Source organism: Theropithecus gelada, chromosome 6 (genome assembly GCF_003255815.1).
Source record: "Theropithecus gelada isolate Dixy chromosome 6, Tgel_1.0, whole genome shotgun sequence".
Taxonomy (NCBI): Eukaryota; Metazoa; Chordata; class Mammalia; order Primates; family Cercopithecidae; genus Theropithecus; species Theropithecus gelada.
Window position 1 is genome coordinate 33782337 of NC_037673.1, and position 121896 is coordinate 33904232.

Here is a 121896-nt window from a genome sequence, read left to right on the forward strand (position 1 = left end):
ATTTCATATCCAGCCAAACCAAGCTTCATAAGTGAAGAAGAAATAAAATCCTTTACAGATAAGCAAATGCTGAGAGATTTTGTCACCACAAGTCCTGGCTTACAAGAGCTCCTGAAGGAAACACTAAATATGGAAAGGAAAAACCAGTACCAGCCACTGCAAAAACATACCAAATTGTAAAGACCATTGATGCTATGAAGAAACTGCATCAACTAATGGGCAAAATAACCAGCTAGCATCATAATGACAGGATCAAATTCACACATAACAATATTAATGTTAAATGTAAATAAGCTAAATGCCACAATTAATAGACACAGATTGGCAAATTGGATAGAGTCAAGACCCAAGGGTGTGCCGTATTCAGAAGCTCACTTTCACTTGCAAGGACACAGAGGCTCAAATTATAGGGATGGAGGAATATTTAACCAAGCAAATTGAAAGGAAAAAAAAAAAAGCAGGGGTTATAATCCTAGTCTCTGATCAAACAGAATCTAAGCCAAGAAAGATCAAAAAAGACAAAGAAATGCATTACATAATGGTAAAGGGTTCAATGCAACAAGAACAGCTAACTATCTTAAATATATACCTGTAGGGAGACCCCTGAAACTATTGCTACGGAATAAAAGATGAAATGCTCCTGATGATTGTAAATACAAAATTGCATGCAGGATTGTGTAAAGACAATGCCAGGTTGGGCTGTCAGAATGAGCCAATAGTGCGTGATGTGACTCCCCCTGCAGAGAACCTATGAATGGATGTGCAGTCAGGGAGGTTTCAAATCATCAAGATACCTATCCCAGAAAAGAAGATGTTCACAACTCTGGGAATGGAATGCAACCCTTGTGGAGATCCTACAAATGGACGCATGGGGGGGCGCCTGTTCATATGGATAAGATAGGGCTATAAACGCCCTCATCTTGCCATGGCTCTTCTAGGTTCTTCTACGTCTATTTAGGGTTAAGACATACTCCCTTCTGAGAATTTCTGGTCTAACTGGTTGTCTAGCTTCACATCCTGTTTCTATGAATTGTTTGTAACCAGATTTTGCTGCACCTGCTTCTGCTGATTAGTATCTTGCTAATCAAAGGTTACATAAGATTGTGTTTCTGTTTTAAGGCTCTGTTAGAAATTACTGATACACACACTGCATTGTAAATTCTTATTTCTATATACTGTACTTCTGCATACAGATGTTATGTTAAAGAATTACTTCATCCCCATGTGACCATCTCACCTCATAATCAAACAACCCTAAATCCCTCACTAACCTACCCCCGCCCTCAATAAATTTAATAATAAATGCTGGTATATCCAGTACATTGGCAGCATCACAGGATCAGAAGGCAGTGACCACCCTGGACCCAGCTTTCACTATCTTGTGTGTGTCTATTATTTCTCAACCTGCCGATCCACCTGGGAATGGAGAAAGAGCCCCGTTGTATTGCGGGCTGCTGGCCAGATCCCGCAATATATACCCACCCAATACAGGAGCACCCAGATTCATAAAGCAAGTTCTTAGAGACCCGCAAAGAGACTTAGACCCCCATACAATAATAGTGGGAGACTTTAACACCCACTGTCAATATGAGACAGATCAACAAGACAGAGAATAAACAAGGATATTCAGGACCTGAACTCAGCTCTGGACCAAGCGGACCTAACAGACATCTACAGAACTCTCTACCCCAAATCAACAGAATATACATTCTTCTCAGCACCACATCACACTTATTTTAAAATTGACCACATAATTGTATATAAAACACTCCTCAGCAAATGTAAAAGAATAGAAATCATAACTGACAGTCTCTCAGACCACATTGCAATCAAATTAGAAGTCAGGATTAAGACACTCACTCAAAACCTCACAACTACATGGAAACTGAACAACTTGCTCATGAATGATTACTGGGTAAATAACAGAATTAAGGCAAAATAAAGAACTCTTTGAAACCAATGAGAACAAAGATACAACATACCAGAATCTCTGGGACACAGCTAAAGCAGTGTTTAGAGGGAAATATATAGCACTAAATGTTCACAGAAGAAAGCAGGAAAGATCTAAAATCGACACCTGAACATCACAATTAAAAGAACGAGAGAAGCAAGAACAAACAAATTCAAAAGCTAGCAAAAGATAAGAAATAACTAAGATCAGAGCAGAATTGAAGGAAATAGAGACACAAAAAACCCTTCAAAAAGTCAATGAATCCAGGAGCTGGTTTTTTTTTTTAAAGATTAACAAAATAGATAGACTGCCAGCCAGACTAATAAAGAAGAAAAGAGAGAAGAATCAAATAGACACAATAAAAAATAATAAAAGGATTATCACCACTGATCCCACAGAAATACAAACTACCATCAGAAAATACTATAAACACCTCTATGCAAATAAACTAGAAAATCTAAAGAAATGAATAAATTCCTGGACACATACACCCTCCCAAGACTAAATCAGGAAGAAGTCAAATCCCTGAAAAGACCAATCACAAGTTCTGAAATTGAGGCAGTAGTTAATACCCTACCAACAAAAAAAAGCCCAGGACCAGATGTACTCACAGCTGAATTCTACCAGAGGTACAAAGAGGAGTTGCTACCACATTTTCTGAAACTATTACAAACAACAGAAAAAGAGGGAATCCTCCCTAACTCCTTTTATGAGGCTATCATCATCCCGATCCCCAAACCTGGCAGAGACACAACAAAGAAAATTTCAGGCCAATATCCTCGAGGCAAAAATCCTCAATAAAATACTGGCAAACCAAATCCAGAAGCACATCAAAATGCTCATCCACCACAGATTATCTCAATAGATACAGAAAAGGCCTTCAATAAAATTCAACACCCTTTCATGCTAAAAACACTCAATAAACTAGATATTGATGGAACGTATCTCAAAATAATCAGAGCTATTTATGACAAACCCACAGCCGTATAATACTGAATGGGCAAAAGCTGGAAGCATTCCCTTTGAAAACCGGCACAAGACAAGGATGCCCTCTCTCACCACTCCTATTCAACATAGTATTGGAAGTTCTGGCCAGGGCAATCAGGCAAGAGAAAGAAATAAAGGGTATTCAAATAGGAAGAGAAAAAGTCAAATTGTCTCCATTTGCAGATGACATGATTATATATTGAGAAAACCCCATTGTCTCAGCTCAAAATCTCCTTAAGCTGATAAGCAACTTCAGCAAAGTCTGAGGATACACAATCAATGTGCAAAAATCACAAGCATTCCTATATACGAATGAGAGACAAACAGAGAGCCACATCATGAGTAAACTCCCATTCACAATTGCCACAAAGAGAATAAAATACATAGGAATACAACTTACAAGGGATGTAAAGGACCTCTTCAAGGAGAACTACAAACCACCTCTTAAAGAAATAACAGAGGACACAAACAAATGGAAAAACATTCCATGCTCATAAACAGGAAGAATCAATGTCATGAAAATGGCCATACTGCCCAAGGTGATTTATAGATTCAAAGCTATCCCCAGCAAGTTACCATTGACTTTCTTCACAGAATTAGAAAAAACTACTTTAAATTTCATATAGAATCAAAAAAGAGGCCATAGAGCCAAGACAATCCTAAGCAAAAAGAACAAAGCTGGAGTTATCATACTATCTGCTTCAAACTATACTACAAGGTTACAGTAACTAAAACAGCATGGTACTGGTACCAAAACAGATATATAGACCAATAGCACAGAACAGAGGCCTCAGAAATAATGCCACATATCTACAACCATCTGATCTTTGATGAATCTGACAAAAACAAGCAATGGGAAAATCATCCCCTATTTAACAAATGGTGTTGGGAAAACTGGCTAGCCATATGCAGAAAACTGAAACTGGACCCCTTCCTTACACCTTATACAAAAATTAACTTAAGATAGATTAAAGACTTAAACATAAAACATAAAACCATAAAAACCCTAGAAGAAAACCTAGGCAATACCATTCAGGATGGTCTTTGCATGGGCAAAGACTTCATGACTAAATCACCAAAAGCAATGGCAACAAAAGCCAAAACTGACAAATGGGATCTAATTAAACTAAAGAGCTTCTGCACAGCAAAAGAAACTATCATCAGAGCGAACAGGCAACCTGCAGAAGAGGAGAACATTTTTGCAATCTATCCATCTGACAACGGGCTAATATTCAGAATCTACAAAGAACTTAAACAAATTCACAAGAAAAAAACAAACAACCCCATCAAAAACTGGATGAAGGACATGAGCAGACACTTCTCAAAAGAAGACATTTACGCAGCCAACAAACATCTGAAAGAAAAGCTCATCATCACTGGTCATCAGAGAAATGCAAATGAAAACAACAAGGAGATACCATCTCATGCCAGTTAGAATGGCAATCATTAAAAAGTCAGGAAACAACAGATGCTAGAAAGAATGTAGAGAAATAGGAATGCTTTTACACCATTGGTTAGAGTGTAAATTAGTTCAACCATTGTGGAAGACAGTGTGATGATTCCTCAAGGACCTACAACCAGAAATACCATTTGACCCAACGATCTCATTACTGGGTATATACCCAAAGGATTATAAATAATTCTACTATAAAAACACTTGCACATGTATGTTTATTGCAGCACTATTCACAATAGCAAAGACTTGGAACCAACCCAAATGCCCATTAATGACAGACTGGATGGAGAAAACGTGGCACATATACACCATGGAATACTCTGCAGTCATAAAAAGAGATTAGTTCATGTTCTTTGCAGGGACATGGATGAAGGTGGAAACCATCATTCTCAGCAAACTAACACAGGAACAGAAAACCAAACACCACATGTTCTCACTCATAAGCAGGAGTTGAACAACGAGAACACATGGACACAGGGAGAGGGACATCACATACTGGGGCCTGTCGGGAGTTGGGGGGCTAAGGGAGGGATAGCATTAGGAGAAATACCTAATGTAGATGATGGGTTGATGGTTACAGCAAACAACCATGGCATGTGTATACCTATGTAAAAAACCTGCATGTTCTGCACATGTATCCCAGAACTTAAAGTATTACAAAAGAAAAAAAAAAGTTCAGGGCCAGATGAATTCACAACTTAATTCTATAAGACATTCAAAGAAAAATCAATACTAATCCAACTGAAACTATTCCAAAGATTAAGATAAAGGAAATTTTCTTTAAATCCTTCTATGAAACCAGTATCACCCTGATACCAAAACCAGGAAAGTTCATAACAACAACAAAAACTACAAACCAATATCCCTGATGAACACAGATGCAAAAATCCTCAATAAAATACTAGCAAACCAAACCCAACAGCACATCAGAAAGATAATACAGCATGAACAAGTGGGTTTCATCCCAGGGATGCAGGGATGGCTTAAAGTATGCAAGTCAATATACATGATATATCACATAAACAGAAATAAGAACAAAAGCCATATGATCACGTTGATAGATACAGAGGAAGCATTTGATAAAGTCCAGCATTCCTTTATGATAAAAACCCTCAATAAACTAGGCATATAATGGACATACCTCAAAATAATAAAAGCCATATATTACAAACCCACAGTCAATATCATACTGAATGGGGGAAAGTTGAAAGCACTCCCTCTGAGAAATGGAACAAGACAAGGATGCTCACTTTCACCACTTCCATTCAACACAGTACTGGAAGTCCTAGACAGAGCAATGAGGCAGGAGAAAGAAATTAAGGACATCCAAATTGGAAAACAGAAAGTCAAACTATTGCTGTTCATTGATGATATGATTTTATAACTAGAAAACCCTAAAGACTCCTTCAAAAGACTCCTAGATTTGATAAACAAATTCAATAAAGTATCAGGTTATAAAATCAATGTACAAATATCAGTAGCATTGCTATACACCAATAACAACCATGCTAAGAATCAAATCAAGAACTCAATCCCTTCAACAACCACTACAAAAACAAAATACCTAGAAATATACATAACCAAGGAGATAAAAGATCTCTACAAGGAGAACTATAAAACACTGCTGAAAGAAATGACACTACCAGAAACACATCCCATGCTCATGGATTAGAAAAAATCAATAGCATGAAAGTGACCATACTGCAAAAGTAATCTATAGATTCAATGCAATTTCTATCAAAATACCAACATTATTTTTCACAGAATTAGAAAACAATCTGAAAATTCATATGGAACCAAAGAAAGACTCTGAATATCCAAAGCAATCCTACGTAAAAAGAACAAATCCAGAGGCATCACATTACCTCACTTCAAGTTACACTACAAGGCTATACATACCAAAAGAGCATGGTATTGGTATAAAAGTAGATACACAGACCAAGGGAACAGAATAGAAAACCCAGAAATAAAGCCAAATACTTGTAGCCAACTGATCTTTGACAAAGCATACAAAAATATAAATTGGGGAAAGGATATCCTATTTAATAAATGGTGCTGGGAAAACTACATCCACATGTAGAAGAATTAAACTGGATCCTTATCTCTCACCTTATACAAGAATGAACTCATGATGAATCAAAGACTTAAATTTAAGACCTGAAACCATAAAAGTTGTAGAAGAAAATCTAGGAAAAACTCTTCTGGACATCGGCCTATGCAAAATAATTGCGACTAGGACTCCAAAAGCAAATGCAACAAAATAAAAAACAAATCAATAGGATCTAATTAAACTTAATGGCTTCTGCACAGCAAAATAAATAATCACTGGAGTGAATAGACAATCCACAGAATGAGAGACAATATTTGCTAACTATGCATCCAAAGAAGAACCAATGTCCAGAATCTACAAGGAACTCAAACAAATCAGCAAGAAAAAAAGGATAGTCCCATCCAAAAGTGGGCAAATGAAATGAATAGACATTTCTCAAAAGAAGATAAACAAATGGCCAAAAACCATATGAAAAAATGCTCAACATCACTAATTATCAAAGAAATGAAAATTCAAACTACAATGAGATACTACTTTACCCCTGCAAAAGTGGCCATTATTAAAAGTCAAAAAAATAAATAAATGTTGGCATAGGTGTGGTAAAAGTTGTGGTGAAAAGCAATGCTTATACACTGCTGGCGGAAATGTAAATTTGCAAAACCTCTATGGAAAACAGTATGGAGATTTCCTAAAGAATTAAAAGTAGATCTACCATTTGATCCAGAAATCCCACTACTGGGTATCTGCTCAAAGGAAAAGAAGTCATTATATAAAAGAGACAACTGAATACATGTGTTTATTGCAACAAAATCCACAATTGCAAAGACACAGAACCAATCTAAGTGTCCATTGACCAACAAATGGATAAAGAAAATGTGGTATATATACACCATGAAATATTACACAGCCATAAAAAAATAAGAAAATAATGTCTTTTGCAAGAACTTGGATGGAGCTAAAGGCCATTATTCTAAGTGAAGTAACTCAGGAATGGAAAACCAAATACTGTATGTTCCCACTTATAAGTTGAAGCTAAGCAATGGATAATCAAAAGTATATAGGGTGGTATAATGGACTTTGGAGACTCAGAAGTGGGGGGTTGGGAGGGAGATGAGTGATTAAAAAAACCCACACATTGGATGGTGTACACTAGTTGGCTGATGTGTGCACTAAAATCTCAGACTTCAACACTATACAATTCATCCATGTAACTAAAAACTACTTATACCCCAAAAGCTATTGAAATAAATACATATATATGTATATGTATTGAAATGAATACATATATATGTGTATATATACACACAAATAGTTTTTAAACAAAAATTATGCAATGTTGGATGTACTGTTATATATATGTCCAAAAGTTAAAAAGAATCTTCTAGATTCTTACAGAATTTTTTATCTGCTTGTTTTATCAATTATACTAATTCAAATGTAATATGAAGTTTGATATGGTTTGGATTTGTGTCCCCGCCCAAATCTCAGGTAGAATTGTAATCCCCAGTGTTGGAGGAGGGGCCTGATGGGAGGCGATTGGATCACCGGGAAAAATTTGCTCCTTGCTGGTCTCATGATAGGGAGTGAGTTCTCATGAGATTTGGTTATTTAAAAGTGTGTAGCATCTCCCCCTCCATTCTCTTTTCCTCCTTCTCTGACTGTGTAATATGTTCTTCCTTCCTCTTTACCTTCCACCATGACTGTAAATTTCTTGAGGCCTCCCCAGCCACGCTTTCTGTACAGCCTATGAAACTATGAGTCAATTAAACCTCTTTTCTTTATTAATTACTCAGTCACAGGTAGTTCTCTTTTTTGTTTGTTTGTTTTTTGTTTGTTTGTTTTGACAGAGTCTCACTCTGTCACAAGGCTGGAGTACAGTGGCACAATATTGGCTCACTGCAGTCTCCATCTCCCGGATTCAAGCAATTCTCCTGCCTCAGACTTCTGAGTAGCTGGGACTACAGTCATGTGCTGCCACGCCTGGCTAATTTTTTGTGTGTTTTTAGTAGAGACAGGGTTTCACCATGTTGGCCAGGATGGTCTTGATCTCCTGACCTCGTGATCTGCCCGAGAAGTGTGGCATTGCTATAAAGATACCTGAAAATGTGGAAGTGACATTGGGACTGGATAATAGGCAGAAGTTGGAATAGTTTGGAGGGCTCCAAAGAAGACAGGAAGATGAGGAAAAGTTTAGAACTTAAAGGAGACTTGTTAAATTGCTGTGACCAAAATGCTGATAGTGATATGGACAATCCAGGCTGATAGTGATATGGAAGTCCAGGCTGAGGTGGTTGCAGATGGAGATGAGGAACTTGTTGGGAACTGGAGCAAAGGTCATTTTTGTTATATGTTAGCAAACAGGATGGAGGCATTGTGCTCCTGCCCTAGAGATCTGTGGGACTTTGAACTTGAGAGTAATGATTTACAGTATCTGGTGGAAGAAATTTCTGAGGAGCAAAATGTTTAAGATGTGGCCTGGTTGCTTCTAGAAACCTATGCTTATATTTGTGAGCAAAGAAATGACCTGGAACTGGAACTTATATTTAAAAGCAAGCTTGTCCAACCCATTGGCCACATGCAGCCCAGGATGGTTATGAATGTGGCCCAACACAAACTTGTAAACTTTCTTAAACATGTTGACATTTGTTTGCAAATTTTTTTAGCTCATCAGCTATTATTAGTGTCAGTGTATTTTATGTGTAGCCCAAGACAATTATTCTTCTTCCAATGTGGCCCAGAGAAGCCAAAATATAGGACACCCCTTTCTAAAAGGAAAGCAGACTGTAAAAGTTTGGAAAATTTGCAACCTGGCCATGTGGCAGAAAATAAAAACCCACTTTCTGAGGAGGAATTCAAGCTAGCTGTAGAAATTTATATAAGCAAAGAGGAGCTGAATGTTAATAGTCAAGACAATGAAGAAAATGCCTCAAAAGCATTCTAGAGACCTTTGCAGCAGCTGCTCCCATCACAGACCCAGAGGTCTAGGAGAAAATAATGGGCCAGGCCCAGGGCTCTACTGCCCTGTGCAACCTTGGGACACTGCTCCCTGTGTTCCAGCCACTCCAGCTCCAGCCATGGCTAAAAGGGTCCCAGACATATATCAGGCCACTGCTCCAGAGGGTGCAAGCTGTAAGCCTCAGTGGATTCCACATAGTGTTATGCCTGCAGGTGCACACAGGTCAAGAGTTGAGGACTGGGGCCTCCACCTAGACTTCAGAGGATGTATGAAAACGCCTAGATGTCTAGGAAGAAGTCTGCTGCCGGGGTGGAGCCCTCATGGAGACCCTCTCCTAGGGCACTGCAGAGGAGAAATGCCCACCAGGGCACTGACTAGAGGAGCTCTGAGAAAAGGAATACCATCTTCCAAATCCCAGAATGTTAGAGCCACTGCCAGCTTGAATCATGCACCAAAAGCGCTATGGGCACTCAAATGAGCTTGTGAAAGTGCCCTAGGGGGCTGTACCCTGCAGTGCCACAAAGGCAGAGATTCCCAAGGCCTTGGGAGCCCACCCCTTGCATCAGTGTGGCCTGGATGTAAGACATAAAGTCAAAGAAGATTATTTCAGAGCTTTAAGATTTAATGACTACCCTAAGGGATTTTGAACTTGCATGGGGCCTATAGCCCATTTGTTCTGGCTGATTTCGTACTTCTGGAACATATGTATTTACCCAATTTCTGTACCTCTGTATCTTGGAAGTAACTGACTTGTTTTTTATTTCACAGGCTCATAGGCAGAAGGGACATGCTTTGTCTCAGATGAGACTTTGGACTGTGGACTTTGAGTTAATGCTGAAATGAGTTAAGACTTGCGAAATTGTTGAGAAAGGGTGACAGTATTTTGCAATGTGGGAATAATGTGATATTTAGGAGAGGCCAGGGTGAAATTAAATGGTTTGGATTTGTATCCCTGTCCAAATCCCATGGCAAATTGTAATCCCCAGTTTTGGTGGAGGAGACTGATGGGAGGTGATTGGCTCATGGGGACAGATTTTCCCCTTGCTGTTCTTGTGATAGTGAGTGAGTTCTCATGACACCTGATTGTTTAAAAGTGTGTAGTGCCTACCCCTTCATTCTCTCTTCCTCCTTCTCTGGCTATGTAAGATGTGCCTCCTTCCCCTTTGCCTTCTTCCATGACTCTAAGTTTTCTGAGGTCTCCAAGTCATGTTTCTTGTACAGCCTATGGAACTATAAGCCAGTTAAATCTATTTTCTTTATAAATCACCCAGTCTGAGGTAGTACTTTATAGCCATGTGACAATGAACTAACAAGAAGGTTAAAGTAAAATTTATCCCCCACAAAGGATATGAGAACAATGAAGAAATCAATACCTAAATTTAACAACTTAGATAAAGTAAACTAATTCCTCAGTAAACACAAGCTACCACAACTCACCCAAAATGAAATAGAAAATTTGAATAGCCCTATTAAGAATTATATTAAGAATATAAAATTCATAACTTTTAAAAACTCCCAAAAAGGAAATTTCTAGGCCCAGATAGTTTCAATACAAATTCTACCAAACATTTAAAGATAACTAACATAAATTCTAGGCAATCTCTTCCAGAAAACCAAAGATAAGCAAACACTACCCAAATCATTTTATAAAGCTAATATTACCCTGATACTAAAATCAGATACAAATAATACTGAAAAGAAAGGAAAACCACAAAAGAATATCCTTCATAAACACAGATGCAAAAAATCGTTTTAAAAATACTAGCAAATAGAATTTAGTGATATACAAAAAGAATTGTACATCACATCCAAGTTGGATTACTTCCAAAGATGCAAGGCTATTTCAGTATTTGAAAAATGAGCCAATGTGACCTCAGGTAACTAGAGAAAAAAAAGAGCAAATTAGATTCAATGAGAAAAAAATAAATAGTAAAAATTAGAGCAGAAATCAATGAAATTAAAGGTAGAAAAAACAATAACACCAAAAGCTAATTATCTTGAAAGATCAATAAAATAAGTAAGCCGTGAGTTAGGCTAAGAAAAAAAGAGAAAGAAAACAAATTACCAATATCAGAAATGAAAGATGGGGTATCACTACAGATTCCATGGACATTAAATATTGCCCACTCTCAGGTAGTTCTCTATAGTAATGTGAGAACGAACATTTCTCACATGTTCATTATGTGAGAAATATTATAGAATATTATATTATAGAATAAAGAATAAAGGAATATTATGAACAACTATATGCTCCAATATTTGGCAATCTAGATGAAATGAAACAATTCCTTGAATGACACAATCTTTCAAAACACAGACAAGAAAAAATAGGCAATCTAAATAGGTCTGTATCTATTTTAAAAATTGAATCAATAATTAACAACCCTCCAAAAGTAAAATCATCAGGCCCAGATAGGTTCACTGGTGAACTCTACCAAACATTTAAAGAACAAATTACGTCAATTTTCTGAAATATCTCTCAGAAGACAGAAGCAGAGCGAATTCTTCCTAACTTATTCCATGAGGCCATCAACACCAAAACCAAAGTCATTACAAGAAAAGAAAACTACAGACCAATTTCTCTGATAAACATAGCCGCAAAACCCCTCAAGCAAATTGAATGCAACAATGTATAAGAAGACATTTGTTCTGCTCCCTGTGTCCCCACCACTCCAGCTCCGGCCATGGCTAAAAGGGACCCAGACATATTTCAGGCAGAACACACTATGCAACACAATCAAGCAGGATTTATCCCAGGTATTCAAGGCTAGTCCAACATTCAAAAATTGATTAATGTAATCCATGACACTGACAGGCTAAAGAAAAAACATTACATGATCATACTAATAGATGGAGAAAAAATAGTTAACAAAATCCAACACCCATTTATGATAAAATATCTCAGTAAAATAGGAAAAGAGACAAACTTCTTCAGTTTAAAAAAGAATATCTCTTCATACTTATGAGAAACTAGAAGCTTTCCCACTAAGATAAAGAGTAAGGCAAAGATATCCTCTCTCACCACTCCTTTTTTATATCATATCGAAAGTCCTAGGTAATACAATAAAGCAAGAAAAGGAAATATGAGATACACTAATTGAAAAGGAGTAAATAATACTTTGTTCACAGATGACATGAATGCTGTGTAGATTTAAAAAAAAAAAACAACTCCCAAAACTAACGGGCCATTATAGCACATGATTGTATCCAGCCTTCAAGGACACAAGATTGATAAAGTGAGTTGTTTTACTATATACCAGCAATGAACAAGAAGTATTTAAAATTAAAAACAAAATACCATTTACATTACCATTCTCCAAAAATTAAATACTTAGGTATACATCTAACAAAATATGTACAAGGTCTATATGAGGGAAAATACAAAATTCTGATGAAGGAAATAAAAGAAGAAATAACTAAATGAAGAGATATTCCATACTCATGAATAGGAAGACTCAATATTATCAACATGTTAGTTCCTTCCACCTTAATCTATAGACTCAATGCAATCCCAACCAAAATCTCAGCAATTTACTTTGTGGATATTCACAAAATGATTCTAAAATTTATATGGAGAGGCAAAACACACAGAATAGCCAATACAATATGGAAGGAGAAGTGGAGAACTGACACTATCGGACTTCAAGATTTACATTAAAGGTATAATAATCAAGACCACACGGTATTAGTGAAAGAATAGACAAATAGATAATGAAACAGAATAAAGAGCCCATAAATAGACCAACATAAATATAATCAACTTATCTTTGACAAAGGGGCAAAGGCAATGTAATGAAGAAAAGACAGGCTTTTCAACAAATGGTGCTGAACAAATGAACATTCACATGCAAAAATAATCTAGACACCCTTTGGGAAAACTAACTCAATAAATCTTATATTCTTCAAGAAAATTAATGCAAAATGGATGACAGAGTTAAATGTAGAACACAAAACTATAAAACTCTTAGCGATAATATAGGAGAAAAATCTAGATAACCTTGTTTCCATCAATGACTCTTTAGATACACCACCAAAGGAATTTCCCATAAAAGAAATAATTGATAAGCTGAACTTTATTAAATTTGAAAATGTCTGCTCTGTGAAACACACTATCTAGGGAATGAAAAGACAAGTCATATACTGGGAGAAAATATTTGCAAAATACATCTGATAAATCAACTGCTGTCAAAATATATAAAGAACTCTTAATACTCAACAATAAGGAAATTAACAAACTGATTAAAAACTAGAACAAAGACCTTAACAGGAACCTCACTGAAGAAGATATGCAGATGACAGGCATATAAAATGATATTCCACATCATATGCATTTCCATGGTGAAGAAAATGCAAATAAAAAATGAGATACTACATCTATTGGAATGGTCAAAATCCAGAACACTGACAATATCAAATGCTAGCAAAGATACGGCACAATAGGAACTCTCCTTCATTGCTGGTGAGAATGCAAAATAGTTCAGCCACTTTGGAAGACAATTTGGCTGCTTCTTACGTGACTAAACATACTCTTACCACACAATCCAGCAGTAACACTTCTTGGTATTTACCTAAATGAGTTGAAAACTCTTGTCCACACAGAAATCTGCACAAGGATGTTAATAGCAGCATTATCAATAACTGCCAAAACTTAAAAGCAATGAAGATGTCTTTCAGTAGGTGAATGAATACATAAACTGTACATCCAGATAATAAAGTATTATTCAGCACTAAAAAGAAATGAGCTTTCAAGCCATAAAAAAAACATGAGGGAGCCAGGCGTGGTGGCTCACGCCTGTAATCCCAGCACTTTGGGAGGCCGAAGTGGGCGAATCATGCGGTCAGGAGATTGAGACCATCCTGGCAAACATGGTGAAACCTTGTCTCTACTAAAAATACAAAAATTAGCTGGGCGTTGTGGCGCATGCCTGTAATCCTGGCTACTCGGGAGGCTGAGGCAGGAGAATTGCTTGAACCAGGGAGTCAGAGGTTGCAGTGAGCCGAGATCACGCCACTGCACTCCAGTCTAGTGACAGAGTGAGATATATTACTAAGTGAAAAAGGCCAATCCCAAAAGGCTACATACTGTATGCTTACAACTATATGACATTCTAGAAAATGCAAAAATAAAAAGATCAGTGGTTTCCAGGGGTAGGAGAATGGAGAAATGAACAGGTGGAGCACAGAAAATTTTCAGGGCAGTGAAAATATTCTATATGAGAATATAATGGTGGATATATGTCATTTTAAATTGGTCCAAACCTATAGAATGTACAACACCAAGAGTGAACTCTAATGTAAACAATAAAGTTTTTTAATGTAAACAATAATGATGTGTCGACATATATTCATCAATTGTAACAAATGTACTACTCTGGTGGGGGATGCGATAATGGGAGAAAGCTATGTATATGTGGGAGCAGGGAGATTATGAGATATCTCTTTACCCTCCTCTCAATTTTGGTATAAACCTAATACTGCTATTAAAAAATAAAGACTTTTAAAAAAAATGAATCAATGCAGTCCATCATATTAATAGGCTAAAGAAGAAAAGTCACATGAGCGTATCAACCAATGCAGAAAAAGCATTTGACAAAAAAAGGTCTCAGAAAACTTCCTTGACTTAATAGAAAGCATCTATAAAAACAAAACAAAACAGATACTTAACATAAACAAAATACTTAACAAAAGTCTGAATGCCTTCTCCCTAAGACTGGAGAAAAGGCAAGAGATGTTGCTCTCCCCATTCTTATTTAATATAGTGCTCAAAATTCTGGCCAATGTAATAAAGCAAGAAAAGAAAATTGAAAGCGATATGAAGAGAAAAGAAGAAATAAAACTGCCCCATTGGCAAATGACATTACTGCACACATAGAAAATCCCAAAGAATCTTCTTAAAAAAAACCATCTTAGAGCTAATAAGAGAGTTTAACAAATTCACAGTATACAAAGTAAACTTACAAAAATTAATTATGTGTTTACATACTAGTAATAAGCACATGAATACTAAAATTAAAAATATAAGGACTTAGAAAATGAGACATTTAGGTGTAAATCTAACAAAACACATAAAGAGCTAGGATACTGAAAGCTACACAACACTGATGGAAAAAAATCAAAGAAGATCTAAATAAATCAAGACACATACCATGTTCATGGATCGCAAGACTTGACATAGCAAAGACGTCGATTCTTCCCAACCTAATATATAGATTTAATACAATTCCTATTAAAATCCTAGCAAGATTTTGTAGACAAGATTATTACAAAATTTATATGGAAGGAGAGAGAAACTAGAATTACTAATATAATTTTGAAAAAGTGGACTAAAATGGGAGGAATCAGTCTACCTGATTTCAAGACTAATTATATAGCTACAGTTATGAAGACTGTGTGCTATTGATGGAACAGAACCTAAAACTCAGAAATAGACTCACAAAAATACATCCAGCTAATTTTTTACAAAAGTGCAAAAGCAACTTAATGAAAGAAAAACAGACTTTCAACAAATGGTGCTGGAACAATCAGACATCCATAGGCAAACAACAAAGCAAGAAAGGAAGGAAGAGAGAAAAGAAGGGAGGAGGGGAGGGAGGAGAACCTCTAAGTCTCACACCTCATATAAAAATTAACTCAAAATATATTACAGACTTAAATGTAAAATATAAATATGAGGTGATAGCAGCAGGAGAGGAATGGGTATAGCTATAAAATGATAACATGAGGGATTCTTGTGATGGAAAAGTGTGTCATCTTGACATCAACGTTAAAATCCTGGCTGTGATACTGTACAGTAATGTTGCAAGATGTTGCCATTAGAGGAAACTGGGTAGAGGATATATACCAATACCTCTTTGAATTAGTTCTTACAACTGTTAGGAATCTACATCTATTTCAAAACAAAAAGTTTAGCATAAAAATACTAAGAAATACCTCTCAAAAGTTTAACCCATATATGAGTTTAAAACAAGAAAGGAAATCTCAATGTACCCAAAGAGAAAGGCAAACTTAAGGACAGAGAGTACATGGAAGTTAAAGCTGGATGGCCCTTGAGAGATCCATGACCAGCTATTCAGAGTAAGAATTAGAATTTAATTTCCCAGCAGGGGCTGGAATGAGAGTTTTTGATAGAGCCAAGAACTGTATTTGCTTTAATAAAGCCTGAGCTAAGAAATGTTATGAACAGGAATTAAATAACGTGCTGTAAACAGAAATTAAAATTATTAGTTTAACGATCCAGGTACACAGTCCAGAGGGTAAGTGCTTGGCAGAATTAGAATGCCCCATGAAAAATCAGAACCCCAATCCTGCCTTATGCACAAGGGTAGATATTTTGCACTATCCTTCCAGTGCAGACATCTGAACTGAAACACTAACAACAAATTCACTTGGAACCAATCCTGTAGTGCCCCTGGCAACAGCAAAACCAAAATGACCCCCACTGTGATACTCACTCCTGAGGATAAATTCAGAGTCTAGCTGATTAAAGAACACAGTTCCTCCATCAAAAAGCTAAGAATGGAACAAATCAACTAAACTGTCAAAACAAACAAATTCCACAATGTCAACGTTGTGAAAGTGTTGATGGGGGAAGGGTAGTGAAAATGGTGGAGATGACAGAGGAGAGCTGCTGAGCTGAGACATGGGCTGACTCAGTCTGGGTGCAGCCTCAAAGAGGACAAGGGCTGGAGACATGCTAGAGTACATTAAATGGAGGACGGAGGTTGTCCCACAACTTCCCATAGGTAGCTTTTCTAGGGTCCTCAGAATGAAATCATCTTGAGTCTGCTCCAGAGGAGACTAAATGAGCCTCAAATCGTAGACAACTCCAAGAGAACACAGCCTCCAACATCTCATTCAGATGACCACATCTGAAACAAAGAAAGCCAGGTTTGCACCTCAGGAATGACAAGCAGATGCCCTGGTCCACATGAAAGTGTTTCCTTCCTAAGAAGGACTTCCCAAATGCTACTTCTGCCCCTAGAAGTGGAGAAGGGCTTATAGCCAGCAGATCCTAGGCCTGCCATCCTGTGAATTTGAATGTAGGGCCATACTTGGGTGAGAGAACAACTACACTGGATGTCACACCCTAGACACATGATCAGAAGTCAGATACAAGTCCAACCACTATTCTTTTGACTAGGACCACTCTAGGTGGATACTGGCAAATTTGGCACACAAGCAAATGAACTTGAATCCAGTGAAGTAGTGCACACACCGAAAGGAAAGAAACTCATTTGGCTTTGGGTTTTGTAACCATCCATTTTTTTTTTTTTTTGTAACCATCCATTAAACATCTAATTATGTGTAAAAGGTTCCAAAATAATCCTCCGAGTAGAATGTTTCTTCTGGGAAAATCGTTCACTGATCTGGATGTGAAAGTTTCCCATCATCTTAACTAACACTTTGTGCTTTTGAACTTCATATGAATCTGAAATCTGAATCTGAAAATGCCTACATGGTAGTACTCCTGCTCCTTGGGGACATGTGAAATTGAAAGGGTCCTAGTATTCCATTCCCAAGTCTGGGATAATGCTAAACAATATGCAATTTCCTTTAGAAAGCACAAGATGAAAGTGGGGAGCAATTTACAGCAGTGGTTTCACCCCTGGCTGCTCATTAGAATCACCTGGCGAGATCTGGTACTTCAGAGTAATATTGGCCAATACCACCCATTAACACCCGCTTATGCTAATCCAGTGGTTGGCAACACTGACTGCACTTTAGAATCTACTGAGGAGCTTTAAAAAATGCTGATGCCTGGACTCTTCCCTCAGACCAATTAAATCAAAACATCTAGGCTGTGGGGTTGGGGCATGGGTCCATTTTTAAAGCTAGACAGCTAGTCTTAATGTTGAGCCAGGGTTAAGAATGACTACTCTAGTCCAGGGCTTCTCAAACTTCAGTGGGCATCAGAATCTCCTGGAGAGCTAATTAAAACAAAGGTTTCAGACAGGCAAATCTATAGATTAGCCGTTCCCTAGGACTGGAGGAATGTGGGAATGGGGAAGTGACTGCTGAGGGATATAGGTTTCTTTGTGGGCTAACAAAAATATGCTAAAATTTATGGTGATGGTTGCACAACTCTAAATACATTTAAAGCCACTGAGCTGTAAACTTTAAGTGGGTTAACTGTATGTATGTGAATTATATCTCAATCAAGCAGCTAAACACACACACAGAGATTTTTGTCCATTCCCCAGCGATTCTAACACACTAGGTCTGAAGTGAAGCCCATGGGTTCGTCTTTGTAATGAGCTCCCATTCAATGTGATGTTGATTCTGCAGGTCCACAGACCATACTGCTCCATCCCACGGAAACATGCTCATGTTTAAGGAGCATGATAATGTTTCATCATCAGGGGCTCTTTCTTCAGTTCTGGCCATAGAGGATTGAGTGCCATGATGCTTCCAGGGTTGTCTCACGGGAATGAGAGCCAGGATTGCAAAGGGGAGATGTGATGTGAGTCCAGAGCAAGCCTAGAGGATGACAGCCATGGAACTGGGAAATGTGCTGCAGCTCAACGAAGCCCCTGATGAGGCCCAGAGAGAAGAGGAAAAGAAAAATAGAAAACCATTAACCATTTTTGATTTTGTGCTATGATCTAATTAGGGGGAAATGATAAATACCTAATATGAAAATCCAAATTTACAGAAAGAGGCAAAGCAAGACTTTCCATCTATTGTACAAAGCAATTCATCCCCAGAGGTCCTCTGGAAAACTTAAACCACTGGATAATGTTTTACTGAATTTTCTCACAGTATTCTGGCAAAGTCAAACACTAGAAACACAAGATAAATGCAGCCCTAAATTACAAAGTACAGAAATTCTTAGCAAAACGGTAGTAACAATGGGAGGATTTGGAACAAGTGCCTTTTGCAGGAATGCCAATGCCACTAGAAGTTTTGCTTAGCAAACCAACCCTGGCACAGGGGCCAAAGCCGAAAACATGGACTCCTCCAAAACCACCTTCAGGACTCTGGGATTCCTTCCCCTGCAATCACTCACTCCCTAAACACATACCTCAAAAAATCTCAACAGAATTCCTGAGCGTTGTTTGCCCTGCAGTTGCTGGTGGGGCTGTCACTATTGGTTGCATTTTGAGATACAGTATGTAACGGTAGAAAGACTGAACCCAAGGTAACTTGCACAGTGAATTTATTCAATATCTCCAAGCTGCCTCATCTGCTAAAACGAGGCAAAGAGGACAATGAACATAAATCACATAGTAAACCACACACTCCAGTGCTTGGCATATTCAAATAATATAACAGCAGCAGCCAATATTCATTGAGTGTTTATTATTTATTAAACACTCCACAATACTCTATTAAAAGTGTTGGCAAACTTTTTCTGAAAGACCAGACAGCAAATATTGTGCAGTTCCTCAGCCATACAGTAACTACCCCAACTACTCAGCTCTGTTGTTGCAGTTCAAAAACAGCCCTAGACAATCTGTAAACACACAGCATATCTGCCTTTCAATAAAACTTTATTTATAGAAACAAGAGGCAGGCCAGATTTGGCCTATGGTCCATAGCTTGCCAAACCTTGCTCCATGATGCAGATACTACTATTATCTCCATTTTACAGATGAGAAAACAGAGGCACAAAGGGATCAATTGACTGCCTGAGGTTCCCTCATGAAGTCTGATTATGAAGCACACAGAGTCAACTATTACATCACAGCAGCTGCTATCACCATCATTATTTATAACATTCTCACTCAGTCCAAATTTAAGTTCTGTTCATTCAAAATATGCTGTCCAGCCAGTCAGTCAACAATACCTTCAGAGCTGCCTCAGAGGCTGAAGACCAAACTCAAATCCTCCCTCTTCTTCCCTCTCCAACCCCGCCCTGATGTTCCTGGTTGGAGTTCTGTCTGCCTCCTCTGAACCCTCAGTGCCCTTACTCTTTGTACCTCTCAATTCAATCTCTTTTATTTATTAAACACTTTCTCGCCAACCCCTTTGGAGGCCAGGATCATCACATGACAGGGGCTCAACTCCCATACGTCAGTGCATCTGTGAACCTGTTGGTAGTAGGTCTACTGGTTGAGACTCTAGGGGCCGGGGCAGAGGAAGGAGATGCCAGAGCTCGCACTCACCAGTCCGTGGCAGGCACTGAGGGCTGCCGTCCCAACTCTGGTGCCCTGCTGCAGAACCGTGCCACTGAGATGGCAGAGCGGGGCAGAGGTAGCCATCATCTTAACTCGGGAGAGGTTCCCATATCTCTTCTCCATGATGTAGCTATTGGAAAGAAATCCTCGATTGACCGTCAAGTTAAAAAACAGGTCCTTCTCCTCGTGAGAAATTCTGTAGTACACCCAGTCCTCTGAGCCATCCAAATCTCTCCTCCTCCTGCTGCTCGTGATGGGATAGTGCAAGCCATATGACAAAAAATGCCCACTGGCATCTACTCGGACTGGACCCACCACGTGGTATTCTGGCAGACCCTTGACAAAATGCTCTGAAAGAAAAAGAGAAATGGAAGAACAGTGAGAGACACTGGTAGTAAGGCAAAGCCACTTTTGTTTGGAACTTGGATGCTAGCTTTCTTCTTTTTTTCTTTTTTTTCTTTTTCTTTTTGAAATGAAGTTTCACTCTTGTTGCCTAGGCTGGAGTGCAATGGCATGATCTGGGCTCATCACAACCTCCTCCTCATGGGTTCAAGCGATTCTCCTGCCTCAGCCTCCCGAGTAGCTGGGATTACAGGCATGCGCCACAATGCCTGGCTAATTTTGTATCTTTTTTAGTAGAGACGGGGTTTCTCCATGTTGGTCAGGCTGGTCTCGAACTCCCAACCTCGGGTGATCCACCTGCCTCGCCCTTCCCAAGTGCTGGGATTACAGGTGTGAGCCACCATGCCCGGCCGCTAGCTTTTTAATTATACAATCCCATTGTTGAATTGAAGTTTAGAGATCCTTTCCATCATACAAATACTGTTAACATTAAATTCCCGGAACAACTTAAATTTACCTGGTGCCTCCTCCTCAGTGACATGATATCAGGTGTTTTACCAGAGACAAATTAAGATGGGAATTAATCTGCGATGGGCACTGTTAGAAAAGGGGCAAGGTCTGCATGAGGAACAGGAATCTTTCAAGTCTAGAGTTCAGTAAGACAAATCACAGAGCTTCACTGTGGATTATAAGTTGCTTCAATACATCAAGAACTTCCTGTTAAAGTCAGATTAGAGGGAAAAAAACAAAATCATGGCGAACTTATCATATGCATGCTGATCAACCTCACATCAATTACAGCATAAGAGTATTCCATAATGTAGCAAAGAGTGCATAAAAGAAGCTGGGTTTAAAAAAAATGTTTACCAAATGCATATGATAAGGGGATATATCAGGATCCGAGGCATTGGCTCAAAACATAAAAACTGCCACTTTAAAAATGCAAGACTGGAACACTTGATCCTTCCCCACATGAGAACACATACACATTTTGACCTACTCAAATTTGCCTCCCTACCACTACCTCCTTATGTTGATGTTTGAGAATAACAAAGGATCTACCTAGCAGAGAATTTATCATCACTCTGGATTACAGACTTTTTTTTTGTTTGTTTGGTTTTGTTTTGCTTTGTATTGTTTTCTGAGATGGAGTTTTGTACTTGTTGCCCAGGCTGGAGTGCAATGGCATGATCTCGGCTCACCGCAACCTCCGCCTCCCAGGTTCAGGCAATTCTCCTACCTCAGCCTCCTAAGTAGCCGGGATTACAGGCATGCGCCACCACACCCGGCTAATTTTGTATTTTTCATAGAGATGGGGCCATGTTGACCAGGCTGGTCTTGAACTCCTGACCTCAGGTGATCCACCCACCTCGGCCTTCCAAAACCATTAACCATTTAGTAAGATAAACTAATACGTTGCTTAAAAAAAAACCAAACAAACAAACAAAAAAAAACTTCTACTTGTCACTTCTCAGTTGTAGTTTTGCACTTTGTAACTTGCTTTACTTTGCTCATGTAACTTCTCCAACTAGAATGTCTTTTGCATTCTATCAAAATCCTGTTTAAGCATTCAAGTCTCAACTTAAATCCTTCCTCTTTTTTCTCCTAATGTCCCTGGCAAAACTTCTCTCGCCTTTCCCTGAACCCTCATGCCCTTACTCTCTGTACCTCCCAGAATGACTTTATTTTATATTGCCTTTTATTATACAATTTATCCCCAAATCTGCCAGAATCTTACACATCACAGGTGCTCAGTTCTTATGTGTTGATGTATCAGTAAACACTATCGTAGCTAGTTAATTAAAATAACTGGACTTGATGGGTTACAATTATAAAAGAGCTGTTTTTTTTGTTTGTTTGTTTTTTGTTTTTTTTCCCAGGCAACTACCTCTAAACCCTTTGTGGAATCATTCTTCTCTGCCTTGGATTAAATATGGGGCAGAACACAGAGTTTTCACTCTCAGGCACTAACAAATGGTCTCCATTTTTAGGCATAAAAAGCCCGGACCCATTATTTCCGACTGCAGCAGCTAGGCACAACAGACCACACGGCAACATGGGCAGATCTTCACAGCAATGCTCCATGAAAAACAAGAAATAGAACAAGCTAATGCAGAGCTATTTACATTCATGGAAAATACACACACACGAAAACAATAATACAAAGTTTTCCAGAACACATTGGAACAAGAAATACATATGGAACCCATTAAAATGGTTTTCCATGGGGAAGAATTGGAGTAGGGAGTGGGAACAGAAATGCATAAATATACATAACAAAAAAAGCTTTTTTGCAAAATTCATGATACTAGTGTGCCATGAACTGAAGTGTGTAAGTGACTCAGTCCTCTCTCTTGCCCATTCACTCCCTAAGAAACGTCTGCTCCAATCTAGTACTGGAGGACCTTCCAAAGAGAAACTGTGGGTGGGTGAGGCGGATGCAGTCAGCTCCTGTAGTATTTCCCTCCGGCTGCTCTTCTCCTCTGCTACTCACAGTGATGCTTCTGGCTCCTTCAGGGCTCGAACAGGGAAGGGAGTTAGGGGCAGAAAATATCTTATTCAGTTGGGTATATAGCAATGGTATCATCTAGCAATGGTGCCCTGTATGTAGCCAGTGTCCACATGCTGACTGGCGCCTTCTATTAAGAGACGCTCTGTGACCACTGGGAAACCTCTGCTCCCTTCAGGTCCCTCAGTGTGGATAATTCCTCCTCCAACTGGCCACCCACTGCCTCCCTATCTTCTACCCCTTTACTGAAACCACATCACCCCTACAGGGCATCCTCTTTGGCATCTTTTCAAGATGATCCACATCTTGTTGCCTTTCATGAGGTCCAAATCTGGCTCCCAAGAAGCAACCACGATCCCTGACATCCCCTTCACCCCCACCCCACGCCATGAAAATCAGGCCATTCCTGACCGTGTTCTTGGTCAGCTGTGTCACCAAATGTCATTCCAGGCAGTCTTTTGCCTATCCATATTTTAAGGCTAAAATGCTAGTGGCCATGCTCCCCAAGCCCATAGCAAACCCTCAGGATCTCTAGCTGTCCCTTCTCTTGCCTTGAGTTGGGGCACAGTAGGGGGAATGAATGCCCTAGCATTCTCATCTCTCCTGAAGGAATTCTCTCTCTGAAATCTCTCCACTGGCCTTTAAGCCTCTCCTCACGCTCATACTAGGAGAGTGAAGAAATTAGAATCACACCATCCCCCTGCAAGGCCCACACACATGGTCTGAAATTTCTCTTTAAGTATGTGTAGAAAATTAATCTTTTTTTTTCTTCTCAGACTTAAGGTCTTGGCAGAAACTGAGACAAAAGAAAGAGTCCCATTTGAATACCCTGTTACACACGCAAGTCTCTGCATCTCTATCAAAACAGAAAATAAGCATCTTTTCTAGCAGATCATTTTTTCAAAAAGCCAGATTGACTGATTTAAGGGGAGCACGAATGAAAAGCAACCACATTTTAAAAAATGAATTCTGATTAAAATGTTATACTCTTCCAAGTCAAATGAGCTATAACCTATTGAAAAACTCTGAAAAGAATTGAAAATATCTTATTTGCTATACTTAGAAAACAACTATAATAAAATTTAGGTTGTCATGAAACAAACCAACAAGTGTGATTCTAAATCAATCTTACATTATTAAAAATTACTCTAAATTTTTATGTAAGTTGATATATCAAAATAATTGTGGCAATTTTACAGAAATATGGAAACAATAGGATATAATAAAGGGGCAATGAATGTATAACTGCATCTCTACTATAATTGCAACTGTGAGACATATTAATATATATGCCTATGAATAAAGCGTTTGAAATAATGGGTAAGAGTGAACATTTTTATGATGATGAGATTTGGGGTGTGGTTTTTCCTTTTAAAATTTGTAGTTCCTGTGTTGCTTTTCCCAGTTAAAAATAAATAGGTGAGAAGGATTGAATGGGGCAATGCTATGCTGGCTTATGAGAGAACCATATAGAATATCCAGTAGACAAGATAAGTGAGGCATGCCTGTGCCCCATGACACAAGGCTGTCTGACACTGGTCACTCCCGATGCCTTGCTGATGGTACCCACTGCAGCTGGCTGCATCCTGAGGGAAGAATTCACCTTGGAAGAGGCATCCCTTGACTGAGACTGCCGGAGATGGGGACGGGGCAGCTAGAGTAGAGCTCGAGGTCTTCTCAGGCAATAGGAAAGCAAAATGAGTTTGGAGCGACAGATCCACAGGAGTGTTAGCAGGAGACAAGGGTGTGAGAAAAAGCAGGCCAGCGTAGAGGCAGGCTTAAATGGCAGGCTTGGTATTCTGCCATCAAGGCCATCCAGCAGAGAGAAGCAATAATCCCAGATCTGAGTTAGAAGAATTGCAATGGGAAGAGTGTGGAGGAAGCAAACTTAATCTAGGAGTTATCTCAATTTATCCAGAAAACAACATTTTTTCTCATAAATTTTCTGACTTAAAATATTCTTTATAGAAACTGCCTCTGAAGACACATCTCACAGATTTAAATATGATTTTTGAAAGTGTAAAATGAAAGACGAAAGTTTGCCTATGCCCTAGCACCTATTGCCCAATAAATAAAAGAGCAAACACATTTATAAATTTTGACCCAGTTGCTTTTGATCGAACAAGTTTTTAAGAGAGCAAATCTAAGTTGGCTATAGAATAATATGATAATAATTACAGTGTTTCATAAGCGCTTGCTGTGAGCCAGGTACCATAAGTCTTTCCTCATTCAATACTCACAACAACCCTGTGATAGAGATTCAGTTGTTATCCCCATTTCATAAATAAGGAAACTGAGTGTAGGAAGTCACTGTGCCACATTATATAACATTCCTTGGATTGAAACGCTGTGCCTTCTATTTCAAAACCATGCTCTAGCCACCACACTTCATTAGTAAGTAAAGAAAAGCAGCTGCTCTTGGCAGAGAGCATAGCAGGGTTAGAGGTAATAACACTGCTCCTAGGGACAGTGATCTGACCAGACAAGAAGCGCTTCACTTCTTTACACCTCAATTTTCTTAGCCATCAATGGACATAGTAATTGCCTCTTTGTCGGGCAAAGCGATGGGGGATAACATCGGTTTTCCCTCCTGATCTGATTGCATAGGAGGCAGCTAAACCATGGCAGCCCATAGGTGTGGATGGAAATCGGGGGTCACTTACAAAGTGTGGTTTGTGTTGGTGATCCAAGCTCAGCTACCTCAACTATATAATGGGCATAATAATAATAGCATCTACCTCCTAGGCTGGGAGTGAGGCTCCAATGCATTAATATATTTAAAACATTTAAAATTGTGCTTGACAAATAACATTCATTAGACACTAGCACTGTTGGTTTCAAAGGTAGAAACTTGGCTACCAGGGATCACTGTGGACATAGACATGTGTAACCTCCAAGCAGAGATTGGAGAGAAGCCCACACTCACCTTAGCCTCCTTCTCCATAGGCTAAGATTAGTTTTGCAGATTTGTTAGCTATAATCTTGGCCAATGAAAGCAGAACTCAGAGGAGATATGATAGCGATGGAGAAATAGGTGTCAAGAAATAATAATAGCTCCTAATTTTTATCATTTCTGTGGTCAAGTACTACATTAAGAGTATGCCAGCTTGGTCTTATCTAATCCTCACAATTCTGTGGGTAAGCATTAATTGTATCCCTCATCTGGGGCTCTACTTCCATCTCTGTAAAGTGACAACAATGAGGGATGAGGATTTGTTCCTGGGCAATCTGATCCCAGAGCACACACTCCTAAGCTCTGCCCTTACTGCGTGCATCACCAGGGTCTGTTACCCAGCACAGATGTCAAGGCGGGTGATCAATAAGGTGTGGGGTTGGGAGGGCCAGAGGCTGAGATACACGAAAATTACATCACAATCTATACAAGGGTGTGTAGAAATACATTATAAGCTCCTAAAACTTTGATTTGCCTTGTTTAAAATTATATTGGAAGCCTCAGTCCACAAGTTTCAATGGTACTTCATGAGAAGCTCTTGAGTAAAGGCTGTTGGCACAAGCGCTTTTTAAAATACAAAACAAGGCATCTTTTACCCTCAGCTTAGAAAGGACAGAGGTAAGAGTATTTACTAGCTTTGTACAGTTTAGGCTAAATCTATATTATTATTATTATTTTTTTCAGACAGAGTCCTGATCTGTTGCCCAGGCTGGCATGATCTCGGCAGCCCACTATATCCTCTGCCTCCAGGGTTAAACAGATTTTTCTGCCTCAGCCTCCCAAGTAGTTGGGACTACAGGCGTACACCGCCACACCTGGCTGATTTTTGTATTTTTAGTAGAGACAGGGTTTCGTTGTGTTGACCAGGCTGGTCTCGAACTTCCGACCTCAGGTGATGCACCCGCCTTGGCCTCCCAAAGTGCTGGGATTAGAGGCATGAGCCACCGTGTCCGGCCTATTCTTTTTTGTTTTTAATGGAACGCTTCACAGATTTGCATGTCATCCTTGAGCGGCGGCCACACTAATCTCTGTATCGGTCCAATGTTAGTATATGTGCTTCCAAAGCAAGCATTACCTGTACTTATTCTTTATATTTATTTCTGTCTTAGAAAGAATTGAATATCTAAGACCCCTTTCTAAAAAAAGATTATGAAATTCCTATAGTAAAGGTTTTTTTCATAATTATCTTCCATGTAAGATAACTGTAACCTTGCAACGCGATTTTTATTATAGAAATTTACACATGTTGGAATGTTGTGAAGAACTGTGTTGGTCTCCTCAAAATTGTAAAGTATGCCACAGAAGGTTGGATTTGCTCATCAACTCTATGATAACTAATGTGCTAACTATATAGATTATTATAATCAACACAATATATCAAATCTGTGAACTCTCTTCTTACATTAAGAAAACAGCTGAAATCCTTTCCTCCTTGCAGAATTTTTAAAAAATAGAATACATAAATAATTAAAACTCCTATCTGAAAACACTGCAACATTCCCTCTGTTTCTTGCACAAGCCTAAAGCTCATCTCTAATATAGAATAAAGTGCCTGTCCTATTGATTTCACAGAGATGTCAGGAGCAAAAGAGGTCATGGAACAGACTGGCATTTTGTAAACAGCATAGGGATAAACAACCCAAAGGGGATATGATTGGCTGTAGAAGAGAGGCAGTATGTTGTGTGCGAGATTAATATTTCCTGTTGTTCTGATACTTGGTTGTGAACCAAGAAATCCTGTGTAAGTCACAGCACATTCCTATATCATAACTGAGCAATGTGGAAAGAATACTGGGCAGTTAGTCAAATAGCCTGTTTCTATGTTTCTAGTCCCAGAAAGGACTGGATTTATCTCCATACTCCTTCCAACGACTAAAATCTTGATTTAGCCCAACTCTGAGAACTAGAAGGAACCTAAAAGGTTATGTAGTGTCTGAATCTGGAGACTCAGTCTCCAACCATGGAACCCTGTGCAATTCCCTTTACCCTCCTCGTGAAGGGGCATTCATTAGGTGCTCAATCATATAGGCTGACTAACTGATGCCCTAGACCTCCCATTCCTTATCCGTAAAAGTAAAAAGGGGGCCAGGCATGGTGGCTCATTCCTGTAATTGCAGCATTTGGGGACGCTAAAGTGGGAGGATTGCTTAAGGCCAGGAGTTCAAGATCAGTCTGGACAACATAGCTAGACCTCATCTCCATAACAAAATAAATTAAATAGTTCAAAAATAAGAATGGGTGAGATGATCTCTGAAGTAATTTGTAAGTTTAAATGTTCAGGATTTGAGTGCATTCAAAAATGCTATCAAAGTAGAAATGGAAGTCTAAGGAAATTGGTTATTTGTGAGACTGTAGGTAGGTCATTTGGAGGGAAAACCCAGGCCATCCTAATCCCAGATAGCCTTAGAATTTCATTCTCTACTGCTTTGCCCTCATCCATCCCTTCCTCCCTCTTTCTGATTCTCCTTCTTAATTCTAAGTATAAGTCTGCTTAGAAATTTCTCCTCTGAGATATGAACAGAAAATTCTCAAAAGAAGACATTTATGCAGCCAACAGACACATGAAAAAATACTCATCATCACTAGCCATCAGAGAAATGCAAATCAAAACCACAATGAGATACCATCTCACACCAGTTAGAATGGTGATCATTAAAAAGTCAGGAAACAACAGGTGCTGGAGAGGATGTGGAGAAATAGGAACACTTTTACACTGTTGGTGGGACTGTAAACTAGTTCAACCATTGTGGAAGAAAGTGTGGCGATTCCTCAAGGATCTAGAACTAGAAATACCATTTGACCCAGCCATCCCATTACTGGGTATATACCCAAAGGATTATTAATCATGCTGCTATAAAGAAACATGCACACATATGTTTACTGCAGCACTATTCACAATAGCAAAGACTTGGAACCAACCCAAATGTCCATCAATGACAGACTGGATTAAGAAAATGTGGCACATATACACCATGGAATACTGTGCAGCCATAAAAAGGATGAGTTCATGTCCTTTGTAGGGACATGGATGCAGCTGGAAACCACCATTCTCAGCAAACTATTGAAAGAACAGAAAACCAAACACCACATGTTCTCACTCATAGGTGGGAATTGAACAATGAGAATACTTGGACACAGGAAGGGGAACATCACACACCGGGGCCTGTTGTGGGGTGGGGGGAGTGGGGAGGGATAGCATTAGGAGATATATCTAATGTAAATGACGAGTTAATGGGTGCAGCACACCAACATGGCACATGCATACATATGTTACAAACCTGCACATTGTGCACATGTACCCTAGAACTTAAAGTATAATAAAAAAGAAAAAAAAAAAAAATTCTCCTTTGCATCAAATGTGGATTATTTGTAAATCCACTAGGGAATTGATAGTGGTTGGTGAAATGCTTTTAAAAACTGAAATTATTGGCTGGGTGCAGTAGCTCACACCTGTAACCCCAGCACTTTAAGCGGCCAAGGTGGGCAGATCACCTGAGGTCAGGAGTTGGAGACAGCCTGGCCAACATGGTGAAACCTCGTCTGTACTAAAAATACAAAAATTAGCCGGGCATGGTGACACACATCCATAATCCCAGCTACTCAGGAGGCTGAGACAGAAGAATCACTTGAACCTGGGAGGCAGATGCTGCAGTGAGCTGAGATCGCACCACCACACTCCAGCCTGAGAGACAAAGTGAGACTCGGTCTCAAAAAAAAAAAAAAAAAAAAAAAAAACTGAAATTATTTTTAAACCTAAATAAATATATATCACCAATAAGCTTGGAGCACGTTATAGGTTTTTTTGAACAGTGGATACTCTCAGCACATAGCTCTAGATAGAGGTGACTAGGGAAAATAATCATATCTCACTTTTCAGAGAGGAAAAACCATGGCCCATGGCCCAGTGGTGTCTGCTTCACACCAAGCTGAATTCCCTTACAATGAACATGTGGAGCAAGCAGAGCTGAAAACCAACCCAGGAGAATGTGTGTCTTTGAACGAAATCATCTCCAAATGCCCTGGGAAGTGCTTGCAGGCTTTGTTTGTGCTGCCCCAGAAGGGAGACCTTTCACAAAGGAACTGTTTTTCAAAGAACAACAAGGCCTGCTATTTTAAACTTGGGGGTGGGAGATTGTATCTGGACCGTTTACACAAGTGAGTGCTGGCTGACTGACATCTAACCCCAGTGTTTGCTGGCTCCAGCTTTCCAAGTAAAGCAAAGAGAGGGACTTGCTTCTCATACGTCTTGAAGCCACAGCAGATGAGTTGTCCAGCAATATTTGAATTTTACCACATGGGCAGAAAACCCTGCTTAGAAATCCTAAACAAGGACAGGCTGGTGATATTTATCAACCAAGTGACCTTGGGAATTAAAGGGATGCCAGAAAACTATGCAGGACACTTCCCGAAGCTTCAGCATAGTCAGCAAACACAGGACTTAGTGCATGCTAACCCAGTGCTCTGTGTGCACGTGCATGCGTGTGTGTGCATATGCGTGTGTGTGTGTGTATCCCTATTATTGCTACAGGACAGTGTTGCATGATTCTAAGAGTCAGACTACCTGGGCTCAAAACCCTGCTCTACATTAGCTGGCCTCATAAGCTCTCCAAGCTGCAGGATCCTCATCTGTACAGCAGGGACAGCAACACTGGTACCTGCACACTGGTACCATCCCTGGTGGGATGGGCTGACACAGAGTGCCATGTGGGCCATTGCTGCTGCTAGGACTGTCTACCCCCAGAGGTACAATGATCCCCCCACCAAACACGAAGGTGCCTCTGACCCTTCCAAGTCCAATAAACTGCTGAGTGTTAGGCTTAAAAGACTAAAAACAACAACAAATTGTCCATCAGAACGCTTCCAGTGCTTTCTACAATAACATGAGTTCAGAAATTCAGAAAGAGAAGCTGCCAGCTGTGGTCAGTGAGACAGGACAGGAAAAAGTGAGCCCTTACGGAGGTATAGTTCCCCCAAAAGGACTATTCTTTTAAAAACACAACCCTAAATCTTTCCAGGAAACCAAAACACAGCCAAGCCTGCTCAGTAGGGGGGAAGAATCACATTTCCCCTTTCCTGACCAGAAGTTTAAAACTAACTAGAAACACTGCAATGACTGCCAGTAGCCAGTTGGCACTTAAAAAAAATGATAATTTTCCATGTTTAGAGTCTGAAAAATAGGGGATCGAAACAGTACAGCATTTAAAGAGGAGACAAAAGAGAAAAAGTTACCAGTTCCCTCTTGGGTCTTTCAAAGACTGCAGTGTCATCCCTGTAAAAGAGAGAGCAAGGTACTCACCTTTCTATAAGAATGAACGACTCATCACCTTAAGCACTGAATTCTGAGAAAGCCTAGGTTCCTGAGCTCCCAGCCCAGGTTTCCTTACAATGCAGCCAAATGGCTTCGCAGAGTTCAGTTCTGCTGGGTGGGGGAAGGGAAAAAGGAGCAACAAAGTTCCTGCATGTCTTACCACCACTGTTTTAAAAAGAAATAAAGAAGAGTCACTAACCTTGCCTCCTGTCCGGGAAGCGAACCGGGCCTGGCTGAGGCTGTCTCCCATAGCAAAGCGCCCCAAAGTTAAGGAGCTGGGCCACCACGGAAAGGTTTGCAAGCCAGCTCCTCTGGGCACATGGCATGATTCAGTTGTTGGGGAGAAGAAAAGTCAGAAAAGTTTTAGCCCTCAGCTCCAGAAATCAAGTGCTCGCCTGTGGCCCAGCAGGAAGATGCAGGGGTGCATGGTCCGGGCGCGAGAAGGCAGCGACTGCAAAGCTGCCCGCGATCTCCCTGTGCTTTTTTAAGCAGAAAGGGGCTAGACACCTTTTTCCCCTCCCTCCTGAAAGGGGAGTGATTCAGCTGACAGTGTCCGCTTTCGGTGGAGTGTGGAATGGTCCGGAGCGGGAGGGCGCAGTCCACCCGGGTCCCCACCCCTCCGCCTCCTGCATGCCCCTCGGCCTCGCAGCCCGCTTGGTGCATCTTCCTCCGGGACTCCCACCCCCGCGCTCCTCCGGCCCCGCCCCGAGCGCCGGGCCCAGCTGGCCGAGCCGGCCAAATAGGGGAGACCCGGGAGAGCCGCCCTGGGCTGTAGTCTAGGAAGCTGCAAGCGAGAGGCCCCCAAGCCACCCCCACCAGCGTGCTTAAAAATACGCTCAAAATGATGAGAACAGAGTTGGGGCAGAGCGGGACCCCACTCCCTCCATCCTTCCGCGCTCAGCGCTGCCCCCTCCCATACTGTTCTCCTCCAAGTTCCTGAACTTTTCCCAACATCTCTCTATCAAGACTCCTCACCCACTCGGACCGCTCTGGGATTCTCTTCCACTGGAAAACCAATAGGCGATTTTTCTCTTTGCCAAGTCACACAAAGGGAAATGGGCTGCGCTAATCTGCTAATGTGACCTCAGGCAAGACCCTCATCTGTTCCACCAGGTGGCTGCAGCAAATGCCTGTGGGCCCCTCTGAGTCTGCCGGTCTCTATGTGGCTTTTCGGCTTTCAGAACCCCATCTTTCCTAGCCCACCTCCATTCACCAAAAGGAAACCAGGAGAGTGGAGGAAGTAAGTCAGCCCAGAAAGGTGTTAAGGTATCTCCCCAGTTTCCCTGAACTGGCTACCCTGGAGGGGGGCGTCCATTCATTCAGAGGCTCAAGCTTTTACATCGGTGAGAGAATGCCACAATCCAGGACGCTTGCCAGGCATCTTGAGAATTTACTGGGCTAATCCAGCCAAGATTTTTCACCTCTGAGCTGAAGCAGCCCTCCTTACTCCATTCAGGAAGAATTCGGCCCCAATATTGAGTTTTCCCTGACTGCCAGCCAACCACATGTGTTAATGAAGAGGTCTGGGATACCAACCTACTCAACCTTACACAGGGACAGAGCCGCCAAAGCAAACTCAGTGGCCCGAAAGGAAAGTGGTCCTCTCAGATCTGGAACACATGGGCACCAAGACTTTTAGAGGTATATCCTAGTTTCCTATTGATGCTGTTACAAGTTACCATACATTCAGTGGCTTGAAACAACTCAAATTTCTTATGTGACAGTTCTGGAAATCAGATATCTGAAACTGGTCTCACTGGGCTAAAAAAAAAAAAAAAAAAAAAAAAAAAAAAAAAAAAAAAAATCAAGGAGTTAGCACAGCTGCATTCATTTCTGAAGACTCTAGGGGAGAATCTGTTGTCTTGCCTTTTCCAACTTCTAGAGGCTGCCTGAATTCCTCAGCTCATGGCCCTCTTCCCCCATCAAAGCTAGCAATGGCCCTTTGAGTCTTTCTCACATCACATCACTCTTCTTCCTCCCTTTTCCACTTATAAGGACCCTTGCTATTACATTAGACGTATCCTGGTTATCCAGGATACTCTCCTAATCAGCTGATTAGCAACCTTAATTCCATCTGCAACCTTAAATCCCCTTTGCATGTAACAGAACATGTTTTGTCGTCACAAGCAAGTCAAAGAACTACTCTGAGCCTTTTTTCTGTTACATAAGCATTAGGCAGCAGGATCACAACTGGAATTAAAAGATATTCAGATAACACAGGCATGATGATCTGCATTTGCAAGGGCATTGAAGAACCACTTTGGGCTAGAATTCTTTTTGTTTCTTTTCCTTTCTTCCTCTTCCCCTTCTTTGCTTCCCTTCACCCTTTCCTTGTTTCTCTCTCCTCCTTGTACTCCTCCTGTTTCTCTTCTTCTTCCACCGTTTTTTCTCCTGCTGTTCCTTTTAATAGCAAGCAAGATCCTGTCCAAAGGGCAAGATCACTCCTAGCTCCCAGGTCCTAGAGAAGAGATTTGTCTCTCAGGCAGAAACCTGAAGAACTCTGGAGAACTGCTGAGTTCCACCAATATCAGGGATGATACATTGAACACTCTAGCTTCACAGGTTAGCCTCTTCAACTCTAATGGCATTTCCCTTATTCTTTCTCCCATCTAGTCTCAAGACCATAACCAGGAATATCCATTATCCATAAGTCAACCAAGAATGAAATATTAAAATTATAAAATCCCACTAACGCTATGTATTCTGCCAGTCCTTCCAAACCTTTGTACCCAGTACTTTGGATCTTCAGCCTAGTAGGAACTTCTAGTCCCTTGATCTCCCATCTTTGGTTTTCTAATAATCAGCATCTCTCTGGGCTGACCACCTTTTCTGTCCAGTCATACCCTTTGATCCACCTCCTTAAACCAGTACATTCAACATCTCATATCTTCTTCATCAAAATCTAATTTTCTTTTACCCCACCTGCTGATTTCCTCTACTCTTTGTTTCCAAGTGCTATTGAAAAAACTAACATAATTGCATCTAATTGTGCAACTCACATAATTGCATCTAATTGTGCATTAAGTCTCTCATAGAGAGACTTAATCCTCCTCAACTTTGCTTCTACTTAATGAGAAAAGGTAACAAATTCCTTGATGACCAAAGTTGGTAGCAATAAAAAAAGCCAACTACCTTTCCTGCCCACTGTAGATAGCAGAACTGTGAATCACTGCATAGTATCCAAACTACCCCTGAGCTTATACAAACATACTGCCCTTGAGGAAACACTGCAAAACCATGCAAGATTGCAGAGTTGAATGATAGCTAAGAATAGCAAGCATTTATTACATGCTGACTATATGCTTGACTCTGTGCTAAAGACTATATGGGCATTGCTTTACTTAAACTTCATAAAAAACTTATTATGTGGGTACCATTAGTATCTTCATTTTATAGATGAGGAAGCAGACACTGAAAGGTTAAGTAACTTGCCTAGGATTAAGTGGCTATGTAAGTAAAATCAGGATGAAGCAGTAAAGTTCAGAGAAGTTAAGAGATGTAGCAAAACCACTAAGTCAATTCAAATACAGGTCTGTTTTACTTCAGGCCCCTAGTAATGTCCTCATCCTCAAAGAGTGAAGAGGATTAGAATACTGACATATGGACATCATCAGAATGCCTTGGGTGGTAGTTTAGCTCATTGTAGTATTTTCCAAGTAAAAATGCAATTGTGACCCCAGATCTAAAATACCTCACAAAGAGCTCCCTCTGTTTCATTAGCAAATAAGGCAGAAAAAATGTTCATACTTTCCTAAGAAACCCTTAGGGTCACAAGGGATGGCTGAAGTTCAAGGAAAATTAGCTCAATGCATCTTTCAGAGCTTTCACTAGCATTGGAAGGACAAAAAATAAATTGACAGTGGCCCAGAAAACCCTGACTTGGCCCTAAGAATCACAAATGAATATGCCACAAAAAGAGACTTTACATCTGTTAATTCTGCCTAAATACCACAACCATCATCTCATAATAATAATCATTGTGTTGAACATTACAGTTTTTAAGGTGTTTCTCCTAAGCAGGTCAAAGGGTAGAAGGGAGAAAAATCTTCATCTGATGTTATCAAGAGTAGTTAGACCTTAACTCCACCTGAAACTAAAAAAGTAGTGACTTCGAACATCATATTTAAATATTGTTGCCACATGTATTATTTTCTTTTAAATCTTTCTGCAACCAGATCTCACAAGAATTCACTCAAGTTACTGAGACCACAAAAGTGTCTTTTTTTTAACTCCACTTCCAACTTTGCTTTAAGTTTGAGATTATTTCCAAATTTTGTTAAACTATCAAATGTCATAGTCTGTTCTCATTCTTTATAATAATTGAAAGCTTGGTAGAGATGCTGTAGAAATTTTTGGAAATTAGGGAGGCCTATAATGACACGTTTATCTATTATATTCTAGAACTTAGCCAACTAAATGCCTATGTATGGTAGTTTTTGGTGCAACTGGGTGAAAGTGTCCATGCTGACAGCTGTGGATCTTACCATTATCATACTGGTCTCATGCTGGTCCTGAACCACATGGGCACTATCCCCTTTCTTTCATTCAACCTTAAAGATTAAATCTGAGTTAAAGAACAGTGTGCCCATTTTTTCCCATGGAAATGAAGAAATGAAGGATGAAATGTATCAGGGACACTTTCAGCACTACCCATTTAGCAAAAAGAAAATACTCCATTTATTTATTCAACAAATATTATTGACTGTCTACTATGTCTAGGTACTGAGAATGGAGCAATGAATAAAATAAGAGTCTCTTTTCTCATACATGCATGCGTACACTCTAGTGTGGGCTTGTGGGAGGTAGATAGAAAATAAACAAGTAAATATAGAATATGTGCTATAGTGATAAATGCAATGGATAACAATAAGCAGGCTAAGGAGAACAGGGAGTGATTGAGAGGGATAGGTTACAATTTTATATGAGGGGGTCAAGAATGGTCTCTCTAATAAGATGCTATTAGTAGCAACCTGAAGCAAGTAAGAACCTGAGCAAAATAGATATCTAGGAGAAGAATATTCTAGGCTGGGAAAACAGTAATAGCAAAGACCTTCAATTGGGAATAAGTAGAAACATGCTTGGAGAGCCCAAGAAAAGCAAGGAGTTTGGTGTGGCTGGAGTGTGTGGGCAAGGGTAGAATGATGGTAGAAGTGGGAAGGTTGTGTATGTTCTTAGAGACCATAGTGAAAACTCTGAATTTTACCCTGAGCAAGTTAAGAAGCACTGAGGATTTTGCATAGAGGAGTGACAAGAACTGACTTAGGAGTTAAAAGGATCTCTTTGGGTGCTGGGTTGAGAATGACTGCAGAGAGGTAAAGGCAGATGCACAGAGAGCAGTTAGGAGGTTGTTGGATTAACCTGGGCAAGAGATAATGGTGGATTAGATCAGGTGGTAGCAAAAGACAGGGAGAATTAATCAGATTCTGGATTTATTCTGAAGGTAGAACCAACAGGACTTCCTGATTATTTGGATGTGTGGCACAAGAGAAAGCAAGAAGTCACAGATGACTAAAAGGTTTAGCATTGCCAGTAATTAAGATGGGGAAGATGGTAAGTAGAAAATATTTGGTGGGAAAAATCAGAAATTCAGTTTGAGACATGTTTAGATGTCTCTTAGATATCCAAATGGAAATGTCAAGTAGATTGTTGGATATACAAGACTGAGCTTCAGATAGAAGTCCAGGTTGGAGGTATCCTTTTGGAAGTCAGTAGTTACATGGATGAGAGTACCTATGAGTGAATTCAGCAGACAAGAAAGTAGACATGGGGACTAAACTCTGAGGTACTACAATATTTAGAGTTATAGGAAATAAAGAGAAATCAGTAAAGACCAAGGAGTGAACAATGACATAAGAAGAGACCCAAGACAGCATGTTATCTTTGAAATCAAGTGAGAAAGGAGCCGTTATTCAATAGCTGAAACTGGAGTAAGAGCTGGAAAGGAGTCCTGGCTCTTCCTACTAAGCTGCATGGAAGACAAAAATGGAAGAGTGACACCAAAGACTGAGTCTGATCAGTTAAGAAACAGTAACTCCACATACCAATAAATGCAGTGCGATCAATGTCCCTGAAATCTGTCCAGATTAGAAATTCCCTCATGGCGAGTGTTGTCAGGAAGAGATGAGAGTACTAAGGAATGTCCACAGTCCCAGTTTACCCCATTCTTTATGTTCTCTTAACTCACTGAGTTCAACCAGAAGCCTAAGAGAGCCTGGAGTGTGCCTCTCCTCCTCAGAACAGGAGACCAGCTGAGGGTCAGGGAGTTCTGCTGTGATCTGAGAGAGCCACTGCCTCTATTTTTCACTGTTCTTTGGTATCCTCCTGGGATCACTGAGAGGAAGACATCAGCTGCGCCCTCAAGAAAGTTAGAAGTGAGTAAATTGGATTAGTTCAGGTAGCAGTAACAAGATACAGTCAGGCGTCACTTGATGGAGATGCATCATGTAAAATGTGTCTGTAAGTTATTTTCATCATTGACAATGATCAAGTCACCTAACAACTTACAGAAACCTAGATGGCATAGTCTACTGTACACCTGCGATACATTATATGACCTATGACTCAGTCTACAAGCCTATTTAGCACATTACTGTACTGAATACTGTAAGCAATTATAACACAATGGGAAGTATTTGTGTATCCAAACATATCTAAATATAGAAAAAGTACAGTTAAAATACAGTATAAAAGATAGAATGTGGCACATCTTTGTAGAGCAGCTCCATTATAATCTAATGAGACCACTGTCATATATGCAGTCCATTGTTGACCAAGTTGTTGTTATGCAGTGAATGACTGTATCATACTAGTACCCACTCTTTTTTTTCAGCTTCATTGAGGTATAATTTAACACAGAATAAGCTGAACATATTTAAAGTGCACACTTTTATAAATACGGAGATGAATACACCTGTTAAATAATCATCACCATACATTTTGACATATATATATACCAGAAATTTTCTCCTGCCCCTTTGTAATCCCATTCTCCCATCTCTACTTGCGTCACCACCAACCACAGTCAGCCACTGTTCTGTTGTCTGTTACTGTAGATGGGTTTGCGTTTTCTACAATTTTATGTAAATAGAGTCTACAGTATGCACTTACTTTTGTCTGCCTGCTTTAACTTGGCATACTCACTTGAGATCTGTGGATATTGTGTGCCAATACATTGGTCCTTTTTATTTCTGAGTTGTATTCTATTTTATAGATATACCACAATGGGTCTATTCATTCACCTCCTCATTAAATATCTATTGACCATTAGAAAAATTATGGAGGGAAAACATGGTCAAGGATGCCTAGCCTAGAAGCGAGCAGATGCATGCATACCACTATTCATGTTAAAGATCTTTCCCTGGAGTCGAGGAGGCAAGGACCCCAAGTGCTCCAACAACTGCATGTCAATGAACAGTACATGTTTATCCTCAGGATAAAATCATGTTGGGCCAGATGCAGTGACTCACATCTGTCATTCCAGCACTTTGGGAGGCTGAAGCAGAAGGATCACTTGAGCCCAGAAGTTCAAGACCAGGCTGGGCAACATACGGAGATCCCTTCTCTACCAAATAAATAAATAAATAAATAGCTGGGCATGGTGGTGCATGCCTGTAGTCCCAACTACTTAGGAGGCTGAGGTGGGAGAATTTCTTGAGCCTGGGAGCTAGAGGCTGAAATGAGCCATGATCGCACCACCATACTCTAGCCTGAGCAATAGAGCGAGAACTTGTCTCAAAAAAAAAAAAAAAGTGACTTTAAAAGATACACATTAACAAAAAATCAGCTTTGAAGTTAACCCTAGATTAAGATTAAAGACTTCCTATGGCTTTGTTGAGTCTCAACACAGCTTGACCACACTGCTAGAGAGAAGTGTAGGTTATCTCCACAACCACAAGATGAGCATTTGCAGCAGTTTGATTCTTTGGAGCACAGAAATGCAGACTCTGTGGTCTCAGGCATTCCTGCCTCTGCTAACGCCTTTATCCATCTCTGCCATGCTCTACAAACGGTGCCCACCTTGCCGGGGGCGGGGCAGGGAGGCCTCCTTTGTTACTTTATAGCCCCTCTGTGTGTTACAGATAACACTTGACATACTGAGTTACTTGTTTTGCTCTCACCTGAAATCTGCACCAAGTCTCTTGGGAGGCCTCCAAGATCAAAGGGTTGTACTGATTTAGCCACTGCTTCCTAGAGTAAAGCAGTAGCCAGAATCAGATTAAAGTGTTGTGATTCAGCTTTTGAAGGCAAGAGTGGCGATATATCTCTGAATAGCCTGATGGAGTCTTTGAAAGCCAGTGTGAGAAAATCAGGTACACTGGTTATGTTGATTGAAAACACAGGTTATTATGTAAGGCAGAGGGAAGTCTGTGAAGAACTCACAAAAAGGAGTGATGCCACGAAGTAGGGAATTAGAAAGCAGGCAACTGAGCTGCCTTTCGTACAGTGAGATTCAAGTTCATTAGATGCTGATGATTGATTTTCTACTGATTATAAACTGTAGGTACAGAGAATATGTTTTATTCATTTCTGCATTTCCCTCAAGATGAGCCTGGTGAATAAATACTTGATTAGAGGATGGGTGTGTGGGAGGATGACCTAGTGGGGAACATTCTGGGGAAGGATCTGGGCTTTGAGGCCCCCTATTAAAAAGAGTTGGTTTCCTCGCCAAACTCCCACCTGACTTTGGGAAACAGATTCTGGAGTTAGTGTTAGACTATTTTCTCCTCTCTCTGCCTTCAGGAATAAACTACTTTGCAGACTTTCTCAAAGCAAAAGTACCTATTTAAATCATCAGTCACTTAAGCAAGAAGAGGTTTGTGAATATTGACCTAAGGGCCACTTGTTATAACAGACACCTCCACAGAAGGTGAGGCATGGCTGCTGCTCAGGAGCTTTTGCACTGTTCTGGACACACCCTCTGTCATTTCTACATGTGGGTCTGGCTCCAGTATCTAAGACTATAGATGAGAAAAAGTAGCCAGTGGTCGGGGCTCTGCTGGTAAGGATGTGGCCACTGAGACCCAATATCTCATGTACTAAGAGTTGTTTTGGGGGAAAGGGTACAATATCTATAATTTACCTCAAAATATTTTATTGTCAGTTATTCTTGCGTGTTACTTTTACACCCTAGAAAAAAAGAGCCCAGGTGTAATGGGTCGCACCTGTAATCCCAGCACTTTGAGAGGTCGAAGTGGGCAGATCACTGGAGCCCAGGAGTTTGAAACCAGCCTGGGAAACATAGCAAAACCCCATCTCTACAAAAAATACAAAAATTAGCCGGGTGTGGTGGGTCACTCCTGTAGTCCCAGCTACTCAGGAGGCTGAGATGGGAGGATCACTTGAGCCTGGAGAGGTTGAAGCTACAGTGAGCCATGATCACACCGCTACACTTCAGCCTGGGTAACAGAGTGAGATCCTGTCTCAAAAAATATATAACTATACAAGTACATATTTTTTAAAAGAATATGGGCTAGGTGTTGTGACTCATCCCTGTAATCCCAACACTTTGGGAGGCCAAGGCAGGGGGATCACTTGCACTCAGGACTTTGAGACCAGCCTGGGCAACATAGTAAGACCTTGTCTCTACTAAAAAAAAAAAATAAAAATTAAAAAAAAGAATATGAACCCAGAGAATGGTGAAGTAATATGTAATCAAAAGTTTATGCTACAAGTCAGCAACTGAAAAATCCTTCAACTATCTTTATCTCTGATAAGTACCAGATGTTTCTTAACTAGAATGTTTAAGACATCTGGCTTGACTGAGATATTATAGAGACAATCCCCAAACTTATAAACAGGATATAAAAAAAGGGATTTCTGCTTTTAATCTTAATGGAGTAATAGGGATGCAATTTGCCCTCTCAACTGAAACAAGTAAAAACCAATGGGCAAAATACATAAAACAACGTGTTTCAGACATTGGGCAACTAGCAGCATGGGGCAATAATTCCTGAGAAAAGGCAAACAAGTGATATGAGACCAACAATTAACCAGCTTACTTTCTAGAGAGACTTTCCAGGTTGTAGTGCTGGCAGGGAAGGGTAGAATCCCAAACAGCTCAATGGTATCTCTGAGTTGGAGTCAGCTAAGAACCGGAGGAGCCCAAAGTGGCTAGGAGTTTGCACAGGAGACTGCAGAAAAGGAAGGACTTGCCCAGAGAGGAGAGAGCTACATATACAAAGAGTTCCAGAAATGTCTAGAGGTTTCCCTTCAAACCTTTAACTGAGCATTGCTCACCCTCTGCATGTGTGGAAACTACCTGAGACAGGAGGGAAAAAGGAAACGCTAGAAAGCTTCAGGTGGAATAATGCCAGTGATTATATAGGGCCAGAAACAATTTGTTGCCCCCCCCCCCAGCCAAACTGGAAAAAACCTTCTAATATACAGGCATCAGAATATTGCTTCAGTAATGAGGCAAAATTAGACCTGGAATAAAAGTTGCTCTGGTCTCACAGTTTACAAAAGCAAATCTTCAAAGGACCAAACTTCATAAGTAATCGAAATGTGACCCAAAGTTCAAGAACCAAGCGCAAGAATATTTAAAGAAATGTTTTAAATATCCAGCATCCAACAAGGTAAAATTTACTGTGTGTCATTCAATAAAAATAATTGCCTGGCATAAAAAGCAGAAAATACAGTTCAAAATAAGGAAAAAAGCCAATCAACAGAAACGGACCCAGAAATGACACTGATAAGCATTAGTAGCTAAAGATATTTTTAGAGTTGTAACAATTTTATTCTATAAGTTTAAGAAAGTAGAAGAGCATGTTGAGGAAAGACATGAGAGATATGAAAAAGACCCAATTCCAAACTTCTAGGGATGAGGAAAACAAAATCTGAGATGAAAACTGCTCTGCTTAATATTACACTGGTATTAACAGTTGATTAGACACTGCAGAAGAAAATATTAGTAAATTTGAAGACATAGAAACTATCCAAAGTGAAATACACAAGGAAAAAGACTGACCAAAAAAACTGCATCAAGGAGCTATGGAACAACTCCAAGAAGCCTAATTTGTATGTAATTGAAGTCCACAAAAGGGTTAAGGGGGAACAAAGACTATTCGGAGAAATAATGGTCAAAATTTTTCACAAATTGAAGGCTATAAACCCACATATCCAAGAAGTTTAATGAATCTCATGCACAAGAAACAAAGAAAACTACCCCAAAGAGCATCACAATCCAATTGCTCAAAACCAGTGATAAATGGAAAATCTTAAAAGCAGCCAGAAAAATAAGACATATTACATGTAGAGCAAAAAGGAAAAATGAAAGAAATTTTCACTTAAAACATTACAAGCCAGAAAACAGTGGAGCAACAGCTCTGAGGTATTAAAAGCAAAAAAAAAAAAAAAAAAAAAGTTAAAATTCTATAATCAGTAAAAAAAAAATACTTTCAGACTCTAAGATGAAATACGTTTTCTCGGACACACAAAAGTCAAAGTAATTCAAACAAAAACAGACTCACACATACATTGTTGTCTGCACAGAGTACTGCGTCGTGAACCATCTGTGGGTCTCTCAGCCGTGAATACCAGCACCTGTTCCGGTGGAGGTGGCAGGGGAGTGAAATGGACTCTGTGAGAGTCCTTAGTTTTGGTTGTTTAATCCACTATTTTTGTGCTGCTTGCCTCCTGCCAGGAGGTGGTGCTTTCCGGAAAGCATCGCTGTAGTAGTGTGGAGAGGGACCGGTGGTGGGCAGGACCCTAGAACTCCCAAGAGTATATGCCCTTTGTTTTCAGTTACCAGGGTGGGTAGGGAAGGGCCATTGGGTGGGGGCAGGGCTAGGCGTGTCTGAGCTCAGACTCTCCTTAGGCTGGTCTTGCTGCAGCTGCTGTAGGGGATGGGGTGAGGTTTCCAGGTCAATGGAGTTATGTTCCTGGGAGGATTATGGCTGCCTCTACTATGTCATGCAGGTTTCCAAAGAAGTAGAGGAAAGCCGGCAGTCACAGGTATCACCCAGCTCCCATGCAAACCGAAGGGCCTGTCTCACTCCCACCATGCCCCACCTTCCTGCGGCAGCACCGTGTCTGTTTCCAGGCAGTGGGTGAGCAGGGCTGAGAACTTGCCCCAGGCTACCCACCTCTCAGCTGCAAAAGCAAGCATGGCTCTCCTTCTTCCTCAGCCTGTGGAGTCTGCACACTTGATTCATGCCCTCCCCTGAGTTCTGGCCAGAGGCTTCTCAATCAGTTCAAATTGTTACAAAGTTCAGCTGGAGATTTCCTTTTCCCTGTGGACTTTTTCCAGTGTCTCTGGCCACCCTCCCAAAGGACCCCTGTGAGGCCAGGCAGAAATGGCTTGCTAGAGGACCCACTGAATTCACAGGGCTTTCCCTGCTGCTTCCTCTACCCCTGTATTTCACTCTGCTTTCTCAATTGACTCAGCTCCAGGTGAGGTCAGAATCTTCTCCAGTTATCTAGACCTTCAGTTTCAGGTGTGTGTTTAGGGGCAGATGAGCTCCCTTTCCCACTTCCAGTTTGGGTACTCACAGTATGTGGGGTGTCTCCCAGGTCCTGCAGAAGCAATCTGCTTCCTTCAGAGGGTCTGGGGATCCTCTCAGGTTTTCTGATTTATTCCTGCAGTTGTTCTGGAGGAAAAAATCACATTGGGAGCCTCCACATGCTACTCTGTCTGTCCGAGTCCAGGCTGCAATATAGTCCTGCCTCTCATCTGCCATGATCCAGATTTACACATACATTGTTAATTGACTTTAATAAATAGTACCAAGTCAATTCAATGGATGAAATAATCACTTCAATAAATGATGCTGGAACAACTGGGTAATTATATACAAAAATTTACCTTGATCTTCAATTCACGCCTAATTCAAATATGAATTTAAAAGGGATTATAAGGCTGGCCACAGTGGCTCATACCTGTAATCCCAGCACTTTGGGAGGCCGAGGTGGGCAGATCACCTGAGGTCAGGAGTTCAAGACCAGCATGGTCAACAAGGTGAAACCTCATCTCTACTAAAAATACAAAAATTATCTGGGCATGGTGGAAGGTGCCTATAATACCAGCTACTTGGGAGGCTGAGGCAGGAGAATCACTTGAACCCAGGAAGCAGAGGTTGCAGTGAGCCAAGATTAAGCCATTGTACTCCAGCCTGGGCAAAAGAGTAAAATTCCATCTCAAATAAATAAATAAATAAATAAATAAAAATAAAAATGGAAGAGGGGGGGATTATATTTATTTTTCAAGAGAAATTTAAGAGTTAAATATATGCAACATTAGAATAAACTTTAGCAGAAATTCTGAGTGAACCTGGGTTTGGAAAATATTTTAAAAATATAACCCAAAAACTTTCATAGTTTCTAAAGATAAGAAAGAAAAATATATATATGCTAAAAGCACAAACTCTAAAAAAAAATAAATAAATTACTTGGACTTCATCAAAATTAAAAACTTTTGCTCTTGAAAAGACACTGCTATGAAAATGAAAAGTTGATGCCCGGGCATGGTGGTTCACAACTGTAATTCCAGCACTTTGGGAGGCCGAGGTGGGTGAATCATGAGGTCGAGTTTGAGACCGGCCTGACCAACATGGTGAAACCCTGTCTCTACTAAAACTACAAAAATTAGCCAGGCATGGTGGTGCATGCCTGTAATCTCAGCTACTCAGGAGACTGAGGCAAGAGAATCACCTGACTCCAGAAGACGGAGGTTGCAGTGAGTCAAGATGTCGAGATTGTGCCACTGCACTCCTGCCTGGGCAATGGAGCAAGACTCCATCTCAAGAAAAAAAAAAAAAAAAAAAAAGAAAAGGTGGGGAGGGGAGGAGAGGAGGGGATGGAAAAGGTGAATCAAGGACTAGAAAAAACTATTTGCAAAACATGTATCTTAAAAAATTATATAAATTGTTAACATGTAAAGATCTCTCACTACTAAATGAATAAAACACAACCAATAAAAATGGACAAAATATTTAAATGGACACTTCAGCACAAAAGATTTATAGATGCCAAATAAACACATGAAAAGACTGTTAACATCATTAGTCATTAGGGAAATGCAAATTAAAACCACAATGAGATATTGTTATGCAGTGGAAAGGCTAAAATTTAAAAGGCTGACCATACCAAGTATGGATATCTTGATATGTAGGAACTGAACTCTCATACACTGCTTGTAGGAATGTAAATGGTATAACTACTTTTGAAAATAGTTTGGCAGTTTCTTGAAAAGTTGCATATACACCTACCATGTGACCTAACCATTCTACTCTTTGGTATTTACTGAAGAGAAATGACTGCGTATATCCACACAAAGATTTATATACAAATGTTTATAACAGTTTCATTTGTAGTAGCCCAAAGCCGGCAATAATTCAAACCTATCAACAGTTGAAAGAATAAACAAACTGTGATATATCCTTATTGTGGAATAACACTCAACAATAAAAAGGAGTAAACTATGTTGCAGGAAGTCAGGGACCCCAAACGGAGGGACAAGCTGGAGCCATGGCAGAGGAACATAAATTGTGAAGATTTCATGGACATTTATCACTTCCCTAATAATACTCTTATAATTTCTTATGCCTGTCTTACTTTAATCTCTTAATCCTGTTATCTTCATAAACTGAGGATGTATGTCACCTCAGAACCCTGTGATGATTGCATTAACTGTACTAATTGATTGTAAAACATGTGTGTTTGAACAATATGAAATCAATGCACCTTGAAAATGAACAGAATAACAGTGATTTTAGGGAACAAGGGAAGACAACCATAAGGTCTGACTGCCTGCAAGGTCGGGCAAAAAAGCCGTATTTTCTTCTTGCAGAGAGCCTATAAACAGATGTGCAAGTAGGAGAGATATCACTAAATTCTTTTCCTAGCAAGGAATATTGATATTTAATACTCTGGGAAAAGAATTGCTTTCCTTGGGGGAGGTCTATAGACAGCTGCTCTGGGAGTGTCTGTCTTATGCAGTTGAGATGAGGACTGAAATATGCCCTGGTCTTCTGCAGTACCCTCAGGCTTATTAGGGTGGGGAAAAAACACTCCCTGGTAAATTTGATATCAGACCAGTTCTCTGCTCTTGAACCCTGTTTTCTGTTGTTTAAGATGTTTATCAAGACAATACGTGCACAGCTGAACACAGACCCTCATCAGTAACTCTAATTTTGCCTTTTGCCCTTTTATCTTTGCTTTTGTCCTTGCCCTATTTCCTCAGAAGCATGTGATCTTTGTGACCTACTCCCTGTTTGTACACCCCCTCCCCTTTTGAAATCCCTAAGAAAAACTTGCTGGTTTTGTGGCTAAGGTGGGCATCATGGACCTACCAATATGTGATGTCACCTCTGGCAGCCCAGCTGTAAAATTCCTCTCTTTGTACTCTTTCTCTTTATTTCTCAGATCAGTCAACACTTAGGGAAAATAGAAAGAACCTATGTTGAAATATTGGGGGCAGGTCCCCCCAGTAAAACTACACTCAGTAGCATGGATAAATTGCAAAATAATTATGCTCAGTGAAAAAAAAAAGCTAAATTTTTTCTAAAGCACAAAACAAGGATATATATGATTCCATTTATATGAAATTCTAGGTTAAGCAAACTATAGTGACAGGCAAATCAGAATGAGTGAGTCTGAAAGAGAGACAGATTACAAAGGGGCAAGAAAAAACTTCAGGCATGTTAAAATCAAGTGTTTAAAAGCATATGCACTTTATTATGTGTGAATTATATTGCAGTTTTAAACATGTTTTTAGAATCTAGAAAGTAGTTCATCTTTGTAACTGGCACCATTGACCTGATTGATAAATAGATTTATATCAAGTCTGTGGTTTTAGAATGTTTTTACTATTTGACTGAAGCTATATCACTAGCCGTATCTTGCTGATAACACATTGTCGCATTTTCCTGAGGTAAATCCTTGATGCTAGATGCTAGCTAGATTCATCAAGCCTGCAGAAGAATGGTTTTGGTTTGCATTTCCCTAATGATTCATGATATTGAGCATTTTTTTCACACACCTGTTGGCCATTTGTATGTCTTCTTTTGAGAAATGTTTATTCAGGTCTCAATTACCATATGATCCAGCAATCATATTACTGGGTATGTATCCAAAGGAAATGGAATCAGTATGTCGAAGAGATATCCGCACTCCTATGTTTGTTGGAGCACTATTCACAATAGCCAAAATATGGAATCAACCTAAGTGTCTAACAGCAGATAAATGGATAAAGAAAATGTGGTAGATAAACACAATGGAATACTATTTGGCCATAAAAAAAAAAAAATTAAATTCTGCCACTTGGTACAACATGGGTGAACCTGGAGGATATTGTGTTAAATGAAATAAGCCAGGCCAAAAAGACAAATATCATTTGATCTCATTCATATGTGGAATCTAAAAAAGTTGATCTCATAATAGTAGAGAGTACAATGATGGTTACTAGAGACTAGGGTGGTTAGGGGGAAGAGGGGATGGGAAATGTTAGTCAAAGGATGCATAACTACAGTTAGATAGAAGGAATAAATTTCAAGAGATCTACTGTATGGCAAGGTTTTTATACTTGATGATATACTATATTCTTAAAAGAGAGTAGATGTTATATGCTTTTTCCACAAAAATGATAAAATGAGGTAATACATTTGTTAATTATCTAGATTTAACCATTCCACAATGGATAAATACTTCAAAACATCATATTGTATACAATAAAAGCATAAAATGGTGCCAATTTTTTAAACTTCTTAAAAAATACATAATAAAAAGAACTTAGAAGCTATACATAAAAAGTCAGTCTAAGTTAGTTTGCAATGATGGAGGTGGGAAGAGTGTAGGGGCTGATATCCAAAAGCACTCCTCAATGACTTTGTAGTGGTTAGACCTATGTGCAAATGCTACAGTCGTTCCTCTGATCATTGTAAACAAACAAGAAAAAGAATGGGAATGTGAGCTCTTGGACTGAATATGAGGCCACTGGAAGCATCTAGGATTGGAGTTCCCAGTCCGTCTCTGATTGAGTCACACATGGGCCTAGGAGGTAACAGGGAGTTAAAATTCCTTGTGTCATTCTTAAAAGACAGCAGAGGATCTGGGGCAATGCTTTTTAACCTCAGCTGCATATTAGAATAACCTGCAAAACTTTGCAAAAATAACATCTGGATCTTAATCCAGACCTACAAAATCCAAATTCCTAGGGGGAGGAACCCAGAGTTTGGAATGTTTTTAAGCTCCTCAAGAGATTCTAAGACAGCTAAGAAAACAACGCATCAACAGTTTATTCTGTGGCAGAATAACCAATTGGAAAAATTTTATTGCATTTTAGTTTGTTCTTTCATGGATATTCATAACCTTAGGAAAAGCAGCCAAGGTCCACACCTGCTCCCCTCCCCCTAATCCCTCACATCCTTACATCCTTATTGTCTTTTGCCTGAACTTTATTTAAGGGGAATAGTAATAACTAACTCCTTCCTTCCTTCCTTCCTATATTCCTTCCTTCTTTCTCGATGTGTTTCAGAGTGGGAGTTGGGGAAAGGCTACTTCTTTGTTTTAGAACAGTGATTCTCAAACTTCAATGTATCAAAATCACCTGGTAGTCTTGTGAAAACCTAGATTGTTGGGTCCCAGGCCCAGAGTTTCTGATACAGTAGATATCAGGTATGGGCAGAGTGTGCATGTCTACAAACTCCCAGGTGATTTGGAGCACATTTTGACAACCACTATATTAGATGGTTTGCCATGATTAGGTTGAATTATTTCTCAACGGTCAAATGGACGAGTTCAATAATTTAAAAAAGAAGTGCTAAAATCCAAGAGGTCATGAACTGTAGGGACTGGGATAGGAGAGTGGTTGGAGACTTAGAAGAGTTCAAAGCTTGCCTCTGTGCTTTCCTGAGTGAGGAGGCCTACACGGGTGTCAATAGCAAGTGGGCATATGGGATCATCCCACTGAGACACTCAACAGAGGTGACCAGGGCTGACCTCAGCATAAAAAGAAGCTGCCGGTGGAGCTGCACAATTTGTTAGGCCATTCAGACATGACATGCAACAACATCGGCAGGGTGCCTGCGTGGCTCCAGAACCAGGGTCCCCTCTCTCTTTCCGACTGCATGAGCCCTGGGGTACAGCTGAAGAGGAACAGGCTACCAGAGATGATTGGTCTTGATGTCTCTCCAACTTAGTTAGAGGAGCCTTAACCCAGCCGGAATTTAATTTAGAAAAATAATGAAATGTGATCAATGTTGTCCTCTGAACACTATGGAGTAGTCAAGACCTGTTTTAATATCTTCTGCTGAAACAAGGCCCCATTAACTCTTTGACTAGGAAGCATGGTTGTTACCCTGATTCCAGAGGCCCCCTCAGCTGGGGCAAAGTTCAGGTGGGATACTGCTTCTCACACACGGAGAATGAAAATTGCCAGGTTGTGAGCGTGCGGAATGTGGAGAGGACCAGAGAAGCATTTGAAACGGAGCTCACAGGTTACTGCAGGGTATTCTAACTGTAAATGCATTCTCTGTATTAAGTGGGTGTTAGTGGTTAGGAAAGAAATGGAATTAATGTCTCATTCATAGGTTCAAGCTGCATATGATTTTCTAGGCATATGTCAGGAGCTGGGGATACAAAGGTGGATGAGATATGACTACAGTACTCAAGAGGTATTCGGTTTAGAGAAGGGGTGATCATTTATTATTGTGTATGTCTAAGGCAGTAATAGGTACTATAATAAATATTCATGCAAAGTTCAATGGCAGCGCAGAAAGAGTAATTCATTCTGTCTAGGGAATATTGGGAATAAGAGAATCCTTCAAAGAAAAAACAATATGTGAGTTGAATCTTGGAGAATAATTAGTAGTTTACCAGACAACAGGGACAGAAGAAAAATGTCTATCTGAGCAAAAAGAGTGATGGAGCAGGCAAAGAAGAGAGGGAGATTGCTTCAAAATGTAGGGAATGACCAGTGGGCTAGTGTTAGCACAATTCAGTGTTTTGGTATTGCAGCTGGTGGGGAAAGGTTGACAAGAGGATATAATAGAGGGTGGGACCATATTGAGAAGACTCCATATTCATATTCCACTGGTATGAGGGAATTTAACAGTATTAGTTTTAAAAAATGTTTATATGTCTTCATACTTACAGGTTAACCACTGTCCCAAGAGCACTAAGTAACCCCTGCCCCAGGCTGCTCTCATCCTCTCCTGAGATCCCCTTCAAGCATCTATCATCTGGCAACTAGAAGGTTAATACTTGACATTGCAGAAACTCTCCATGTATTACTCTGCTCCTATTTTCAAAATTTTCATACTTCTTTTTTTTTCCTATGTAAGTAGTTTATTTGTCTTCCTCCAGTATTTTTTGATTTGGAAGATTAGATGTTTAACCTCTCATCTTTTTAAAAATATGCACATACAACTCTACACTTCCCTCTAAGCACTGCTTTAGTTGCAACCTACCAATATTGACGTTTCACATTTCTATTATGATTTAGTTTAAAATATTTTTTAATTTCTCTTGTTAATTTTTCTTTCACTTATAGGTTGCTTAAATGTATGGATTAATTTCAAAACATTTGAGGGATGTCTAGTTATCCTTCTTTCATTGATTACTAGTTTAATTCTACTGGCACAAAATACATACTCTGTCTGATTTCAATCCTTTGAAATTTTTTGAAACTTGATTTTGGCCCAGCATGTGGTCTCTTTTGATGAATGTGCTATGTATACCTGAAAAAAGTATATATTTTCTGTTTGTTGAGAGTAGGGTGTAGAAATTACCCTTAGGATGTATTCCTTCTGGAGTTTCAACCAAAAGCTTAGACAAATTACTTGTGCCCTTCCACTTTACCAGGTTGGAACTTTGATCTCTGTTGCCCCAGCACTGCGTAGTTGTTGAAATATCTGCTTAGATATTTCCCTCCAACTCCTGTTTTCCCAGGTTATCCTGATATCCTGCCATGCTGTGCTACGCAGCATTTAAGATGTCGCCCATGACCCATGCACTTTTGTGTGGCCCTCTTCTCTTTGAGTGTGGACTGGACTTATTTGAGTGTGGCCCCCTCCTCTTTGAGTGTGGACTCTCCTTTAAAGAAGAAAATATGGCAGAAGTATTGGGAGTGTCTGTGCTGATAGGAGGTTATAAGAAGGAGGTTATAAGAAGACTATAGCTTCTTTGCTAAGCACTGTCTCCCTATCACATCACACACTCTGGTGGAAGCCAGTTGTCACGCTGTGAGGCAGCCCGAGGAGAATCCCACGGGGTGAAAGATGGAGACCTGCCATGTGAGTGAGCTTAGAATTAGTTTCCTCTGCCTATCAGTCAAGGCTTCACATAAAACCATAACCCTAACTGATAGCTCGACTGCAACCTCATGAGAGAGAGACATTGAGCTAATGGCATTATGCTGCACCTGGATTCTTGACTCATAGAAATTGTGCAATAATAAATGTTCATTGTTTTAAGCCATAAAGTTTTCATGTAATTTGTTATTATGCAAACAGTAACTAATACAAAGTATTACCAGTGGAAATGGAGAGAAGTAAATAGATTCAACAAAAAAGAATTTTTTGAGACCATGCTAGCAGAACCTACTAGGTCGGGTTAGATTTGGTATAAAGGAAAATGAGAAATAAAGAATTATTCTTGGGATTTTAGTTTACACAGATAAGGGAATAGTAATGCCACTAAGCAAGATTGAGAAATCTGAAGGAAAATCAGCAACCATGTGGGAATATCAAGTAGCAATTGAATAGACAACTCTGGAGTTCTGGAGGTAAAGGACTGCAAGCATAGATTTGGGATAATAATGGTATCAGCCTCACTGGTTGTGATCATTAGGTGAGCTGATGAAGACGAAATCCTTTGCACAGTGTACACAGTTGTTACCTGTGGTAGGTAGAATTGTGCTCCCCAAAAAGATATGTTCAAGTCCTAACCCCTGATATCTATAAATGTGACCTTATTTGAAAATAAGGTCTTTGTAGATGTAATTAGTTGAAATAAGGTCATATTGGATTATCGTGCACCTTAGTTCAGCTGATGGCCTCATATAAAGAGAAAACAGAGACACAGATACACACAGAAATGACTATGTCATCTGAAGTCAGAGACATAGATTGGAGTGATGGGACGGTATGATAGTCTGTTTTGTGTTTCCATAAACGAATACCTGAAGCTGGGTAATATATAAAGAAAGGAGATTTATTTGGATCACAGTTCTGCAGGTTGTACAAGCATGGCACTAGGATCTGCTTGGCTTCTGCAGTGAGGCCTCAGGAAGCTTGTACCTATGGCAAAAGAAATGGGGAACAGGCGTGTCACATGGCAAGAGAGGGAGCAAGAGAGATAGGAGGAGGTGCCAGGCTCCTTTAAACAACCAGCTCCCTCATGCATTAACTGATCAAGAGCTCACCTATTATCATGGCATGGGCACCAAGCCATTCGTGAGGGATCCATCCCTATGACCCAAACACCTCTCACCAGGCCCCACTTTAACATTGGAAGTCACATTTCAGCATGAGATTTGGAGGGGACAAACATCCAAACCATATCAGATGGGTTCTCCCTGAGGGCCTCCAGAAGAAATCAACCCTGCCAATGCCTTGCTTTCTGACGGTAGTTTCCAGAACTGTGAGAATAAAATTTCCGTTGTTTTAAGCCACTCAGTGTGTAGTAACTTGTTACAACAAGGCTATAAAACTAATAAAGTGTCCCAATAAATGTGAATGGTCGTCATGGTTTCTATTATTATCCATATTGTATCATTGTTGTCATTGTTATATGTCCAAACACCTAAGGCATTACTTTGTATATGTAAGAATTCAATTCACAATTGTAGTAGGATAAAAGATTTGTCATATGTGTAGATTAAAAAGAAGTAATGCAGTGTGAGGGGCAGCCACACATACTCCAAAGGGGGCTTGAAAGAATAGATTCTTTTCCCTCCTATCTGAAAACCCACTTTGCCTGTAAAATTTCAGGATCTAGAAGTTCTGATTATATATCTCCTCTTTAACTTGACTGCAGGAGTGATTTTCTGTCCTCTAATCCAGATCCACATAAATTATTCCTCCATACTACAGTCTTCCAAAACAAACTATCCATGTGACTACAGGCTCCTCCAAACCTACATCCTAGCCTTTACTTTTACATTACTTACATGTTACATTTTTTGGATTGTAACCTTATATATTTACTCAACTTTTCATGTCACTTTATTTTCTCTCTAATTATAAGTACCTAAAGGTCAGAAGAACAGTCTTTACCTTTAAAAATGCCACAGAGTGCTTTTCTTAGACATAATGGTTATTCCTACATTTTTAACAGACATATCTCCTGATCACATCTTGAAACTATAAGATGAGGACTTTTTGGTATTTTTTTAAATTTCAGTTGGTTTTGGGGGAACAGGTGGTATTTGGTTACATGTATAAGTTCTTTAGTGGTGATTTCTCAGATTTCAGTGCACCCATCACCTTAGCAGTGTGCACTGCACCCAATGTGTAATCTTTTATCCCTCACTCACCTCCCATCCTTTCCCTTGAGTCCCCAAAGTCCACTGCATCATTCTTATGCCTTTATGTCCTTATAGCTTAGCTCCCTCTTATGAGTGAGAACATACACTGTTTGGTTTCCCATTCCTGAGTTACTTCACTTAGAACAATGGTCTCCAACTTCATCCAGTTTGCTGCAAATGCTATTATTTCATTCCTTTGTATGGCTGCATAGTATTCCATGGTATAAATGTACCACATTTTCTTTATTCACTAGTTAATTGATGGGCATTTGGGCTGGTTCCATATTTTTGCAATTATGAATTGTGCTGCTACAAACATGCATGTGCAAGTATCTTTTTTGATAATGACTTCTTTTCCTCTGGGTAGAAACCCAGAAATGGGATTGCTTGATTAAATGGTAGATCTACTTTTAGTTCTTTAAGGAATCTCCACACTGTTTTCCATAGCAGTTGTACTAGTTTATATTCTCACCAGCAAAAATTACCAACAAAAAAAGTCCCTGACCAGATAGAATTCAGCTGTGACTCTATCTGGTCGTGGACTTTTTTTGTCGACAATTTGTTTTACTACCATTTCCATCTCACTGCTTGTTATTGGTCTGTTCAGTTTCTATTTCTTTCTGGTTTAATCTAGGAGGGTTGTATATTTCCAGGAATTTATCCATCTCCTCTAGGTTTTCTTTTTTTTTTTTAAGTTTTTTGAGATTGGTGGTGGTGGTGTTGTTTTTATTATACTTTTAAGTTCTAGGGTACATGTGCAAAACGTGCAAGTTTGTTACATAGGTATACATGTGCCACATCGACTAGTCATTTACATTAGGTGTTTCTCCTAACGCTATCCCTCCCCCAGGCCCCCACCCCCGCAACAGGCCCCAGTGTATGATGTTCCCCTCCCTGTGTCCATGTGTTCTCATTGTTCAACTCTCACTTATGAGTGAGAACATGTAGTGTTTGCTTTCTGTCCTTGTGATAGTTTGCTGAGAATTATGATTTCCAGCTTCATCTATGTCCCTTCAAAGGACATGAACTCATCCTTTTTATGGCTGCATAGTATTCCATGGTGTATACGTGCCACATTTTCTTTATCCAGTCTATTATTGACAGACATTTGGGTTGGTTCCAAGTCTTTGCTATTGTGAATAGTGCCACAATATACATACATGGGCACGTGTCTTTATAGTAGCATGATTTATAATCCTTTGGGTATATACCCAGTAATGGGATTGCTGGGTCAAGTGGTATTTCTAGTTCTAGATCCTTGAGGAATCATCACACTGTCTTCCATAATAGCTGAACCAATTTACACTCCCACGAACACTGTAAAAGCGTTCGTATTTCTCCATATCTTCTCCAGCATCTGTTGTTTCCTGACTTTTTAATGATTGCCATTCTAATGAGCGTGCATCTCCTCTAGGTTTTCTAGTTTGTGCACATAAATCTGTTCATAGTAGCCTTGAATGATCTTTTATATTTCTGTGGTATTGGTTGTAATATCTCTGGTTTCATTTCTAATTTAGCTTATTTGGATCTTTTCTCTTCTTTTTATGGTTAGTCTTGCTAATGGTCTATTGATTTTGTTTATCTTTGCAAAGAATCAGCTTTTTACTTTATTTATCTTTTGTATTTCATTTGTTTTACTTTTATTTAGTTCTTCTCTGATCTTTGTTATTTTTTTTTCTTCTGCTGGGTTTGGGTTTGGTTTGTTCTTGTTTCTCTAGTTCCTTGAGGTGTGACCTTAGATTGTCTACTTGTGCTCTTTCAGACTTTTTGATGTAGACATCTAAGGCTATGAACTTTTCTCTTAGCACCACCTGATATGGTTTGGCTGTGTCCCCACTCAAATCTCGTCTTGAATTATTGGCTCCCATAATTCCCACATATCATAGGAGAGACCTGGTGGGAAGTAATTGAATAATCGGGGTGGGTTTTCCCATGCTGTTCTTGTGATAGTGAATAAGTCTCACAAGATCTGATGGTTTTACAAAGGACAGTTTCCATGCACAAACTCTCTTGCCTGCCACCATGTAACATGTGACTGCTTCTCCTTCACCTTCCACCATGATTGTGAGGCCTCCTCAGTCATGTGGAACTGTGAGTCCATTAAATCTCTTTCTTTTCATAACTTATGTAATCTTGGATATTTTTTCATAGCAGTATGAAAATAGACAAATACAGTAAATTGGTACTGCAGAGAGTGGGGTGCTGCTGTAAAGATACCTAAAAATGTAGACGCAACTTTGGAACTGGGTAACAGGCAGAGGTTGAAACAGTTTGGAGGGCTCAGAAGAAGATAGGAAAATGTGGGAAAGTTTGGAATTTCCTAGAGATTTGTTGAATGGCTTTGACCAAAATTCTGATACTGATATAGATGATAAAGTCCAGGCTGAGGTGGTCTCAGATGGAGGTGAGGAACTTGTTGAGAACTGGAGGAAGGGTGATTCTTGCTATGCTTTAGCAAAGAGACTGGTGGCATTTTGTGCTTGCCCTAGAGATCTATGGAACTTTGAATTTGAGAAAGATGATGTAGGGCATCTGGCAGAATAATTCCAAGCAGCAAAGTGTTCAAGGGGTGACTTGGGTGCTTCTAAAAATATTGAGTTTTATTCATTCACAAAGATATGGTTTGAAATAGGAACTTGTGTTTAAAAGGAAAGCAGAGCATAAAAGTTCAGAAAATTTGCAGCCTAACAATGTGATTGAAAAGAAAAACTCATTTTCTGAGGAGAAATTCAAGGTGGCTGCAGGAATTTGCATGAGTAAGGAGGAGCCAAATGTTAATAGCCAAGATAATGGGGGAAATGTCTCCAGGGCATGCTAGAGGTCGTCATGGCAGCTCTTCTAATCACAAGCCTGGAGGCCTAGAAGGAAAAAATGGTTTCTTGGGCTGGATCCAGGATCCCACTGCTGTGTGCAGCCAAAGGAACTTGGTGCCCTGTGTCCCAGTTGCTCCAGTTCCAGCTGTGGCTAAAGGGGTCAAGGTACAGCTCAGGCCATAGGTTCAGAAGATACAAGCCCCAAGCCTTGACAACTCCCACATGGTGTCGAGCCTGCAGGTACACAGAAGTCAAGAATTGAGGTTTGGGAAACTCCACCTGGATTTCAGAAGATGTATGGAAATACCTGTATGTCCAGGCAGAAGTTTGCTGCAGGGGCGGGACCCTCATGGAGAACCTTTGCTAGGGCAATGCAGAAGAGAAATGTGGGGTAGGAGTCCCCACTGGGACACTGCCTAGTGAAGCTGTGAGAAGGGGGCCATTGTTCTCCAGAATGGCACCTGGAAAAGCCACGACACTCAATGCCAGCCTGTGAAAGCAGCCAGAAGGGGGACTATACCCTGCAAAGCCACAGGGTCAGAGCTGCCCAAGGCCATGGGAGCCTGCCTTTTGTATCAGCATGACCTGGATGTGAGACATGGAATCAAAGGAGATAATTTTGGGACTTTAAGGCTTAATAACTGCTGTATTGGATTTCAGACTTGTATGGTGCCTGTAGTTCCTAGGTTTTGGCCAATTTCTCCCATTTGGAATGAGTGTATTTATCTAATGCCTGCAACCTCATTGTATCTAGGAAGTAACTAACTTGCTTTTGATTTTACAGGCTCATAGGCAGAAGGGACTTGCCTTGTCTCAGATAAGCCTTTGGACTGCAGACTTTTGAGTTAATGCTGGAATGAGTTAAGGCTTTGGGGGACTGTTGGGAAGAGATCACTTTGAAATGTGAGGATATGAGATTTGGGAGGTGTCGGGGTGGAATGATATGGTTTGGCTGTGTCCCCACCCAAATCTCAACTTGAATTGTAGTTCCCATAATTCCCATGTGTTGTGGGAGGCACCCAGTGGGAGGTAATTGAATTATGGTGGCAGGTTTTTCCCATGCTGTTTCCATGATAGTGAATAAGTCTCATAAGATCTGATGGTTTTATAAAGGGCAGTTCCCCTGCATATGTTCTCTTGACTGCCTCCATGCAAAACGTGCCTTTGCTCCTCCTTTGCCTCCACCATGATTATGAGGCCTCCCCAGCTACGTGGAACTATGAGTCCATTAAATCTCTTTTTCTTTATAAATTACCCAGTCTTGGGTATTTCTTCATATTTGTATAAAAATGAACTAATACACTGCCTTTGCTGTATCCCACAGGTTTTGACAGTGTATGTCACTATTATTGTTCAGTTCAAAGAACTTTTTAATATTCATCTTGATTTCATTGTTGACCCAATGATCATTCAAGAGCAAGTTATTTAATTTCCATCTATTTGCACCATCATGAGGGTTCTGTTTGGAGTCTATTTTCAATTTTATTCCACTGTCATCTGAGAGAGTATTTGATGTAATTTCAATTTTCTTAAATTTATTGAGACTTGTTTTGTGACCTTTTATATGTTCTATCTTGGAGAATGTTCTATGTGTGGATGAATAGACTGTCTATTCTGCAGTTATTGGGTAGAATGTTCTGTAAATACCTGTTAAGTCCATTTGTTCTAGGGTATAGTTTAAGTCCATTGTTTCTTCATTGACTTTATCTCCATGACTTCTTTAGTGCTGTCAGTGGAGTATTGAGGTCCCCTACTATTATTGTGTTGCTGTCTATCTCATTTCTTAGGTCTAGTAGTAATGTTTTATAAATTTGGGAGCTCCAGTGTTAGGTGTGTATGTCTTTAGGGTTGTGATATTTTCCTGTTGGACAAGTCCTTTTATCATTATATAATGTCTCTCTTTGTCTTTTTTAACTGCTGTTGCTTTAAAGTTTGTTTTGTCTGATATAAGAATAGCTACTCCTGCTCACTTTTCATGTCCATTTGCATGAAATATCTTTTTGCACACGTTTATCTTAAATTTATGTGGATCCTTATATGTTCGGTGAGTCTCTTGAAGACAGCAGATACTTGGTTGATGAATTCTTATCTATTCTGCCATTCTGTATCTTTTAAGTGGAGCATTTAGGCCATTTACATTCAATGGTAGTATTGAGATGTGAGGTACTATTTGATTCACTGTGCTAGCTGTTGACTGAATACCTCTTTGTGTGTGTGTGTGTGTGTGTGTGTGTGCGCGCGTGTGTTATTGTTTCATGGGTCCTATGAGATTTATGCTTTAAGGGGGTTCTATTTTGGAGTACTTCAAGGGTTTAAGATTTAAAGCTCCTTTTAGCATTTTTTGTAGTGCTGGCTTGGTAGTGGCACATTCTCTCAGCATTTGTTTATCTGAAAAAGACTGTATATTTCCTTCATTCATGAAGTTTAATTTTTCCTAGATACAAAATTCTTGCCTGATAAAGATAGGACCCCAATTCCTTCTAACTTGTAGGGCTTCTGCTAATAAATTTGCTGTTAATCTGATAGGTTTTCCTTTACAGGTTACCTAATGCTTTTGCCTCACAACTCCTCATTTTTCTAGGTTCCCAGCCCACACCATGGTTGCCTTAAAATCTTTCACCATACAGCAATTAGTATGATCTTTATACAGTTTAAATTGGATTCCACAATGTTCCTGCTATCTTAATTTGGACTCTCCCCAAATCAGATCCAGAACCAAAAATTCAAGTGAAAGTAGTTTATTTGGAAGATGACTTCAGATAACACTACAAGTGGAGTGGAGAAGTGAGATAGAGAAGAAATCTAATAAAGCGTATATTGTCAAGCAAGTTTCCACTCCGCCAACTAAAGGTTTATCTCTAAACTCTGGGAAACAGAGTAAGCACACATCAGAGTTGCTCTGCCAAAGAAGCAAGGTAGCCAGGATATTTATACATCAATTCCCATCAGTGATTGGTTATAAGCTGCCCTAAGAGTTGAGAGTGGAGGGTTAAATTTCCACCACCTCTAGGCTGCCCCACAGCATGCAAGGAAGGTTCTGACTGCCACAGAAAGGCCTTGGGGAAAACAGTGTCCAGAGCTGGTACTTGAAATTCAAACTAGCAAACAGGGAAATGGCATGTGCTGAGGTGAGATGTGCAGGGTACAAACAGCTTCTACTGCACCTATATATATATCCCTCTGATGGCTTCCTGTTGTGTTGTAAGTGCAATCCAGATTCTCAAGCATGGCCTCCTAGGCTGTTTCCACAGTCTTTTCATATGTCTCTCCCTTGACCATAGTCTCCTATGCACAGCTGACTTTGGTTCTTTGCTCTTTGCCTGCTAGAAGGATCTGCCTAAATCTATCAGCCAAATGTTCTTTGGAGTTGGAGTAAAAGAACCTTTAATCATTTCCAGGCATATTCACTTGCCCTGTCTTCTTCTTCTTTAAAAAACTGTTCTTCTGCTGGAACCTATGAAGACAAACTTGAATTTAGTAAAATCCCTCTCACTACCTCCAGAACTGACAATGCAGATGACCTACAGAAGAAGCTGGTACCTTTTGCTACAGAGCTGCACATGTGCCTGGCCCAGGACTCAAAAAAAGCTGAAGAAAAAGATATGGTAGAAAGTGGAAGAGCTGAAATCTCAGCTGCTGCCCAATGCCAATAAAGTAGCATGGAGGTTACTTAAAATGTGAGCAAGATACAACAATGCCACTTGCCATTCACAGAAATGGTTGCATTTCATTTCCACCTCTACACCCCTTAAGTCCTTGATGATGCCACTAACTTCTGCAGGATTTCTCCAAGTATGTGGTATGACTTTTGGTTTACTATTTTGGTGGGGAGAAGCCATTCTACTAGCTTCTACTTGGTCTTTCCTACCACAGTAGCCCTTACTCCATGGACCAGGGAACCAATAGAGGAATTCTACCCATTGTTAAGTAATTCAATTATTCATTCTGTAACTGAGTAAATAACTACAGTGTGGTTTAGGGGACACACTAAGCCCACCATGTGACAGAGCTTAGCCAAAACTTCATTGATCACCTGATGTCCATAAGCTTCTACTCTGATTAGTGGCCCACAGTGCAATGTTGGGTCTTTAGGAATTAGTGTCAATTCACAGCCAAAGTCTAGCTATTTATTCTCCTCTATTCCAAGTCACACTGGCAAATGAATACAAGTTATTTTGGTGAAAGCTAAAGAGAATGATTACAATACAGATTTGTGGCCATTTTTCACAGTTCTTCCTTGAAGGTACCTGGCCTCCCCTTCATCCAAGGGACTCCACATCTATAAACTGGTTCAAGTCTGGTAATTATTTGAGGGATAACATCTCTGTTACCGTGATTCAAGTTAGGCCTCTGTTCACAAAGTTTAGTGATGTTTTGCTTGTACATATGAAGTAAGACCTTACAAGGTTGTCTCCCTATTTCAGTCCTAGAAACAATGGTCAATTAGCACTGAAGTCATAGGTCAAACCATTCTGATCATTGTTTCCACTTTGCTACATACTGTCATGGCTTTCCTACTTCATCTTTACTAATTCAGGGCCTCCACTGGGCCCCTGCCACCCTGGAATACCAATATCTCCATTGAATTCGAGGAGTCTAGTTCAATGACAGCAGTTCCCATTTGCATTCCTGGCCTACTGATAACAACTCCACAGAGGTCTTCAAAGATGCCCAGGGTCCCCTCATGAATGTATTTCTTGCTGCCTTGTTGAAAGAGTACACACAGTTAGGGATGAGTAAGCAGATCTTACATGGTAAATCTACTTTACCATGCCTATCTTCCTAAGCCTCTGGGTAGTGTCCCTTGTAGTGTACTGAGATATTTCTAAAATTTCTGGCATTTCAGTTTTATTTTGTCTAGGATACTTCTAGAGTCATGTTTCAGCCAACAAACAAGTATACTGTTAGAGCCACTTCCTATAGCTTGAACTAACATACTAAACCTAGAATCTCTGCATGCTGTACTCATATCAACAAATGTGACCAGACCAACATTATATTTCTTCCACCATAATCCAGCACTCTTAGGATCCATTTCCATAAATGTTCTCAGTTTCCATCAATAACATTGATAAACTTGCAATTATGTTGGTGTATACTATACTTTCTTCATGTGTCACACTAAAGTATTCCCAAACTCCCTGGGGCCTGCCAGGACTTGGTCTGATTAGACAGTAGAGGTAGTCCTTAGGATGACCAAAAGCCCTTTGCAAGGCCCTAACCTCAGGACAGAACGTCATGGTTCCTTCAGGCAAGGAGAGGCTAATATCCTCAGATAGGGAAGAACCTAATGTTTTTTAAGATATGGAGAAAAGATTTTTCACAGTTCAAAGACAGTTTGAGGATACTTTAGTGATCATTACATTGAACAAACCAGGATAATTGCTAATTTCAATGGAGACAAAACATTGTGCAAGAAAAAAAAACAAAAAAAATTACTATATACTGTATGGCTCAATCATTAGTAAAGTCATTACAGTATAAAGGCTGGATATTGATCTTTCAAAAGTACAACAGAACCAAATGGGGAGGTGTTAGAATGTTATTAGAAGTGAAAGAGCAATGTGTGAGAAAAAGAGCTACTCACCTTCTACAGCAGGAAGTGAAAAACAATGCCTAAAATGAAAACATAGAGTAGCAATATAAGCATATCAACTAGAGTTATTGAGCTATATAGCAAAAGAATTGGTCGAAATATCTGAATGTGCCTATGGGCAGAAGAAATATAGAGGACTCAGCCATTGGGGAACTGCAAATTTTCATATTTTACCCTTCCACAAGTGCTTCTGATTTAATTGTTTTAAGATTGGCACTGGGCATCAGTATTTTAAATGGTTTCAATTCACCCTTGCTTTAATACATAGGTGGCTTTAAGCTAGATGCAGGTATAGGTTAGGCAAAAATAAAATATTTTAAAATGTCAATTCCCCTAGCGTTACACTTGGATATTCTACGTGAGCGGATAGTTAGGGGAAACTTGTAAGTTACCTTTTACGAATTTTTGGATTGCCTTCCTAAGAGTATACCACCTGAAGGTAAACTCCAGTCAACAAGCCTGTTCTGTGCTCACACATGTGAAAGATTTGGGCACAGCACTAAGAGCAAGCAACCACGATGATGATATATGGCTTGTCCACAAGAAGATGATACCCTTTGAAATGAGATGAGAAATATACCAAAAGAGCCACAGCACTCCTTACATAGGGACATCTGCCTTAAGAGACATGCTAATAGAGAGTTCTAAGATTGAGAGGGGGAAAAAAATCATGCCTGTTTCTTTTTTTCTTTTTTTTTTTTTTGAGATGGGGTCTCTCTCTGTTGCCCAGGCTGGAGTGCAATGGCGTGATCTTGGCTCACTGCAACCTCCACCTCCTGGGTTCAGGCAATTCTTCCTGCCTCAGCCTCCCAAGTAGCTGGGATTACAGGTGCCTACCACCACACCCAGCTAGTGTTTGTATTTTTAGTAGAGATGGGGTTTCACCATTTGGCCAGACTGGTCTCTAACTCCTGACTGACTTCAAGTGATCCACCCACCTTGGCCTCCCAAAATGCTGGGATTACAGGCGTGAGCCACTGCCCCCAGCCTACCTGTTTCTTAAGAAATTAGGAAAGGCTTCCCAAAGAAGGTAGCATTTTGCCTTAAAGTACAGGTCAGATTGAAACACACTGAAATGAGGGAAAAGAGAAAACATTCACAGGAACATTTTTAGCAAAGGCACCAAGCTGGGAAAACAGATTGACATGTGTGCATCCACAATGATAAAACTTGACAATCAGATTAATGAGTGAGGATGGGGAAGCAAGTGGTGGCTGATTTAAAACCAGACTATCGTGGGCTAGGCGCAGTGGTTCACGCCTGTAATCCCAGCCCTTTGGGAGGCCGAGGCGGGTAGATCTCTCTGTCAGGAGTTCAAGACCAGCCCGGCCAACATGGTGAAACCCCGTCTCTACTAAAACTACAAAAATTAGCGGGGCATGGTGACAGGTACCTGTAATCCCAGCTACTTGGGAGGCTCAGGCAGGAGAATTGCTTGAACCCGGGAGCAGAGGTTGCAGTGAGCTAAGATCACGCCACTGCACTCCAGCCTGGGCGACAGAGTAAGACTCTGTCTCAAAAATAACATAAAATAAAACAAAACAAAACAAAACAAAACAAAACAAAACAAAACCAGACTATGGAGAAAGAAATCTTCTCTTTTTATTTTTCCACAAAGTAGATCCTCCTGAACAATACCATCAAATTATCCACCAGCCTAATTTTTCAGTAGAAATTTATACAGTAAGATTTTGGTAATATTTTAACAGTACACTGATATGGTATTTGACCATGACTGTGATGCCTCACTCCTTGAAATTTTTAGATCCTGTTTGAGTAAACTATGGACCATACTTTTAAGATAAGTGATCTAAAATATCTTTAAGTGTTTTTGGAAAAGAAGTCAGTTGAAAAGGGATTTTTTAGGTTGGGCACGTGGGCACAGTGGCTCATGCCTGTAATCCCAGCAGTTTGGGAGGGCGAGGTGGGCGGATCACGAGATCAGGAGATTAAGACCATCCTGGCTAACAGGTTGAAACCCTGTCTCTACTAAAAATACAAAAAGTTAGCCAGGTGTGGTAGCACACACCTGTAGTCCCAGCTACTCGGGAGGCTGAGGCAGGAGAATCGCTTGAACCCAGGAGGCTGAGGTTATAGTGAGCCAAGATCACGCCTCTGCACTTCAGTCTGAGTGACAGAGCAAGACTCCATCTCAAAAAAGGAAGAAGGATTTTTTGGTTCCATAACACAGGCTTAGTTAAGCAATAGTACAAATTCTTGCACATGATCTGTGGTTCATTGTCAAGAACAGATTCAAAAAATCAAGTACATTCGATGTGTGTTAGCATTCCAGCAGCAGTCTCCAAGGGTCACACTTGGGAACAGGGTCTCCTGGGGTCCTGTAACCACCCAAAGTGTTCACCTTGCCTACCACCTAGACAGAGTCAATTTATCAAGAAGGGAAAATTGCAATGCAGAAAGAGTCATTCATGCAGAGCCAGCTCTGCAGCAGACCCAGAGTTTTGCTATTATTCAAATCAGTCTCCCTGAGCATTCAGGGATCAGAGTTTTAAAAAATAATTTGGTGGGTAGGGGCTCAGGAAGTGGGGTGTGCTGATTGGTTAGGTTAGAGATAGAATCATAGTGGGGGTCAAAGTGAGATTTGCTTCCTGTCTTCTGTTCCTGAGTGGGATTGCAGAACTGGTTGAGACAGATTAAGTCTAGGTGGTGTCAGCTGATCCATCAAGTACAGGGTCTGCAAAATATTTCAAGCAGTGATCCTAAGTTTTACAATAGTGATGTTATCCCCATCAGCAATTGGAGGAGATTCAGACTCTTGCAACCAGAAGCTGCATAACCCTTAAACCATAATTTCTACTCTTGTAGCTAATTTGTTAGTCCTATGAAGGCAGGCTGGTCCCAAGGCAAGGAGGGTTTTTTTTTTTTTTCCGGGAAAGGGCTGTTTTCAATTTTGTTTCAGAGTCAAATCATAAACTGAATGCCTCCCAGAAGCTAGTTCAGCCTATGCCCAGGAATGAGCAAGGACAGCTTAAAAGTTAGAAGCAAGATGGGGTCACCAAGGTCTGATCTCTTTCACTGTCATAATTTCCTCAGTTATAATTTTTCAAAGACAGTATCAGTTTTAGCTTGGGTCTCATGTTGGTTCGTATTCATGGCCTGATGTACCTCCAGAGCACGTGACCCTCATAGTCCAACAATGAAGAGATATCACCTGTTGGGCTTCAGTATCCCCTTCTCTGTATCTCTTTTACTTCCAATTGCAGTGTATGATAAACCATCATTGCAGATTAATTCTTTGAGATTTAAAATTTGTTTACATAGTGTGTTAGAACTAGAATAAAAGTTAGTCCAGAGATTCTCAAACTTGAAAAAAATAGTATCACCTGGAAGAATGTTTGAAATGTAGATTCCTGGGCTCCTTTCCAATCCACTGGAATCAGAATCCGGGGTCTGAAGAGCAATGCAACCCATATCTTTTAGCAAGCTCTGGTTGATTCTGATGTCACCGACTCAGTGTCTATCCCAGAATATTCAAGAACCTCAATTCCTTCGTTATACAAATGAGGAACCTGAGACCCGGAAGCATTGTTCCGGAACCAAACTGAGGGTCGGGCTTCTATTTCTCATGGCATAATAATGAGACGCAAATGAACTAGGGGAGAAGAGAGTTTTTATTTCTGTAACCGGTTAACAGGGAGAAGGCCTGCAAATTATCACCAGATCAATTCAAAATCACCAAGTTTTCCAGAGCTTATATACCTTCTAAGCTATTTGTCTACTTGTAAGTGTGCATTCATCTAAAGACATAAGTGATTAACTTCTTTTAATCTATAACTAAAGTCTAAGTCTTGAAGACCTTTCTCTGGACCCTCAGTAATCTTACTTAATCTAAATGGAACCAGGTGCTGGGGTGATTACCCGTATCTTGTCTCCTGCTAAATTATGGAGGCTTGAGGAGTTTCTTCAGATCCCCAAACAAACTTATTTGAGGCCTGGGGAGTATCTTCAGCCCCACGATAAAACTTGTTTAATCCTAAATGGGTCCTGTTAAGAATCCCTTCATTATTTTGTCATGCTTTAAGGCCCAGGAAAGGCCTAGGCAAAACTCTTGATGGGCTTTTGTTACATACCAGCCTTTGTATAAGGGCACTAGCTTTTCATTTGAACTTAACCACTCAGTCAGTACTGAAAGAGTTGCTACGGAGGCCTGTGTTTGGTGAGACTTGGCCTTCTACACTGTCATTTGTCTGGGGTATCGTTATCTGGTTACTTGGTGTCAGACCCCAGATTTCTTACTTCCAATTAAGAATGCCCTATCCCTGGGCTTCTCTTTTCAATATTCAAAGTCTCTATTAAATTAGAAAGACTGTTGGAGAAGTCTAACCTGCGTCTTAGTTGGGAGATATCTTAGTTGGGAGAACCTTTGAAAACAAAGTTCCAAAGGTACAACGCGTGTCTGTTTGTATTTTCCTTGACTTGCAGAATGGGCTCGGGAGGACCGGCAGCACAATGTTCTCAGGCTGTGGAACAGACCCCTGAGTGTGCCAGAGCCTTCCTTAGCACAGCGGTGATGGAGGCGGCATCCAGCAGCCACAGGACTAAACTGTTCCACTGAGGGTGGACATCAGAACCGCCAATGTGCCAAGGTCCGGTTTTCCTGAACTTCTCTTCCATCCAGGCAATGTCAGGGAAGTCTTGGCCATACTGTATGAGCCAGAGCCTCTGAAGTTTCCCAAGGGAGGTTTGCTCATCTATTTAAAAGAAATTAGCAAGCTCTGCTTTAGCTTAACTGAAGAGCATCTAGAGAAAGGATGGGGATTTCTAGTTAAAAGGATGCATTTGCACCAATGCTCAGAGGGGTGTGTATGTAGCATAAAAAATATAACATGCTGTTCTATGTACACACTTCCAACTCCCACCTAAAGGGGAGGTCCCTTGAATTGTTTTCCTAGAAGTGAGAATGGATTAACGAAAGATTCTTTCACAGTCTCCTGCCATTTCCATTTCTAACAAATGACCCATGTTTAGCCCAGTGGTTCGCAACCTTGGGGAAGGAAGAGATATCTGCCTCTAGGGTATGTTCGGTAATGTTTGGAGACAGTTTTGGTTGTCTGACAAGACAAAATCTGGGATTGCTACTGGTATCTAACAAGTAGAGGCCAGAAATGCATACAATAGAGCCCCCTCCCACATAACAATGAATTATATGGCCTAAAATGTCAATAGTTTCAAGGTTGAGAAATTTTAATTTACACTAAAGTGACTGCTTAGGTTAGCTGTGGTGCCTGAGGACCCCAAAGGCTCAAACTGTTTGATTTGTTAGGCAGTTAATGGACTCAATTAAAGAGTCAATTGACTCAATTAAAGAGTCAGTTAATAAACCAAAGGGTGAAATGTTAGTCAATATCTCTGAATCCCTTTCTAATTCTGTCACTGACTTGCCAGTTGAACTGAGACAAACTTTTGTCTCTCCTGTTGACTCAGTTTCTTTGGTTGCTAGAAATCAATGAGAATAGCTTTTTAGTTTCATTGGCATCTCCTCTCCCAGTGTCTGCCTCCTGAAATAATGCCCCAAGGTTTTCAATGGTCTCCATGTCCATAAATCCTATGAACATTTCTCCTTTCTTGCCTTCCTTGGCCTCACATTAGACACAGCATTAGATACAGCCCCTGCTTTTTTTCCCCTACATTTCTTTTATTTCTTGGCTTCTATGTGTGAAAGGAAAGTACCTTGGGCCCCCAAAGTCACTAAGGAAAACTCAAGCTGGAAACTGCTTAGAGCAAATCTGCCTCCCTTTCTATTCAAAGTCACCCCTCTGCTCACTGAGATAGATGCATACCTGATTTGCCTCCTTTGGAAAGGCTAATCAGAAACTCAAAAGAATGCAATCCTTCGTGTATCACCTGTCTGTGACCTGCAAGCTCCCTCCCCACTTTGAGTCTTCCTGCCTTTGCTTCAAGTTGTCCCGCCTTTCCAGAATGAACCAATGTACTTCTTATATATATTGGTTGATGTCTCAAGTCTCCCTAAAATGTATATAACCAAGCTGTGCCCCCACCACCTTGGGCATATGTCATCAGGACTTCCTGAGGCTGTGTCATGGGCTCGAATCCTCAACCCTGGCAAAATAAACTTTCTAAATTAACGGAGACCTGTCTCGGATTTTCAGGGTTCACATGTCACAGGCTCCTAGTTTTCCTCCTTTCTAGCTCTAATTCTCATTGTCGGAAACAGTGAGACTAGTCATTAAATATACATGTAGCAATGATCATCAACAGGCCTTCCACCCTCTGCCAGACAGTCCAGTCTCAGAGTTCCCCCAGGTTTAACAAGAGATTCCTTCTCACTCTACACTTTTTCTCTAGACAGTCTCATCAATGTTAAAGTTTCAATTATAATCTATATGCTGTGGACCCACATATTTTTATCTTCTCTGAATCACTGATTCACGTATTCAACTGTCTTTTTGACATCTGAATTTGATTGGGGCGTTCACACTCTCCTATGTCCAGTCTGAACGTGTCATCTTCCCCCACCTCACTTGCTCTGCGTATCTACCTACCCACATGCTCAGGGTAAAAACTTGAAAGCTTTTAATTTCTCCTTACCTTCACCCTTCCTTTGTATGCAGTCCACCTCCAAGTACTGTCAAGTCAGTCTCTTAAATGCCTATTTAAATCTTACTCTGCCCCGCATCCCTGTAGACTGAAGTACAATCATCTCTCTCCTGAACTATTGCTATAGCTTCCTAATTGTCTTGATTTATATCAGCTCTGCCCCTTCCAGTCTACTCATCACACTACATCTAGAGTGATGGTTTGATGCAACACTGATTGCATTGCTCCCCTGCTTAAAATTTTCCAATGTCCTCCATTACTCCAAAGTCATAGATCAAAATTCTGCAGTTGGAAATTTTTTGACACCTGCCCATGTCACCAGACTATCTAGTACTATTTACTTTGTCTCCCTGTGTTGTAGGCACTTCATCTTCTTTCTGTCCTACAAAAGCATCGTGCTCCTTCCTGCCCAGTGCCTTCACTCAGGCTGTTCCTTCTGCCCAGAGTCCTCTTTCTTCCCCTTTCCTTACCCCCACCCCACCCCCATTTAACCTTTTGTTTACAGCTTTCTAGAGAAAAAAATATTATTAATTAAATATACATATAGCAATTGGAAATCCATATTGATCTTAAAAATCTTTAATTTGAAAAGACGTGAATCTTATAATTAGATAAATATGCTTGTAAATAGTTGAAAGTTAGTTGCTTGCACATGGTTTTATAACTTTCTATTTTACTCTGTTTTCCTTCTTATAGTAATTATACTCATAAAATTTATTTGAATTTTTTTTAAATTTTTTGATATGGAGTCTTGCTCTGTTGCCCAGGCTGGAGTCCAGAGGTATGATCTCAGCTCACTGCAACCCCCACCTCCTAGGCTCAAGCAAGTCTCCTTGCTCATCATCCAGAGTAGCTTGGACTACAGGTGTGTGCCCCCCAACACAGCTAATTTTTGTATTTTTAGTAGAGATGGGGTTTCACCATGTTGACTAGTCTAGTCTTGAACTCCTGACCTTAAGTGATCTGCCTGCCTCAACACCCCAAAGTGCTGAAATTACAGACATGAGACAGTGTGCCCAACCCAGAATTCAAATTTTTAATATGTGTCTCTCATCTGTTAGAATGTGAGTTCTGGTAGATAGTATTTACCACTAAATCTCTAGTACATGACATAGTATCTAGCACAAAGTTGGTGTTAAGATTAACCAACATGTTCAAATCAGAATTGCTCCATTTCCCATTAGGTAATGTTCAAACCAGACTTGTGTGCCCACCCTGTGCTAGCTTCCATTGCTATTATAACACATGACCGCAAATGTCGTGGCTTAAAAGAAGGCACATTTATCCTCTCACAGTTCTGGAGATCAGAGGTTCAAAATTAGTTTCACTAGAGTAAAGCCAAGATGTCAGAAGAGGTGGTCCCTTCTTAAGGCTTTAGGAGAGAATCCATCTTTTTGCTTAGTTTAGCTTCTAGTGGCTGCAAAGTTCCTTTGGCTGTATAAAGTAACATCCAAGGGCTTGGGAAATGGGATGTGGACATATTTGTGTGTGTGTGGGGAGGCATTATTCAGCCTACCACCCACCCCTTTGTCGAAAAACAAAAATGTGGAAGACTTAGATCCAAACTGGGAAATGGAGCATGGATCAAGAGACATCACATAAGAGTCGAGACCATGTTTTAGACCTGCTATGGCTCCTTCCTAGTGGTGAGATCCTTGGTAAACTCCTTCATTTCTTCAAGCCTCCTCTGCAAAATGCTGGACCAAAGCAGGTGATTTCTTCCCTTCTCATGGGCTCCCAGTGGTTACATGCTACAGTATGATTTTATGCTATCCTCATGGCTTCCCCTGGCCCACATGGCTTCAGGAACACAAAAGAAGCCCAGGAAAAGGTTTCAGGATCCCATACTCTTCCACTGTGAATGAGAGACAATTTCTTGCTGCTGATTTTCCTCCAGGCCCCCATCACAGTCTGGTTTCAATTTTGGTAAGAAGAGGGACAGAGAAACAGACCACATATGTAACATAACAAGCTCTGCACCATTCCTCCTTTATGGTTTCTTTAAATACCAACATAGAAAACCCCCTCCCAAAACACCTAAAACTGGAATATCCCATAAAAGTATAACTATTTATTACCTACCCACTCCTTAAAAAATATAAAAGGGAAATAGTAAAAGAGCTAAAATTATTGTCCACTCATCTGGCATGAATCATTACATTCTAGACAACGTAGTCATCACAAAACTAAACAAAAAAATACGGTCTTAGACACTTGTAGATTGCACACTCATCTAGATTAAGAATCCCAGAGAGGATCAAAATAGAGGATTTATGTCTTTCAGCCTGTCTCAGTGCCTGGCAAGAGTAAGTGGCCAATGGATGTGAGATGAATTGAATCAGGCCCCTATAATTTTTTCACAAAGTATGAATATGTACATGTGATTTGGAGCAGATCAAGTAGATATATTCCTGGATGTGTCTAGAAGCACTGAGAAGCTGTGTATGTGTGGGATGGAGGTCATTGGTGTGAACATACCAAAAACTTAACAGCAGAGAGCTTTCAGGGTATGCCCCAGCTTTTCTTGTGTTTCAGTAGCCCCTTGAAATATTAGAAAAGAGAAACAGAGACAGAGATGAAGAGAGAGATAAATTTTATGGAGAAATAACTAGTTAAAAATAAAGTCAAAACTGAGTGTGAAAGTGAGACTATTAAAATCAGGGTAATAGTCACCCAAAGAAATAACTTGTGCTTCGGGAGGAATCCTCAGGGAAGGGGTCATCTCCAGATAAGAACTGATCAAAGGAGATGGTTTTCGTTTGGTTAGGTTTTTACTAAAGCCCTGACTCCCTCTAGTGGGCGGACAGAGCAGTGCAGCATCCGTAGCAAGGTGTGTGCTCTTTTCAGGGCTAAACGTCCTTTGGAATCAAGATTCTTTTTCTCTCTCTCTTTCTTTCTTTTCTTTTCTTTCTTTCTTTCTTTCTTTCTTTCTTTCTTTCTTTCTTTCTTTCTTTCTTTCCTTTCTTTCTTTTTCTTCCTTCCTTCCTTCCTTCCTTTCTTTCTTTCTTTCTTTCTTTCTTTCTTTCTTTCTTTCTTTCTTTCTTCTTTCTTTCTTTCTTTTCTTTCTTTCTTCCTTCCTTCCTTCCTTCCCTCCCTCCCTCCCTCCCTCCTTCCTTCCTTCCTTCCTTCCTTCCTTTCCTTCTTTCCTTCTTTCCTTCCTTCCTTCCTTCCTTCCTTCTTTCTTTCTTTCTTTCTTTCTTTCTCTCTTTCTTTCCTTCCTTCCTTCTTTCCTTTTCTTTCTTTCTTTTCTTTTCTTTTCTTTCTTTTTCTGTTTCTTATCTCCTCAGCTTGAAGGTTGCATCCTCTTTATCTCCTTAAGTAAAGCTGGGAGTTCTGTAGTACTCCAGGAGTGAGGACAATTATGCTTAAGACACTTTGGTTTCAGTTTAGTCCCAGACCAAGGGAAAACATTTCAAAATTTTAAAGTAAATCCTTAAAAGTGTAATTTACACCAGAGCGATTGACCTGGCATTTATGTAGACTGTAGTTTGAGAAATAATTCAAATGGTTTCCACTCATTCCCTCGGAAGAGTCCTTAGAATGTACTTCCATTAGTCTGAAAAATGTCTGAAAAAGAATCCTGATGCTAACAGTACTGGAAATAGGAGGGCTGGTGGTTCACGATCAGCCCGGTGGTATCCTCCATTCTATTTGCATCTAGGTAGAGAGACTGTGGGCAGTATGTGATCAGACAATTTGCTGAAGCGCTTTGGGCCTAGGGCATTTAATTTCTGTGAAGTAGGCTCATCAGTTATTCGCTCTGTTTTTGTGTCACCTCTCAGAATACATTAAAGTAGGGGCAACCCTTGAACCCAGACTTCTGCCATGTGAAGACCCTTTGAAAATCCTGACAAACACAGACACTGCATAAGTGGTCAGCTAATTAAAGCTGGGAGGTGGAGCTGTCCTTTGTGTATCCAATAAGTACCCATCATCTCATTTGAGCATGAAAAGAGGCCACTGTTATTACTTTAAAGAAGGAAAGTAAGCAGGATAGCTCATATTTTTGGAACCATTTCTCACCAAATGGAATAATTCCAGTGATAAAGTGGGAGTGAGGAAGAAAGAAAAAAAAACTTCTAATCATAATGTTTGGGAATAAGAAAGAGGAAACTCACGTCAAAATTGACTTTCTCCTGCGGGTGCAAAATAAAGGCTTAAGACTGCTCCTGCTGAAACGTTGGGGAGGGAAACGGGAGCTGGCGGGTGGGCTTTGCCTGCCACTCAGCTCTCCCTCGCGGCGCGGGCGCGGCTGGGTTCAGCACCTCGGAAAGCGCCCCTCGCGGCGCCCCCGGATTACGCATGCTCCTTGGGGCCCGCCGCCTCGGCCATGCAAGTGCCACTGCAACTGGTGAGCACCGCTGGCAACCCACCCGGAGTTGACAACCGCAGAAAGACGCAGACACCCACTGACCTCCAAGCAACAGAGCGAGGTGGATGGAACTCTACGATCTCTTTCTCTCCAAGGACGGAAACCTCATCCAAGCAGTCCCAGAGGAAACCGACAAAGGTATTTGAAAGGGAGCAAGTGGCCCCAAATCGCAAAATTGAGCGACTGTGGGAGTTATGCGCCAATGCCCCAGTGACCGCGGGACACGGAGAGGGGAAGTCTGCGTTGTACATAAGGACCTAGGGACTCCGAGCTTGGCCTGAGAACCCTTGGACGCCGAGTGCTTCCCTTATGGGCTGCGCTCCTCAACTCTGCTCCAAAGCAGCCGCTGAGCTCAACTCCTGCGTCCAGGGCGGTTCGCTGCGCGGCAGGACGCGCTTAGTACCCAGTTCCTGGGCTCTCTCTTCAGCAGCTACTTTGAAAGCTCCCACGCACGTCCCGCAGGCTAGCCTGGGAACAACACCGGGGTAAACCGTCCCCAGAACGTGACCTAGAGGTACCTGCGCATGCAGATGGCCGATGCAGCCGCGATAGCCACCATGAATAAGGCAGCAGGCGGGGACAAGCTAGCAGAACTCTTCAGTCTGGTCCCGGACCTTCTGGAGGCTGCCAACACGAGTGGTAACGCGTCGCTGCAGCTTCCGGACTTGTGGTGGGAGCTGGGGCTGGAGTTGCCGGACGGCGCGCCGCCAGGACATCCTCCGGGCAGCGGCGGGGCAGAGAGCGTGGACACCGAGTCCCGGGTGCGGATTCTTATCAGCGTAGTGTACTGGGTGGTGTGCGCCCTGGGGTTGGCGGGCAACCTGCTGGTGCTCTACCTGATGAAGAACATGCAGGGCTGGCGCAAGTCCTCTATCAACCTTTTCGTCACCAACCTGGCACTGACGGACTTTCAGTTTGTGCTCACCCTGCCCTTCTGGGCGGTGGAGAATGCTCTTGACTTCAAATGGCCCTTCGGCAAGGCCATGTGTAAGATCGTGTCCATGGTAACGTCCATGAACATGTACGCCAGCGTCTTCTTCCTCACTGCCATGAGTGTGACACGCTACCACTCGGTGGCCTCTGCTCTGAAGAGCCACCGGACGCGAGGACACGGCCAGGGCGACTGCTGCGGCCGAAGCCTGGGGGACAGCTGCTGCTTCTCGGCCAAGGCGCTGTGTGTGTGCATCTGGGCTTTGGCCACGCTGTCCTCGCTGCCCAATGCCATTTTCTCCACCACGGTCAAGGTGATGGGCGAGGAGCTGTGCCTGGTGCGCTTCCCGGACAAGTTGCTGGGCCGCGACAGGCAGTTCTGGCTGGGCCTCTACCACTTGCAGAAGGTGCTGTTGGGCTTCGTGCTGCCGCTGGGCATCATTAGCTTGTGCTACCTGCTGCTGGTGCGCTTCATCTCCGACCGCCGCGTAGCAGGGCCCGAAGGAGGGGACGCGGTAGCCAGAGGAGGCCCGGTCGGAGCCAGCGCCCGGAGACTGTCGAAGGTGACCAAATCAGTGACCATCGTTGTCCTGTCCTTCTTCTTGTGTTGGCTGCCCAACCAGGCGCTCACCACCTGGAGCATCCTCATCAAGTTCAATGCAGTGCCCTTCAGCCAGGAGTATTTCCTGTGCCAGGTATACGCGTTCCCTGTGAGCGTGTGCCTGGCGCACTCCAACAGCTGCCTCAACCCCATCCTCTACTGCCTCGTGCGCCGCGAGTTCCGCAAGGCGCTCAAGAGCCTGCTGTGGCGCATCGCGTCTCCTTCGCTTACCAGCATGCGCCCCTTCACCGCCACTACCAAGCCGGAGCCCGAGGATCAGGGGCTGCAGGCCCTGGCGCCGCTCCGCGCGGCCACGGAGCCGGACCTGCTCTACTACCCACCTGGCGTCGTGGTCTACAGCGGGGGGCGCTACGACCTGCTGCCCAGCAGCTCTGCCTACTGACGCGGGCCTCAGGCCCAGGGCACGCCGTCGGGGCAAGGTGGCCTTCCCTGGGCGGTGAAGGAGGGGAACGGATTAAGGAGGGTTTGGGGCAGAGTCGGGCGAGGGGGAAGCATTTAAGAAGTAGGTGAGAGGAGGATGGACAGAGCATGGAGGAGGAGCCTGTGGATAGACCGGAGGACCTTCTCTGGAGAGGGGATGCTTCGAAATCAGGTGGAGAGAGGAAGCTGGCAAAGGGGCAGAGATGAGCCCCACGGGCCAGACCGCCAACCTCCGCTCCGCACCCCACAGCCTCTCCTTACTCTTCCCACGCTGGGCAGTGTGAAGGCGCCCAGAAGCGGAGAGAAGCAGCAAAAACGTAGAGAAATTGGCACAGGGAGTGGGGCTCAGCCAAATGATGCGCAGACAATTGTGCCCGTTTATTCCGGCGACTTCTGCGGAGAGTGCAGCCGCCTCCACAAAGTCTCCTTTGCGCCTTGGCTAACGAGACTGCAGCAACACCAAGGTCCTACTTGCTGCGGGGCTGCCCCAGGAATCTAGAGCTAGGAGGCAAGAAACGTTTTTGGAGTTAAGAAAGAGAACTGACCATCCTGATGCGTCCCCAGGAGAAACGGCAAAGGAAAGCCACCTCCCATGGAGTCATTATGACGATTATCATTCCGGACTGGGCCAGCGGGAACACACTGAGCCCGACCTAGCTGCACAGCCCCGGAGCTCAGACGTTAGCAGGGGGATAACACCTGCCACCAGCTTGGGAGAGCGATTCTCTGGGGAGTGGCGTCACTGAGGGAGGGAGCGGACGCAGTGTAATTAGAAGGGCTGGTTAAGGAAATTTATTCAGGTTGCTGCCCCAAAAGGTAAAAGGGGGCTCGTATGCTCACTTGGTAGCAGAATTGGAAGTGGAACGCTGGAGCGTTGCGAGGAGGAAGCCCGGGCGCTCCAGTTCCTCTGAGAGCAGGCTGGGTGCCTGTAGGCACTCTGGTCGGCGTGCTGCCGGTGAGCTGGGCCCAGAGACATCTTGAAGAGCTCTACTGGGAAGAGTGGGGGCATTTCTGCATTTCCTCCCTTCCCACGCTTTGGGAATCAAGCTGTTCCTTTGATTGAGGCCCTGGACCAGCGAGTAGAGGGATGGTTCAGTATTTTTTTTTTTTTTTTTTCCCCTAGGGTTTAAAAAAGAAGAAGAAAAAATGCCGCAGAACTGTACGGGGGGAAGGGGGGGGGGGGGCAGGGGAAGCGGAATCTTGGAAACCAAATTCCTAGAAGCTGGGTCGGATCTCTCAAACGGAGGTGTGGGGTAGGAAAGAAAATGGTAGGTTCAGGTACTATGTTCTAAAGGGAACAGAGTACTGGAGAAACTGTTCTGAGGGTATCACCAGAATTTCAGATGTAGGTTTCTTTATTACTTATATTATTGACAAGAGAAGGTAGGAAATAGGAGTTCCCATCGGACAAAACCATCACCAATTTTCATTTATTCTAAAGAGTGCTTTACATATTGAGCATGCATGACAAATTCTTTTCCCAGCCTCCAGACAGTTTATGCAGCTGTCTTTAAAGATTGCCTCACATGTCTCATGTCGACTCTGTTCTGATCACAGGAGCTTAAGATGTTAAACCCTCACAAAGTCCTTTCTTAAGGCTCTTCTGAGAACTGGGATCAAACATCAGTCTACCCACCCATCTGCTGGCTTTGATAGAGGTACTGCTACTCTCTGTGGCAACCTGGTTTGGGGTCAAGAAACCAATGATGCAGGCACCCACTGGGGTGGTTGTTTTAATGTAATAAATAGCCATTCATAAAAACAGGTCTGTTTAAAGAGCCTCTTGAATAGTAGAATTGTTTAGAAGTGTTGTGAAAAGTTTTTCTGCAGTATCTGAGATTCAGGGCTCAAAATGTGAGATCTACAACTCCCACTTTCCCTGATCTGCTTTTTGTGATTGCAAAACACACTGAAATGACTAAACATTCATGGTTTCTCACAAAAGCAGAAGGTGCCAGTCTGGATTCTGAGCAGTCTTGTGAAGTCAGCTCATTTAGAAAACTGAACGGTGTGTTTGTTTTGAAGTAGTCCATTTTCTTTTTCACCCTTTGGGAAGAACATTTATTGATATAGACATTGAATAGCAATTGGGCTAACAAAGACTGAAATGTAAGTTCCACAAAAGTCCCCCAAATACAAAATACATGAAAAAGTAAACACGGGAAAAAACTAACATTTGCATAGTAGGAGATCCTTCTATAACACGGATAATAGACTGTTAATGAGAGATTCTTATCAAAGCAAATTGCCATTTCAATTTTAACAATAGAATAATATGTGGGTAGCTCAGAATTCTTAGGAAAGGGTGTTGAAGTATGTGCATCTGCCACTAAGAGCACTAGAAAAACAGAAGAGAAGGAGCTGGAGGAATAGAAAAAAAAATAACCTCTATAAAAAGGGTCACTTTGTCCAAATCTCAAACACGGGGCTTCTGAGAACATGGCAGGAGGGATCATAGATCATGACTTTGATCTACCACAAGGACAAAAGGGTCACCAAGGAAATGGTCAGATCAATTGTAATCAGCAATTAGTTTTCGAGTGGCTGTTGTGTGCCAGCCCCTGTGCAGGGTGTTGAGGTGATATGCATGAACCAGACATGTTTCTGACTTCCACATGTAAAAGGACAGACAGCCGTGAGCACAAGCAAGATAAGACAGGGAATGATGAGCTGAATGTCAAAGTAAGGCTGAAAAAAAGAAAGACAAAGGAAGGAAACGTTGATCCTGCTGGGAGATCAGACTTTCTGGTCAAAATAATATTTGAGATAGGTCTAGATATATGGGCATAGTTTAGGCAGAATGGCAGTGGTGGGTTCGGAGGCAGAGAGGATATTCAACGCTAATAAAATGTGGTGACTAAAAGCTTTAATGTTGGAATGTCAGATGCTTGGTTGGGAACATCAGAAGCAGGAAACAAAGTAGTAGGTATTCTCTTCTCTTGCAGGATTTCCCAGGATTTCTGTTGAGAGTATACGTCCTTGTACTAGTTTTATTTGTCTGGGGAAAGGAAATTTCTTTTGCCAGAAAGAATATGTCATTGGTATACTGAGAACAAATACTTAGATTCCCAAATGTGGTTAAAGGCTTTGAAAATTGGATTACATTTACTCATTCAAACCTCAAGGGAGCTGAGTTCAATGAGTATTTGCATATTTGTGTGTGTGTGTGTGTGTGTGTGTGTGCGCACGTGCATGTATGCCCTGTGGTTGGTTAGGGATGACTACATTTGACTTCTTGGGGGTTCAATAAGATGGCCCTCAGCTATGGATCACCTTTCCAGCTGGCCCTTCTATTCATTTCAAATCTTCACACATCAGAACAGTTTCTGGAGAAATGGGCAGGAAATAAACACCGAACCCCGGAGAGGATTCCATTTCTAAACCTTGCAGAGGCCAAGTACAAGTAGGGAAAGTAAGAGAGGTGGCTTGTCACTGTTTCTTTCCTAATGCTAAGAGCTATGTGCCGTGAGGTTCCCTGAGCATTTACTTATCCTCATCCAACACTATGGGGTTGGGAGCAGGCGTTTTCCCTGATGGCCTAAGTGAATCGTGAACTTATTTCTCCAGGATGGATGATGGCGGGAGGATGGGAGGGTGGAGTAAGAAGAAGTGGTAGTTTTGTATATATTCTATAAAAAGAATGAGATTATTTCATTTGGGAGTGAATGTACTAATATAATACAGGAGGACTTGATTGGGAAGCAAAAAATGAGAAGGGAGCAAGGCTTGGAGGGTGATAAGTAAAAGAGCATGCTCAAGCCAGAGAAGACAGCCTAGTTGGGTCTGGAAAGCACCAGCGATCTGGAGAGAATGGGACAGACACTCTGCAGGAGCCTGGATAAGGAGCCCTTCTCATTTTCTGCTTCCCAGTCAGGTTCTCCTGTATTATACTAGTACATTTATACTAGTACATTTATACCCACAATTGCTGTGTTAACGTTAAAACATTTAGAATAGTGGTAAAGACTCCATAAATGTCATGGTTTGTGTTTTGATGTTTGTTTGTCTGTTTGTTTTGAGACCAAAACTCACTTTGTCTCCCAGGGTGGAGTGTAGTGACACAATCACAGCTCACTACAGCCTCGATCACCCAGGCTCAAGCAATTCTCCCGCTTCACCTTCCCCAAAAGTTGGGACTATAGGCATGCACCACCATGCCCAGCTAATTTTTAAAATATTTTTTGTAGAGAGAGGGTCTCCCTATGTTTCCCAGGCTGGTCTCAAACTCCTGGCCTCAAGGGATTCCCCTGCCTCGATCTCCTAAAGTGCTGGGATTACAGGTATGAGCCACCAAGCCTGAACCAATGTTATGTATTATTAATCATCACAACTCTCTGAGATAGCAATTCTTATCCCAAATGTATAGATGAGCAAGTGTGCCTTGGGGAGATTACATAGTTTGCTGCTGAGTGGCAAAGCCAGGATTCAAAACCAGCTGATTCCAAAACATGATTTTTATTAAACCATGCTGCCTCTCAAGGCTGCTGAAAACCTCATCATGGGGAAAGCAGTCGAAGGGGTATGATTAGAGAAAAACTGCTTAGCTTGGAGAAGAGAAGATCATAGGAGAAACAGGGGGCTGTTTTTTGAAAGACTTTTATATCAAATCCAGAGGACAAAACAAAGGTGCAGACTAGAGAGAAATACTTTTACTGTGTCAATGAAATTAACTACTTTAAAGCGATGAATCCTCCAGCATGGATGTTGAGTAGACTTGTCAGGGGTATCATAAAGTAATAGGAATTAATCATGAGCAAATTAAATATGAATAAATTAATATCAGAGAATAGATAACTAACAATATTTTGAATATCTGTGAATTTGATGAAATATATGACTCCCCAATATATATGAATCCTTGGCTAAAAAAAAAATCAAATCACTTCATAGAACACATCCAAGCATCATATGTGGAATTTGTCTGCTTCTCAGGTCTCAGAAAGACCTGCAATGCCCTGTGAAAAGCAGCTCCTGCCTCTCCCCTACCCCTGCACTGAGACGCAATGAGAAAGGCATGTATAGGCGCTACCACCCACACTTACCCCTTGCCGCCAATGCATGGAGGCATAGTCCAGACAAACGTTGCCTGAAATATGGGGACTGTTGTGCAGAGGATTGGTTTAAAGTGAGAGGTGGGCAGATTCTATGGCTGAAATCACAATACTGGGCGTCCAATGGGCAGACCCTAAGATTCAGAGCTGCAGAAAATGTTAACTTCCTGCCATGTGCTTCTCTGTGTCTGAGGTTAGGGTCATTGTCTCTTTATTGACCTAATTCACGTATCTAACAAAGAGAGCCACAAAGCAACAGCCTATCAGTGCCACCGCAGATGCTGTGATCGCCACAATGACGACGCTCCCGGCTGTGTTGACCAGAAAGCCCAGGCCACCTCCGACTAGGATCTGAGCCAGCTGCACCATGCAGGTGAGGGTGGCGCAGTCCATGCCCTTCCCTCTCACGCTGTTGTCTGGATGCCCTCCTGGAGCCTGCTGCCTCTGCAGAGGAAGCACAGAAACACCATTTGACCTACAAAGAACTGTCATTTAAGGGCACAAGTCAGCAAAACTTTTCTGTGACCAACCAGATAGTAAATACCTTTCGCTTTGTGGATTATACAGCCCTGGTAGTAACTACTCAACTCTACTCTTGTAGTGCAAAAGCAGGGGCAATGTGGAGCTGAGTTGCCTTTCCAATATAGATTAATGGACATTATTAGCATTTGATTTCAGGGAATTTTCATGAATTGGTGATGTGGAACTGAACTGAATATTGATGGCTATTAGCATTTGATTTTATGCAATTTTCATGAATTGGTGATGTGGAACTGAACTGAATACTGATGGGTATTAGCATTTGATTTCAAGTAATTTTCACTTGTTACAAGATATTAAGCTTCTTTTGAAAGGTTTTTCAATCATTAAAACAATTAAAAGCAATTCTTAGCTCACAGACTGTACAAAAACAAGTGGTGGGCCATAATCAATACAATGTAGTGGATACTTAATAAATATATTATTCTTTTCCTTTCTTAGTGTTAAAAATTCAAAGATTTTAAGAAGGATGTTGAATTGCTGATGTCCTTAAGAGAAGCAACTTTAAAAGGCATTTCAATCTTTTAAAATATGGTTGCTACTTGATTAATATAATGTTTGGTTAATATTTGATATTTGGTCTGAACTGGTTGATAACTTTGTCATTTGTGGCATATCTCTTATGTGCTGGGCCTGGGTTTTTTTTTTACTTGTTACTTTATTTCAACCTCAACACCTCCGTAGATGCACATGTTATTATCATTCCCCCCATGGTAACAATTATAATACTAGCTATCATATTTTGAGTCTTTGTCAGGTGCTAGGGGGCACCACACTAAGCGCATCCACTATCTTGTTTGCTTTTCTCTAAGGTAAATAACATTCTTTCCATTGGCCTCATGAGGAAACTGAGGATCTGCGAGCTTAAATGATGATTTCCTACACTATTAGGCAAAAAAAAGCATTATGCTGAAAAACTCTCATCTTCGAATAAGAAAGGAAAATAAGAAAACAGATTTACATTTGCTTGGTTTTTATTTTAAAATGCTGGAAAGATTAACAAAAAACCTAGTAAGAGTGGTAACACGTTGGGGTTGGAGGGAGATAGTAAATGGTAAAGGGAGCACGCAGTGTGCACTTTTGCATATCATTGTGAATATATTATCTCACTTAAAAATGAACTCATTCTAAGTGCTACCTAATAAACAAATAAATAACATCTCCAGTGTAACGCAGCTTCCAAGTGAAAGAGGCAGGATTTGAATCCAGGTGTCTCTGAGCTTGAAGCATAGGTTTTCTTCCTCCAGTACCATGTAACACTCTCCTTGGAGGGACAGTTTTTTATGATAACTATCCCATTAGCAGCAACATTCCTGTCATGCACTAAAACCTTGGTGACAATGTTTGCCAGGGGATGAGGAAAGCCACAACTCTTTTTTGAAATGTTTTTACTCCTGGTGTGGCTCTGCCCTGCTGCCAGATCAAATGATGAAAAACATGGTCAGAATTATAGTCTCATGTTTATGTGTTCAGTGTTTTTGCAGTTTCATGCTGAGCTGGATTAAACTTGGAGTTATCTCTGTAGCTTTTATATCATTGCTCCAGTTAAGGAACTATAAGCCTATTTTCATGGGAAGAGAGTTGCAATTTTGATAAGAAGAGGTGGTAATTTTAGGGTGGAAATACCAACTCTGTTATAGGCATTGCTTAGGTGCTTGTTCACTAGTTGAGTTCCAAGGTTTAAACGGCGCAGGTTCCACTCAGGGCAGCAAAGTGGGGATTACCACCCATGATTCCAGCTTTCCTTCTCGCACATGGGGTCTGACTTACTAAAATCTGGACTCCATTGCCTAGGACTTTCCTACCCTCAACAAATAATGCCGAGAAATTCTACCATGCACCTCTGCAGGTAGGGAGACCCTTATTGTGGGTATCCAGAAATGCTGCAGGTGCACCAGGGAGACCTATGAAGTGGTTATAGAAGACCTGGGTCCCTCTTTTTTGTCTCTGTGTAATTGTGGGCTAGTTTCCCCACCTCACCAAGCCTTCTTTTTCTAATCAGAAAAATGGGAGTAACACTCCTTGCCCTACAGCTCCCTAAGTGAGCAGGGATTGAGAGTAAGAATCAGAGAGCTGGGCTGTCCTGGGCATGCCTGTACCAGATCATGATTGCAGTTGGTTGGGCTTTTGACTGCTGCCGTTTCAAGAACCCTTATTTTCCAGCTCTGCTCTACACATTGCTACCAAATCCTCCCCAGCCTTCAGATGAGTCTGGATGTTACCCAAGGCAGAGGTTCAATGACAGCACACCTCCTTTTCTTCCTCGCGGTGGTACTCAGTAATGAGGTTAAAGGGCACGGTGTACAGGGTGCTGGACATCACACCAAACAGGCTGCACAGGACCAGCGTGGAGTAGACATTGGGGAAGAGCCCAATAAATCCTGTCCCCAGGCCAAACAGCAAATATCCCGTGAAGTAAAGACCCTTTAATCCAATGTAAGATACCAAAAATTTCTGAAAGTCTGTGGGAAGAAGAGAGGGAGAAATTACAGCTGGCAGTGCCTCACAACATTTAACAATTTCAGACAATCCTTTATTCTGAAGATTCACTTTTTTGGACGTCCCTTGATACTGAGCCAGGAACAAAAGAATCCCCTTATCTGTGGGTTGAAAACAGCTGGCTTTTGGAACCATTTTAAAGACCTTTGCATAAAGGACAGCTTGAAATTGCCTTGCTAGGCTGATTTTTTTTTCTACAAAGAAGAGTCTGGCACTGTTTAGCAGACAGCTGGATAGCAAAAAGAAGTCAGAAAGGTGGTAGAAAAGCTGACCTAACTATGGGAACCTGGGGCTGCAAGAAAAGTGTGGGTTATTCTGAATCAGTTGAGCTGTGGCCCCATAGGACCAAAATAATAACACAGGCCTATCTTGGCCCTATGACCCAACGTCAGGTTGGGGAAAATTGAAACAACCAAAATTTACAGAATGATCTAAGCCCCCACCTGAATGGACTCTGCACACCTGAGAAGGAGGTAAAGGATGTGCAATTATCTGAAGACACTTTCCCTGACTTGTCAATCCTTCCCAGGCTGGTAAGGGGCTCCCACAGCACCCAGCATTTCCTCATTGCTGGCTCCCTAACTCTTCATAAGCAAGTTCCTTGACTTCTCAAAACCCCAGCTTCCTCATCTGAAAACTGGGAATAATAAAACCATCTTTTGGAGTTGTTGCCAGGATCAAGTGAGATGAAGTGTCCAATGAAATCACCCAGCCTAATGCCTAGCATGTAGAAAGCATGCAATTAATGTGGCTATGGCTATTGCAACAAAGACAGGCTGAGCTGGAGATAGCTGACTCTTAACTGGATTTCTTTTCTAGCAGGTCAGCTTGGCTTGCTTGTATCAGTATAGTGGTAGAGCTAATTTTTAAAAATGAAAAATTCTGCTTTAAAACATTTTATAAGGTTTTCCACAATGGCAAGAAAAATCCCTAAATTGCTTTTATCTTCCTTTCTTAATCGGTTGTTTTTAATTCACACAGTCCTCATCTCTCCCCTGCGCCATTCTCCTGGAACACAAGAATCAGGGGATAAATAACAGATACTTGAAATGTGGCTATTCAAGAATGAAACTTTCCATATCTATTCATATAATTATTGGACTTACAGCTTGTAGACAAGCAACCTTGTTTGCAGTACATTCGAATCAACTATGAAACTAAACACTGTCTCACATTGATTGAAGACAAAGCTCTGAAAATGACAAGTGGGCAACATTGCTTCCTCTATTAAACTTCTACCACGCCTGGAGGACTGTTGTTAAGGTTGAGAATAAAAAAATGAGAATAAAGCTAGATAAGTTTCTGCTTGCTTAAGAATTATATTTATATAGAAAATGTAATCTAAGGTGTCTCAATACCTAAAAGATACCATCAACACCCATTAGGGAAATGCTCTTATCCAAGTGTGTATGCCAGCAGAGGAGAAGGCAAAGTAGGATAAAGAGGTACTTGGAAACATAAATAACTTCAATACAAAGACTGAAAGTCTGGCAAATAATACTTTATTCACAAAGATAATTCAATGAACTTCAGGGCCAAGCTTGCATTGCCCTCTGATGGTTCTGATACCCAGTGGTAGTCATATCATCACACAATGCCTGTCTTCAGGACTGGGGGAAAATTATAGATTTAAGCACCAGCTATGACTAGTAATGTATATTATGGTATGAACAATTGGCCATGTCTTAGTACCTAGTGCTGTTACTCTAATTGGTATACGTGTACCTACTGTCTACAAAAGGAGCTTGGAAACAAGTCCCTATCATCTTTCTCCACCTTAGCAGCCAGATTGTCCTGCCAACCTCCACATGGATAGAAACTGAATCTGCTCCTGATGTTATGTGATGAGTCCAAAATAGAGGGTAATATCATGAGCTCTGGAAAGAGAGGAAAGGATTGATTCTGCCCAGAGTGGGTTGAGGTGCAGGGAGAAGAAAACTTGAATGATTTCACCGAGGAAGTAATATTTAAGTTGGGTTTAAAACCATTATTAGAAGTTGTCTAGTTGGGGAAGTAGGAAGAGCAGTTCAGGTAGAAGAAACTAAAAGCAGCAGCAAATACACAGAAATGAGAAAGTCTGCATAGTGGGTCACTGACGGTAGTTAATTGACATGGGAATGAAAGAGGGCAAAGTATGAACTAGGCCGAACTCTGAAAAGCTCAGGAATTTGACTTTATCCTTTGGGTATGGAGAGCCCCTAAAATCCTTGAGCAGAGTTGGCTGGTATTTTATAAATAAAATGTTGATTTGAATTTACAATGGTAGGGATCCAATAGATTTATACATTAATACAACTCTGGAAAACTATTCAACTAATAATTTCTTTTGTAACTAGAAAGCCTTTTAACTAGAAGTGACCTAAAAATAACATGCTTTAAAGTTTCAAATGGCATAAAATTTATGTAGACAAGACTGATGGAATGTAATCTAGTAGGGATTCCTTGAGGAAAAAGAAGTTTAGATTGACACATTTTTTTGTGTGTCAAAAAAAAAATTACAAAGATGAAGGTAGGGCTGGATGTAGTGCCTCATGCCTGTAATCCCAGCACTTTGGGAGGCTGAGGTGGAGGATCACTTGAGTCCAGGATATCTAGACTAGCCTGGGCAATGTAGGGAGACCTTGTCTCTCCAAAAAAAAAAAAAAAAAAAATTAAGTTAATAAGCCAGGCACAGTGGCATGTGCTTGTGGTCCTGGGTACTCAGAGGACTGGGACTTGCTTGAGCCCAGAAGGTTGAGGCTGCAGTGAGCCATGATCACGCCATACACTCCAGCCCAGGTGGCAGAGTAAGACTTTGTCTTAAAAAAAGAAGAAAAACAGACCAAAAAAAAAAAAAAAAAGAATGAGGGTAGTAGTAAATAGTCCCCTCAGTCCTTGAAATCATGAAGGACTTAAGATGGAAAATTTACCAAACCCTTTTAGTCTAGCATTCTTTCATTCTATTTTAAGTGCTTGAAATCTTCCTCCTGGAATTTTTCTTAGTTTGCATACTCCAAGAGGAAAAAAAGAGTTTGCTAAATAAATGTAAGCTTTAAGCACTACTATTTGAGTATCATAAATTTTAACATAATGAAGGTTGTGGTTATGTGATTATTGGGCTCATCAACTTCTTGCATGTTTATATGAGGTCCCCTTTTCCCAATTGTGCTCACTGTTTAAGAGATCTTGAGGCAGGTTTCCTGCTGTGCTATGGTTGGGTAAACGGAAGGGGAAGGGGCCTTCACATACATCCGCCCTTTCTCCCCACAAGAAGCAGGCTGACGGTGACAGAATGAGTCCCCCCGAGAATGGTAACAGGGATTCTCCCCATCTCTTCTCACTTCCTTCACCCAGGCCATATCCCTGCTGTCCCCTGGACCTGTCCAAAGCCCAGAGCCCTGAGTTGGGGGTCAGTTATTCTTACAATCTTGCAGAAGAAGAGCTCTTTATAATTAGGAAAACTGCATATGTTTTTCAGGCCAGACTTTTCACTTAATTCAATGTATACAGAACTTGGAGATATCCACACACAGTAACAAGTACAATGCAGCCTATGAGATGCCATGGAGTTGTAGCCCAGCCACTTGGACTTATGCAAAGACAGTAGCAGAAATCCCTTTGTTCAGTGTCTTTATAGCTGCAACTTAGGTGAGTGGAGGTTAAGAGGCTCAGAAAAGCTGGCACCTGGGAAGGAAAGCCAGATGTCCTCAATCCTGGTGTGGTGCTCCTATAACCTACCCAGCTACACATCTGAGCTAAGGTCATTTGCATGCTGACTTTGTCACCTGTCATGTTAACATCGCTTCTCTTCTGTGTCGTCTACAAATCTAATATGCCTGTCTATGAAAAGCCACCAACGATCTTGCTCCAGTAGAACATGAACCTGCTGGGACTCATCCATCCAACACTTCATCTTGTAAAGATTCCCTTTTATTTCCCAGAGAAACTTGATCAGGAACCCACTGATTCCAAGTGCAAAGTAATCAGTGAGGAAAATGACACCTAGAATTCATGATGATGAAAGGATGCTTCCTATGGTCCTTTCTAAGGTAATAGTTTTCCCTGACGTCCATAGATTTATTAAGAATCTGGTATTTTAAACAGTAGAGAATACACATAGAAATATCAAATCCAAGTTGTGCTAGACCAGAAACTTTTAGAAGACATCCTTAGGAGAGAGAGAGACTTACAAGAATAAAGTGAGGAAAACACGGAGTTGATGCACAAGCCCCAACATCCAACCTCGACTCCTCTTTCGTAGATGAGAAACTCTGTGGAGTTGTGTGCACTATAGGGATCCCCACCGTACACAATCTGAAAGAGAGGTTGGAGGCAGTTGAGGTACAAATGCAATGTAGTAAGAACCCATTCTCATGCACTCTGCTTCTCCACCCCTGGGGAGCAAATGTCCCTGCCTGAGGGACCCTTTCTAGAGTACAGAGCTGATGCTGCCATGACCAAGTCGCCCCTTCCATCCTATCACATCTTCATTCAAGGACCTATCAGAAATCTAATGCTTGCTGCATCAGGTCTCAGCAATGCTCTCTCGCATCCTTAACATTCCTCCTTCCATCTGACAGCTGGTCCCACCTTACTTAGGTAATCCCACCACTCATCTTCTGCTACAGTCAATCGGCTTCTGACTCACCTCCACATGGGCCATTCCTGTTCCTGCTTGGAATGTTTTCTCCCTCTCTCATACTCCTCTAACTCCTACTAACCCTTCAAGGCCCAGACCATACTGCACTTTTTTATTTGTATTTATTATTATATTTTATTTTTTAAGAGACAGGGTCTTGCTCTGTTACTCACAATGGAGTACAGCGGCACAATCATAGGTCACTGCATGCTTGAACTCCTGACCTCAAATGATTCTTCCACCTTGGACTCCGAAAGTACTGAGATTACAGGCATGATCCACCATGCCCAGCCTGAGCCCTGCCCCTCCTTCTTGAAGCCTGCCATGATTGGTACAGCTTACATCAATTTGCCCTATTTGTTGCATTTGATTAAATACTGGCAGGCTTCGTAGTGTCCTCTAGTTGTCCAGGGTATAGTGGCATGTTTCTAGACCTGTCTGTAAGCCAGCTTCTTGATGGTACTCTTTCCTACATTCTTACTGTGCCAATCTTAGAGGATAACCCAGAAGAACCTCAACAGGTATTAATGGAGTAAATGATGTGTAACAGTGAGTGTGTGCACAGACACGTTCATTACCTGGCCCATGAAATCTGTGAAGAAGAGCATGTTGGACAGGAAGGCCGTCCATCCAATGAGGTGGCTGATGCAAAGGTAGCGGTAGTGAGAAGGCATGCTCACCAGTGCTCTCAGCAGTGACTTTAATGTCATTTCCCTGTAAGTCTGAAATAAAACATGAAACAGAGGTGTGACCTTCACTGCAGAAACTCAGCCAGCTAAGGGAGCCAGAGCGCACAGCCATATTATGTATTTGTCAGTCAGCCATCACATGAAATGTCACTTTTCCTGGACATGGAACTAGGTTTCCCTGGAGTAGACTCACAGGAGGTATTCTGTTAACCGTGAGTGATGGCTTAGCAGTTTCAGGCCCAGAATGAGGCTTTGGACCCAAGGGCAAAGAGAATGAGAATGACGCTAGCTTCAGGCCAAGGTGTAGGAGACATTGAGCATCCTATCTCTGAATGACAGAACTGCTGCACAAGGACAAAGCTCACAGTCATAAGCCAGCTCTTAGATGATTATAATTCTTGGGTCTCTTAACTATGAGAGCACAGTAGGCAAATCCAAGATGTCTGTCATGATCTTGGTCCCCTAATGTCATCTCTGTGATTATGTGCTGTTACATGGCAAAGGGATTTGCAGATATATTAATAATTAAGGTAACTAGTCAGCTGACCTTAAGTTAATTGAAAGAGAGATTATCTGGGTGATCCTAACAAAATCCCATGATCCCTTGAAAAGTACAGAATTTTCTCCAGTTGGTAGTAGAAGGGAAAGTCAGAGCAACTCAAAGCATAAGAAATGCCTGCCTTGAAGGTGGAGGAAGCCACATGAAAAGGACCTGAGAGTGACATTTAGGGGCTGAGAACAACTCCAGGCCAACAGTCCACAAGAAAGCAGGGACCTCAGTCCTAAAACCACAGGGAACTGCATTCTGCCAACATCCTGAATGTGCTTAGAGGCAGGCTTCTCCCACTGAGCTTCCAAATGAGAATACAGCTCTGCTAACACTTTGACTTCACACTTGTAAGACCTTGTGCAGAAAACCTAGTGCAGCTCACCCAGGCCTCTGATCTATGGAACTGTGAGATAATAAACTGATGTTGTTTTAAGCAGCTAAGTTTGTGAAAATTTTTTATTTACTAGAGCATTAATATAGAGAGCCAGTCAGCTCCCTGTTCTTAGCCAGCTGTCTCCACCCGGGTTATTTCTCTGGATTCTAATGATAGCAGAAACGTGTTAATGAGCCCTAATTGAGTTAGAAGTAAGAACAATGTAGAACTCAAATATATATATTTATACACACACACACGCACACACACACACACACACGAGGGGTCTTCAATATGTTAACAGAAAATGCATACTATGAAAAAAATTATGTATGGATTTCAAAAAATTTTTTGAAGCAAAATAAACTCATACTAACTTGCTATAGTATGTCTGAAGAAGATTTAGTTTGAGGCACGAAGAAGGATAAGACATCAGTTTGAAAACAGCCCCTAACAGAGCCACGTGAATTCTACCAAAATTGAAGCTGGAATAAACATCACTTATGGTGAAGCTTTGGTGGAAGAATGGTGAAATCACATTTTTTTTTTAAGTTTATGAAGACAATGTCCCAAAGAAATCAGCAGTTTACAAATGGATAACTCATTTTAGGAAGGAACCAGATGGTGTTAAAGATGAAGTCCTCAGGGGCAGACCATCCACATCAATTTGCAAATAAAAAAGTTAATCTTGTTTATGCCCTAATTGAAAAGGACTGACAATTACTGGCAGAAACAATAGTCAATACCATAGACATCTCAGTTGGTTCAGTTTACATAATTGTGACTGAAAAGTTAAGGTTCAGCAAACCTTCCACTCAATGAGTACCAAAAGTATTGTGCCCAGATCAACTTCAGACAAGAGCAGAGCTTTCAATGAAAATTTTAAACATGTAGGATCAAGATCCTGAAACATTTCTTCAAAAAGGTTGTAACAGGAGATGAAACATGGCTTTACCAGTATGATCCTGAAAACAAAGCACAATCAAAGCAATGGCTACCAAGAGATAGAAATGGTCCAGTCAAAGCAAAAGCAGACAGGTCAAGAGAAAAGACCATGACAACAGTTTTTTGGGGATGCTCAGGCATTTTGCTTGTTGACTTTCTGGAAGGCCAAAGATTGATAATATCTACTTACTATGAGAGTGTCTTGAGAAAGTTAGCCAAAGCTTTAGCAGAAAAACACCCATAAAAGCTTCACCAGAAAGTCTTTGTCCACCATAACAATGCTCCTGCTCATTCCTCTCATCAAACAAGAGCAATGTTGTGATAGTTTTGATGGAATATCTTTAGGCATCAACCCTACAGTCCTGATTTAGCTCCTTCTGACTTTTGTTTCATAATCTTAAAAAATCTATGAAGGGCACCCATGGTTTTTCAGTTAATAATGTAAAAAAGACTGCATTGATATGGCTAAATCTCCAGGACCCCCAGTTCTTTAGGGATGGGCTAAATGCCTGGTATCATTGCTTACAAAAGAAAGCAATGAACTCAATGGAGCTTATATTAAGAAGTAAAGTTTATTCTTCTTAAGTTTTATCTTCTCATTTGATTTTTCCATTGACTTTAGGAAGGCCCATCCCACACACATATATGTAAAAAATGAATATATAGGCCCCTGATTATTTAATTTAGATTTAAATTAGGTTAAAACCAGAAGCTATAGTTTTTTTGGTTTCAGAAACATTGAGAGAATGAGAAACTTTAAACTATTGATGCAATTGTTTTGAAATACCAAGAATAATAACAGCCTTTAGCATCTTGTCATATAAGAGAAGAAAGAAACCTTGGGAACGTTAAGTGATTAGCTTCCCTGAAGACACTGAGACCATAAACATCAGACGAGATTTGGTAATGGGTCTTTCTTGTCATATTTTTATTTATTCTGAATCATGACATTGAGTACTGGCTAGTTTATAAGACAGTCTACTGAGATTTTCTATTTTAACTGTAACAGCATATTTTTTATACTTCTTAACCTTATACAATCATGCATTTTACTTCTTTGTTGTGGAAAATTATATTCACCCATTTTAGTTTTGTTGTGTAAGTTGATTTTTTCAAATTCATCAGTCTTGCAGTATCTAGCCCACTGACCATAACTATAGTCATTTTCTGATAATAAGTGTTAAACACTACAGACATTTCCCTGGATTGAAGGAAAATAACATTTTTCTGCAAGTAGAATATGGTACCTGTAAAAATAAATGATTATAACAGAAATGAAGTTCAGAATTACTACTCTTTCCTCAACCACAGAAAGAAGCAGCTAACAACATAGCCCAAGAAACAACAGCCTAGTTTTCATGCCTCCAACTAAATGGTTTGTCTTCACTTTCCTTCCTCTCTTTCCAAAAATGCAAAACTGAGAAAGTGAATCTGGCCAACAAGTATTCACCCTCATTCTAAATATTAATATATGCTTCTGACTTATACATAGTTTTCGGCCTGCTTCATTGTTAGCCTAATTTGTCCTTTCTTCTAAAAATAAATATGAGCTTTCGAAATGTGCCTAGTATTTCTGTAAAAGCTGGGAGTGTAAATATTCAAAGCCCCTTTGTATATTGTAACTCAGAATAAAAACTCAGCTGGCATATTATTCCTGACTCATCAATTCCCTTGTAAAACCCTTTTAATCATTCTGAAACCTTGGGAGTTGTTTTACTGCATTTATTTTGCACCACTGTCAGCTGTAGACTGGGTGGTGATGAACTTACAAGCGAAAAAGGTACAGAGTCTATCAGGGAGAAAGAAAACTTCACCAATGTGCCCTCAAAAGGAGACTATTTAAATGTTAAAGGGAGCAACTGATGGCATAGAGGAATTGGAGATAGATTTTATGAGATCTGGTTTAAACTCGTGAAATAATTCAGCCCTCTTGCCATTAAAAAAAGAAAAATTTGTTCTTAAATTACACAGCCACCCTTATTTTGGAAAGCAATGTCTTTGGCAAGCAATAACAGCCCTGCAGCCTTGGCCCTGACCCTGGAAACGTGCAGACTTCTTTTGCTTGACTGGAGACCTCCCAGGGCACACATTTGGAAGAGAAGTGCGAATCCATGGCTTTGAGAGTAAGATGTGTTACTCTGTGCTTTATTCTTACTTTATCTTTTTGTCTTATTTTATTTGCTTATTTATTTATATTTTTAGAGGTGGGGTCTCACTCTGTTGCTCCGATAAGTGTGCAGCGGCATGATCACAGCTCACTGCAGCATCAAACACTTGGGCTCAATGCATCCTCCCACCTCGGCCTCATGAGTTGCTGGGACTACAGGAAGGAGCCACTGCATTGGTCTCAATTTGTTTTTTAAACCAAATAATGAAATCATTCAGAGCCTGCAACACTTTTTATGTGGCCCCTACTAGAAAGTTCGTAGTATCTGTTGTATTTATTTTTGTACTCGTGTGGGAGTTCCATGCCTTTCAAAAGGCTTCCACTCAGTTGATTTCATTTGATCCTCACAGTAGCCTCTGAGTGGGTGAGACAACCCCTGTCTATGCAACTCTTGGAGGGGGAGTCCCAGTCTATCTAAGGGGACATCAAAGAGGCAGATAACCTATCAGGGTGTTATCTGTTATCATGTATATACTTACCTTTAGTAAAACCCCATCTTGTTTTGTTCCCCAAACCACCACATTATTTTTAAATTTTTGCTTTCACATTATTTGATTACTTTTTTCCTTATTTTTTATCTACTATAGAAATTTTGGATGTATTGCAGAATTTAAAAATAGAAAATTAGAGCTTCCTGTGAGCCTATCATCCAGACTTTTCATTTTTGGTATTATTTCCTTTCCATTTTTCCTCTATGTATACAGCTCTGTTTTCTCCCAAAATAAAGATTGTTTTGTGTATGTAATGTATATTTTACCTGATATATTTTTATTAAACCTTCAGAAACATATATTTTTAATGACTGCATGAATTTTATCATATTCCATGATTCTTTGACTGTCCTGCATAAATGCACAAAGGGCTCCAGTCCAACTAGGAATCTTAGAGTTCTGGTTTGTTGGTGAAGGAGGGGCAAGGAGTACAAGTATTATCCACCAGGCAGCCTGGTGTCAGGAAAGAAGGTTGAGTCCAGGCATTAGGAGACCTAAAAATCTCATATTTTCTCTACTTGTGTGAAGGAGATAAAAAGAAGGCTTTATCCCAATGACCTCGTAGTTCCTCCTTGCGTTCTTATAGTTATGAAAAACACTGCACTCATCCTAAAATAGGAGCTACTGTTGGAATCAGATGAATAGGTTACTCTCTTCAACTGCATTCTCCTATTAAGTGGCATGGGGAGAGGTAGGTTGATGTGCTGTGGCAACTCAACTCCAAGGCAGTCACGTTGATAGAATGAGGCCTTCTTTCAGCAGATCATACTCAAACATTTTGCCAACTCACACATAAGCAGTGTCGAAGTTTACTTTTGCATTTATTTTGGAAAAATGCTAAGCAAATGAACAGAGTAAACAATACTAGAGGAAGCGCTTGATCTCAAGGAAAAACTACTTACAGAATTTTATAACTAACAGCTAAGATGTATTGCTTTTATTCATATACATAACTGAATACAAAAAAATGAGGTTTTCTACTGACAAAAAAAATCCTTAAAATACCATTAAAATAAACTACAGTTTTTAGTTTTGTAAACCACTTAGCTAAATAGTAATGTGATATCCTAGATTGGATCAGAAAAAGGATATTACCCGGGAATGGGATAGCTGGATCAAATGGTAGTTCTACTTTCAGTTCTTTTTTTTTTTTTTCTTTTTTTATTGTACTTTAAGTTCTAGGGTACATGTTCACAACGTGCAGGTTTGTTACATATGTATACATGTGCCATGCTGGTGTGCTGCACCCATTAACTCGACATTTACATTAGGTATATCTCCTAATGCTATCCCTCCCCCCTCCCCCCACCCCACAACAGGCCCTGGTGTGTGATGTTCCCCTTCCTGTGTCCAAGTGTTCTCATTGTTCAATTCCCAGGTGAGAACATGCAGTGTTTGGTTTTCTGTTCTTGTGATAGTTTGCTGAGAATGATGGTTTCCAGCTTCATCCATGTCCCTACAAAGGACATGAACTCATCCTTTTTTATGACTGCATAGTATTCCATGGTGTATATGTGCCACATTTTCTTTATCCAGGCTATCATTGATGGGCATTTGGGTTGTTCCAAGTCTTTGCTATTGTGGATAGTGCCACAATAAACATACGTGTGCATGTGTTTTTATAGAGCACTATTTGTAATCCTTTGGGTATATCCCCAGTAATGGGATGGCTGGGTCAAATGGCATTTCTAGTTCTAGATCCTTGAGGAAATGCCACACTGTCCTCCACAATGGCTGAACTAGTTTACAGTCCCACCAGCAGTGTAAAAGTGTTCCTATTTCTCCATATCCTCTCCAGCACCTGTTGTTTCCTGACTTTTTAATGATCGCCATTCTAACTGATGTGAGATGGCCATCAGAGAAATGCAAATCAAAACCACAATGAGATACCTTTCAGTTCTTTACGGAATCACTACACTGTTTTCCATAGTGGTTGTACAAGTTTACATCCCCACCAGCAGTGTAGAAGTGTCCCCTGTTCACTGCATCTAGGCCAACATCTATTTTTTTATTATTGTCATTCTTGTGACATATATATATGTGTGTGTGTATATATATACACATATATATATCTCACAGTTTTTTATTCACTCTTTGATGGGCATTTAGGTTGGTTCCACGTTTTTGCAATTGCGAACTGTGCTGCTGTAAACATGAGTGTGCAAGTATTTTTTATATATATGATGGAATAGTACTCAGCCATAAAAGGAAGGAATTAATGGCATTCACAGTGACCTAGATGAGATTGAAGAATATTATTCTAAGTGAAGTAATAAGTAAATTCAATAAGTAATAAGAAAATAAGAAAATAAGTAAATTCAATAAGTAATAAGAAATTCAAATAAGTCTGCTGTTTACCTAACAGTACTGAAGCAGTGTTAATTTCTTAGTTTTAACAAATGTACATGGTTGTCTATGACGTTAACATAAGAGAGAAGCTGCTAAAGCATAGATAGGAACTCTCTCGACTATCTGCAACTTTTTTGTAAATCTAAAATTATTCAAAAATTAAACTTTGATTAAGAAAACAAAATAACACATAGGCACGCTTTGCTAGGTGACAACTCCATGGGGTAGAACAAGGGCTCTGGTGTTCACTACAGTCTTCTGATGCTCAGCATTGGGTCTGGCAGGGGTAACTAATAACTATTGAATGAATAAAATAATGTACAAGTGAATGAACCATGCACACAGTGCAACCCATTCCAAGAAATCTTATTGTTCACCCAAATACACCCTCCTCTTTATTCCCTGTAGTCAGCAGCCAGATTAATATCAAAAACAAAAAACCAACCAAAAAAAAAACAAAAAGTTAACATCAATGAGTCCTCTGCCCCACTAATTTTGATGGACCTCCATCATTTACTTAATAAACTTTTAGTTCTTATGCTGGCATTCAAAAGCATCCAAAATCTGTCTCCAATTTGCTTTCCTAACTTTAGTTCTAAAGTTACAAACTCTATGATCTATGGTACCACTTATACTTTCTGCAAATATGCTTCACGTTTTTAAAATATTTCTTTTATATCTGTGGCTTTGTTGATGCTCTTCTGTCAGAATTATTTTTCCCCAAAAATATCTATTCAAATCCTAACTATCATTCAAGGGAGAACTCAGGGGTGATCACCTCCATGATGCCTTTCTCCATTTATTTAGGCACAATCCTTCCCTCTTTAAAACTAAAAGCAATTGTTATTATGCCATTTGCGGCCACCTTGGAAATGTGCCATTTGGGTCATCTACTGGAGAAAACACAGTTGATTGACAGCTCCGAATGCTGCCTCTCTGGATCCATTGCTCCTGTTCCTGCCAAGGAACTCTGTTCCTGTACCTGTTCCTGCCAAGGTCACCCTTTTCCTGGCTGTTCCCTGATAGTGACTAAGCAAGACGGGGGGTATTAGTGCTAGCTTGTTCCTACAAGAGTTGGGACTCCTCTAAGGAGCAACTTTGGCTGGAGGACTCCCATTTGGCCTGGGTGAAGCTTTCTTGGAACTTCACTGCATCTGAGAGGCTTCCTACCCTATCCTTTTTCCTTTCCTTTCTCCTTTCACAGGTGTTTGACTTGCATCAAGATAAGAAGACTTTCCCTTCCTATTTCTACTTTCTCCACTTTATCTCTCATGCTGTTTTCTCCAATGAATCTCTTACATGTCAAATCCTATCTTGGTGCCTTTTTAAAAGATCTGAACTGATACATTGTTTCTATAGCATTTACCATGTTCTATCATGGATTATGAGTCATGATATAAACGACTTATGCCACCTGTTAGGCTGTAAATTCCTGCACACATAGACTGGACATTTGTCAGTTTTATGGTCCCCAAATATCTAGTACAGCGCTTTGCACATACTCAGTACCCCAAGCTGTTTGTTAAATGAATAATGATTATAATGTGTTGATATACTTATGTGAAGTTTGAAAAAGTCTCTTTGCATGCTTTATCTTAGTTGAACATCCTAACAATCCTAGAAAATAGACTGGCCAAGCCAACAAGAGAAGCTGACCTCACAGGAAGGTGAGATTTACTGAGCTTGTCTGAAAGTTGTTGGAGTCCAGATTTGTGTCCCCTGTTTGTGTTTAAAGCACTCAGTGTTCTGTCAGGGTCATAATAACAAGACCTAAACCCAACAGCTTACTATGTGGTAGCAAACACTCTAAGTAACTTTACATGGATTAGCCCCTGTGACCTGCCCAAAACCCTTGTAGGTAGATGGAATCATTTTCTCATTTAACAGAAATGTAAATGCCCAAAGTCATGCAATCCAGAGATGGTATAGCCAGGATTTAAGCACTGCGCTCTTTATCTTTAGGTTCCCCTATAGCAAGTAGTTATTTGTGATTCATTGAATGAATAACACAGGTCAGCAGCTAGAGGAACCAAGATTTGAACTTAAGTCTTCTACAACCTTTTGTCAATCAAGGAATCCTTTGTTCTATATCCCTGAGGTTTTAGCATTCAATTTTAGCTTGAAGGTAAATGCAATTACTTCCTCTGTGTTGTCCAATAGAACTTTCTACAATGATGAGAATGTCTTACATCTGCACCATCCTATATTTTAGCTATAAGCCTATGGGGCCTTTGAACATTTGAAACGTAGCTAAAGTAACTGAAGAAATGAAGTTCTAATTTTATTTTTATTTTAATTTAAATAGTCCCATGAGATTATTAGCTACTATATTGCTCAGCTTCATTCTAGTCTCTTCTCTGATCATTTCATCTGAACGTGGTCTCATTTCTTTGGCAGTTAGTTGAGTTTTATTTCAGATTTTAAGCAGATGAATTCACTGTGCAGTTCACTGAAAATGAACTAAAATATCCAGTCAACTCATGACAGGTAAATTCAATATGCCCAACTCAGTCACCAACCCAAGGATGCTACCATTTGGAGGAAAAAAATTCTAATTTATGATCCTAATCTAAGAGGCTATTTCTTCTGGCCTAAGGATGATTTTAGCCTTCTCTTGTGGCCTAACCTTTCTCAACTGGCTTCATCTTCCTTGCTTGGATGCCCTGAGAGGAGTAAGAGATAGGATGACCAGAGGAAAATGCAGACATTTTTCTTTGACATGTAAAATTTTAATTCCAAGGGATGATAGCTACTGGGGATTTGGGAATTCAGTTAGACTCCACGAAACTCTTCACATCAAACAAACACACAAAACAAAGAATTTTTTTAAAAAAGAAGAGAACAAAGAGCAAGAATATTTTTCCCATGTAAAGAAAAAAATGTTGCATCTTTACCTGTTCAGCATGATTTTTGTTTTTTGCTCCCTGCATTGCCAGCTCTGGATTTACATAACCATTTTTAACTTTCTCGATAGAACCATACTCGTACATTCCATCTGATGACAATGGAGGGTCCTGAGGGGTTTGCTGTGGGGGAATGCCCTTTGCAACATCTGTAAGTGGGGCTTCAGAGATACTGCACAGATGAACAATAAAACACAAAGTGAGCACCAACGCAGAGAAGAAGAACATGACCTGGAATTCTGTACCCAGCAGTCTTCCCAGTTCCAGATGGGCCCAGTCTATAGCACCCGAAAGGTAACCCAGGGCACCTCCGAAACCTGGAAAGCAAGAAAAGCTGTGTTAGCATATTTAGCAAATTATTGTTCATTTTCCTCATGCATAGACACTCCCCTTCAGTGGGAAAACTCCCTGAAGACAGCAGAGGCAGCCTGGAGATGATTGGAAAAGCAATACAGCAAGAGGCTGAAAAACACGCACCCAGGCAATTGATTCAAGTTTTGGCTCTAGCATTTACTTGCTGAGACCTTGGGCTTCCTCACCCAGAACATGGAGGTAATAGTAGAAGAGTAACCTACCCGTAGGGTCATGGTTTGAAAATAGAAAGTGTTCAGGATGGGGCCAGACACATAGCAAGGACTTACTAAGTATTGCTACCATCAGAGATACTGTGACCTTTCCAAAGTGCATTCTCTAGACTGTTTTTGAACTTAAATTTCTCACCAGAAAAAGCCCCAAAGAAAACCAATTTATGGCAGCAATAAAATTAAATGACTTGTAGTTTCTCTATTATTAAGCTTCCTGGGATGACGAAAGCTTGCAAAGTTCAAACACCCTCAAAAGCTGTCTTTCTTCCTCTATTAGAAGCTAAAGGTACTTGTTCCCAGTTGATAGCTGGGAACAGGAAATAATGAGAACAAAAGTTTACACACGAATTTTTAAAACTCCTATTCTCATTTCACAGGACTCCAACCTGAGGTCTTTTTGGTGCTTGTTTTATCTTCTCAGGCTTAAACATAGTGTCACTTGAGGGATACTGAGGAAAGGCTCCTCAAAATCTATCCCACCCTAATTATCTGATATTTAAAATCCAATTATTAGTTATTCCTTTTTTGAGTTTCTGTTTTAAAATACACGTGTTCCTGGTATGGGCAAGAAATTACTCAGCACCAAAGTAGTAACTGTTCCTCAGATGTTCCTTCTGGTGCAGACATTAGTGACTTCTGATAAAGGTGGGAAGATAGCATGGTGGGGGAGGGGACAGTGGACATACTACAGGATGTCAAGGGAATTAAAGAGTTGAGTGCCAGACATATCCTCTACATATGTCACAAACTTATGTAGGGCTGATCCTCCTGTCAAAATTCTTTAAACATCAAACTCCCATCATGCCTACCAACCACAATTTATCTAGCTGAACAGATCAGCTTTCATTTTTGTTTTTGATTTTTTTGTGTGTGTGTATGAGTGAAGTCTCTATTTTATTTCTCAGATAAGTACAATATCTTCACAAGCTAGGGAATCAAGGAAGAAAACAGAACTAAAGGAGTTCCTCTCTAATCCTAAACATCTAAAGTTACATAAACCCTGACCTCAAGAACACAAACCTGAATGCCAAGTACCATGAATCCTAGTTTGTTCAAATTAGTGAAAGAGTAGACGATTTTGGTCACTTCATATTCTGATTAGTTTCAATTTAACATAGAGACTATTTATGGAGGATCAACAATCTAATCATTGCATTCCAAAAATAAATCATCCTTAGCATGTCCTGAATGCTGACGTGTTTTAAGGCAGAATTATAAGAAATTGTGGCCCATGGGGCACAGTGAAGTAAGACATATAGTCTCTGGAATCAAGAAATTTACGGTCTAGTTATGTGTGATGAGCATATACATAAACAGAAAATTGACAGATGACGGTGAAGTGCCCAGAATTTGAGAGAAAAAGAAGGTCCTGAAACAGCCATAGTCTATGACTGATTCAGAAGAATGTTCTGGGATTTGCGGTGCCTCTGGTTATTATTAGACAATGACTATTCAATTGTGGAGATGCAGAAGGTATCAGAAGTCATGCATCAAGCCAGGCAATCAACCAATAAGAATGTATTAAGTCTGCTCCCAACCCATTATGACAACAAAAATGTCTCTAGATATTGCCAAATATCTCTGAGGGAAGGAGGTTGAAAAGTGGCCCTTAGTTTAGAACCCCTGACCTAAGTCAACCCTATGACAGACACATTCCTTTTTTGAAACTATCATTTGTAAACAGATCAAGGGTTTCATATTGCCATTCAATTCTCTTATCACTTATGCCTCTATCTTTCAAATTTTTGTTCAGCTGAGCATTACTGGTTGCCTCAGTTGGAAGAATGTAGAGCAGAAGACCCTGCTCATTTGAAAGAATTGATATGTGAAATAAATCCTCCACTGTGTAATGGAATGGTAGTTTTATTTTATGGAAAAAAAATAAGGATACGCATATAATGATGGATTTATATTAGAGGTTAATTTGGACAATTGAGTCCTACAATTGGGAAGTTTCCTGATGCAGTTGCATGTCTACTGGTTTAGTTTAGTTCAATAAACATGCATCAAGCACTAAATATATGTAAATGACTCTACTAACTTCAGGGGATATAAACATAAACAAGACACAGTTTCCCATTTTTCCCCAGAAGGTGGTTTCAAGTGGGAGAAGCAGATGATGGGAGAAGCTACTTTCAAAATGGTAATAAATGATAAGCTAGAACTCAGAGCTGCGTACTCAGAGTACAAAGGAGTTTCGAAGAGTCGATTATTGGTGCTAGTTAATGGTATCAAAGTAATGTCGATTATTAGTAAATCTGACAGGATTTCTCTTCATTAGCAATGAAGGTTATAAGAGTTCAATATATCAATGAATTAAAAAATTTTGGAGGTAAAAGGAGATTGGAAGAATTAGATCAGAAAGCTATGAGTTCTAGTGGCTCTGTGATGGAAGACCACACAGAGGGAAGAAGGGATTTGGAATCGTGCCTGATTTCCATTCCCATCTTTGTGCTTTCTAGTCACATGCTCTTGGGCACTTCTCTGAGAAACGAGGGTGGTGCTGCCTCTCCTCTGAATTTAGTGAGGATTAATGCAAATAATCCATGTCAAGCCCTAGTACATACCATGGCAGAACCAGGTCCCAAACTGAGCTCCCTGCTGACTTCCTACAGTAACCCTAATTCCAGAGCCTCCCCTAGAAGCAGGAGAAGATACCTACTGCACTGAACTGGCTGAAGACAGCCTGCCTGGAGCTTGCTGAAAAGACTTAGTCATTTTAGGCCCGGTGATTAGAACTAGTGGATCATTCTGAGGGCTGAGACCTGGGCTTACCCCTGACCCTATTGTGGCATGTGGAAAGTATCAAGAAAGTAAAATATATCTCAAACATGGAAAGTGTAAAAATTGCAACTGCTTGATTTTTAAAGTATTCCCCTAGAGCAGCCTTCTTAAACTTTAATGCATCACTCTTTGAGTGGCCAGGTGACAGCAGTTTCCAACTAGTTTCCTTTCTTGAGAAATGGTACTTTGTTGTCACAGGATATTTGACCCACAGTTCATAACTGATAAAGCACAGTAATCTGTAGTCCTGTAAAAGTAAGGTAGTTTGCAGATATGAATAGGGTTTTTGTAGCCTGGTAGGGAAATTACTCCAAAAGTATTACAGAGGGGTTATACTTTTATTGTCTTGTAGAAGATTAACCAGGTTCATATTTAGTCTAACATTTTTTATTTTGCTAGTCACACACACACACAAACACATACACACACATATTTCCTGCAAGAACCAACTCTTCTTATATCTTCCCCATTGGTTCTTTTATTAATATGTTAATTTAAAACCTTGACATATGCTATAACTTAGAGAATTATTAGCACTCTCTTATCTTAGGGAAGGAGGTAAAAAAAAAAAAAATACAGGAAAATCTGTCTTATTTGTCCCAAAGCTACTGTTTTGAAGTACTTGTAGCTGCAAGTTACAATAGTACAACAGGACATGCCAGGAAAGCAAAGTGGGCCACTGGGGAATTATCCTAACCGAATATTAAAACAACGGAAAAAAATATTTAAACTTTATCTATTTGCTGCCTCAGATATGATGAGGGCCAGTAGAGGGCTGTAGGAATTCATTAAAGGCCTTTCTTTTGCTTCTTCTGCTTAAACCAAGGGTTTTATCTTCAAAGACAATCTCCCCAACAAAACCTAATTGTCTGTGCTATGATAAAGGCTGATAGTTTTACCATTTTACCACCTCCCACACCTACATCCAGACTGTATTTACCTCTGCTACCAAAATCAGCCTCTTTGAGGCCCCTGGAATCCATCACCAGGCTATTGGGCAAGCCATAAGCCAGAGCGTTTGGAGGACATCTGCTGCCACATTAGACAACGAGCTTTTACAAAGAAGGGCCGGAAGTTGTCCAGCTGGCTCCTTCCTCACAAAGCCAGGCTGTGTTGTCAAACTCAGGAGAATAAATGGCTTTAGAAGACAGATGTCATATTTCATAACTAATGATGCAACTTGAACAATGGCACATCCTGGAAGAAGTCCAAATACATAGAAATATGTAAAAAATTTTCTTTAGTCCACAACTATGATAGGTAAAATGGGAAACTGGGAAACTGTCAGTACCAAGAAATCTAAAGGACGAAAGGAAACTCAAAAGAGTCCATCTAGATCAAACTCTGCACCTACCATCTGCCTGTAACTGCCTGCAGGCATCAGTGTGTGGCTTAGCAAGCTCAGCACCAGGGCTGGCACAGCTCAAGTCGTGAGAGCTAGTTATGTGCTGTTTGCTATTTCCCTCTGAAGGAGGACAGACTACAGAACTCCCATCTTCCCATGGGGTTCATGAGAAAGTCGTTCTGATTCTTTTCTACATGTTGAAAAAAATAGCAGTGAAAGTATCAGATTAGGTTCATCCTTCGTACCTATTCCCAGCAGGTACATACTAAATCCTGGACAGTTAACATAAGTACCAGCTACTCTCTCTCTCTCTCTCTCTCTCTCTCTCTCTCTCTCTCTCTGTGTGTGTGTGTGTGTGTGTGTGTTGTCCTTGACCCATTTGTTTATCAATAGAAATTGTTGGAGCACCTACCTTCACCAGGAACTGTGCTAGACACTTGAGATACATCAATGAGCAAGACAGACATGACCTCTGCCCTCTTGGAGGCTGAGTACAGGAAAATCAGTCAAAATGATACATGTGTTGTGTTCCCAATGAAAAGAAAAAAAATTAAAACTAAAAAAATTTTAAAATTAAAATTAAAAAAAAAAAATGATACCTATGCTCTGGTCAAAGACAAGAGCTTGACCAGACAAGCTGATCTGATATTTCTTTAAGTTTACAAAGCAACTTTTCTCTTCAAAGATGCTAAGATAATATGTTTAAAATATTGTTCACTGTTTCCATCCCCCTGCCTCTAAACCTGGTTCCCTTTCTCTCATTGGGCCCTTCCTTCACATTTAAGCTGGGCCAGGATGCCTCATTGCTTTGAGGACAGGATGTAACAGTACAGAGCAGAGAAACAAGAATGGTTTGTCTTGCTTCTGAGTTCCAAAAGTCCTTAGGCTGCAAAGGCATAGAGAGTAGATTCATTAGGAAATGTGCTTTAAGCACCAGGCTTCCCAGGCTAGACAGAGAATTCATGATGGGTGCACACATATTGGTAAATCCCTTAGGCAGTGTTGGTCTTGCTGCCTGCTTGACGGGCCTAGCTAGAGTTGGAGCCTTCCCCTGGAAAGCTTGGGGGATCCAAGAGCAGAGAAGATAGGTGCCTCATTTCCTGGTCAGACCCCATGGAAGCATTAAGAACTAGAGGGAGAAAAGGCTGTGCAGGAGGTCAGGCATTAATTGGTCTCGTTCTGGAACCATTTATGGCTGTCTTGAGCTTTCTTAAAGTCTACAGAACTAATATTTCCAGTTCTGAGTTATAATGGCTCAGCACACTGTGAAGTATTTTGCAAAATGCTTTAACTCCTCCTAGTGGTGACCAGGGAGCATGGAGCACAAATGCTAAAATGAAAAAGCTCAGGACTAGAAGTCATCAGTTGAGTCAGGCAGCTCCTGTGAGCCACAGCAAATCTTCTCGGTCCCCACCTGACTCCCTTGCTCCAGCAGCTGCTGCAGTGACCAAATCTAAGCCAGCTCTGGCCAGCTTTGCACTGGACAAATGCATCTAGATGGTGCCTAACCTGAGGGAAGACAGAAACAGCTGGGGTTCAGGACTTACAAAACCCATGGTACCACCCTTAGTCAGTCAGTACAGACTGGATTAATCTTCCCTCATTCATCCCCTACATGGAGAGTTCTTTGGTGCCCTTCCTAAGCCTTCTCAGAGCCAGCTCTGTAATGCTTATTGTTTGGCTTGTTCCTCTCCACCATTTCCTTACTCTTGCTCTCTAGAATCCCTTCCCAAATAAACCATCTGTATACAAACCTCTGGGGTTCAACTTTTAGAGGAATCCAGACTAACTCATGAACCACATCTTTGGTTAGCTGGTTGGTTGGCTGGCTTGTTGGTTGGTTGGTTGGTTGATTTTGCCCCTAGTCTATTACTAACCAGCTGTGTGACCTTGGGTTAGACACTTTACCTCTCAACAACACAGCTTAATCATTGATAAAATGAGAATGTTAAAATTGAATATCCATCCCACCAATAGTTTTTGACCGCCTTCTATATTTCAAGCACTATTCAAGATAGTGGTCAATGAACAGGAAACACAATGTTCTCGTACTTGAGGAGCTTATATGATGGTTAGAGAGACAGACACAAACAATAAAGAAATGGCGCTTCTCATCATGGCAGACCCTAGAGATAAGATGTTTCAGGACTACTGCAAGAAGCTGCCAGAGTGCATGGAGATGGATGGCCATCTTAAGGAGCTAAGGGAACAATTCAAAGAATTTACCAAGCCATATGAAAAGCCTGAAAATGATCTGAAGGCCCTAAAAAGTGTTGGGCAGATTGTGAGTAATGTGCTTAAACAATTAACAGAAGAACAATTCATTGTTAAAGCTGTAGAGGGACCAAGACATGTTGAGAGTTGTTGTCGACAGCTTCACAAAAGTAGCTGAAGCCAGGAACAAGAGTTGCTTTGGATAGGACTACACTAACTATCATGAGATATTTACCAAGAGAGGTGGAGCCACTGATTTATAACCTGTCTCATGAGGATCCTGGGATGTTTCTTATTCTGAGATTGGAGGGCTATCAGAATAGATGCAGGAATTGAGGGGTTACCACTTAAAAACCCAGTTATTCCAGCATGTAGGAATAATACCTTCAAAAGGCTGTTTGTCATGTGGACCACCATAAACAGGAAAAACACTCTTGGCACACAAGCTGTTGTTAGCCAGCTGAACTGCAATTTTTTTCCTTTTTTTTTTTTTTTTTTTGGAGACAGGGTCTCACTCTATTGTCCAGGCTGGAGTGCAGTACTGCAATCTTGGCTCACTGCAACCTCCACCTCCCCAGCTCAAGTGATCCTCCCACCTCAGCCTCCAGAGTGGCTCAGACCACAGGTGTGCACCACCACGCCCAGCTAATTTTTAATTAATTAATTGATTAATTTTTATTTATTTATTTTGAGACGGAGTCTCATCTGTTGCCCAGGCTGGAGTGCAGTGGCATGATCTTGGTTCACTGTAACCTATGCCTTCTGGGTTCAAGCGATTCTCCTGCCTCAGCCTCCTGAGTAGCTGGGATTACAGGCATGCACCCCCATGCCTGGCTAATTTTCGTATTTTTAGTACAGACAGAATTTCACCACGTTGGCCAGGCTGGTCTCAAACTCCTGACCTCAGGTAATCCACCCACCTTGGCCTCCCAAAGTGCTGGAATTACAGGTGTGAGCCACCGCACCCAGTTTTCCAACTAATTTTTATATCTTCTGTAGAGATGGGGTTTCACCATGGTATCCAGGTCCACCTACCTTGACTTCCCACAGTGTTGGGATTACAGGTGTGAGCCACCATGCCTGGCCAGGACTGCAATTTCTTAAAGGTTGTATCTAGTCCTATTGTAGACAAGTACGCTGGTGAAAGTGCTCATTGGATCAGAGAAATGTTTAATTATGCCAGGGACCATCCACCATGCATCATTTTTATGGATGCAATAGATGCTATTGATTGTTGTCAGTTTTCCAAGGGTACTTCAGCTGACAAAGAGATTCGGATAACTTTTTGGAGTTACTGAATCAAATGGATGGATTTGATACTCTGCATAGAGTTAAAATAATCATGGCTACCAACAAACCAAATACACTGGATCTTGCTTTGCTGCATCCAGGAAGATTAGATCGAAAAAAAAAATACATATTGATTTGCCAAACGAACAAGCAAGGTTACACATATTGAAAATCCATGCAAGTCCCATTACAAAGCATGGTGAAATTGATTATGGAGCAATTGTGAAGTTTTCAGATGACTTTAGTGGAGGAGACCTGAGAAATGTTTGTACTGAAGCAGGTATGTTTGCAATTCATGCTGATCACGGTTTTGCAAAACAGGAAGGCTTCATGAAAGGTTAGAAAGTGGCTGATTCTAAGACGCTAGAGCTTAAATTGGACTATAAACCTGTGTAATTTACTTTTTGATGGCTATATAACAGATGTTGGCTTAATGTGAAAATAAAGTTAAAGAAAATAATATATGTATTGCCAATGATCTCATTAAAAGTGTATGAATAAAAATATGAGTAACATCATACAAGTTAATATAGTAATTCAGTAATCCAACTTTTATGGTTGATATGGAAGAAGTTTGTATGTTTGCTAATATCTCATTTATTGCAGCAGAAGTTACAAAAGAAGAATGTGTTGAAGCTTTTCATATTTGCTAGGTGAGCATTTTATAAGACATTGAAAATGGTTTGAGGTAGTAGGATAAGAAAGCATTTTTTATGACTTATTTTATATCATTTGTTTTCCTCATTCTAAAAAGTTGAATAAGATCTGTTTGATTCAGATCTACAAAAATAAATAAATGAAAAAATAATACCGTGTCAGGTAATGATGGGTACCTCTGTGACGGGAGTCAGGGCTGGGGGTGTGTGTTTGTAATCAGAGTAACAAAGCAAGGAGGCCAAAAGTCAATGGCCGATTGGTACCTGGGAAAGCACTTTCGAGCAGAGGAAAGAGGGAGGACAAAGTCCCCCAGATTCCCGCTTCTCTAATCTGACTTTGAGATTCTTTGAGAGTTGTGTTGATCACATTTGAATGGAAAAGAGATGGCAATTTGGAGACTCTATCACCCTAAATTGCATAAATCACCCTTATTATCCACAAGCTGAAATCCCTGTATCCTTGGTTTCTGCCCTGGCCACATCCTTTCCAAGTTGCCCGAATGAGGAGATGTGAAACTCTACCATGGGTGGAACTTCAAAGGTTTTGTTTGATGAAACAAAACCACTCATCTAGAGATGATTCATAAATGAGAAAAGATTAAAACAGTCTCACACATGAAATGGCTCCTTTTCACTGTGTAAAAGGTTTAGTCAAAGAGTCCCATGTTTCAATTTCATTTTTAAGACTCTTTTCTTAGCCCTTAATCATTTGCTATTTAGAGCATTTGTTGCATGTTCACATTTTTTCTGCATACTTTGAAGTATTAAAAAACAAAAGTTAAAAGAAGCTGATACCTGACAAGTTACCCATTCTTTTTCCAAAGATGTAGTGGGGCAAGTTTCTCACTGAGTCATTACAAATAAAATGTTTGCAGCCGTAGTGGAGATAGTGGAAATCAAGTGAATATAAACATTTGGTGTTTCATCTCTTTAGGAACCCTCTTTAAACCTTTTAGAGGGTTCCTTGTGCTGTGCCTGTGACCCTTGCAAGGCAGTTAATAACTGACATGGTGTAGAGATTTGCAAGCCTGTGAATGAACGAAAGTTCAGAAATGCTGAGGCTACTCTGCAGTGAATAGGAGGAACCAGGAACTGAACAGGGCTGGCCTTTCCTGTCATGCCTGATCCCAGCCTCCCACCATGCAAGAAAGCCCACTGCTAAGAACAGTAAAGTCTTGGGTTCAAGCAGCAGAAATATGCTTGGTTAGACTCCCTGGGTATAAAAGAATTTCCAGCCTTCCCTGGTGAGTACCACTCTGTTAGCTCACTGGATTCCACAGCCTCAGGGGCACCCAGCAGTGAAGGATCTGTGTGGTGAGAAGATGCGGGTGGACCCACCAAACCTACCATGGCCACCACATATGCCAGGGATGGAGGAGGGTAGAGTTGCCTTTAAATATGAAAGACAGAAGCTAAAGGAATTAAATGTCTCCCTAGGAGCCAGTACAGTCTTTTCTCTAGAAAATCTCAAAAAATGTCAGAAATATGCTGGGAAATATTTTGGTAATGAACCCTTGGACGCTTATTTATGAAGCATTTGGAAATGCTGGGCCAGAACTACAGTCCTGAAACAAACAAAAAGAATTTCAATTTACTGGGATGATTGGATTCCTTGGGTGAATAATATTTTGCTGTTGATGAAAAATCAAAATGGGCCCTGACACTGAACATGCCTTTGCCAGAAAATGTTTGTTTCAAGCGGAATGCTGTACTTATCTCTTTGCCAAGGGCATGTAAATTCAGAAAGTTTGGCGTGTATGCAAAGACAGGGCAGAGTGACAAGGCCCTGCTTGTTATTTTCACTCATCTTTTAATGCAGTTTTTCGTTCAGAGTGAGGATATCACAGTGGGGTCACATATCCCACATTTGACTCATCAGAATTCAACTATTCACACTTTGAACACAGGGAGGAAGAGAGAGATTACAAGAAAGACAAGAGTAACATTTTAAATAGTATGGGTAATTCTATTAATTTCAGGAGTAAACATTAAAGGAGAGATAAATCTGCATATATATATATGCAGGTTTGTACACACAAAACAAAGCATATTGTATTTTAGGAGTAATCTGAGAGATATTTACGAATAACATCGACGGTCACTGTCACTGAGTCAGGGACTTTAGAATCAGCCTTAAACAAAGTGAGAGACTCCATGCACTGTCCTACAAGAGGAAGATGTTTTAAGTTGTTTTTCTAGTCGGGGAAAGAAGTTGCTTTGAGCCATCCACACAACCTCAGCTGTTCCCGTATGACCAAAGACATGCACTGGCTGAGGTTTGGGCTTCAGTGCTGGTTATGAGACAAAGGAACGTAATTAAATGAGCATATTTGTCTAATTGGTGCAATTTGTTGTGTCATGTAAAACCATGAATTATAAACAGGGTTATGTAACCCTGGGGTCTCCTTTTACACAATTAACATATTTAAGTTCCTGCTAACCGCAAGGCAATGAACTAGAAGCCATGGGGAATTTGCAGGTAAACCCTCATGGGGGAGTTTACGAATCTTGTAGGAGGGGGAGATAAATACATTGTAAATTACAATACAGGGGAGAGAGTGAACAAATGTGCAGATCAGGTAAAACTGTGAGAAGTGAAGTATATCACTTCAAAATATAATTATCCTTTCATTATTTACTCATATATGGGACTTTAAAACCTCTGATTCATTTTCTTATAATAGTCTTGGTCTTTAATTATTCTTATTAAGCTAACATTCAACTGTGTTTGTATTTTATGTGATAGGTACCAGCTTTGACTATTCAATAGTAATTACTCCTTCCTTCTTGCTAATAGAACCTCAATGTGGTTTAGGGAGATACATGACCAACTCCCCGCAAAACCCTCACTTTTCAACCTCTTTAGGCCACTGAATGCTCACAGAACCCAATTCTGCCTAATGAGAAACAAGCAGAACTGTGGGGGAGGGGAGGTTTCTAGGGCAGATTTGCTTTCTTCATTTAAAGAGCTAATGTAGGCTCTTTCCCCTTCCCCATTCCTTCTCCCTGACCCTCCTCTCTGCTCCTCCTGTCTTTAAACGAACAAGAACTATGGACTCGCATCAACTGTCTTGTATCCAGGAGGCAACATATCCATAAAGCAGCCAAGGAAACATGAAATTGTTGGCTCTGACATCTAACAGCTGACTGAAAGCCAGCAGACACCTGCTTCCAGACTTTTTGTTACATAAGAAAAATAAGCCTCTGTCTTTAAGCCACTGTTTTGTTGGCTTTAGTGACTTGCGACCAACCCCTTCCTAATCATTCTATTCCTTAAGCATATACCAAGTGCTGATAGGGAAGGGGGCAAGAACACGGGGAAGGGCTGAAGGAAATCAACCTGGATTTTAGGGTGGCAGTACCAGTCCCCCCAAAAGATCGTTAAAGTGCACATAACATTGTCTCTCATTCACACATCCCTTATCCTTTCACTCATTCACATGTATGTTACCGCTGGATAGTCCCCTTCCCTCAAGAAGTTTATGGTGTAATGAGTGTGACTAGAAATGTATTCAAATAACTAACATGGAAGGTGGAAAATGGCAAAGGCCAAGAAAGAGACTATAAGAAAGTAGCCCTTTGGAGCTGAGCTGTTTATTTAAGCTGGGAGGTGGTAAAATGTTTTCCTCAGGGTGTGAGCCAAATTTCCCTTTGCCACCAACTGCCCCTCCCTCCAAGGATGGGGTGGAGGTCGGAGGGGTGAGGGAGGTGGGAGAGATTTTCTTCTCCTCCCTGCAGGAAGATCTTAAAAGGAGCATTCTGCATGAGAACCTGAGAACAGCTAGATTGGAACACAATACTCCAGTTCCATAACTGCTCTTATGAACATAAAAAGACCTTTTGTGTTTTTCTTGTTTATTTCAAAATTCTAGAATATCTTCATTATGCAAAGAAGGAAAAGAAAAGGGATTGGGGAGGAGGGAAGGGAGAGAAAAGCACGTGTGCTCCCTCTACATCCCATCCAAGCTTCAGGAGCTGGACTCAGTGGCAACAAGGGTAAAAGTGAAAGGGCTCAATTATGGACTCAATTGTGTCCCTCTACTCCCCAGATTCCTGTGTTGATGCCCTAACCCTCAATGGGACTGAATTTGTAGACAAGGCCTTTAAAGAGGTAATTAAGGTTAAATGAGATCGTAAGGGTGGAGCCCTAATTCAAATCCAATAGGACTGATGTTCACGTAAGAATAGGAAGAGACAGTGAGGGTGCAGGTGCACAGAAGAAAGGCCATGTGAGGACACAGCAAGAAGGAGGCTGTCTGCCAGCCAGGAAGAGAGGCCCAACCAGAAACCAAGCCTGACAGCTCTTGATCTTGGATTTCCATACTCCAGAACTGTAAGAAAATGAATTTCTGTTGTTTAAGCCACCCAGTCAGTGATATTCTGGCATGGCAGCCCAAACAGACCATAAAGGCCCCAGGAGGAGATGAAAATTCATGATGTATGTGTGATCAACTGCAGCCTCAATGGTCTCTCCCTGATGGAGTTATCTACCTCACTGGCACCTTTATGTTCATCTACTTAATAAACTTTTGTGCTTTGATTATTTTGTGGATCTAGTCCCTGACCAAGTTAGAAATTAAGTATACCTGCAATTTGGAAGAGAATGAGGGCCTTTGTTCCTAGAAAATGAGTGAGCATTTCCAAGGAGATCTCCACAGGTAGAAAAGGGGAAAGAAACCTTCAGTGTGAGCAAAGATCCAGAACCTGAAGAAGGAAGGGCTGGCTCCTTCATTTGTACCATTGGTATTTATTTTGAACACCTACAATATGCCAGGCAGGGGTAGAGGAGTGAGGGATGCAGGGAATAAAACCGACCTGCCTGCTGCTCCTTGGAACATGATGAAAAAGTATTCAGAGCACAGAGAATGTGGAAAGAGTAATGGGAAGTAAAGCTTGGAGAGTAGGATGGGAACAGATTGTGGCAGCTTTGAACCTCTGTCTAGGAAAATATTATTCACCCAGGAGGCAAATAAGGAGCCATTGCAGCTCATCAAGCAGGAAAGTGTCCTGGTCATGTTTGGCTTTTAAAAATATGAATCTGGAAGCTATCAGTTGGCTCAATTGGAGTGGGAAGAAACTGGAGACTAGAGAACAGTTAAAGGATGAGTACTGCAAACCAATAATAAAATTCTAAGGCCTCCAACTGACTGAGTGGACACCCCTTCTTGGCCAAGGGGATCCCAAAGAAACCTGAAAACCTAGTTCAGGCCATGATGGGAAGGGAGGTATTGGACGTACCCTGTTATAACCCCTCCCTTTGGAGTTTAGACACAACTAACCAGCATTAACATTAAAACAGAGATCATAAGACTGCCATACAAAACAGACTCTTTGTAGCAATAGGATGCCAAATTCCAACCTGACTCTGGTATACCATAACATGACAGATAACAAACCCTAAAGAAAATTAATGTGTTTTACCCAAAATATATTTATTTGATATATTTTTGAATGCCCCTGTAAAGCCATCTTTTGTGGAGGAAATTTTTTTCCTGTAGAGAACCTCTTTCCCTTAATAGTTTGGTTTTTTTTTTTTTTTTTTTTTTTTTTTTTTTTAGAGAGCCTGACACCTTCTAAGACTCCAAAAGAGACATTTACCATCTCTTCTCTCTGAAACTTGCTATCTGGAGACTTCATCTACATAACAAGAACCTTGGTTTCCACAATCCTTCTTAACTCAAGCATTTCTTTCTGTTGACTTCAACTCTTTAGGCAAAGCTTAACTCTTTGAATCAATTGCCAATTGAAAAAGTTTTGACTCTACCTATAACCTGTGAGCCCCTCTCCTCAAGATGCCCCACCTTTCTGGGCTGAACCAATGTATTCCTTACGTTTATTGATTTATATTTTTGCCTGTAACTTCTAGCTCCCTAAAATATATAAAACCAAGCTATAACTCTACCAGCTTGGGCAACTGTTCTGAGGACCTCTTGAGGTTGTGTTCCAAGCCATAGTCATTCATATTTGGCTCAGAATAAACTTCTTCAAATATTTTAATTTTTTTCCATCAACAGTACTAAAGCTCAGATGAGATGTAGTAAGAGCCTGAATGAAGGTAACATTAAAATTATTGATGTTTGCTGGCACCATACCATATACTAATATCAACAGAAAATCTCAAATGTTTATTGTCTTAAACTCATAAAAATACTGTTGATGAAAAGAGTCAAACTCTGTAAAATATTTGAAGAGATATATTCTGAGCCAAATATGAAGACCATGGCCTGTGACACAGCTCTAGGAGATCCTGAAACATGTGCCTAAGGCAGTAGGGCTACAGATTGCTTGGTTTTATACATTTTATGGAGACATCAGACATCAATCAGTACATGTAAGATGTACATTGGTTTGGTCTGGAAAGATAGGACAAATCAAAGTGGGGACTCCCAGGTCATAGGAAGATTCAAAGATTTCCTTATTGGCAATTGGTTGACAGAGTTTATCTATAGACTTGGAAGCAATAGAAGAGAGTGTCTGGGTTAAAATAAGGGGTTGTGGAAACCAAGGTTCTTATTATACGGATGAAGACTCCATGTCACAGGCTTCAGAGAGAATAGATTGTAAATGTTTCTCATCAGACTTAAAAAGGTGTCAGACACTTTAGTTAATTCTATCCTAAATCAGGAAAATAACTGGAAAGGGAAGAGTGAGGAGTACAGAAGGTAGATTTTCCCCACAAGAGACAGCTTTGCAGGGCCATTTAAAAATATATCAAAGAAATGTACTTTGGGGTGTGGGGAAAAGAAAGAGAGATCAGCCTGTTACTGTGTCTATATAGAAAGAAGTAGACATAAGAGACTCCATTTTGTTCTGTATTTAAGATGCTGTTAATCTGTGACCCTACCCCCAACCTTGTCCTTGCAAGAGACATGTGCTGTGGTGACTCAAGGTTTAAAGGATTTTGGGCTGTGCAGGGTGTGCTTTGTTAAACAAGTGCCTGGAGGCAGCTTGCTGGTTGCGCAATGTTGCTCTTTATGCACTAAAAAGGTTTATGGAGATGTTTACATATGCATATCAAGGCACAGCACTTTTCCTTAAACTTATTCATGTCACAGAGAACTTTATTCATATGTGTTACTGCTGACTTTCTCCCTATAATGATCCTATTATCCTGCCACTTCCTTTTCTTTAAGATGGTAAAGATAATTATCAATAAATACTAAGGGAACTCAGAGACCAGTGCCGGCGTGGGTCCTCTGTATGCTGAGCGCCAGTCCCCTGGGCCCACTTTCTCTTTCTCTATACTTTGTCTCTGTGTCTCATTTCTTTTCTCAAGTCTCTCGTTCCACCTAATGAGAAACGCCCACAGGTGTGGAGGGGCAGGCCACCCCTTCATTGGGGTAAAATACTTCTATTTCTTTCAGGGCCCGCTTTGTTGTCATGTTGATACCTAATTGCTACAAACAGTCCGTTTTGTCAGTTTTAAAGTTTCTGCTTTAATGTTAATGCTGATCAACTGTGCTTGAACTCCAAAGGGACAGAGGTATAATGAGGCATGTCCAACCAGCCATTCCCATCATGGCCTAAACTAGTATTTCAGATTTACTTTAGGATGCCCTTGGCCGAGAGGAAGGATCTTTCAGTTAGCTGGGGGTTAGAATTTTAATTCTGGTTTACAATACTATCATGTATTGACCTTGGAAAAGTTTCCCTAACACAGAGTTTTGTTTTCTAATATCAAGGCAACAAAGCATAGGTCTTTTAGCCACATCTAATACAGTTGTAATCTGGGAAGTGGTGGCCACATTGTCCAATGTCCTATAGATCAATAAACTCAATATCCAGTTCAGAAGCCAGAAAGGCTCCTGTGACTTTGTAATTAATTTCAACAAATTATAATAAAACAGAAGGCATTGGCAGATTCAGGTTAGGGAAATGAAGTTGGAATTTATTCTGAGATATTCTGGCTATGGACCATGGGCAAGTGACTTAATCACTGAACCTCCTCCCCTACTCCAATTGGTGGACTTTGGGTAAATATTTAACAACTGGCTCTCCAAGAAAAAAAAGCCATGATTTATAGCTTTGCCAATTTCTAGAGTTTTAATACTCCCATCACGGCCAGTTTCAAGCCAGCAATGTGATGTCAACAAGTTCACTGAATTCCTAAAATTTAACAACTGATTCTCAACAAGCCAGCATGAGCCAGCTCTAGCACACCACTGCTTCCAAGGATCAGCTTCCACATCTGAAAAATGGGAATCACACCACCTCCACATGGCCATTGTCAGGACTGAGATAATGTAAGTGAAAATATCTAATACAAGGTTGTTAGCATACATGGGGTATTTGAGAAATGTTTGTTTAGTATTTACTGAGCACCTACTATGTAGCAGACACTTCCAGAACTGAAGATTCATCAGAGAACAAAACAAGAGGTCTGCTCAGCTAGAATTGATGTTCTAAATGGGAGAGACAACCAGAAAGAAAAAAGAGAAGGAGAGAGAGAGACAGATGATAGAGAAAAAAATAGCCAGTCAGTTAGTCTGGCAGTGATAAGCACTAGAAAGAAAAATCAAACCCAATAAGGATGAGGAGAAAAAGGAGTAGTATGGTAGATAGGGTATGTCAGGTATGGTAGCCAAGAAAGACCTCACTGGTAAGAGACATCTGATGAGAAATCCGAGTGGAATAAAGGCATGACTATGGGATTATATGGGGAAGGGTGTCCCAGGCAGGGCAAGAGCTCATGCCAAACCCTGGGGCAGGTATGATGGGCTGGGCCAACTCCAGAGACAGAAGGAGGCCAGTGGAGTGGGAGAACCTGAGTGAGAAGATACAGGTGGAAAGTGCAATGGGAAGGGAAGAAAAGAGCAAAGGTGAGGCGGGGGAAGTCTCAAGCCCTAGACATGTCTTAGGTGCCTTTAAGCATCTGGAGACATAGTGGGCAGGGGCCAGTGACAGACAGGGCTGCACTCCTGTCCCTCTGCCTTCCCTACACAGAGGAGGATCTACCAACTGTGCTCCAATGGCCTCACTCCTTCATGTTTTCAACTACTCAAATGTTTGCTCAAATGACAAATATTGACTCCAATGGCTTCCACGGGCAGGCAGCAGTCTTAGCTCTAGAGACAGAAACTGTGAGCAAAACTTGAGCTCTTGCTTTTCATGGACCTACCTGGCCATGGAAGAAGACAGAATACATCAAAACATAAATAAATGCATTGGCTGGGCTACGAAGACAATCAAACAAGGTGGGCTGACAGAGTCCCCCTCTTAGATATAAAAATCATCTTGGACCAGGATCCTCCTGTCACCTTATATTTCAATGCCTAGTTCTAGCACAGTACTAACTGGTGCTCTGAGTAGCATTGCTCTAAACAATTGACAAACAGTAACCAAAGTAGGCTGGCAACAGCCCCAAGAGATCAAGAGAGCCCCCATTTTCCTCCTGGCATGAACTTTTTCAAACCACAAGGTTGAGGAAATGCCAACCCTTTATATAACTAAGAAATCTCTAAGACATGGAGCTTTTTGTTTGCTTGGTTTGTTTCTCTTTTTGTTTTTTAAAATGTGGTTCTTAGGACACCTGCCACAAAATCATCGGGGATCTTTATTAAATAAAATACAAATGTCTGGGCCCTGCATCAGACCCACTGAATCAGAATAACTGGAGAAGGACCCCAGGCAACTGTATTTTCAATGACCTCCTAAGGAATGTGGATGCTACACTGCTGATGCTTGAGATCCACTGCTCTAATGCAAATGCGCAATCCACAAGGCTTCTTTTCATTTCAGTTGTAATTGTCTCCACAAAGCATTCTTAAGAAAGCTCTTCTGTAAACTTCCTTTGCAGAAACTGCAGCACCAGTCACAAGCTGACTTTCAGAGAAATGCACGGGGAGACAGGGCCCGCGTGACGGGAGCAGCCCATCAACTGACCCATTCATTCGAAAAACTCCACGTGTAGAGACACTGGATGGCTTTAGTGGAAGCACCTCATTGTCTGGGGAGCTGAAGGAGAGACTTTCTGGAATATTCCCTACCTGTGAAGAGGGCATGGTAGTGGAGACCCTTCTCCTTGTCCTGATGGGAGCAGACATCAAATAAGTAGGCTTTGATGGGCCCATCAATGAAGTCAGCAGCAAAATCAAAGAGAACCACACCTATCATGGTGACACTTACGGCCCAAACCAGCTTCCTCCTTGGGTTAGCAATCAAAGCTAAAAGAAAAATAAACATTGGTCTCCTAAATCCTGTTTTAGAATCATCTGTGTTTTGTAATTTCCACCTAAACTTCTTGCCATGAAATCATCTTCCTTGCTTTTATTTTGCTTTCTTTCCCAAATAAAAATACCTTTTTTACCTTTTTTTTTTTTTTCAGGTTTTAAAAATTATGCAACGAAAGTCCATAAAACACAAATCTATGGAGACAGAAAGTAAATTAGTACTTGCCTAGGGCTGGTGCATAGGAGAAAAGCTGACGTGACTGTTGATGGTAATGGGTTTCTTTTTGGGGTGATGAAAATATTCTAGAATTAGAGAGTGGTGATGGTTGCACAACCTTGTGAATATACTAAAAGGCACTGCATTGTACACTTTTAATTAGTGAAATTTCTGGTGTATAAAATATCTCTTTAAATAAAAAAGTATGCATGCTTATCGCAAACAATTCCGATTATATAAAAAAAGCTGAGGGAGATGCTTCCAATCCCAGCCCCACTGAAGGTCAGGCTTTGAGGCCTCCTTTTACTCACTTCTGCACATGCAGACACAGGTGTACAATGGTAGTTGAATGCAGTGCTTCTCAAAGTTTGGCATGTTGAACTATCACTTGTACGTCTTGTTAAAATACAGATTGCTGGCCCCATTCCCAAGACTCTGATTCAATTCGTGGGCCTGAAGTGGGCCTGAGAAACTGCATGTCTAACAGCCCCTGCTGATGCTGAGGGGCAGGTCAGCGGCCACATCTTTGAACAGCGCTGACGCAGTAACCAACTTTCTTCATATAATTTCAGCTCCTTACAATTTTTAATAGCTGGATTTTCATTCTATGGATACCCTGTAATTCATTTACCCAGTCTCCTATAAAAGATACATTGTTGTTTCTCTTGTTTCAGGTTGTTTTTTAAACTTAAGAATAGCATAGATTATCTACACGTTTTAAAAATTACAGTATAAAATTAAATGAACAATAAGCCTATCCGCCGCTTCTCACCTCCAGTCCTTTCGTAATCCTCCTTACAGTCAACAGCGCTTGCCAGCGTTTTGTTCATTCTCCCAGAAATAGCCTACATTTGTACATTTACGCTTTCTTTGAAGTATGTACAAATGATAATTGATTATCCTGCCTCATAATCATCTATTCTGCTGGCTTGAGAGTTAATGTGTGCTATTTTTAGCGATCCTTTTTGCAGTGCAACTTTATTGTACTACCGTCAACTACTGATTAATTGGTAGCTGATTAATGGCTAGAAAACATGCCTACCCTCAGGTTTGATTTTGTCAGGAATTCGCAATGCCAGAAAGGTCCTCTTGAGCTGATGGGCTTATGCCCTCTGCCTATTAAAATGCTCTACATAAAACTATGAACAGAATTAACTCACTTGGATACACAGGTGATTTATTGTAAATATTTATGGAGCTATTTGGCAGCTGGTCAATTTGATAAGAGTATTAAATAGAGCATAATGGGCTGAAAAAGTAACTCAATTGATAAATATGTAAAAATATTCAATTTGATAAAATAGATACAGATTTGATAAAATAGATACAAATTTAATCCTATTTTTAAATCTTCACCACAATGAAAGATATTTATTTAGATATTTCTAGAAGTAAAGGCTCCCCAACCACAGAATCTGGGCCAAATTTGTCAAAGGGGAAGTTCATTGTAACCTAGGAGAGATCGATTGTGACAAATTTCTAGGAAAGGTCAAACAAATTAATATTCTCCTCCTGCAGAGGTACACACTAGGACACATATCTCTGCCTGCCCACCTTGTGCAGCCGACTTACCTGCTACAACAGTGTCCCCATTGAGGTACAGAGCCATGCCCACGAGCATCATGACTCCCAGGGTGAGGATGTAGGGTCTCCGGCGGCCCCACCTGGACCGGCAGTGGTCGCTGGCCGATCCGACCACGGGCTGCAGCAGGAATCCCAGGATGGGGCTGAGGAACCACACAATGCTGTACAGACTATTGGGCAGACCCACGCTGAGCAGGACTGGGGTCACATACGCTGCCTCCACCGCGTAGCAGAACTCTCGTCCGAACATGGCCATGCTGTGCATAATGAGTCTGCTGGTGGGTCTTTTAGGTGGCTCCACAGAGTCAAAGGGGCCATCATCTGCCAGGGATTTATAGATGTGGCCACCAGCCTGCCCACTGTTGCCACCCATGGCCACTGGGAGAGGAACCTTCCTGCGAGCCCACTACCTCCTGTGTGGTGCTAGGGTCTATGCTTCAAACTGGGTTTGCGGAGCCTGGCTGAGCAACCAACAGAGATGGTCAGGCTGGGGGAGGGGCTCAAATTCTTTCCTGCCTCTAAGATCACAAGTTATGATGAGAGGGAGGGGGTGGTGCTGGAAAGCATGACAGAGATTAGCAGCTGTGAATGAGCCCTCTGGCTCCTTAAGACGTTGGAATGTTTTTCTAAAGGGATCCTCCTTTGTACTGTTCCCTCTCTTTCTTTCTCTCTCTCTCTCTCTCTCTCTCACACACACATACACAATTACACGCGATCACACACGGCTTCTCTCCCTCTCACACACACGTTATTACACGTGATCACACACACGGTTATCTCAGATGGTATTACACATAATCACAAACACGGTTTCTCACACACATTATTGCACATGGTCACACACATGGCTTCTTTCAGACGCTATTACACATGATCACACACATGGCCTCTCTCACACACACATGCTATTACACATGATCACACACATGGCTTCTCTCTTACACACATGCTATTACACATGATCACAGACATGGCCTCTCTCACACACACATGCTATTACACATGATCACACACATGGCCTCTCTCACACACAGGTTATTACACATGATCACACTCATGGCTTCTCTCTTACACACATGCTATTACACATGATCACACGGGCTCTCTCACACACACGTTATTACACATCACACACATGGCTTCTCTCTTACACACATGCTATTACACATGATCACACACGGCTTCTCTCTCACACACATGCTATTACACATGATCACACACGGTTTCTCTCACACACACATTATTACACATGATCACACACATGGCTTCTCACACACATGCTATTACACATGATCACAATATGGCTTCTCACACACACACGTTATTACACATGATCACAGACATGGCTTCTCTCACACACATGCTATTACACATGATCACACACATGGCTTCTCACACACATGCTATTACACATGATCACAATATGGCTTCTCACACACACACGTTATTACACATGATCACAGACATGGCTTCTCTCACACACATGCTATTACACATGATCACACACATGGCTTCTTTCACACATATGCTATTACACATGATCACACATGACCTCTCTCTCACACCCGTTATTACACATGATCACACACATGGCTTCTCACACACATGCTATTACATGATCACACACGGCTTCTCACACACACATGCTATTACACATGATCACACACATGACTTTTCTCACACACACGTCATTACACATGCTCAAACATGGCTTCTCGCTCTTGTACACACGTTATTATACATGATCACACACATGGCTTCTCTCACTATTACACATGATCACACATGGAACTTCTCTCACACATTATTACACATGATCGGACACATGGCTTCTGTCACACACACATGCTATTACACATTATCACACATGGCTTCTCTCTCACACTCATGCTATTACACATGATCAAACACATAGCTTCTCTCTCTCACACCCGTGTTATTACACATCACACAAGGCTTCTCACACACACTTTTTTTACATGATCACAAACATGGTTTCTCTCACGAACACACAATTACACATCACACATGGCTTCTCTCACAGACATGTTATTTTACATGATTACACATGGCTTCTCTCACACATGTTATTACACATGATTACACACATGGCTTCTCTCACACACACACGCTATTACACATGATCACACACATGGCTGTGAGGTAATAAAGCCTTATTACATAGAGGTTATGTCAAAATGTAAATAAATTGATACCTTTTTATAAACTTCTTTTTATAAATACAGACATTCTATTTTTTCCTGACTACAAGTTTTCTACACACATAGCTCAGGAGTGAAATAACTAGATTTAAAATGGTGGTAGGTCACACCCTTCTTCAAATCATTAGCTGTCAGATCGACCTGATATTTCTCCTCATTGTACTTAATACATTCTACAATAAGATAATTCTGAGTTTATTCCATATCCTGTGTTTGTCTTTGATTTCCTCAAG

General features: G+C 40.8%; 3 protein-coding genes and 2 pseudogenes across 5 annotated transcripts in view; 2 read left to right on the plus strand and 3 right to left on the minus strand.

Moving 5' to 3' along the window:
• The window catches only part of ADAMTS12 (ADAM metallopeptidase with thrombospondin type 1 motif 12), a 366676-nt gene extending 334394 nt beyond the window's left edge, over positions 1–32282 (minus strand). The window contains exons 1-2 of one of the 2 annotated variants that reach the window (XM_025389155.1): positions 31829–32282; positions 20506–20867 (exon numbers count right to left, since the gene is read on the minus strand). In XM_025389155.1, coding sequence (XP_025244940.1) covers positions 20506–20867; positions 31829–31955 — 489 coding nt within the window. In that variant the 5' untranslated portion in view covers positions 31956–32282. The remainder of the gene's footprint in view (positions 1–20505; positions 20868–31828) is intronic. The other variant, XM_025389156.1, reaches the window with a different exon arrangement.
• Positions 27290–27389, minus strand: LOC112627222 (annotated as a pseudogene).
• A 41362-nt stretch (positions 32283–73644) lies between the features above and the next one.
• On the plus strand, positions 73645–76162 carry RXFP3 (relaxin family peptide receptor 3). The gene has a single exon (XM_025388970.1). It carries the CDS (start codon positions 73976–73978, stop codon positions 75383–75385), a length of 1410 nt encoding a protein of 469 aa, XP_025244755.1. The 5' UTR covers positions 73645–73975; the 3' UTR covers positions 75386–76162.
• A 4499-nt stretch (positions 76163–80661) lies between these two features.
• SLC45A2 (solute carrier family 45 member 2) lies at positions 80662–119903 on the minus strand. Of its 2 annotated transcripts, XM_025388261.1 has the most exons (7): positions 119430–119903; positions 117458–117634; positions 98590–98915; positions 88710–88853; positions 87683–87806; positions 83265–83476; positions 80662–80918 (listed from the first exon to the last, which is right to left on the minus strand). In XM_025388261.1, exons 1-7 carry the CDS (start codon positions 119812–119814, stop codon positions 80694–80696), a joined length of 1593 nt encoding a protein of 530 aa, XP_025244046.1. In that variant the 5' UTR covers positions 119815–119903; the 3' UTR covers positions 80662–80693. The 2 variants fall into 2 exon arrangements, with proteins under 2 accessions (XP_025244046.1, XP_025244047.1); XM_025388262.1 differs by lacking the exons at positions 80662–80918; positions 83265–83476; positions 98590–98915 and having other exon boundaries at positions 87538–87806.
• On the plus strand, positions 105425–107211 carry LOC112626307 (annotated as a pseudogene).
• Positions 119904–121896: the final 1993 nt, after the last annotated feature.

Excerpts from the sequence above, each read along its gene's own strand:
- SLC45A2 (XM_025388261.1), bottom strand. The coding sequence starts at position 119,814 with ATGGGTGGCAACAGTGGGCAGGCTGGTGGCCACATCTATAAATCCCTG. Across the intron at positions 117,635-119,429 it reads TGGGGACACTGTTGTAGCAG|CTTTGATTGCTAACCCAAGG; the intron begins GTAAGTCGGCTG and ends TTTTTCTTTTAG. Across the intron at positions 87,807-88,709 it reads TCACAGATTTCATGGGCCAG|ATTGTGTACGGTGGGGATCC; the intron begins GTAATGAACGTG and ends CCTCTCTTTCAG.
- RXFP3 (XM_025388970.1), top strand. The coding sequence starts at position 73,976 with ATGCAGATGGCCGATGCAGCCGCGATAGCCACCATGAATAAGGCAGCA.